Consider the following 133,553-nt stretch of genomic DNA (forward strand, 5'->3'; position numbering starts at 1 on the left):
AGGACTTCTTATCCTTGAGTCGGAGAACATGTCTCTGATCAGATGTTTGCAAGGAATGATTGCCAGTGTCTTTGGCATTGTTAAAAAGACAGCTTAGCCAAATGAGAAATAAGTATACTCACTAATTATTCTGAAGACAATGCTAGAAATAAAAGTCAACTGGATTCTGCACACTGGCTTAACAATGTAAAAATGTGGATTTTTTTTTTCAGTGAGGAAAACCCCACCAGACAATCACAATGTTATCACATTCTGCCATGGTCAAAGAGAGGAAACAACAAGCATCAGCCATTATGAAGGAAATCTACGGCAATGGTATAGAGCTAAAACCGGTTACTGTATGTCCTATGTTCCTTTAGCCCCTTCCTAACATTTCTTTTTAATCTTACAGTTTAACTCTCTTACAGCTCTGTCTCTGGGTATTCTGCCATAAATAATCCAGTGGAGGTATCATGCTGCCTATAGTAACCAATCCTTTTGTAGTTGTCTCTTTTCATTTGAAAGCTATTTTCAGATGAACAACTGTTGTGAAGGAATGAAGTAATCTAACAGCTGATGTACATTCTGCTTGGATAGCCTTTCAGAATATTATTTGGGGCTAATATCATGACTGGATTCCATTTTACAAGACTATTCATATACGAAACATGATTATCTGTCTATATCTTTTTTCCTGTTTTCCATTTCTTTTAATATCCATTATAAAAAATATTTGTATCATTATTCTCCTTCTTCCCCTCAAAGCTAGCTATTGGGATTAAGAAACCTTATTAGCTCTTGTCATTTCTCTCCAATACATAGTCACTGGCTGATCTTTTAAGCAACAATTCAACTTTTCTGTTGCCATTTTGAGGGAAATGGGGGCTATGAAAATCTTAGCTTGATTTTCATAAGTGGGTACTTAAGATTATCCTCCTAACGTGAGACTTTCAAAAGTGCTTTGTGATTTAGGAGCACATGTCCCATTGACTTTCACTGGGACTGTGCTCCTAACTCAGATGCTTTTGAAAATGCCACCCATAGAACCTTATTTAGGTGCTTAAATAAGTGGCCTAATTTTCAAAAGTGCTGAGCATCTAGCAGTCCCCCTTGAAGTCTGTGGAAGTTGTTTAATACTCAGCAATTTTGAAAATCAGGCCATTGGTTTAGATCAGGGGTCGGCAACGTTTGGCACGCGGCTCGCCAGCACATCGCTCGCCCGCGCCGCTTCTCGCTGCCCCCATTGGCCCGGGACGGCGAACCGCGGCCAGTGGGGGCCGCGATCGGCTGAACCTGCCGCATCAGCATGTAAATAAACTGGCCCAGCCCGCCAGGGTGCTTACCCTGGCGAGCCGCGTGCCGAACGTTGCCGACCCCTGGTTTAGATGCCTAACTATGAATTAACGACCTAACTTTAAATCTACTTATGAAACTCTGGGCTTTATTCTCCTGCTCACATGTATTGTGATAACTTAGACAACTTACTGACAAATAACCCACTTAGATAACTAACTGACAAATTTGATTCCAAGGAAAGTAGGATCAAGCCCTTTGTATATGTACAAAAAAGAATCTGCCCATGTAAGTGCCTGCCCATTCCTTTCACATTTTGTTGTAAATATACTGTTAGATTTTTTAAATGCAGTTTTATTAAACAGTTTAATATCTGAGTGACATTTGCAATATTTTTGTAGATGCCATTTCTGGATCCTATGTCTTTGTATTTAAAGACTATGTAAACCAAGCTGTACTGAAGCCAATTTAGGATTATTTAGATGTTCCAAATATGATATAATTGTCTCTGAAGTATCTTATTATTAGGTATCTCATTTGTTAAAGCTGACTGCAGTGATCAGTTAAATCATCCAATGGATCATTTAGGCATTTGCTGTGGGCCACATCCAGTTTTAATTCAAAATTAGTTAATGGGTCACATTTTTAAATGTAGAGGCTTAAGATCCATGCTCAAAAATGTGTGTGCCTACATTTGCATGTACAGTTCTTGCAATTATGAGTACAGATCATAACTTTATGCATGCAAAGGCATGTGTAAATACCCACTTTGCAACTGTAGTCAAGGTAACTGCAACACTCAGTTTACAACTGCTCACATTTTCACACACACAATTGGACCTCTCTTTTAAAAATTTGACTCTAGATTAGGCATAGGGAACTGGTATGAGAAACAACTCAGCCTTCACCGGAAACTGGAACTGAATTGATTCCATATCTGGATTAAGACAATGTTGTTGGATCTGGGAAGTAGGACCCATGACAGGAGAAGGCCTGAATGGGGCCGAGGCAGAGTAGCAGGCAGCAGTGCAGCTCAAAACATTGATGATTACCTGATTGCAAGTGAAAGTGGAAGATCAAGGATTTAGGAGTGGGAGAAAAACTGGAGTCTGTCAGTGGGGGGATCTTGGATTGACAGTCCATCCTTCTCACTGAAGGTGCAAAGGAAGAATGGGCTAGGAGAAAGATCCTCTCTAGAAGGCCCTGAAGATTTTGGGGGAGTGGGCACAAAATGCTGCTGCATCTGAACCTAGTCAGCATTCATATGATTGAACTGAATCCAGGCTTTTTTTGAGGTTCAAAGAAGTTTAGTTAACTTATTTTACTCACTTCTGCATTTCTTGTTTTCAGCTGGGAATGTAAACTGAAAGACCAAAACACTATGAAAAGCTGCTCTCTTGGTGTCTTTGGCTCAGCCCAAACCTGGTCGTACTAGAAATCTTGTGAAGTCTTCTGTCATGAGATTTCCAACCTGATATCCAAACCACTGATGTTCAGACAAGCCTTGGAGAAGCAGTCAAACTATCAGATGTGTTTAACCTCTTGAGACTCACTGATCCATACTTTAAATCAATTAAAACTTCCTAATCCTGGACATTTTCTAGCCATCTGGAGAAATTTGGGTAGGAATGTGGATTTTAAATCCTCAAGTTCAGATCCACAGGTTTCTTCTGACCCTTTAAAAAAGACAAAAAAGTTTGGATCTGGGATTTTGATTTGGCCTATCCTTTTTTCCCTAATTGCTGGCCTGCAAACTTAACCTGAGATCTTAAAATTGAGCTTTTTTCTTTTTGGTTTTTGCATCATTACCAGTAATAATGATTCTGCGATTGGAATTTAGCTAACAATTCAATTATATTGCTTGAGCCACACAAAAGAATCCCACTCATTCTCCCAAAGCTGCATTGGCTCTGTATTGTTAACAGGAGTAAAAAACAGTAAAAATTTATTTTACTGAGTAAAGTAAATACTTATGGCTTGAAGCAGGTCTATTGCATAAAGAGGACTCATTTTTATTCAATCACTTTTCAATATCACTTTAAGATAAGTATAGAGACTCAAACTTTCTGTAAACAGATTCAAACCAGGAAATTTATAATTGCTGATTGAATACAAAGCCTGTTAGCTCTACATCACTGCTTCAAATCTGGGCCTGGTTGGCAGAGACTGAAAGTTGTTACTATCCATCAGTTCTTTAGTGGTTTGTGTGAAATCAGTTTGGGTTGTTATTCCCGTCCCTAGTGGGCAAGGTCCACATCAGAAAAAAACAGTACAAAAGTAGGAACTAATAGGCATGTTTTTGTTTTCTCAAGAGAGAGTCCAGGTATTAAATGGGTGAATGTAACAATCTCTCACCTTTTCTGGCCTCCACAGTTAAGAGTGGAGGTGGATTGGTAGAATGGTGGAGGAAGACTTGGACTATTCCTGCTTGGGACAAACCTGTTTTGTAGAGGGCTTTACTTTCTGGGCCTGGCAAGCTTCACCTTTCACAAATGCTGATTTCACTGTAATAGGTTTAAATGAAAGTAGAAAATAAGTTCAAAATGTTTTTTAAGATAGGCTGAAGTCTAATTTACTTTTAAACTATGAGAAAATCCTTGGCTCATTCATTTTTTTAAAACTACATGTATTTTTTTGTGAAGGAAGCCCTTGATAACTGTTAACCTTTAAATCTAGTTTCCAGTTCTATATAACATCATTATTGCATGCTTTGACAGCTACATATTTAACTGCCTTTTGTGGAGGTTTATAGATTCTTATTTCTGATTATGTGACAAACATATATTATCTAATATTTATGATTAAAATGTATAATCTACAAGAAAATATTTAGAAGATTTTAAACTGGAAGATTAAAAGAGATTAGGGGGTGGATGAGGGAGGAAATATATAAATCATATTTAAAATGAAAGCTGTTACGATTTTAAGGGGCAGGGAGGACTTGGCAGGAACAGAGAAAGAACTGAGGCTAAAAGGTTAAGATCAGGATTAAAGCATGGAGCTGTAGATTTAAGTATCAATTTATGAATGTTTAACTTTTGCATTTGGAGATGATCTTTTTTATCTTCCTCTAAACACCACCTTCTCTTGCTTCCCATCACCCTCATTGCACTGACACCATAGCAATCCCTATGCACATCATTAAAACAGGCAGCAGATTAGATTTTAATTTTCAGAAGACTAGAGTAAAATCTCACATTTACATTTCTGGGAAGCTGCCTAGATACACAACAAAACACACAATTGGTTACAAAGTATTTGGATCCTAGCTGAATTAACATAAATGAGAGCTCTGCACACAGATCGAGGACAGTATGTGTCTGAGAGAACAGCGGGGCCCAAAATATTTAACATTCAGTATGGAGCAGATGATTGACAGAGGTTCAGGTGTGGCTGAACTGAATTCTCTCCACCCTATTCCCACAAACTTTCAATGTGAGCCAAGTTCTAGGCAGTGGAGCAAAACATGTGTGAAAGGAGCTTTGCTTTACATGAAAATCTTGGTGGATTAAGAGGTGAAATTGTCAACTCCAACCAGCCAGGATGCCTGCTGAGATATGCCCCAGATTCAAACACCTCTGACTTTTGGATGTGGGGGAGTTCAAAATGAAATTCTGAATCAAAATTTTGTGGCTTTAGCCCATACCTAGTGCATACTATATCATGATGCCTATAAATCACCACTATCTGGCATTGTTTAGGCAGTGGGCAAGCTGAGACATCACCTTTCATGCTGAACTCTCCTAGTTTTATTGTTCTCTCTTAAATAACAGGAGGCTATCAGGGTTCTTGCTCATGTTATTTTTAATGCAGAAGTGCATTCTCCTGTTCCTGGCATTATCCATAGCTGGCTTGATCCTGCTCCAGTTGAAGTCAACTGCAAAAATTTGGATGACATCAGTAGGAGCAGAACTGAGTCATCCCAGATGCAAGTCCAGTGCCTGCAAACTTCTCTCTGTGTGAATTAAAGGGAAATTCAAAATCACAGCAACCTGGGATAAGTATTTAATGTGCCTGTGTCATTTAGAAGAGATTTATATTTGCCAGAATATCAAGAATTCATGTTGTTTAGGTTCTCTAAGCTTCCAGTAGATATTACACAATGTATTAAAAATGAGAAACTATAGAAACTCTGAAAATAAATATTAACATCTCTATTATTTTTTTTCAGTTCTTATTTAATACCAGATGTTACTGTAGCTACCAACTGCTCCCTTATTGTAATCTGTAATGCAAAGTTAAGTTTTGCTCTTCTGTGTGGATACCCTGGAAGAAATTAAATAGTTTCCAACATGTAATTTGATTTCAGTTCATTTTACTATATTGCATACATTTACACACTAACTGAAGCCTGAAAATTCTGTAGTGCATAAAAATATTTAAAGAATTAGGGCTTATATCAAACACATACCAAAATGTCACCTTGAATAAGCAGAGCAAAGATTCATATTTGAGCCTCAGTTTTGCATAGCATGATGTTACTTCATATCTTGTCCTGAAGCTTATAAACACCCACAGAGACTAATGCCTTGTCGACAATGGGAAGTTTCTGTGCAGTAAAGCAGCTTTCTGCGGTGTAACTCCCAAGGTGTACACACTGCCAAGCCACTTAGTGCGCAGAAACTGTGCAGTGGCAGCGCTGTAAAAAAACCACCCTGGCAAGAGGCGTAGAGCTTTCTGCGCCGGGGCTACAGTGCTGCAGTGCCAGTGTAGACATCCTGGTCATTTAAAGCGCTGCAATTGGCCTCTAGGAGGTGTCCCACAATGCCTGTTCTTGCCTCTCTGGTCATCGGTTTGAACTCTACTGCCTTACCCTCAGGCAGGGCCGGTTCCAGCATTTTTGCCGCCCCAAGTGGCGAAGAAAAAAAAAAAGAAAGAAAGAAAAACCCGATTGAGCTGCCGCGGAAGTGTCGCCGAAGAGGAAGGGAGGGAGTGAAGGACCCGCCGCCAAATTGCCGCCAAAGACTGAAGCTGCCACTGAAGTGCCGCTAAAGACTGAAGCAGAGCGATAGAGGTGCCTCCAAAGAGGAAGCAAGGGACTGAAGGACCCGCCGCCGAATTGCCGCCGGAGACCCGAACGTGCCGCCCCAATAACGGCTGGAGTGCCGCCCCTTTCTATTGGCTGCCCCAGGCACCTGCTTCCTTCGCTGGTGCCTGGAGCCGGCCCTGCCCTCAGGTGACCAACCGTGAGCCCCACCCCTTAAATTCCTTGGGAATTTTGAAAGTCCCCTTCCTGTTTGCTCGGTGATGCGTGCAGTGGTCTCAGCACATCTTTCCAGGTGACCATGCCTGCTAGACTTCATCAGCATTTGGGGAGAGGAGGCTGTCCAGTCCCAGCTGCGCTCCAGTTGTAGGAATTATACCTATGGACAGATTTCACAATGAATGACAGAAAGGGGCCATGAGTGGGACACACTGCAGTGCAAGGTCAAAGTGAAGGAGCTGCGGAACGCCTACCACAAGGCACGGGAAGCAAACCGCCGCTCCAGTGCTGCGCCCACGAGCTGCCGGTTCTACAAAGAGCTGGACGCGATACTCGGTGGTGACCCCACCCCCACTGCGAAGGCCACTGTGGATATTTTGGTGGCTCGCATGCCAGTCAAGAGTGGACCGAGCCAGGAGGAGGGAATCTTGGATGAGGATGTAGAGGGGGAGAGAGACCCAGAGGCAGAGGATGACTTGGAGGTCAGAGATGCATGCAGCCAGGAGCTCTTCTCTACCCCAGAGGAGGCTAGCCAGTCACAGTGGTCGGAGCTTGGCAAAGCACAAACAGGAGAGGAGGCCCATGGTAAGTGGATTTGATTTGGGGAATTGCTGAAGTGAGTTTTTTGGGTTAGGAGGGTTGCAGAAAGCAGGCTTGTGTCTGTATGATGCGCATACCACCACATGCCTAGTCTGAGCGGCGGAACAGGCTGCTGATTGACTCCCTCACTTCACGGGAATCTGCCTCAGAGATCTCCAGGAAACTCTCATAGAGATACTGGGCAATCCGCGGCTGCAGGTTCTTTGGCAGAGCTGCTTTGTTCCTTGCCCCATCAACGGTAACTTTCCCATGCCACTCTGCCATCATGGGGAGGAGGAGGGGGACCATTGCTGCACACAGGCGAGCCACATAAGGGCCAGGGCGGAAGTCGCAGTCTTGGAGAAGACTCTCCCTTGATTCCCTGCTCATCCTCAGCAATGAGATATCTTCCATTATGATCACATCCTATGGAAAATGTGGGGACAGGAATGATTATCAGGCCCCTCCTACAGTGCTGGCTCTCCCCAAGAGCCATGTGCTCAGTGTACAGTACGGTCCTGGAACACTGATTTCCCCTGCCCCTGCAGTTACTCACCATTTTGGGGGTCCTGTGGCTCATGTGTGCTTGCCTGGGGTCAGCCAGTTATTGACAGGTATGTGAATAGTGACTGTGTTTTAAATCACTGAATCAGTGGTCTGTGTGTTGCAAACAATACTGCTTCTGTCAAATGTTGCATTTTGGTTTCACAGACCTGACCTTGGGAGCCCAGCCTCCCTCTTTGTTATCACTGGTTGAAAGGCTGCGCAGAATTAGAAAGAAGAACTAAAGAGGACTTTCTGTCATGATGCACTCCCGCGGCTGAAAAACAAGAACTGAAGGAATGGCGGGACAGCGAGAAGAGGGACCAAAGCGAGACTGCGGTGTGCCAGAATGAAGCCATGGAATGGCTCTTAAACGTTATGGAGTGCCAAGCAGACACACTCCAAATGCTACTAGGACTGCAAACCAAGCAGCTCCGCACCCTCCCTCCCCTGCAGCCGCTGTTGCAAAACTCTTTCACATGCGCCTCCCCAAACACCGCCAACACATACTTATCAACCTCCTGGCTCCAGTCTGTACCTGGTGCATTCCACTCCTGCCCCGTCACACAGTCCAGCCCTGGGGACTCCAAGTACCCACTGCACTCAACACCTGTCCCTCTGCAGTTTAGCCCTGCTGAAGAACAGTACCCGCTGCACTGTACTCCAAAGGACAAGGTTGCATATGATACCTGGACATACACAAATCCTTAACCATCCCGGGACCACAGCTCCTCCTGGGACCTTCCCTTCCCCCATCCCCCACAGTGCTGATGTGTTTATTTGTTTGTCTCTCTCCTCCGGTTGTTGTTTTTTAATAAAATAATTGTTTTGGTTTGAAAGCAATCTTTATTCCATTAATTGAAAGCAAACAGAGCCCTGCAAAGCAACAGGCAATTTTCTTAAACCTTCACAGTGCGTCGTCTGCACCAATCACAATTACCTCCTAGCATTACAAGCACTGCACTCCCGAGCATAGCAACAAATATTAGTGGCTTTCAGATGCCTCAAGGTATCCCTGATCCTTATGGCCCCGCACTGCGCCCCGCTAATAGCCCTGGTCTCTGGTTGTTCAAATTCAGCCTCCAGGCACTGAGCCTCAGCAGTCCAGCCCTGAGTGAAGCTTTCACCCTTCTCTTCACAAATATTATGGTGTGTACAGGATGTCTTTCGGAGCAGGATGCGATTAATGGCCCTGCACACTTCCATCAACACGAGTCCAGCGGTCGACTTTCCTTCTCCAAACTGGTTAGCGACCGATCGGTAGCAGTCTGGAGTAGCCAGCTTCCACAGTGTACTCGCCATGCACTTCTCCAATGACCGGGCAGCTCTCATTCTCATGTCCTTGCGCCGGAGGGCTGGGGCGAACTCATCACACAGTCCCATGAATGTGGCTTTCCTCATCCGAAAGTTCTGCAGCCACTGCTTGTCATCCCAGACATGCATGATGATGTGACCACCACTCAGTGCTTGTTTCCTGAGCCCAGAAACAGCGTTCCACTGTGGTCAGCACCTCTGTGAATGCCACAAGCAATCTCATGTCGTAGCTACTATGCGTGGTGAGATCAATGTCAAACTGCTCTTGCCTTTGTACTTTAAGGAATAACTCCACTGCCACTCATGATGTGTTAGTGAGAGCGAGCAGCATATTGGTCAACAGTGCAGGATCCATTCCTGCAGACCGAAGAGGCAGAGCGCGCAGTACACAAACCATTGAAAGATGGTGCCAAATGCGGACAGAAGCACAGGGATTGCTGGGATGCAAAGCAATGCATCACGGGGCATTGGGACAGGACCCAGGATGCCCCGCGACCCCCTCCGCCTTCCCGCAACTCTTAGCGGCAGAAGAGGAAGAGATGCTCTCTGGGATAGCAGCCCAGAGTGCACCGCTCCGAATACCGATGCAAGTGCCGCAAGTGTGAACATGCTATTGCGCAGGCAGCAGAGAGTATGAACACACAACAGCGGTTTCCCTTCAGCATTCTCTGAGCAGCGATGTAACTGCCAGCAATGTAACTCTGCCAGCGTAGACATACCCTACTTCAATTATTAAAATGATGAGCATGGGTAATTGTAAATGACAAAGTAGAAGAAGATGCTTAACAATATTATTTTTACTGGATGATATAATTACAGCCACATGTGACAAAGGCTACTTTCCAAACTCTGGCAGAAAGAAATTAATAACAAAATAGTTTGCTAAGCATTGACATTATCATGGTGTAAAGAGTAAGCAAGGGCTTTAAAACTGAGGACACCAGATGACAGAGTTCTTCAAATCAGTGTCAGCATACTCAGTGCCATTAGTATCCCAACTTCCAGAACTTCTCCATAAGACTGACAATGAAGTTTATGCCATACAGTCTTACTCTTCCCCCTCCACCACCACCCATGCATGCATATTCATTATCAAAGTGCCCTAGGGTTACAATGTAAAGCCAAGGAAATGATCTTTTTCCCAAGCAGGGACCTAAGTAACACTGACAGCAGTAATTAGATTTCCAGCATTTGTTACTCTTTTGAAAAGAGATGCTTGTAAATTTCCTATTAATGAGAATTGTTAAACAATTGCAGCATGGAAAAAATAGATAATCATTCTGCAGGAATCTTGTAAAAGTTGTAACAATTTTAATTCATTGTTACGTCTTTCATTTTCATAAACTGGACTTTTATTCTGAAATTCTCTAAATAAAACTATTAAGTAGTGGCTCCCAGCTAATACAAACCTCTGTTACAGTAGGTAGCTAGCCTTAAATTTCTAAAAAATCTGAATGTGAGTGAATCATTGAGACAAAAACTATTGCAAGCAATCAGAAATAGGAAGATATGTGTAAAATAGGCTGAGGAGTTCTTTCTCTTTCCAGTCCAGGATATATATTGATTCATGAAGGGTCCAGGACTGAGGTCAAAGGGAGTTTTGGCACTGACTTCAGTGAAAGTAGGATTTTACTGATCACTAAGAAATTATATTGTAAGATACCAAGGGCCTGATTTTCAGAAGAGCTGAGCACCTACAATTCTAACTGAAATCAACAGGAGCTGTGGGTGCTCAGCACCTTTGTAAATCAGGCTCTCAGTGCAGTGGTTTAGAAGCTCATTCCAGGCTACGGTATACTTCATAACTCCCCGAAAAAATTAGTGATTTCACTAATACAGCATGAAGCATGAGGATGTTACTGGGGAACTGGGGTGCATTTCTTGTTGGACTACAGATATAGGGAATATAATAATAAGCATTATTTAGCAAAAAGCAGCATTTAAGGAAAGCAGAGAAGAATATTCCATAAGCCGTATGCTTGTCTGTCGTGTTACAGAGTCAGATGGCCTAGACCTTGGAAAGAAAATCAGCATCCCCAGAGACATCATGGTGGAGGAACTATCAATACTCAGCAACAGAGGTGCAAGGCTATTTAAGATGCGTCAAAGGAGATCTGACAAGTACACCTATGAAAACTATCATTATTTAGCAAATAAGCAAAGGAATGTGAGTATTTTGTATTACAAGTTTCTAAATACAGACCGGTGCGGGGTTAACTATGATTTGCATGGTACTGATTGCAAGAATTATCCATAGCTTTAGGAAAAGATGTGAATTGAACCATAACCTGGAACAAGGCCAGTGTGAAACATAAAGTGAGCTGTATCATTTTGAGGTCTTCTAGACAAATCAAAAAAGGCTCAGATCTGGGTGCTGCTTTTAGGTCCCACAGAATGGGACAACAAGGTTCCAGGGCCTCAGGTTGAAAGTATTCACATCCAAATATGACTCAGGTCAGTAGTGACCAAAAGTCATTACCATATGGCAGCTGATTGGTGATTTAGGATGATGTAAGGATTACTTTGTTAATAACAGCTGAGGGCTTTGAAGATGCAAAGTTCTATATAAACAGCAAGTATTAATATTATTATTGCTATTATTACTATTAAAATAGGTTGGTGATCTTATTCCAGTTCCTAGTCAGTAACATCACCTGTGCAATTGGCACTAATAGTCTTCCTTGCTGGCACTCTTAGGAAAGGAGTAAGGAATTAAATGGGCCATGGGGACAAAACTGCCCCTTGAGCTGGCCCTTAAGGAATAGGGTTGAGGCACATTTGCGGGATAGCAGGAATTGCTGACTGGGAATCAGATGCTTCTATATTCTAATACTAGTTTTGACACTCATTCCTTCTGAGGCCTGGGGTAATACACCTAACCTCTCCGCCTCGTTTTCTACATTTATAGAAATAGCGATAATTACATTTACAGATTCATCTAGTTCTCAGGTGTGTTGTGAAGTTTAATTAGTTAGGGCTCTCTCCTGCAAGGTTCTGAGCATTTCAGTCCCAGTCTAGCAAAACAATTAAACACAGGCTTAACTGTAAGTGAGTGAGTAACCCCACTGACTTCAATGCTGGTTCAGGCCCTTAATGCACTAAAGTCTGCATTTCAATTCCATGCATACTTCCCCACTGATTTCAGTTATGAAAGCATGTGACTGAGGAGCACAATTTGTCCCAGCATCTTTAAACTGCTTCAAAGATGAAGAGAGCTGTATCGGTATATATAAGTATCATTATTATTAATTAACCTAGAAAACAATTATTGCTAGATAGCAATTCCCATCCCCCAACAGTTTTTAAAACCTTCAAAGATGTTTCAAATGGTGGTGCTAATGCTTTTGGGTCCAGTCCAACTGCTAGTGAATCAAAACTTCCATTGACTTCAATTGGAGTTGGATCAGATTCTTCATTTGGGGCAAGAAAATCATATATATATATATAAGGTATTGATGTGAGGTAGTATAACATTTTTATTGACATGAGTATGGGATGAGCAGCACATTACTCAGGACTGGCAAAGCACCAGGTGTTAAGGAAAACTATATATTGCACCACAGCACTGGGTATTTTGCTCTGAAAAAGCTATTTTAGCAACTCTTTTACAATTGTAAACATGTAGGGAGGGTTGGGTACTATACTGAAGCCAGGTTGGCTAAGTTACTATGAACTGGTCTCAGAGTAACAGAATTATTAGTACTAATAATTTATCAGAAAAAAAATGCAATAAAATAACAGTATCATCTGCTGGATTCCTGGAAGCTTTTGATCCAGTTCATGAGGAGTAGCTTTGGGTAGCAGACCAGTAGAAGAGCCTTCCCTATTCCCCGCTGCCCATACTAATCAGAATGCTGAGGGAGTCCATGGCAATCAGATAGTATAAGATTACATTCATAAACAGGGGTTGAATTCCTCAATATCACACCTGAACTCTCCAATATCTTGCCTTGTTACCTATTCAAGGAAGAAATCTTAGCTCTGTGATCTGTTATTGTTCAGAAGCCCCTGCCTTTTCAGCTCAATAAATGGACTTTGCTCATAGATGAGAATCTGTCCCAATATCCTGTCATAGATAAAAAGATAGATTTTATATTCATTTTTTGTGATGAGAAGAAGGAAAAGAGCTGGTGACTGGAGCTTCCAGATTTTCATTCACTCAGTTGAAATTAAAATGAGGACTAGGGCCAAGTTTTGATGGTGAGAAGTGCTGATTTTCAAAGATACTGAGTGCTCAGCACCCCTGAAAATCAGGCCATTTATTTAGGTCCTAAATGTAGATATAGGGTGGGATTTTCAAGGGCACTCAGCATTGGCCTAGCTGCTCCCACTAACGTCAATAGGAGCAAAGTTATCTGAACGGTTAGCTGAGCACTTTTAGAAATCCCACCCTAAAGTGTCCACCTTTAGGCACCCAAGTTTGAACATTTTGACCTTATGGTTTAATATTTATTTAAGCTGAAAAATCTGAGGGCTGGAGTAAGTTAGCATGGCTCCATTGATATGAATGATTTACACTACCTGAGGATGTGGGCCTGAGATTTTGAAAGCCTGTGGGCCAGATTCACCAATACACTCTGGCTGATTTGCACTGCCCTGGTAATGCAAAGCAGCCATAAAACCGATTGAACTGGCCAGTTCCTGAGGAAATATGCTGATGACACTCCCCCACCCCTCCGCAGCTGCATGTTAACTCCTTATGCAATAGATAATAGAAGCCATGAAGCCAAAGTTAAGTCTGATACTAGCACTATAACTCACATGGGATTTCTGCAGTCCGTTCCTTGTTCGATTCCCTCTTTGGTATTCTCCACAATGTAAGCTGAGCCATTCATATTCACACAGACCCTAGGGAAGGGAGAGAATGATGCCTTTTTAGTTTCTACTGACCTCCCTTAAGTGCCTGTTTGGTCAGCACTTGTGTGGCTTTGATCTACTCTGTGCCTTACACTGGAGTGGATGATTTTGCCTGCTATGATTAAAATGATCTTTCCAATATACTTTAGGAGCATTCTAAAATGTACTGACCTGATCAAAAATATTTCCTTTGTTTCAAGTTAAAAAAAGTATTTGTTTGTTTTTTCTATCTTAAGGAAATCCTACTCCAACACACTCTATATTTAAGTCCCTTTTAGACTGTCTCTCATTGCTAAAATAAGTTACTGACTGTTTTTTTTACAAGCCTCTGATTCTGTATTTAAAGAAACAATGATTAAGGCTTTGGATGTTTCCTTAGAACCAATGACCTGATGGGAGGTGGGGATAACTCCAGCCTATCAAAAATCTCCAAGAAGTCGCCTGCACTAAGATTGTTGTGACTACTGTAAAACAAGAAAAACAATCCCACAAAGGTGTATAGACTTTTTGTGTGGCTGATGCATTTTCAATTGGTATACAAAAAGCATTTACAGAGAATCAATGGCTTTTACATTAACCCACCAGATTGCTTGAATCCTAGAATAGGAAGGATCTAGGATCAGTCTAGGGCAGTATTTCTCATCCAGTGGGGTCATGAACTGTGGGGAAGGGGAGGTGTCATGAAAGACAATTGGGGGGTGGGGGTCCTAAGGCATTGACATTTTTATTGCAATCTAAACCAAAGAAAATCTTCCTCCCCCACTCCCCATACACACTTACCCTTCAAGGTCTAGTATTCTCTATCAGCCTCTTGAAACACAGACACACCTAAATTATATAGGCTTATCATTGTTAACATTAATACATTTTTTGCTCTTACTTTTATAGTACATAACATCTCTTGATATGCATGTGCTATCAATGGTATTTGTTTCTATTCTAATGCAGCGTAGTGAACCTATGCAGAGTGTTAAAATGGAAACTAGCAGTGCCGAAGTTGGCCATCAGCACGCACCAATGACACCTCCTAATACACCTGACCCACGGAGCCCACCAAATCCTGAAAACATTGCACCAGGTAAAGTACAAACTATTGTAATTTGTGCACGTACTGAGTACTCAGCTATTTCACAGCACAGAAAACAGCAGAGCATTTTTTTACATGATCATTAATGGGATATTTATTAGGGATCAGCAAATTGATTCAAATGAGGTTAGAAGTACTGTAAAGAATGTATATGAATCTTCATTTGAAATGCAAATCAGAGTAGTTAACTTGCTTCAGTGTGGTTTATAAAAATCTTCACATACCTCTATTGTCTAGTTTCACACACAAGTGGAAATACATAGATACATTGAGAGAGGCTATTCTCATGATATCCGTGAGCTAATTAATGCCATGAAACACTAGAAATCCCAGGAGACATTTAGGCCAAAGTACGTTTAGGCCAAAGTATATTTGATAAGTTTGAATAAACATCTGGGGCCAGATCATCAGACCCTAAATCTGCATAACCCCATTGATCTGATCCTATCAATCTTAATTGTCTGTCTGCACCAAAATTTTCAGCCATCTGAGCTTCAGCATCACTAATTTTATTACAGCTTCTAAATGTGATCTGAAGTCACTGCAGGTTCTGATTGAGCCCTTTATGTGGGAATAGCTGAGAGGAGAATTTGTCTCTCTGGATGCAGAGATATTTTTCTATTTTAAAGACCTTGCTTGCAAGGATCCTGTTTTCTTTATTTAAAGCCCTGAGCTACATGGAAGCCTAAAGACTAGAGCTGGCCAAATTATTTGTGACAAATAATTTGTTCAGTGAATATAGCTCTTTTTCCTGGTTCTGAATTATCCATAAGCAGGCAGAGGTTTTTACAAAGTCATTCTTTGTTCAGCATTGTTCAGTGCATGCATGTTTTGTGTAGACTTTTTCCAGCCAGTATCAACTGGATCAATGCCACTCTATCAGTGATTGCTAAAACTATTAAGAGCTTTAGTACACTGTGTATCCATAAGCCCAATACAATGTGAATGGGTGCAATCTCTATTTCCAAAGTTGAGGTGTGATCTTTGAGCTCATTGTCTGCAGAAAATATTTGTCTGAACTCTGATTTTTTTCTGATTTGGAAACAAAACAGTGTTTTTTATGCTGAAATGGAGCAATAGAGTTAATTTAGAGAATTAGAAACCTATCGAGGTAAAAAGTTAGGAATAATTTTCCCTCTTCTTCCAACAAATAATTTTGGCTCAGATCTTAGGACAACCCCTTGCTGTTTTTAATACTCTCAACTACGGTATATACTAAGGGCTAGATTCTGCCACCCTTACGCCTGTTGTGTAGCACCTAATTATGGAAGTAATCCCACTAAAGTCAATGGAACTACTTGTGTAGTAAGGTACTGATCAATAGGAGTAAGGATGAAGGAATCTATCCCTCATTGGTGAGGTTGAGAATGGGTCTGATTCTTCACTTGCTTGCATAGTGCAAGACAATGGAGAACCACGGATACAGGATGTTTTTTCTAAAGTGCCTAAGGGATTAGGAGCATAGGCAGGGCCGGTTCCAGGCACCAGCGAAAGAAGCAGGTGCCTGGGGCGGCCAATAGAAAGGGGCAGCAGTCCGTCCGTTGTTGGGGCGGCACATCCGGGTCTGCAGTGGCAATTCGGCGGCGGGTCCTTCAGTGCCTCGCTTCCTCTTCGGCGGCAGCTCAATTGCTCCGCTCAATAGGGCTTTTTTTTTCTTCGCAGCTTGGGGCGGCAAAAAAGCTGGAGCCGGCTGAAAGGCAATTGGACTTGTGCTCCTAACTCTTTTTAGTGCTTTTAAAAAGCCTACCCAAAGACTAGTCTACAGGCAGAATTGAATTATTTTAACTAAAGGTTTGATTTTAAACTCATTTAGGTAAGCCAGTGCAAGAGGCTATGTGGACACTGGTACTTTGGTTTAATCCAGCTTAAATCAACATGAAACAGGTTTAAGATAAACCAAAATAAACCACCCTTAAACCTAAATAAGAGCATCTACAAAGCCTTTTGCACTGGTTTAACTAAAGTGGTACAAATCCCCTATGTTTGCTTCCTACTTCTATGTAGTCTTGGACATAGTCTCTCTTTGAAAAAAAGTCTCTCTTTTATTCAGCTTACCCTTCTATAAAATGGGTATATAATAATTCTTATCTACTACATAGGACTGTAGTGAGCATTAATTAATATGTGTAATTGCCCCTTTAGATACCTGGGTGAAAAGTGCTATAAAATGCAATGCATGATTATAATTATTTATCCTTGATTTATTTCCATGAAGGATATTCTGGACCACTAAAGGAAATTCCTCCTGAGAGGTTCAACACTACTTCTGTGCCAAAATATTATCAGTCCCCCTGGATAGAAGCCATCAGCAATGACCCAGAGCTGTTGGAGGCTTTATACCCTAGACTGTTTAAGCCTGAAGCAAAGCCAGAGCTGCCTGACTACAGGAGCTTTAACAGGTAATTTAGGAAGGAAGATGAATTTTACAGGACGGTAGAAATACATATGTGAAGTGGAATTTTTTTTTACCAAACTATATGGAAAAAAACTGGTTCATACATGCACACACACATGCGCACACGCACACACAAAGACTTTAAAGGGGAAAGCCACAATTAGTCTAAATCTAAATAATGGATTCTAAAATAAGCTCTAGCATAAACAACACAAGAGGAAGGTCATAGTAAAAGACTAAGAAATAATTAAATAAAGAAGGAAAAGTAAGAGAAGAACACAATATCCAATGAAATGAGGAATTTGATGCATAGGTGCTAGAACTAGGGATGCTGGGGGTGTTACCGCACCCCCTGGCTTGAAGTGATTTCCGTCATATACAGGGTTTACAGTTTGGTTCAATGGCTTTCAACACCCCTACTATACAAATTGTTCCAGTGCGTCTGACTTGATGGAATAAATAGGACACAGCAAGGGCATGATCCAAAGCTTATTAGATCTTTCCAATGACTTCAATGGGCACTGGATCAGTCCCTAAGTGAGCACTATGCAAAGGAGAGTTCTGGTTAGAGTTTGGTTCATAAGCACTGTAATAGGAACCATCAATTTTTGTTTCTTTATGTTACAATCCACAATCAACAGATTTGTGTTTTAGGGTCTGATCCAGCAAAGAGCTGAGTGCCCTCAACACTCACCTGCTGCCCTTAAAAGTCTGGAGAAGCTGAGAGCATTCAGCCCTCACAGGAGCTGGTCAATCACCTGAAGCAACAGACCCTCCATTATGTTTAACAGGCCATTGCAATCTCTGGTAACATCTTAAACTAAGAGATTTCAGTTTTAAATCTGCAAATTGGGTCACAAAAATAAAAACTAGGCACCAAAAACAAGGTACTGAGTGTGGAGCCAACAGGGAGCTGAATGAGAAGTTATTTACACGGTAGCTGGCGTACTGTGGTTTTCATTGGAACCTCTTGTTATGTTGACATTGGTTGGAACTTGGAACTATTTTTGGGAGCTTTAAAAAACATCTAGACTGTGCCTCCCACTTTTATTCATATTGTGCACAATATCTTCTTTTATTAAAGTCACAAACTTTTTTTTTAAATGGCTCCTGTTTAGCTCCCGCTGACTAAGCCAAACCAAAAAACTGGCCAAAAAAATAAAAACAAACAAACAAACAAACCCAGCTGTGTGGCAATCTACTTCCATAGAAAATGGGAAATAGTGGGAATGTAAATCTGTAGGAAATTGTCAAGACCAACATCTACATTCAGGAGCATGGAGGTACGCAGGTGGACCTAAATTATGGGGGTGAGGGGGGAAATACAGCTATCACATCATGGCACTGCATAGTCGCCCCTAAATCTGCTTCACAACAATTATGTGCCTCACCAGATGAACAAGGAGTTGTAGCTATTGACCTGGAGGAAGAGCTGGGAAACAATGTGCCATGTTCCCCTGAGAAAATGACATGACAGATACTGACTGGAGAGCTCATGTGACCACAACTGCCACCATGGGAACAATAGCAGCACAGTTTAGCTACTATGGTTACTAGCACTACAGAAAACCTGATAGACACTTATAGATAGCAATTGAGTCAGACACATGCTGCCATTGCTGGTAAAGGAAAGAACCAGGGGCTGCACTGAAGCAGAATTGCTATAAACATAGGATCTGAGGTCTGGCTGATATTCAGATTTTCAGCCTCCTCAGGGAGATTAGGTTTTGTCCACTGCCCATTTCTCATCGCTACCAGTCTTGTTTTTCCATGAGGATGACGTGGTGTAACTGCATCTTCTGGGGGTACATATTCCTCTTTTGTGCATTTGTACATGGGAGGAAGGGTCAATATCATCCCTACTAACTGTTATAACAAATTGAAACCTGCTACTGAAATTCAGGTTTTGGTCTTATTTTGGTCCAAAAAGTTTTAAAAATGGAACTGGTAAATTCAAAATACAAGGCAGAATGATGTAATCCTTCATATTTTAAATAAAAACATACCCTGCCCCATCTGGAAAAAAGCACCAAACTATGCCAGGCCTAAATTGGCTGTTTGATGTGTACAATACCTTTATATGTATGACCTCTAGTCACGATTAATGCAGAAAGTGTCTAGCTAATTGGTTTCTTTAATTACAATCCTGGAAACATGCAATTGATAAAATATTGAACAGATGAGTTGTGATGTCATAATGACGTCACTGTGTTAGCTAGTATCAGTCAGGGTTTCCAGTCCCACTCTGTCACTCCAGGAAGAATCACTTTCAGGATTTGGTAATTCCAAGTACAGTGCAACGCACAGGTACATTCACCATTAATCAGCAGAAGGAGAGAAGAAGTGGGATTGATGGCATGCTTGGCATGGAACTCCAAACATAGTGTTCAGATTGTTCTTAGTACATTCCGCTATATTTGTTAAAATGACATTCTTTGATTTTAGAGACCAAATTTAGGATCCTTTCAGATCTGCTTGCTCAAGCACCACTACTAATGAAATCAATGGGACTTCACTAGGAGTTTTTCCTGACTAAGAAATGAGTTAGGTTTGTTGAATAAGACTCAGACAAGGATGACTTTAAATCAGGACTATTTTAGAGTCGTATGGAAGCTAGAAAAGGCTTCAGAACTTTTTTTGTGCAGAAATGTATCATTTACCCTTTCCAGCAATACAGGGCTGAATCTTGACCACATGTCAATGGGAGTTTAACAATTGACTCTAATGGGAGCAGGATCAGATCTCAGGAATTAATACAGCTAATGGTCTGACTTGGGGTTGGGTTTACACAACAGGAGCCTGGCAGCACTTGTAAGTCCACCAAGGAGGAGGCTGTGGCAGCAAAAAGCAACTGAAGTCGCATCCCTGCTAAGGGCTTATAGATAACCAATGCAGTCTAAAATATATGTGGTATGGAGTAGAGCGCATAGTCAGGGTGACCAGAATACACAGGCTCAGAGAATACCTTGCGCAGACTGTGCTGGTAAGGAATCTGTGGAGCTCCTGGTGAAAATTAGAGGTGCCCTACTCTAATGGAAACTCTATAGGAAATGGCAAAACCAATTGCTTTCCTTTAGAGATGAGTCTCCCAGGGGACACAAGGAGAATTAACTGGCACAAAGGTAAGAATGTCAGCCTGGAAGAATCTATCCAAGAATCGGTATGGAAAAGCCAGTGTGAATTATTTTTGGTAATTAGTTTATAATAGGAAATTAACTTAACCCCTTCTTTCCACTCTCTTTCCAGTGGGGAAAAATGTCAAAAATAGAATTATAGGTGACAAATAAAGCACTGCAGCATGCCTGCATCTGACAACAAGCAGGTTTGACTGGTTCTTCCTCTCCAACTAGATCAGTCCTTGCTCAGGCCTCTCCCTTCCCAATCTATTGCTTCCAAAACACTAAGGAATCCAGTCCATCTGGCTAGTGCTTTGCTTTATTGATTTACAAACGCTGGATCTGATCCTGCAAAATGCTAAGTGTCTCCTGCCAAGTGTCGAGTGCCCTCAACTTGCAGGAGGCAGGCACTGTCTTAGCACAGTCTAGCAGGCAGTCCGTCTCCTAAAGAGCTTGTCTAAATAGACAAGAAAGACATAGGACAGGGGAAAGTGTATAACACACAAGCAGACAGCAGCGAACATACTGTTAGTGCCATGATTTATTTATTTTTTATGACTGGGTTTAGTTAGGAGGGAAACGGTTAAACTAAAAGTAAAGTAAAAGGAGGGGGGACACTGAAGGGAATGAGGTGAGGGGGAGGGGCACAGGGACTGGAAGAAGAAGTTAAGAGGGAATGAAGCTGAGGTGAAGAGACTGTGAGGGAGGGGAAGGAGAGGGTTGGAACAAACAGCCAATTGGCACATGCAATAAAAAGTCCAGTGGAAATTGTAGAAAAGTCTTTAGAATGTCCAAATGTTCCTGCTTTGGCTGCTTCGTCAGATGGTCCTACCCAATGGTGTCTCTGCATGGTTCCAAGCCTCTCTGCAGTTTTTCCCCAGGGCATCCTGGTGGGTGAGGGGACATCACCTGAGTCCTATTTTCTCCAGAGTGTGTGGGTGTGTCAAGGGCAAGTCTCCACTGCACAGCTCTAAGCAGAATGTTTAGGAAATGTTATTCACATTTTTAAAGAACTCTGGGCAAATGAAGAATTTTTTTTTTTACTATTTTATTATATGACTATAGCAGCTAAACCAGCATAGTTAACAACTTTCTCTCTCAATCTGTTATCCTTCAAAAATTTCAGATAAAAATTCTCTCCTTTACAGGGACAATTTAATAATGATTTTAAAAATGAGGAAAAAAATAATGTGCACATATAGAGCGGGGGCTAAAAAATACATGTATGTGCCATGATATTTTTAAATCATGCATCAGCATTTTAGGAATATGCAAAGTGAATATTAAACCACTCCCTAGACTTCCTGCTGCCATTGCCTGAGACCAGCATTTTTTCTCCTATATTGAGCAATGACTATTCGGAATTTTTTAGGCACTGGTTTTGGATTACAGACAATGAATCAGAACTCAGATTATTTGCTTAATTTCCAAACAGTGCAGGGTATTACAGCACCTTGTCGTCATACAAGTTATTGCTCACAGGAAAATGTACTGATGCCATGAAGGACAAATTAACATTTATTAGCTGATTACTGCACTCTCTTTCATGCAGATCATCATGTATTTCTGCATAGCACACAGGTATGTGTAAATGAATAATCCAGGGAGGCCAGCTTTAGTATAGCAGTTATTCATTTTTTGTAAGTTCAAAAGATATTTAGTGAATTTTCATAAAACACACAAATTTGAATGTGTTATCTATACCTATGTGCTCTACGTAGAGACAGAATTATAAACGGAAGCAATTATTTCATAATATAAAATATTATAATAATAATATCGAAGCACAAACACAAAATTAACATTGATTATCCTTTTGTTAACTTACAAATCCATAAACATTAAAGATTACATGAACACTACCAGGAGAATATATATCTTAATTAGAGCAGCAATTAAAATGATCGTTATTTTCCAATAACATGTAGGTCACTGCACTCACTCTGTGCTGATTATAAAGTAATTATTTTTAATCAGTAAGGTACAGTATAGAATTTGTCATGTGTAACCTGGAAGAAAATTTCCAGGCTTGCTTAGATAGTCACTGTGTGTGAAGAGTGGCTGCTGCTACAAAATCTGGTCCTTTATGTATCAAAAGATGTAGTTTTGGAGCCTGATACAAAACCCATCCTCCATTCCCATGGAGTCTGGGTGATCAGAACCTTTCACAAGGCATTTACCACCTTGCCAGGATCAATTTTTGGAACCAGAGTTGGCTCTTCTTGGGATGATGTGAAAATGAGATAGAATCAGAAAAGGCTAAAATAGGGAAAGAACAAGTTAAAAATTACTTGGACAAATCAGATGTGTTCAATTCACCAGGGCCTGATGAAATGCATCCTAGAATACTCAAGGAGCTGACTGAGGAGATATCTGAGCCATTAGAGATTATCTTTGAAAAGTCATGGAAGACAGGAGAGATTCCAGAAGACTGGAAAAGGGCAAATATAGTGCCAATCTATGAAAAGGGAAATAAGGACAACCCAGGGAATTACAGACCAGTCAGCTTAACTTCTGTAGCCGGAAAGATAATGGAGCAAATAATTAAGCAATCAATTTGCAAACATCTAGAAGATAATAAGGTGATAAGTGACAGTCAGCATGGATTTGTCAGAAACAACTTATGTCAAACCAACCTGATAGCTTTCTTTGACAGGGTAACAAGCCTTGTGGATGGGGGAAAGCGGTAGACGTGGTATATCTTGACTTTAGTAAAGCTTTTGATACTGTCTCACTTGACCCTCTCATAAACAAACTAGGGAAATGCAACCTCGATGGAGCTACTATAAGGTGGGTGCAAAACTGGTTGGAAAACTCTTCCCAGAGACCAGTTATCAGTGGTGGAAGGTCATGCTGGAAGGGCATAACGAGTGGGGTCCCGCAGGGATCAGTTCTGGGTTCGGTTCTGTTCAATATCTTCATCAATGATTTAGATAATGGCACACAAAGTACACTTATAAAGTTTGCGGATGATACCAAGCTGGGAGGGGTTGTAAGTGCTTTGGAAGATAGGATTAAAATTCAAAATGAACTGGACAAACTGGAGAAATGGTCTGAAGTAAATAGGATGAAATTCAATAAGGACAAATGCAAAGTACTCCATTTAGGAAGAAACAATCAGTTGCACATGTATAAAATGGGAAATGACTGCCTAGGAAGGAGTACTGTGGAAAGGGATCTGGGGGTCATAGTGGACCACAAGCTAAATATGAGTCAACGGTGTAAAGCTGTTGCAAAAAAAGTGAACATCCTTCTGGGATGTATTAGCAGGAGTGTTGTAAGCAAGACACAAGAAGTAATTCTTCCACTCTACTCCGTGCTGATTAGGCCTCAACTGGAGTATTGTGTCCAGTTCTGGGTGCCATATTTCAGGAAGGATGTGGACAAATTGGAAGAAGTCCAGAGAAGAGCAACAAAAATGATTAAAGGTCTAGAAAACATGACCTACGAGGCAAGATTGAAAAAATTGGGTTTGTTAGTCTGGAAAAGAGAAGACTGGGGGGACATGATAACAGTTTTCAAGTATGTAAAAGGTTGTTACAAGGAGGAAGAAGAAAAATTGTTCTTCTTAACCTCTGAGGATAGGACAAGAAGCAATGGGCTTAAATTGCAGCAAGGGAGGTTTAGGTTGGACATTAGGAAAAACTTCCTAACTGTCAGGGTGGTTAAACACTGGAATAAATTGCCTAGGGAGGTTGTGGAATCTCCATCATTGGAGATTTTTAAGAGCAGGTTAGACAAACGTGCCAGGAATGGTCTAGATAATATTTAGTCCTGCCTTGAGTGCAGGAGTGTGGACTAGATGACCTCTCGAGGTCCCTTCCAGTTCTATGATTCTATAATTCTATGTACCTAACTGCAAAATTTCAGTGAGCAATCTCTATGCACCACATAGAGTAGTCTAGTTGATAGTAGATACTTCCCTTTGATTTTTTTGTTGAATCTTGTGGTTTGCTTATCTGGTAGTGGGTATTGTTTTACCATGTATAACCTGCTAACATTCCAGTAAAATCTTCAATTGTTCTCTTTTGGTTTCTGCTGGTGTTCAATTATTTGTTTTGGTCTGCACTGGAGGACCAGTAGCCCCAGAAACTCTAGACCAATGGATCCATCACTCTGTATCAAACCCAGAAAAGCTCTCAGTTTTCAGCTGGAATTCACTTGGGTGTGCCACTACTTATGTGGTTTTGTGGCAACCAAGAATCAAGGTCCAGTTAACAAATCCTAATTGCTTCTTTACTGGCCGTAATCTAGATATATTCCAGGAAAACTATTTGATTGACTAACAGGTATGGCCACATTTGGTACAATTTATTTCTGTTTGGTTAGGTTTGTTTATACATGGGGTTCTGGAACAGCTAAGGGAAAATTCTCAGCCCAGAAGTCTGCAAGTACAAAAGAATCACAAATTGTATGTGGAAATACTGTTGTTTTAAAATATTTGCAAATTCATTTAACTGTGTATGCTTGCTAAGTGTTTCTTATCTTTCGATTTGTCAAGCTAATCACCTCAGGAACATTTACCTTTAAATAATATTAAAAATACTGGCAGCAGATAATGGGCTAGATTCGGCCTGGGTTTCTGCAAACCTCTACCAAAAGAAACCCAGGCAGGGCTCTTGAGGCACAAAGTCTTCTTCAGAGAGTAGGTTTCAATTGCAACATTGTTTTTCACCAATTTAACTAAGCCCGTTTCTAAACCAATTTAGTTAAATCAATACAACACTTGTGAGTAGATAGGATCGTACATTGTTAATCCACTGACTTCAACTTCATTACCTCTGATTTATAGCGGTGTGAGATCAGAATCAGGCCCTTACTGCTTTAATTCACCTTCTTGAGGTCTGTAGTGCACATAAGACAGTAGAACCTGGTCCTTAATATGTCTAGAAGACAATATGTTCTGACCCTCAAAATAGGAGGGGAAGAGGCTGGAGCATATAGCAGACGTATCATTCGCAAAATACCTTCAGTGACTAAATCATCAATCATCAGGCACTCACTTTAAGTTCTTATTGTTCAATCATTTTTCCATCCAAATATTGGGTAACTATGACTATGAGAAAGGCTGAGAATAAACATGTATGTAAAGAAAAATTGTAAAGGAACAAAAGAGGGGCATTGAAGAGAATTTACCAGAAAAATAATCAACATATGGCTTTTCCAAAAGTTTTCCAAGAGATCTCAGAAAGCTAGGAATCATATTACTGTACTGAAAAAATGTCATAACAAATCAAACCAAATCAAAACAAAAAACAGATTATTCTTTTTCAGCTTTTGGGGCAAAAGAAAAATGGGTATTATTAAAATCACATTTCACTTTTATTTCCCCCCCACCATCTTTACAGAGTTGCCACTCCATTTGGTGGTTTTGAGAGAGCATCAAAGCTGGTTAAATTCAAGGTACCAGATTTTAATCTACTGCTGCTAAATGATCCCAGGTTCATGATCCTCGCTAATCCTCTTTCTACCAGGAGGTCCTTCAACAGGACTCCTAAGGGATGGACGTCAGAGAATATTCCCATAGTGTTCATCCAGCCTTCGGATTCCAACACTGTTCCAGAAACGGATGACCTGTGAAAAGGAAGCTGTTGTTTTATATTTGATACAAAATGCTGAAAGCTGACCATAAAAATCAGTGTGTTATTATTTTGACTTTTAATAGATGCTCCTTGCAACAACCTCCATTGGTAGCTGGAGTCTAATAACTTCTGATACAGTATCCCTTTTCATGAGTTTAATTTCATCTAGAAATCTAATATAAATAAAATAATTTGGCAACTATTCATTGACACATATTTGACTTTTGTCTGTCTATACCTTTTATTTTTTTCACTTTTATTCTTTAATGAAAACTTAATGTTGTTTCAGACCTTTGCATTGCCACATTAAGAGCAGTTGTGATAAGGAAAAAATGACTCTGACATCATGGCAGTCTATTCTGGTCCTAGCAGATCCTCTCGATACCATGTCAGATTTGTTCAATATACTGTCAGTACTGCCTGCTTATTCTGGGATTTGGAAATGAAGCTTGGGCTCCAATCTTGCTCCCTGTGAGGTTAAAGCTCTTCAGTGAGAGCAGGCTTATCACTTATGTTTTTGCTGACTCTTGTATCACCACCAATAGTAAGTTTAGCTAGACACGTGTAGAAAGTATATAGTAGATATAGTTATAAGAAAGAGAGACTACAGAATGATATGGTGAGGTACAAAGGTTATACCTACATGAGTTTGAGGTTGTTCTGTTATTCACAACTGCAAAGACATGAATGAGTGAAGTACTTATGCCAAACGAGTATTAATAAAATGAGATAGGTCTTTATATCAAATGAATATCCTGCTTGAGAAATCCTTCTCTAGCCCTTCCATAGCCATAATGTATATTTGCATAAGTAGTTTTTCTTTTCTGTCCAGGTTACAGAGTAGAATTGGGGTTTACTACAGTGTGTAAGAATTTTTTTGCATGTTGTACAGTGGTAAGCCCCGATGTATTAGGAAAATGAAGGATTGGGCTGAACAGAAGCTGATATGATTCAGATACACACACGCAGCAGATAAACTAAATAAAAAGGTGCCATTTTTAATGTCTTTTTTCAGATTAGAACTTCATTTTTAATAAGAGGCAAAACATCAATTTAATAACTGATTTTTCATTAATTTTATCTTTTGTTTGAGAAGGATACAACATTTGCATGTTATATTTTTAAATACACAATATGGTAACATTACATTTTGAATGAAGAATGTCAGTTTTGGGGAATAGGTTGTGAATTTTGTCTGTAAAAAGTCTCTTTTAATGTGTACTGAATCCATTCTTAAGGGGCTCATGATGCATGTGACTCACGTTAACTTTCTGATCACAAACATACATGTTCATATGCCTGTTTTTCTTGTGAAATGAGCGGATGTGTATAAAGTTTTACAAGATTCACAACTACATGCAACCCCAAACTTTAGATCACAATTAAACCCCACCCTATGGCGATGGCTACAATAGAGAGATTACAGCAGCACAGCTGCTCCAATGCTACCACTCTAAGCCAACAGGAGAGAGCTCTCCCATCAGCTTAATTACCCTAGTCCCTGCGAGCAGAGAAGCTCTCCCGCCAACATAGCACTATCCACACCAGCGCTTAAGTCAGTTATGTCGCTCAAGGGTGACTAATACACACCCCTGAGCAACATAACTTATGTTGACTTAAGCTGTAGTGTAGCCATAGCCTATATGATGTAGCAATGGCTAGACAAATGAAATGCATCAAGACACTACTTTTTCAAAGGCATTTCTCTAACTGATGGTGTTGATCCATAATGGGTTCATCTACAAAAGTGAGTGATTCAGAGAGGATCAGATGTGACTGAGGTAAAGAGACATAGAATAAGACGTAAAATGGGGAGACCGGAAGGCTTAAGAGAGTTAAAGAGTAACCATGGATGAATAGTTTTAAAACTGGAAAGAGGTCATGGAGGTACATTTCCAAATGAGTTGAAGCCTACCCTCCACTTTTGTGGTTGTAATTTGTACTTGCAAAAATTGCACTGCCATTTCAATTGTGGGTTCAAGTCAGGTAGTTAGGGGCACAAATTCTCTGATTTCTCGCCTGCAATTGATTTTGTGGCACAAGGTGAACACAAATTGTACAGGTGTCAATTGCACCTACCAAACAGAGGCTGCTCCTTAGCTCTTTTGAAAATTTAACCCCATCCAGCCCAGGAGTCAGTTTTAGGATATTTATTGTTGTTAACATATAAAATGATATGGGCAATGACACTAAATATGAGTTCCCCAATTCTGCAGGTGTCACAAAGAGACTAGAAGTAAAGTAAATAATGAGGAGCATTACAGCCAGATTCAAAGCGATCAGAATTGTTTAATGATTGGGCCAGCAGATGACAAACACATTTCAGTGCATGAAATGTCTGTGAGCATAGATCAAGTCAGGGGAATATGAGCTAAATAAAAGAATAATCCAGCATTTTGATCAGGAAAAGGATTTGCAGATTAGCAGATTAGCCTACACTACAAATTTATGTTGGTATAACTCCACACGCCTGAGCGATGTATACTGACCTAACTCCCAGTGGCTTCTCCTGTTGACATAGCTACCACCTCCCATGGAGTTGGAGTACCTACGCTAATGGAAGAAGCTCTCCCATTGGCATAAGTAGAGTCTTCACTAAGCACTACAGCATCGCAGCAGCCCACTCCCACCCCAAATCATACTATGCTAGGTCTCAAATGTGCAAAATGATCCACTTGATCCACCTTTACTATGCAGAGTTCCACTAAAGTAAACAAAACTCTGTACCTGTGTAAAGGGCCACTCAGGGAGCTTCAATTTGCAGGATTGGCAATTTAGGGCCTTTCCATTGACTTCAATGGGTTTTGGATTGGCCATTTACTTTGTGAGGCACTTGCAAGATGCCATTAGGATATTCCATGCAGTTACACTACCACTGGAAATATATTATTGTCTTTGGATACGGAGAAGGGCAATGCTGAAGAGTCTAATTCATGATTCAAGAGTAAGGATTTGGGCTTATCCTTACTGATAAAGCGATGGCCTTGAGGTGACAGAATAAAAGTTTCCAGGAACTGGCAAAGTCAAGAGAAACTTTTTTTTGACATTGGTTCTTCTAAAACTAAGGAAAATGACTGACAAAATGGATTAAATGGGGAACTGAGGTACAGCTGCTTTATGCATAGGTAAACAACCTTAAGGAATAATTTGCCAGCAAGTACAGAGTACAAATGAGTCCATGAGACACTTATATTTGTTTCCAGAAAAGGAGAGGATAGTAGGGTACGATAAAAATGCAGGAAGGTAGAGGAAGTAAGGGCACATTTTGAAAAGGCTAGCAGGCCTTTATATGTATATTGAGCTAGAAGGTCGTTTCTTGTCCCTAAAATTTTCTGTGCTTTGTTCTCATTTACGCAGGGCACCTTTACACTACTCTGGTAAACATTCCCATTGCCAGAGTGTGTAAAGGAACCTTAGTATAAATGAGAACCAGGTCCTCCATTTTTCAAGTTATGCAATATATTTTGTGTGATAGTCTCCTCCTCCTACTAGAGTATGCAAAATCAAGTGAAGGGGGAGTACTTTGATGAAAAACTCCAAGAGTAAAAGTCTTCAAAGATAAATGCAACGTATTTCTATTTATCCAGAACAAATGTCATGAAAAGTGAGGGTTCATGGCCTCTAATGGCTATAGAAGGCTGAGGATATGCAGATATCAGCTGTAACTGTGATGTTATTTGTACAGAGGTGGAGTCGGAGATGGCAGCAGCTATGTGTTGGAAAGAAAGCTAGCCTTAAATCCATGTGGTCTTTCTCCCCGTTTCAACAAGATTTTTAGCCAATTTGTTCTTCTCGTTGCTGCATAAAGAGTGTCTTTGATAGCTGGTTCCAGGAAATGAGAATGTGCCTCCCATATTACAGTCTTAGGTTACCAAGTATCTGCCTTTAGAAAGAAATGTTAGACTGAAGTTCTCCTGTTTATCTTGTACTTTAATGTAAAGTTCCCTAATTACATATACACTTCTCAGAGGTCCTGATTGTGTCAATCTGTCTGATTGCTCTTCTTCTTCATAATCCAAATATCTCACTCTTTTGGAAATAAATTCAGATTATATTAACTCCAATAATGTGTGTTTTAATTCATTTAATAGGATTTTGCTGTTAGCAAATCTCAGAGGCAGAAATTACCTGGTAAATCTGAAGATAGAACAAAACATGAAGGATTGAACTCCTGGCCTCACTGAAGGCAAATGGAATTTTGCCATTGATTTCAGTGGAGCCAGGATGTAGTTTATTTTTATCAGATCACAAAGTATGTCAAACAAATATTTGTAAGTGAAGTTTATGCCACTATTTCATCCAATATGTGCCCAAGAGCAGAATTAATGCTGTGAGAATAAAGGAATAGGGCTAAACATACAGGAAGTTGGACTGGAGTAGTACATCAGTAAAGATGGAAACTGTCCTGATTCTTCCTCCAAAATTCAGGTAGATTGATTGAAACTACAATAAAAAACAGAATTATTCAACAAAAAGCGGAATATGCTATGACAGGGACAAATTCACCAACAGAGGTGAGGAAGAAATTTTCTTAATAGGCAGGTTATTCCATAATTGTCCACTTTTGTGTTTTTTGCACTTTCCTCTGAAGCAGCCAGTACCAGCCACTGTCAGAGACAGAACTATGGATTAGATCGGGGTAGGCAACCTATGGCATGCGTGCCGAAGGCGGCACGTGAGCTGATTTTCAGTGGCACTCACATTGCCTGGGTCCTGGCCACCAATCCGGGGGGGCTCTGCATTTTAATTTAATTTTAAATGAAGCTTCTTAAACATTTTAAAAACCTTATTTACTTTACATACAACAATAGTTTAGTTATATATTATAGACTTATAGAAAGAGACCTTCTAAAAATGTTAAAATTTATTACTGGCACGCAAAACCTTAAATTAGAGTGAATAAATGAAGATTCGGCACACCGCTTCTGAAAGGTTGCCAACCCCTGGATTAGATGGACAATGGGTCTGAACCAGTATTGAAATTTCTTGGAACCTAAGAATTTTTTTCCAGCTCAGCTCTTGTGTAGTCTAGAACCTAATGACCAGCTGCTGCCGTTCCTGAGACATCATAGTAACCTGTACAAAGTGTTCTGAGACATACTTAGGACAAACTATCCTCTAAAAGGGATAATAAAAGTCGTATATGGAAAATGAAATACTATATAAGTTAAGGCAGAGCTATTCAAATTGCGGTCCATAGATCACAAGCAGTCCCGTGGAGCATTTATTGGTGGTTCCCAGAGAGTTGGCTGGTCACATGGTGCTGGCTCCTCCTTATTATTTCCAGAGGCTACATTTTGTTGAAAGGCAATTACAATACATTAAATTATTTCCTAATATTACTTTCCGTGTCTGTAGTTGTTGTAGTTGCCACAGAGATATTATATGATTGTGAGGGAGACGGAAGGTGCTCCAGAAGATAATTTCTGTATTACAATGTACTCAGCACTGATAAAGTTTGAGAAACATGCTGTTAAAGTGTCATGGGTCAGTCAATTAAATGCTGTTAACATCAGAGACTCTGTTATACCAAACTCACATAAGAAATACACATCAGGAGTCCAATTTTCAATTGGGGACTCCTCCATAAGACAGCCACATCCCTCATTTGGATGAGGGTACTGAGGAATGTACATTATAAACATACACAGCTAAGTGTTACTATGAGCATCCAAATGTGAAATTTGGACATCGTATTAAGGACCCTTCTACATTCTGGATGGGATTCTGACCCATATAAAGTCAACAGCAAAACTCCCAGGGTAGGATCCACAAAGGGATGTAGGGATTGCAACCCTGAGCATTGCAGCACATACCTTTTAGGCATCTAGAAAAATCACAGAAACAACACTGGAATCCACAAAGCCCGAGTAAGGTGCCTAGGCTCCTATACCATTAATGGGGAGAGATAGGCACATTAGAATGCAATCCACAAAGCCAGCATACTAGGCGGGGGCTGCCAAAACTAGCCAATGGAAGATGCTGACCAGAGGGATGTTTCCTAAGTCCCATAGCTCTCACAGAGATAAATGCCTAAGTCTGGGCTGCAAGGAAGTGCCTATTTCTGCTTCTGATCCATGAACCAGGGGAAGACAGGCATTCAGTCACGTGTGGTGCTGAAACAAAACAGCCAGGGAAAAAGGAGCCTGACCTTTAGCCTAGTGGGTAGGGTACTAACCCAGATTGTGGGAGACCCTCTGTTCAGTCATACCTTCTCCTGAGGGGAGAAGGTACTTGAACAGGGAGCAGCCACTTCTCAGATGAGTGCCCTAACCATGAGGCTATAGAGTAATTCTAACACTTTCTTTGACCAAATTGATATTTAATTATTTAATTAAAGTGGAACAACTTCAATAAGAAAGATTGAGGGAGACCCACATCAGAATATTCCATTGCTTAATGACTACAGCACTCACCTGTGAGGTGAAGATTCCTCATCAAATCACTTCTCATCAGGTGGAGGGGAGGATAACTTGAATTGGAAGGTTTCCACATTCTGAGTGAGTATTCTGTGCTCTAGGTCAAATGTGGTAAAGGAGGTTCTCCTCCAGTCCCCACTCCTGTCTGTTTTGTATGACTTTACCAGTGGGGTCAAATGTGGTAGGTAGTCTCTCTGAGTACACCAACTTGACTGGATCCTGTATACTATCAGGTGGCTGAATGCCTGTCTTCCCTGGTTTGTGAATTGCTCTGGGGCTTAGGCAGGAGATACGTGTCCAGACAACTAGAGTGAGGCACCAGTGCGCATTCTCAGAGGCATTCACATAGGTGCCTAGGGAACTTTTACTGCAAAAACTTGGGCACCAAATGAGTTAAGGCACCTACAGGATTAGGTGGCATCTGAGCAGTTTTGTGGATTGCAGTGATGCCTAAAAATGGGACTTAGGAACCTAAGTACCTTTGTATATCGCACCCCCGTTGACTAAAATGGGATAGGATTCCACTCTCAATGTCCAAATCTAATGACTATATACTACAGAGATCAAGTTAGAAATCAGCTCACTATGAGTCACAGGCATTTTTTACTGAAATGAAAGTTACATTTACTACACAAAGTTTACAGAAAATGGATCTAATAACAGGAGAAAGGCTGTTCTTGTGTCACTAAAGGACAAGATTTGGAGTCAGGAAACCAGGGCTCTGTCACAGGCTAATTTTGGGCAAGGCATTTAATCTGTTTGTGCCTCAATTCCCCCATTAGTAATATAGGGATAATAATATTTCCCTAACTCATAAAGATATTGTGAGACTAAATTCAATAATATTTGTGAAAGGCACTGAGATCCCTAAATCACGGTAAGTGTATAAGTAGCAGAGAATGAAGTGAGCCAGCTATTCTTGCAAAAACAAGTAGAGATCAAAATGTTTAATAAGGGTTGCAAAAGGAACATTCTGAACTCTGCCAAGTTGGGAGATGATTGTACCAGCAGACTTATTAATGCAGGAATTTTTTCACACTGCTGTCTCTGAAGGACAGAATTTTGTGCATTTTTTAAAATAGTTACTTGTTTTTATTTAACCTCCAATAGTCAATATTTTAAACATCCTTTTTTCTTATGAAAATAGATACAAATAAACAATAACCAAAGTAGCTACAATTTCCCCCCTCCCCCTTTTCTATGGGTGTAGAGGCCCTCTTGCAATAGAATTAGTGTATTTCCTTTGAGGTGGGAGTGGGGAAAGGAAAGAGCAGGATTTAAGGGGGCTGTGCAGTGCAGGAGAAATCCCTACATGGCACAGAGACCAGGTCCCAGAGATCTCCCTGTGTGCTACCGCACCGCATCTGTTTATATTCAGCCCTTCCAAATCCCATAGTGGAGATTCCAGTGGCTGTGGAGTAGCCGGGGAGAATCTTCTGCCTTTTCCACTGCCAATTTCCCCAATGCAGTTCATGTACCATCTCACTCAATACTACCTGGTAAACCACTATGAATGACAGTTTCAAATGAGCAGAAATAATGTGTAAGCCATAAACAATGTTTGAAGTACGTCAGGATCTTCTGAAGCTGGGCCACTGTAAGCCATGAAGGATCACGGGTGTTTCTCAGGTCAGACTAAATGAAAGTTTTACCCTTCCTTAACTCTGACAGCTAAATTCCAGCACCGGGTCATTCCTTGAGTTCTTAATCAGAGCACCTTAGATATTTTCAGGGAAACAGAAAAACAAGAATATTTAGTTCAAATAGGCAGAAGGTGAGCAAGCTGACCACTTACCACAGGTGTTTATTTCAGAACTAAACTGGAACGTGCTTATTCTGTGCTATAGCTCTGCAATGTTTGAAATATATTTCACTGACTGGAGGATGGCTGGGGAAGCGATGCTGAAGCTAGAATGTGAGGGAAAACACAGAGAGTCTGAGGAAAAAATCACAGGCTCATCGTGTTTCATGGTACTTCAGTCTATCCTTCTGCCAGGTAGTCTTTTGTGAACAATAACAATGGTGAGGGCAGAAACAGCAGGGGAAGGAAGGTGGAAAGCAGCAGGATAGAAAAGGGAGCATAGTTTTGGTTTGAGAATGAAAACATGAGCAGGAGGAAATTGCCCCAAGCCAGATACCAGTGTGTTTCTCTGATAGGAGGGAACACAAATCATCCAGGACTGGCTGTAAGTTTGGCAGCCTCTGTGTACTACAAGGCAGCGGCATTCAAAACCTCTTCTTACAGGACAGTGTATCTATCAACCCTTCCTAGATCTGACATCAGTTTGAGATTAAGTCTGTGAGTGTATATTTGGTGTCTATGAGTGGGTGCATGCATTTTACCACAGGTTATTGAAACAAAAGAGAACAGTGAAATTTTCCTGAAGAAAACCCTATGGCCAAGATTTTCAAGAATGGGTCTGTAGGGTTTGATTGTCAACTCTATATTTTGGTTTCTAAACAAGAGGCTGATGAGCACTCAGAAGTCAACGGGTACTGCTGGTTGCTCAGAACTTATGAAAATCAAGCCATTTATTTAGGGGCCTGAATATGTATGTAGGATTCCAACTTTAGGGATCCATCTTTGAAAATCTTGGCCTATTTTTCTTAAAAAAATAGGAAATAAATAAACTTTAGATGACTTCAGGGAAACTACTCCTGGCACTATGCTTAGCATTTTCAGAGAAGTTATCACTGTTGATAAATAAACTGGAGAAACATTAACAATCAGTTTAGTGTAGATGAAACAAATAAAGGAAAAGCAAAGTTTACTGTGTGTTTGCTGTTATGTCTAGAGGGAAGTGAGGAGGAAGAAAAAAGGGATGATGTTTATGCTCTGTGAAAGCTCCCCTAATGAGATAACACCTGTGATCCTTCATGGCTTACAGTGGCCCAGCTTCGGAAGACCCTGACATACTTCAAACATTGTTTATGGCTAGCACATTATTTCTACTTATTTGAAACTATCTTTCATAGTGGCTTACCAGTAATTTTGAGTGTGAGGGTACATTAACTGTACTGGGGAAATCTGTAGTGGGAAAGGAGAAGAGTCCCCCCGGCTACTCCACAGTCACTGTAATCTCCACCATGGTATTTGGAAGGACTGAATATACACAGATGTGGTGTAGCAGCACAAAGGGAGATCACTGGGACCTGATCTCTGTGTCACGTGGGGATTTCTCCTGCACTGCACAGCCCCCCTAAATCCTGCTCTTTCCTTTACCCCCTCCTACCTCAGAGGAAATGCACTAATTTTGTTGCAAGAAGGCTTCTACACAATAGAAAAGGGGGAAAGATTTGTAACTACTTTGGTTATTGTTTATTTGTATCTATTTTCATAAGAAAAAAGGATGTTTAAAATATTGACAGTTGGAGGTTAAATAAAAACAAGTAGTAATTGAGAGGCATGCTTGGCTTATTGAATTTTAGAAGATCTAGCCCAGTTCCTGGCAAATATGTCTTCATCATGGGAAAACGTTTTGTGTCCACTGTGTAAGTTGCATAAAGTTGGAGGGAATGTAAAGGCACAGAAACACTCATTTGTATAGCTGAACAAAACTTTGTTGCAATAATACATAGGTGCTGTTGAAATAGATATAGACATAGCAATGACTCCTGGTATCTACCTAACTTTCCAGGGCAGGGTCTTTTTTTGGTACATATCTTTTCCAAACTTGATTGAACAGGTCTTCTCTGAACATCCAATGTACCCAAGATATGGAAAAGACACTCAGATGTGTTAAGGGTCTCCCCACACTTGTATTGTGCCCTGTGTTTTGTTCTCTTTTTTTTTCCCCGCTGTTAATTTCTAAGCTCCTTGATTCCCACGAGCACATGGTGCTGATGATCTGCCAGACTGGGGCCATAATTAATTGCTCCCTATAGTCATCCAGTTTGGAACTATACCTCCTATTTTAACTTTCCCTTTGAACAAAACAATCACTTTACTACTGTTTTAAACATTCTACTAGGATGTGAATATCCCTATACTCTACAGAAATGAACATCAATTCCAATAACATGGTCACATTCTTCCACAGCCCTTGATTATGTATGCTACAGGTCATGTCTTGACAACAACTACAGCAGAAAATCTTTTAACCCCTATAGTACTGTTATGAGTTTGTACCACTTATTCTAGTTTTAAAAAACTCTCCTTTTAGTTCCTTTCAGGGTTCCTGTGCCACTTGTGTCATTCTCAGTCTGAATAGTGTGAAAGTTGTATTAAAATTCTCCAGACTGAAAAATGGCAGGGAATCTTAAAATATACCATAATTAAAGCCCAACAGACTAGATTTCCTCTGTGAAGAAAGACTAGAAGAAATGGGTATAAGCCAATATGGCTTCATGAGGGACATCTCAAAGATCAGAAGGTAAAAACAAATTTATACTGGAAAAAGTCATAAGCAACAAAATAAGAATACACAGAGAAAAGGGAAAAGATAAGCAAAAACTCAGAATAAGCTCCCTAATCCTGCTTTGGGATCCACAGATCTTTGTGGCATCCTAGTGAAGTAATGCAGAATTGAGCACTAAATTGATGCTAGCCAAAAGGGTAAGTGGAATAAGAAGTGTTTTTACAAATATATCAAAGGAAAAAAGAAGTGCTAAAACTTCCTCAACAAAGGCCCTTGTGACTATATCTAGAAGAGAGTTGTGATCCCGTTTGAACATAGACAGGGTTTGTCCAGGCTTGAATTTACAAGTGTGTTAGTTAACTCAAGTTAATTGACAATCAATGATTTAAGGCTGGATCACCAGCTCTGGTCTAGACAAACGGTGTGTGTCTGTTTTTGCTACCACTCTATCCTGAGTGTAGTAGTACCCTCTCCACGCCAGAGTCCTTTGCCCTGATGGTTGGGGGCAGAGTCCACCGTCTGGGACCCACCTGCCTTAACATATAGGGGGCAGGAGAGGGAACGTGGCCAAGTCTTGCGATTTTAACACTATTTAGTAAATTTTTAGTCACAAGTACTAACCACGCATGCGCTGCTCCACGCTGGTAGACACACCCACCCATCAGTCTCGCTCACGACGTCACTCCCCTGCTCTTCCAATCGCCGTCAGGGTGCTTTCAATTCCCCTCCTCTTCCCGGTTGCGAAGACCGCGTCTACCTTACCTGCGGCGCGCGCGCTGGAGGTCGCAGTGGTTTGTGAAGATCCGGGCTATTGAGACGCGCTCCCCCCTCCCCTTGCGCCGCCGGCTCTCGGGCGCGCGCCGCCAAGCCACCTAAGCGGTCACGCGCCAGCCGCCGAACATTGGAAGAAAGTTACCAGCCGAGGGCGGGGCGGAGCCGAGTCGCGACCGGGCCGGGGCCGGGGCCGGGAGAAACGGGTGCTGCGTGCGGGGCCGTCCGGGGCTGGAGGTGAGTCCGCTGGAGCCGCTGGTGGGGCGGGTCTGCAGCCGGAGCGCGGGCGAGCGGCAACTCCGCCAGTCCAGGCAGGGGGTCCCGGGGCCAGGCTGCGGCGCCCGGAGCTGCGGGGGCAGCGCTGGCCCCGGGGTGGGGTGGCGGGAAGGATCAGTCCTGGCGCGGGGGGTCAGTCCGCCTGCTCTGGCGATTCGCCCTGTCCTTGCAGGGGGGCCAGGGGGGGCCGCGATCGGCGCGGTGTGCGCGGCGTTGTGCGCGCCCGCCCGCGGAGAGAGGGGACCTGCCGAACGCAGCCGCCTGCCCCCGTTCTGCCCGGTGGTGGGGGCTGTGTGTCGGGGTGGCGTGGGGTGGGGGGGCGTTACAGTTACATGACCCTGACTGTCGTGGTGCTAACCAGCCTCGCGGACCCTGAGCGCACCTCCCCACCTGTTTCCTAACCCCTTTGGCGTCAGGCGTCCTTCCACCCATCCCCTTCTCCCAGCGCGGGTTGATCAGTTGCTAAAATGTCTTTAAGTTGCTAGTGCCACCCCGACTCTAAATAGATGCGAACGTCTTGGGGTAAATATTTTGCATATAAAGCCTCTTCAGGCGATGCTTCGGGTCATTCGTTGGTTTTCATGTGGCTGTGTTGTTAAACGGCATATATGGCGGGGGGATAGTGTTGTTGCATTGGTGGTGCAACGAGAGATTAAATGCTACGCTGCCCTCTAAATTGAGAACAGTGGTGTTTTTACATTAAAACATTTCAAAAAAGATGTTTACTTTATATTTTACTACAACTCCTATAAACAAACTTACTGGTTTATGTCCCCTCCTAATGTGATTGTCTGTAATATTCAATCAATGCAAGCCCATATTTATGTATGTAAATGTATAATGCAAAATTAAAAGGCATGTGACAGCTAGGTTAAATATTAAGTAATATTTTATGGACCTGTTGTAAACATTCTTTGAAAACAGGAAATGCAAGTACAGGTATAATGGAGTGGATTTCCACTGCTTGAAATTTGATCACTTGTAGCATAATATACAGCTCCTAGATATTTTCCTTTATACAAAGAATGTTTCAGAAGCAGTGTGAACTGCATGCTCAGTGCCTCAGATGTGGAAGTTATGTAAATTTATTCCTTAATTAGACATATTTGGTTTTCTGTGCACTTTCATTGTCTGACAAGCTTTTCAGACCCTTTAAGAACAAACATGGGAAATTTAGTTGTATTGTCCATTCTCTGTATAAACCATCTTTTTCCTGGTGTGCTTCATAAAAGAAAACATGCAGCATCTGCTAAATATATTTACTTACATCCTAAGCCCATAAAGATTTACGCACTTACTTAACTTTGAAGTCAATGGGACCATTCAGAGTGCAAAAAATTAAGCATAAATCTTTTGCATGATTAGGTCCCCAGAGGCTACTTTGGATTATGTATTGAAATTACTGTACATTTGTGAATCTAAACATGGTTGACGCATTTCTGTTTTACTATCCTATTCTTGAAATGAAATGAAGGCATAATTTGAGGTATTAAAAGGGTGAGAGTTCATACTATGTTTTGAAAAGTAAAGTTTTACTGCTTGATTAACCAAAGTGGTGCTATTTGTTACCAATAAAGTTTTTTTATAACAAAAGTAAACAATATTAGTAAAGTCAACATTTTTATCAACAACTATTTTTGTTTATAAATGTGTATTGTAGGTAATAAAAACTCTTTTAAGGATATACTTCACTGGATCAGTCATACACACAGTTTTTCAACATGTATTAAATATATTAACATTTTTAACAGAATTCTGTAGAAAGCCTCCTCATAAGGGTCGGTGTGTGTGTGTGTATAAATACATATACAAATAAAAAATCAGTATTAAATAAATACAAAGATTGCATTAGTATTCACATAAAGCATCTCAAGCTTCACAAGAATACTCTGAACAACTGATGGTACCTGGTGCAGAAGAATCTTTTGCAATGTTACTTATGGAAATGAGAAATGGTTTGTACTAATATCTGATTAGTTGAACTACATTTTCCTCCGTTTCCTGGCATTTGTGAGGATCAAAAAGAGGGGATGTTATAGTACTGAAGCTGTAAAAGGAGAATCTGAACCAGAGTTTTAGCTGTATGGACAGAGAGGAAAGGCTGTACCTTAAATATGTTGTGCAGGAAGAAGTGGCAAGATTTAGACCAGGGGTCGGCAACTTTTCAGAAGTGGTGTGCCGAGTCTTCATTTATTCACTCTAATTTAAGGTTTTGTGTGCCAGTAATACATTTTAACATTTTTAGAAGGTCTCTTTCTATAAGTCTATAATATATAACTAAACTATTGTATGTAAAGTAAATAAGGTTTTTAAAAAGTGTTTGAAAAAGGTTTAAGATGTTTAAGAAGCTTCATTTAAAATTAAATTTAAATGCAGAGCCCCCCCCGGACTGGTGGCCAGGACCCGGGCAGTGTGAGTGCCACTGAAAATCAGCTTGTGTGCCGCCTTCGGCACGCATTCCATAGGTTGCCTACCCCTGATTTAGACCCCTTCCACATGTTGAGAAAGTGGTCTGAGTCAAAGATGGATTCCCAGATTACAAACCTGAGGGACGATGATGGTGTAAGTGGGGAGAGCTTGTAGTGGGAAGATTACGCTCAACATAGCCAAAACTGGCTGGGTATCCACAAGAATATGTCAGACAGGCCAATATTTTAGATAGGCTTGTGAATCATCAGTGTAAAGATTAGTTATAAAGGCATGTCTTTGAATGAAATCTGCAAAAGAGGATGTGGTATGAAAAGAGGAGGGGGCCAAGAATGGAGCCTGTTGAACCTGCACTGAAAGCTAGAATGGGGATGAGAATGATGCTTAGACCAAAATGCTGAATGATTAGAGAGGCAGGAAGATAGAATAAGAGCCCAGGCAGGGCAAAATTTCAAATGAGAGCATGGTTAACTGGGTTGAATACAGTTGACTGTTCAAGGAAGGCAAAGAATACCAATTCTGAGACTTGAACAGAAAGAGGTTGTTAAGAGACTTTGGTGAACACTGTTGTACTAAATTGCATGCTGATATTTTGAATTAAGTGGAAATTTGTCTATGACAAAATTCAAAGATGACCTGTTGCTTTGGGAAAATTTTGCTCAGCATTCCAATGATTGGTATTTCTAAAGTGGATCCCTAATGAAATGTGTTATGCTACTTTGTAAATCATAGAACTGTATTCTTCATTTCTGTTCAAAGTAAACAAATGGAAAATTGGTGTTACATTATCAGTTTAGGGTAGAACGTTGGAACTTCTATATGAGAATAACTGTACATTAAATAGATTTAACATGCTATTGATTCCCTATTTCAGTGGTAGTTTTGTTTTGCATTGGCAGGGACTTGGGGAACAGAATTGGTATTCTAAGCCAATATTTTGCTCAAAAGCTTGAAAGTGTGTGGTTTCCTATTCAAAGCTAACATAAGAGTGACAGCTGTCGTAGGGTATGTCTGCACAGCAGCTGGGAGATGGGATTCCCAACTCAGGTACGCATACGCACACTAACTGTTCGAGCTAGTGCTTAAGAATAGTTGTGTGGCGGCTGTAGCAGCAAGGGCGGGAGCTTGGACTGTATACTTGCAGCTAATCATCCCACCTGACCCTCCAGGGTATGCACTTGGGTGGCTAGCCAAGCTACCACCCATGCTGCCTCAGTCACACCATTATTCTTAGGTGCTAGTTTAAGCCGAGTTAGTACATGTATGTCTACTTGAGCTGGAAAACCCATCTCCCTGCTGTAGACATACCCTTAGTGATTGCACTAAAGTAGAATACTTGGATATTATTACTGTTACAAATCAGACCAGTTGTTATGACAAACTTAATGTAGTTCATAGTAGACTGGATCTGCACTTGAAATGAAACTTAAATATTTTGGTTACTGTTCTCAATTGACTTTTGAGTTAAGATCCTATTGAGATGAATATGAGGTTCACACCTCCAGAGCAAATGGTTTGTCTCATTCTGTAGTTTCAAGAAGAGGCATCACTCGGTTGTTTCACATTTGGAAAGAGATTAGATTGGGGCCTTGAGCCACTACCACAGTACAAAGACCAAATAACCAGGACTAGAATTTTTGTTTTAATGGCAGCTTAAATGCTGCAGAGAACACTGAAATTCAGCTTGTCTTGATTGCAGGATTTGTCATTTGCTTCTAGCAGAAAAAGTGACAGTATCTGTAATTATATCGTTAAATCACGAGCCAAAATTCCAGTCTGATTTTCCCACTCCAAATTAAACTAATTTAATTTCTTTCCTCTTCTCTTCTTTCCCTAACAATGAATTTGGTTGTTGCCTTTTCTTATTCCTTGTCATTTTAGATCTTAGAACATGGACTTATTTAACTGAATCAGTTTAGAAACTGATATAGTGCACCCTCTTGTGTTGACACACTTATTTTTTTTTGCCTTTTCAATTTAGCTTAAGTTGATAAAAGCTAAATTGATACTAGTCACTCTTAAACTGAAGTGGGTGCACTGAATTAACTCTTTCTAAATTGATTAAGTTAGTGGCACAACTTTTCTTTCATAGACAAGAGGCTTCATTGTCACCTCATCACAAGCTTCCTCCACCTATGCCCACCTGCATTTCTGGAGTTCAGTACATTATGCATCTCAAAATTCTGGACACTGCAAAGGCAAGTGCTAGCACTATGCAGATGAGATTTACCCTTTGCTATGTATGACTGTACCACTACCACTAGGATGGTCCAGTGCTTGGAAAAGATTAGTTTGTGGATGAAGAATAATTGATTGAAGCTGAACCCAAGCAACATACAGGGTATTCACTAAAAAGGTGATTAATGTTTAACTCAATTAATGCTTAACACAATGTTAACAAGGGTGAAGGCTCTTGGGCCAGAATAGGGGAACAGGTTAAAGAATATGTAAATTAGATGAAATTCACCCTAGAGTATTTAAGGAACTAGCCAAAGCAACCATTAGTGTTTATCTTCAAGACCTCATGGAGAATGGGTGAGGTCCCAGAGGACTGGAGTGAGCAAAAAGCATAGCTCTGCCTTCAAGAAAGGGACTAAGAAGGAACTGGGCAATTACAGGCCAGTTAGACTAACTTTGATTCCCTGAGAAATACTAGAACAAAATTATAAAAGTTTGTTCAAACCTGGGTGATGATAATAAGGTCATAGGTATTAGCCAGCATTGATTTGATCAGGAACAAATCCTGCCAGACCATAGTGGATTTGGGGGAGGGGGCGGGGGGGAGGCAGTAAACATGACATCTGGACTTTATGGGACTGTGTCAAAAGCTTTACTAAGCAGACTAGGGTAATACTTCATCTAGACCATTACTTTAAAGTGGGTACACAACTGGTTGAAAGACTGTACTCAAAGAGTAGTTATTAATAATTCTCTTTCAAACTGAGGTCCCACAGGGGCCTGCCTTGGGTCTGGTACTATTCAATATTTTCATTAACTGTTTGGGTGATAGAGTGGGGAGTATGCATATACAATTTGCAGCTCACAGCAATGTGGGAGGGGTTGAAAGCTCTTTGGAGGACAGGATTAGAATTCAAAATGATCTTGATAAATTGGAGAATTGGCTTGAAATAAATAAGACGAAATTCAATAGACAAGTGCAAAGTACTACACTTAGGAAGGAAAAACCAAATGCACAATTACAAAATGAGAAATACCTGGCTGGACAGTAGTACTGCTGGAAAAAAATTGGGAGGTTGTAGTGGATCACAAATTGAATGTCAACGGTGTGGTTCTGTTGTGCCAAAAAAAAAAAAAAAAAAAAAAAAGCCCAGTGTTATTCTGTATTCACAGAAATGCTGCATGTAAGACATAGAAAGATAAATTGCTGTTGTCTACTGAGCATTGGTGAGGCTTCAGATGGAGAACTTTGTCCAGTTTTGGGCATTGTATTTTAACAGATATGTGAACAAATTGGAGAGAGGCAAGAGGAGAGCAACAAATATGATGAGGAAAGGTTGAAAAAACTAGGCATATTTTAATCTAGAGAAGGGAAGACTGAGGGGGACATTAGCCTTAAAATATGTAAAAGATTGCTTTGAGGATGGTGATCAAATTTTCTCCATGTCCCGCGGGTGGGACAAGAAGTAATTGGCTTAGTTTGCAGCAATGGGAATTTAGGTTAGATATTAGGGAAAACTTTCTAACTACAAGAGTAGTTAAGCTCTGCAACAGATTACCTAGGGAGGTTGTGGAATCTCCATCGGTTGATGGTTTTTAAGAACAGGTTAGACTAACACTTGTCACGAATGGTCTAGGTATACTTAACTCTGCCAGCTCGAGGGGAGATGGATTAGATCAATAGTTTTCAACCAGGAGTCTGGGGCCCCCAAGGGGGCCTCAAGCAGGTTTCAGAGGGGCCTCCAAGCAGGGCCAGCATTAGACTTGCTGGGGCCTAGAGCAGAAAGCCGAAGCCTCACCGCATGAGGCTGAAGCCCAGGTCCCTGAGCCCCACCACCTGGGGCTGAAGCCTGAGCAATGTATCTTTGTGGGGGCCCCTGTGGCATGGGGGCCCCAGGCAATTGCCCTGCTTGCTACCCCCCTAACGCCGGCCCTGGCTTTTATATGTAGAAAGCCAGCTATTGTGGCACAAAGTGGGCCATGGAATTTTTATAGCATGTTGGGGAGGGGATCTCAGAAAGAAAACCCCTGGATTAGATGACCTCTTGAGGTCCCTTTCAGCCCTACATTTCTATTATTCTATTCTAATGGGGTGAGGAAAGCATTTTGAAGAGTTTGCAGCCACAATGCAGTCTCCATTGGTTGAAGGTACTCACCCACAATTGGTCAAATTAGTCTGTAGTTCAGGAGTACTCCTGGATTCTTCACTGATGCAAAGCTGTCGCCTAGCAGCATCCACAAGTAATATTTTTCTACCACCTGGCTAGGAGACTCCATCCTTTCCTGGGCCTGGTCCACACTAACCCCCCACTTCGAACTAAGATACGCAACTTCAGCTACGTTATGCTGAAGTCGAAGTACCTTAGTTCGAACTTACCGCGGGTCCAGACGTGGCAGGCAGGCTCCCCCATCGACTCCGCGTACTCCTCTCGCGGAGCAGGAGTACCGGTGTCGACGGCGAGCACTTCCGGGATCGATCCGGGATCGATTTATTGCGTCTTGTCTAGACGCGATAAATCGATCCCAGAAGATCGATTGCTTACCGCCGGACCCGGAGGTAAGTATAGACGTACCCCTGGTGATCGATGACCTGTCCTCAGTTGTTCATGCCTTCATCATCTCGACTGTACTACAGCAATGTAGCATATCTTTGCATGAAGCTTTCAGTGCTTAGGAAACTCAGCTGGTATAGAATACTGCAGCATTGTCTCCTCAGTAACACTGGCTTTCTGCAAACACATCAGTCCTATTCTCCAATCCATACACTGGCTTACCATAGAATATCAGGTCAAGTACAAGGTTTCAGCCCTTATCTTTAAGGTGCTCAATTACATGGGCTCAGGGTATCTGAAAGACTGCCAAAAGCTCTGGAATGAAGACTGTGGTTGACAACTTTGCTCTTCTGGCACAATGCAACTTTCTACAATAAGGGTGAACTCATCTCTGCAGGAGACAGAGCTTTCTCAGAGGCTGGCCAGTGACTGTGGAATCAACTCCCACAGGAACTTAGAACCATCACAGACTACACCACCTTCTGAAATGCAAGGCTCTTTCCCTTGACCTTGCTTTCTCTAACAAACATAGCAACATGTCTTTCTCTCTATCTCTATATATAAATAAAATAAAAAAATCCCCCCACCCCCTACTTCACTGTGCATATGCTGTGAAAAGGATGAGAGAACAAATGTGACCGATGGTAGTCATATTGCTTAATGTAGTCCACACCATAGTAGCTGCACACAGTATAAGATTTATAGATTCTAAGGGCAGAAGAGACTGCTGTGATCATCTAGTCTGACCCCCTATATAACATAGGCCATAGAACTTCCCCAAAGTAATTCCTAAAGAGTATCTTTCAGGAAAACATACAATCTTGATTTAAAAATTCAGTGATGGAGAATTCATCATGCGCCTAGGTAAATTGTTCCGGCAACTAATTACCGGTACCTTCTCTGTCAAAAGTGTATACCATATTTCCAGTCTGAATTTGTCTAACTTTAACGTCTAGCTGTTGGAGTGTGGTATTCCTGTCTCTGCTAGATTGAAGAGCACATTATTAAATATTTGTTCCCTTATCTCTGCTAGCCATAGATTTCTCTCTGTCCCTTTGCTTTCCTTACTGGTTTTCTGCAGTTCCTAACTTCTGATTTATATTCACTAATATAAATTTCCCCTTTCTTCCATTTTTTATACTTATTTATTATTTTTTATGGCTGCCTTTACTTCCCTCTAAACCAAGTCCTGTGTAACCAGAACTTCTATAAAATAGAATACTAACAATGGGGTGTTATTGTGGACAGGAAAGAGATGACTCTAGCCACTCCACGCCACTGATGGCTGGTGTCATTGGTCAGATTGTTAAATGGGGATAGAACTAAGGCTTCCTTCTCAATGCATTCAAGTTCTTCCTATCCCTTGTGTTGAAATGGTTCTCAGTGACTCTAGCATGCTAGAGAAGGTAGGAGAGGTAGGGTAATAGATTCAAAATTCTACCAGACATCCATCTAACTGGAGATGGGCTTGTATGCTCAATTGGATGGAGGTGCGGCTCCAAGTGAACAGACTTTTTTGCCTGGGGAAGAAGTGTGGGAGCATCTTTTAAGGTGCGTGATCGTGAGGATTGCGCAGTCTGTTAAGTCTTATGGCATTTTGTTCTTGGACCTTTAAAATGTTTGACATGCAGTTAAATATCAACTTGTTTGTCTTCTTTAAGTTGAAACAAACAACTTAAAGAATGAATATAACAGATGCTAATTCGCTCATTTGTATTCATAGAAACAGTAATTTGAGCATATTGTTATATAAATGTGGTGTTTCAAGACAGTTCTCCAGATTTATCATTGCAGTGTTACAATGATGGGTGTATAGATTTTATGTGACCTAGGAATCTTTATATTCCCCCCTTGGAGTTAGTAGTAGTAGTAGTAGTAGTAATTTTAGATGTGAACATAGTATCCAAGTGTCTCAGTAGGTCAGTCCCTGACTTTGCAGAAAAAATTATTGAAACAGGATAGTAAATTTACTTTGGAATTTAATTAGAGCATTGTAAAATGTAACATGCATCTCATTGATGTGATTATTGTAATTAAATTAATTTTTTTTTTAAATTTTGTGTGGAGTCTTAGATAAGAGTGTGAATTGCCATGACATTAGCGAGCATAGAATTTGTTTTGATGAAGCTCTTGCAGTGAGTCTTTGTAGTTGTTGGATCAAATTTAGGGGAAAGGAATACATACATGGTGGAAGATTTTTGTTTCTAGGCTATCTGTAGAACGCTATACACAAATCTATAAGTTTTTTAGGAATTAAACACTCCTTTATTTTGAAAATTCTTTGGCATAACTTTGTTTTAGAAACAATGTACGTACTTATTTCTCTCCAATCCAATCACAAGCTAGGTATATTTTTTCCAGTATGCATGCATAAATCTTATGCCCAGAAACATACAAAGACTTTTGATAGCTGTGAGGGGGGGAAAAAGAAGAATGTTGAGATTTACACTAACTGATAAGACTAGTTTTATTTCAGCTTTTCCTTCAATAAAAATAGTTCTGGATTCTGATCTGAATTTAAAATCAGAGTTATTCTAAAGAATTGTTCCATTATACAGTGTATATATCTTTTAAACTACTTTTTAGATGCTATGTTCCAGTTTTCTATCTCTTTTTTTGTCTACATGTGTATAAAGGTTTTTTTATAATGGAGGCAAAAGTGGTGACTCCATATGTAAGACCCTGATCCTGCAGTGAGAGTGCACAGATGAATTTCTCTGTGAAGTCCCACTGAAATGACGGGAGTTCTGTGTATATACAGGGTGTCTTCCTTTGAGCATCTCCTTGCAGAATTGGGTTTGCATGGAGATTTGCATTTTGAATTGGGCTAAAATCCGTTTTACACACACACAGAGGATTGAATTCATTGTCCAAATTCAGCACAAAACTCTCTGAAGGGCAACTGCATTTTCTATAAATTGGGAAATATTTTACTTTAAAATGTGTAGCGCAAATACTTAAAAATGCTTTTATTGAAATTTTGCCCTGCTTTCTGCCCTTTCTTTGGGCTCCTCTAGGTGAACAACCGCAGTCCCTCCACACGCTTGAACTCAACAATGTGATTTGTTACCAAAGTTTAGCTGATGGAACTGTTCATATTTGCAAGCTACTTCTGTTTTCTGATGCTGCCATCCAACCTCCCTGACTTGCCAACTATGTTCTGCATATATTTTTGCTGAGTTAGGCTGTGCATCATGGGTATGGGTATGGGAGTGGGGACCATGGGTGGATGAGTAGGGTGTAGGCAGAGAGAGCAGAACTTGGGTGCCATGAAGATTTGAGTAGGTTTTGGGAGATGAGTATTAGTAGTTATCTGTAGGCCCTGAGGGGTAGAAGAGATGAATGGGAGCAGGGAGACCCTGGGGTAAGGTTGGGAGTCTTGATGGGAGAGCCCAGTATTTTTGTCAGAATTCCAGTGCTTGTCGGGCTTTCCTGCTGCTGCTGCTGTGTGGTATGCTGATGTAACAGCACCAGTATCAGTGCAAACACACTAGGCTTCTGCACCCTCATCTCCAGTCATCTACACAGGCCCAGTAACCCCATCCACAACCAAGCCCCTCTTCCTCCACATCCTCTCCAACATATCTAATCACTCTCCATTTGATGCCATGAATCTCACTGGGGCCTGCTCCTTCCCTCCGTCCCCCTGGCTTGTTCTCCCACTGAGAGCAGGCGGTGACAGGGATACAGGAGAGGATTATGAGAAGTGAGATGGTGAAGTGTGTACTGCAGGGTAACATCAGTGTTGGAAGGGCTTCCCTGGCACTGTTGCGTCAGCTCTCTAGCATACAGAGGCAGCAGTGCTATGGGAATAGTCTCTCTGGGGTGAGGTATTGGTGCACCACGGGTCTTCCACAGCACTGCTGCCTCAGTGTGCTATGAAAGCCCTTGAAGTTCTGATTCCTTGGAGTAGTGGCATTGGCCTCCACAGCACAGCTCTTCTTACATCCTCTCTGAACTCATCCTCAGTGCAATGTTCCATTATTATCTATTTATATTTCACAGTAAAGCTTCCAACTGTAGCAAAAATTCTTGTTAGAAATTTTATCTTCTTTAGTGATGATGTGCATATCTGTTGTCACTTCTGCCTGCCTTGGCTTCAGAAGTCCTTTTTCATGTTGATCTGTGCTATGCGGTTACCTTCACCTCTGTATTCCTTTGCTTAAATTGCATTTGCTCATTTTTGGAAGAATGGCAATTACGTAACAAAGGATACTTTTTCACTATAAGAATCTCTCCTTAGAATTTTCTCACTTTCAGGTGTTTTGTTTTAATAATGTTAAGGCTATACAAGATATTTTCTTAAACTGGTATGCATTCACAATTTTTATTCAATTGTAGCTTTTTTCTTCTGGGTATATTTCAATAATCGTAAGGAAAATGAAATCATCACTTTTTGGTAATAACCTATTACCATGGACTTTGAGGTTGTTTTTAAATAGAGATTTAAATTTGATATTTAAATCTCAAGTTCTTTGTTCAATTCAGTTGTGGATCATGCTTCTTGTTTCCTGCATTTTTAAGATCAAATTACTTATGGTTGAGATACAGTAACATCAGTAAACAAAAATCATGGGGTTATGCACTGGTCAACACAGACTTTTGGTGAAGTTCCAGTTATTGATTCTTACTAACACAGAGTTCCAATATGCTCTTTAAAGATGGGGCATCCAGGTGGGAGGAAGTCTAGGAATAAAAAGGGAGATAATTTTAGGGGTGCAAAGATTTTTCTCATTAGGGATGTTTTTGAAAGGCAAATATTTTTGGTTCTATGTGAGGTCTCATTTTCTGTACAGTTTAAAAGATGTTGAATTGTTTAGCCATAACAATGTTTGTTGGGACTACATAGTTGGATGAAACAATTATCTGTTCTTTACAGCATTCTAAACAAAAATTGTAATCCTTAATTGGCACTTACATGACTTTTAAGGTTGCCACAGTACAGGGGAAAAGATGATTATAGGGATGAAGCTGCTCTTTCAAAACTGTTAGTATATTATTTTTAGTAGCTTATTTATGTGCACTTTAAGATCTGGGGTGAAATTCTGGCTTTCTGGCCTCACTGCCATCAAGGACTTTTACCCCTGGTTCCTTTTCTCTTTTCTATACACATGACTTTTAACTCTTCTTGCCTAGCAGCTAATCCTTGGGGTTTTTTTGGGCTACTATCTGAAATATGTAAGTTATAGTATGGCATAAGTATGCCAGTGACCTTTGTGTTGCAGACCTAAATGGATAATCCAGTATTTTGAGCTTAAAATGTTGGCTCTGAATATGTAATAACCTTCTTACTGTCATATAATGTATATACAAGAGTAACAACTTTCGTGGCTGTAAATTGAGAAGCCAGAACTGATGCAAAGATTCAGTAGGTGTGACAACAGAGGTCTCAGGTGGCCAGTTCTGTTGATATTGGTACAAAATTTAGGAGAAACTCAGCTAACCCAATTGCCGTATTATTAAATGTTTTTCAAGTTGTTCATAGACAATAATATGAAATAATGAGAATACAGTATAGCCTGGTATCAAGTAAATCCATCCCTATCATCTGTTAACTTTTCTTTAAAAACATAGAAATATTTATTAGTAGATATTTCACACATATACAAACGTTAGGATTAGCAAATCAAAACCTTTACTGAGTAGTGGTGAAGTACAGTTTATCAAAGGCAACCCAATATTAATTCAGCTTTGAGATCCTAAGTGAGAAAAAACAGATTTCATGCAACTGTGCTCTATGGTTTCATATAAGATGACACTTAGTGTTGACAGAAGTCAGCACCTTTAAACTAATCTGATTATGGTCTCTGATAGAATAAACAATATCTGGACTATGATGAATACTGAACCACATCAAATTGACTTTTCTATCTTAACACTTTTTCCATTTAATAATGTCTTTAACTCCTCTCTCTATGAAACTCCATTTACCTTTAATTGTTACCTTGTTTTATTCATCCGAGTTCTCTTAATATACTGTTCTAAAGAACTTATTTTAAAATATTTTTTTCTCTGTTGCAGATTTATTGGGAAAATAATGAAATAAAATATGGAGTTTTCTATACTGGAATATATTTCATGGACCATGGGGGAGAGAGCCTATGCTGTTAAAAGGAAAAGGAAGACTCAAGGAAATGAGAGAACAGCAATATAATACCAGACAAGAATTTTCTATTTTTGTAATGTATTAAGGCCATAGCATTTAAGAATTCTTTTCCAACTCATGTTTTGCAGTAATACTTTGTTTCAAAGACATCCCTAGAAGGAAAAGTCAGATACTGGGTGACATGCTCAGCAAGAACTTTTATTCTAACAAAGGTGGACTTTCAAAATATTTTAATTTTAACAGGCCTCATCAGTTTTATGGGTTTTTCATTCTTTTTTTAGTCTCCAAAGTTACAAAACTTTTTGTGGGGTTACAAATCTAGTTGACAGACTGTTCCCGATAAATAGCCAACAGCTGCAGAAGACAAACTCTTTAAGTGGATGCCTTTGTACTATCTGAACAGAATGCCATGACTTTAAGGCACTTCTCATAAGTTCTTCTTTGCCTTGTACTTGTCATATCCTTAAAAATATTAAAAGTGCAAATAGCTTGATTTTTCTATACATTTAAAAAATAATAATGGCGTGGGCGAAGTTCTTGCGGAAGCCTGCGGGTAACCTTGGAAAAGTGTATCAGCCTGGAAGTATGTTGTCCTTGGCCCCTACCAAAGGCTTGTTAAATGAGCCAGGACAAAACAGTTGCTTTCTAAACAGTGCTGTACAGGTAAGAAAAGATTGTCACCACTTATACATTTTTTTTTTTTTGTAAACAAGTTGATGTTTACAGCAATTTATTTGTATTATGAACATATATCTGTTCTTTTTGAAAGGCTATTAAAGCTTTTGTGTAATGTATATGTTTCTTGCACTGTAGAAGTACAGTAAGTTTTTCATTTAATGGTTTTGACTGTGGTCATGTTTCCTTAATCTGTTGATAACGATGCCAGGTGCACTCCTACTAAAACCACAGTAGTGCTTTCTCATTTGTAAGAACACATTACTTTCCTGAACAAATGGTGCATATTTTACAAGTAGCAAATTTTTGAAAATCTGCTTAATTGGCATCTGTCCTTGAAGAATGGATTAGGACTGTTACAAATCCTTTTGCTTTGTTAACAAAATAGATTGGAAGATTGAGCAAATGAAAGAAACAGGAAGCTATGGTACTAGTGTTTTATGTATTTCTCTTAATTGGTCTAGATTTATCCGAGGGAGTTAGCATATACTTTTCAAATTATAATGAACAGTGACACATAAATATCTGGTCTACCATTTTATTTGCAAGTTTCAGGAACAGACACTTGTCTTTCCCTTCAAATCTGGTAGCAAGCCACTTGTAATGTCCATACTGAATATTTAAAACTTTCTTATATGTTGGGCAGGAAATGTTTGTAGTCATATTAATTCACAAAGTGTACTAGACAATTTTCTTAATTGGACCAGGAGTTTTCTTTTTTACCTAAACTACTATCACTTGAGAATTTAGTATATAAATCTATGGTGCTTAATCCAAATTGTTTTTGTTAGTATCTTGGACTGAATTCTATTTTATTATGAATTTTTTGATCAAAGACCTGATTCAATCTCAGACATGTGTATATAGCAACAAATCTATATAGTATCTATGATCAGAAACTTGTTCCATGTTCCCTTCTTATCAAGGAAATAAAACATAGGTTTGCTTTTACTGTATAAAAGCATATATTTTTAAAAAGCCAATTCTTACATGTGTATGTCTTGCTACATACTGCCATGTTTATAGATGAACTATAGTTTTAAAAAATATATTCTAAATACCATCATAGGTCTCAAAATTCACCATAAATTAAGCTTAAAGGCATTCTCCTGGGATGCTGTATGGTGATAAACTTCCTTTCAGAGGGCAGCTATTTGTGCCTAAATATAGGGTTATTTTTTATGTTCTGTAGGTTAGTACCACAAGTGCACATTATTCTCCTAACTGTGATGTCAGACCAATAAAAAGCCCTTGGTTTTCTCCCACACTAACTAGTTCCATAGTAGACGATAACCTTTCCCATGTTGCCAGTGGGCAGAATACCAACAAAAATCAGTCTCAGAATAGTGTTGGATCTCAAAAGGTTTTGATGTCAAATAACATTTTTAGTGAAATTCAATTTTTAAATTACGTATTGCTGTGTTTTCTGTTTGGGTGAAGGGGAACATCTGTCTCTTGTTGTACTACACTTTAGTGAGATCTATTGTAGAACAGTTTCATGTAAAAAGCTAAAACACACAATGTGTAGCCTTTTAGATCATACCAGCATAACTACATTGCAGTACTCGTTAGATTATGGTGCTAATTATGTCCTTTGACAAAGAGTTTGCAGCATCAATGGATCTATGCCAGCTGTCAAAATGTTACTATTTTTAAATTGTCTGGTTGTATTTGTATTTAAAACAACAGGGAATAATATGGATACAGCAGAATGAATATGCTGCTTTACATTCATTTTAATGGGAACAACCTGACCTATATTCAGTTTAGTTTTGCTTTTCCCTTAAGGTGCCCTAAAATTAAACCCAAAGTCCATTTTTAGTTAGTTTCAGACAGTCCTACCACCCACCAATCCACAGATGTTAAAAGATGATTGGGAGGAGAGATAATTGGCAACAATGTCCTTTTTATGAGGAGGAGTGTGGGTTGGTTTTTTTGCCCCTTCCCCTTCCTCCCACCTTTAAAAGTGCTTTGTACTCTGACTTTGTTTTCAAATGTACTTTATTCATTTTTGCATCTATATAGACAGAATTTTTATTGTTCCTTTTTATTATTGCTGGGTTAGGTTTCAGCCTGAAAACTGCTTGCCACTCCCACTCCATACACAGTCTCTGTAAGAGAACTCTGATCTGTTGCACAAGCACTGAAACTTAGTTTTAATAACATAAAAGATAGATATAGGAAAAGAATAAGAGAGCCTCATAACTTTAAAAATTTCAGTGAATTGTTTTTATTCTAACCTGTTAAGACAAATATTTTTCAACAGCCCTTGTAATAAAAAGATACATAGTACAATATGGGCTGTGAGTATATGAAAATTGTAGCTAACAATTGTTTTATTGTCTTCACTTAGTTCTCCATTTGAAAGAGTACATTGGGAGGGTGGAGTAAAGTAAGTCAGAGGAAGACTTCTTCGGGCATTTTCCCTGATAAGATTCATCTACATTTTGCCATCTATATTTACCATAATTCCTGTAACCCCATCTGTATTTGCCACTCACTTTATAAATGTATGTTCTCTCTTGTTCAGCAAATTATAAGTATTTCTTACACCCCTCTCCATCTTTGCAATATGAGGGACCATTATTCTTCAAATTAAAAATTCTGCACATGGGAATACATATATGTGAGAGGCACAAATGCTGGTCTTAATGGGGAAAAGACTGCAATTGTAGTAATTATCGTGCTAACATTGTACATGCTACATAAAGTTAAAAAAATAGTCTAATAAATGTGGTTAAATGAATCTTATATTTTTAGGTAAGAAATCCTTAGACTAGAATCCTTATTTTCTATTCCACTTTATTTTTCTTGTAGGTTTTATGGCAGCTTGACATATTCCGACGGAGCTTAAGAGGTCTAACTGGACATATCTGTCAGGGAGATGCCTGCATATTTTGTGCTTTAAAGGTAAATATTGAAGATTTCAAATGGAAGTTAAATCAATTTGTACTTCCAGTTTTTCTATCCATTTTATGAAATGAGGAGACTAATTTTCATCAGAATAAAGTAGTACTTTTCAGACACTAATCGTTGGTACATGTATTCAGTCAGCAGTGGAGAGAGACCTTACTAATGAGGAGCTGATCTCTAGGTGTATGGAAACTGCAACCAATGTTTCAAAACCTTGTTCACATCTATGTAGCAGGGGCACATACATTTATATTTAAACAAAATGTGATGTCCAACTTTTGTCCCTTATATAGATGACTTAAACAGTTTGTATTGTAAATTAGTTTGTATTATGCTAATTATTAACATTCAGTTTGCAGTTTGGGAATTTTATGTTTTAAGTGTGTTGATCATATCTTATCAAACGGTAACTCTGTTTTATAAGTTCTAAGGCGTTTGTAACTGAATAATCAACTTTAAGTGTATTTGGGTTTTTTCCAGCTTGAAAGCAGTGAGCAGTTACCATAGTTACTGGATAATTAAAATAAAGCTCATAAGTGCTACATGTTTGTACATCAGCATCTAATCTGCATATTTCAACTATTGTCTGACACATTTCCATCTAAAACTGAATCAAAACTTCCTTCAAGTTCATAAACGAATGTTCTGTTCTAGTCTGTATGTTTTTATACTGCCTTCTTTATTTTATAGTATTTGATTGCCTATGTTTAACATTGGAGGAAATATCTGTAGATGTGAAATAGCCAAATAAGTAAGTTTAAGGGGGGGAAGGGGAAACCTCTCACACACTTTGCTTGGATTTTTATTCCTTTGTGTGTTCTTGACTAACTGAAATTCCGCAGTAAACACATCTTTGAGATTCCAATATGATCATGTGGAATGGGTAGTGATATGTAGAACGTAAGAGTAGCTGATACTACATGGAATATGGGGAAAAATACTGTTCAGTGAAGAGATGCTTTTCTGCCTGTGCTACATTTACTTTGTATGTAAGTACACCCTGCTTTTTGGGAGAGACCTATCTGTTGTACTGGCTGAATTTGTGGTCCGAGGTGTGTGTACAGCACACGGATAAGGAGCAGAACAAATTGGTTGTCAGCTGCATTTCCTTTGGGCTGTGTGGGTTTCAAAGTGACTCTTAACAAGTAGTACTATATACTGTGTAGCACAACTGGACTAGAATGGTGAAAGTGAGGACTGAATGAAAGGGAGTTGAAAGGAAATCAGACAACAGATTTAGGTTTAGAGGTATGGAGGGTGATTTAAAATAAAACAAAATGGAAGGGGTAAAAATAAGGGAATAGGAAGAACACACTTTGTCCTATGTGTGGGGGTTTTGGGAGAAATTCCCAAAGTTTTTCTGTATTTCTTCTGTTCAGAATTTTTCCACTCAGAATTTATACAACTGTTCTTCTGTAAAGGCTTGTAGGCTTGAAAGTAGACCTAAAAAGCTTTGTTTTGATTCATGATTGTGAATATCTATACAACCCTTCCTACTGCTTGTGTTTCTTGGAGGTGGCAAGGCATTTAAATGATTAAAAACCCTGTTCTCATACAGGACCTCAAGAGTCTTACATTTAATACTCTGATGGATACCAAAAACTGAACCAGCGGTCAGAGCAGAGAGGTGGCACATGATAAATATTTACAAATCAAAGTGAACTGAACGTTGTTCGATTTTTATAAATGTTAACCTCCATTTTTGGAGGCCTTGCTTGTAATTTTTATCAAAGTAATAACATAGTAATTGGTGTTTTAGGGGCAAGGGAGAAGTTAGATATTGTACTGCCATTTTGATTGTAGCATCATCTTTTTTTCATGAACATCCAAGACTAGCTTAACTGTTGTATCTGAAGATCTGTTGGACAGAGCACACATTATCACTGTGGACGCCAAAGAAGTGGAGAATATCACTATTTAGACTTGATGTGACTTTCCTTATAAGACTAAGAATTTGAAGCCAAAAACTAATTCTTGGGAATGGACTTCACCTACCACCTTAGTTTTTGCCTCTTATTTAATGTCCCCAAAATTATATCAACTGCTTAACTTCATGTTCCCTCAATTGTGGTTTGTGTTTTTTTTTTAGCTTTGAATAACTAGATCAGGGAATACAAATATCTCTGCTGGGCTAAAGTTATTTAGTCTTTATGTAACCTTCAATAAGTCTGTCCCATAGTTATTTCAAGAACACACACACAGTATACTTAACTCTAGTGTCAGCTAACCCAGCTTCTTATAACCTTCACTGGTTCTGCAGTTAACTAACTTAATTATAGTATTTTTCAGTATCCCTATACAAATTTCTATTTAAAAAACAAAACGAATTGGGTGCTGATCATAGCCATCTTTAACGGGGGAAGTGTGTCATTTCCAAACAAGTGTTTTGCATATTTCTTTACCATTTTAGAGAAAGGTGTATCTTTATAATCTACCTGTTTACATTATTTTTACAAAATCAGTCATTCATTAAATAATGCTCAAGTTACTCTAACATTTCATCCATGTGGAATGCACACCAGCCATAAAGCTAAACTGATAGATTATGCATGGCTTGGTAACTATTTTAGTGACCAAGATATAAAGAAAACTTACAAATTTTGGACAATGTAAAAGCCGTGAATAAGTATTAATCACAGTTCTGTACATTTTCATGATTTTAATAGGCCAAGCATAAAATCTGCTTGCCTGCTCTATAATGATATGGCTCAGCTTGGTCAGAGTAAACTGTAATAGATCACGTCTCAGCAAAAACACAGAAATGGGATTGATTTGGAGGGAAACGATCTGTACATTTTGAAATTGATAATTACCCCATTGTATGTTTTTATATCCATTTAATATTGGATAGGTTAAAAAAAGCTAATGGGATTTTTTACTTGCCCCAGGTAAATAGATAAACAGAATTTTGTATTAAATGCAGTGGCATAATTTCCTTTCAGCAGTAACATCTATTTATGAATTGTTGGCCTGTTCTGATATAATATGAAAAAGAAATGTCAGTGACGTTATCAATCATTTCACTTACTTCTAGACAATATTTGCACAGTTTCAACACAGTCGAGAAAAGGCACTCCCATCAGATAATATGAGGCATGCCTTGGCTGAAAGCTTTAAAGATGAACATCGTTTTCAGCTTGGCTTAATGGATGATGCAGCAGAATGCTTTGTGAGTATTTACAGTGGTGTTAATTTGTTTCTTGTTAAGAGTTTTTCTTGTTTTGGTACGTTGCCAAATTGGCTCTTTGCATTAAACTCTGACAGCTTACTTTTGCAGAATGGTGGAATAGGTCCTGAAGGATTTACTGTGCAAGGGCCTTAATAAATAAACACAACAGTGTTTGATTATTTTTATTTACCAAGTGGATATTATGCTTTCACCAGTGATTTTTCTCCGCTCCAGTTGAAAGTACCATCTTATACAAAAATTTCCAAAGTAAGCTGCTCAATACAGAGAGAGCATTGAACCCAGTCAGCAGTTCTGAGACTTGAACTGTGTTCTTCAGATTACCCAACTGAGTTGCCATTTTAATGTAACGAAATAAAGTATCCTCTTGATCAATGAGATGTGCACAGTGGAAGAAACTAACATTTTCATTAGATCTAATAAATGTGATGTAGCCATTTCTGTTTGTATTTCATGTACTAAAACATAGTTCACACATCTAAGAAATATTTCACTGGCCATGTAAACTACTCAGTTGCCTGGTGTTTAGCTCATTTAATATGTGAGGGTTGTCCACAAAAGATAATTACTTCAAATATTACATAACATGAAATGATGCCTGCTGATAGATTTGAAGTATGATCGTATGGGGGGAGGGATAGCTCAGTGGTTTGAGCATTGGCCTGCTAAACCCAGGGTTGTGAGTTCAATCCTTGAGGGGGCCATTTAGGGATCTGGGGCAAAATAATCTGTGAGGGACGGTCCTTGGTCCTGCTAGTGAAGGCAGGGGGCTTGATGACCTTTCGGGGTCCCTTCCAGTTCTATGAGATAGGTATATCTCCATATAATTAAGACAGTATATATCTGTCTTAAGATTTGCCTACATGAGCATTTATCTGAAATCCTCCTATTGTTTGTTTAGCACCAGAGAGGTACTAGAACCAATGGTGGGAATGCTAATATAGACAAAGATAGACTTTTTTTACCATGGTGTCATCTAAAGCTCCTCATTGCGTTGGTGGGAGATCCCTGAAAAATTTTAATGTAGAGATAGTCTTCAGTTTTCATACAGATCCTGTCATCCCTGATGGGGCACGCTATTGTACCAATAGCTTCAAATTGTTTCTAATGGCTTGTGACTCAGTGAATGACTTGTATCTTCATTGTATTTCAACTCATGTTTTCCCCACACAAATTTGGGAATGGCTGACTCTCTCTCCTTTTTGTTTTTTGTAAATTGATCTAGATTGTAAGCTCCTTAGTGAAAATGAATCACCTTGTGTCCATGTAGCACTACATGACTGTTAAGTAAACATTCTATCTGTCCCAATATGGTTAATATTTTCAGAGCAGCTTTATAATAAATTACTGATTACTTCATTTAAGTTATTACTACTCTCCTTCATATTTCATAATGAAACTGATGATACAAGACATTTTGAAACATGAGCCAAGTTCTTTACTGGTGTAAATTGGCACATCTCATTGAATTCTGAGGACTTGGCCCTGTTTCTCATACTCTGAAAAGCAATGAAAAAGATTGCTTAGAAAAGCTTTCTTGTATGTAATGCGCTGATTTGATACCTGATTGCATGGAAGTGATCTAGTAACTAATTACAGTAATTGGTTGCTGAGATGCTGTTTGTATCGATTAACAAGATTGGTATCGAGCTTAATAGTATTTCATTTTGATTCATGTGATTAATTTTCTGCAAGGAGCACTCCATCTGCAACTGGGCCACTGTTGTTCTTGGTTCTAGCTTGATTAGCTCCACCCCCTAGCTGTTAGACAACTTGTGCCTACTTAACACTGACCCTTCTTGCTGCAGTTTGTGGTGTATCCTCAGTTTCTAGATACTTTGCAGCTGATTAGTGAGCTCCTTACTGGAAGAGAGCATCACTATGAAGCAACAACACTTTTCAGTATTTGTTACCTGCTGTGTGGGACCTTCACCCTGCCATGAGAAGCCAGGGAAACCCCAAGAAACATAACCCCGTTCCCCCGAATGTGTGGCCTCGTCCAACATGGGAGGTGCTAGGACTGAGGCAGAGACCTGGAGAAGTATGTAGTGGGGTCAGAGTAGCCTCACATCATATTTTTCCCCCTCTTTACTCTGTTTACAGGATGGAGGGGAAAGCTCTGTATTTTCCTCTGTTTTAAGTGTCTGCATCACAGGGTATCATTTAAGTAGATGAGACCCTAAACCTCCCTCCTCTTCCCCTTCATCCCCCCCCCCCCCCTTATCCCCCAAGCACTGTTAGGAGTGGTCATTATGCTGAAGGAAGGGCTATCAAGGGGCTTTGTACTGGGTCTGCCTGCCAGGTATTCCCATCTTTACTCTGATGGAAGGCAGTTCATTCAAGGATTCTGAGACAGTGGATGGAAGACGGTGAATGTTTTCTTGAAGAGAAGTCCTTTCCCTGATCCAAGAGCAAAGAAAGGGGTTGAGGTTGAAGATCTGGAAACTCTGTGGAAGAGTTGAAAGTCTAGTGCTCTGGCTTCCTCCTTGCTCAAAGTAATATTGCTGGCAGAAGAACTCTGGTTCTGAACATAGAAAAGTGCTCTGTGTCACCTTCATACTGAGAACTGGCCTGCCAGAACTGAAGAAATCTGCTTCTTTCTCCTTCCCTCACCAGGATCTTGATGGTCCCTGTGGACTTCCCAAGAGATCCTGTTATAAGTTTCTCTTCCAAAGATCCAAACAAAGGCTCCCAGAAACAAAAGTAAGCCAGTAGAGTGTGCCAAGCTAGATGATAATAGTGTTAAATCTCCCCTTTCCTATCTTGGGTGGCAGGCGTGGATTCTTCCAGCAGCACTGGTACACATCCAAAAGACAATGGTTTAAACGCAGACTCACCAAACTGGTGAACTACACTAGTGGGGGGGGTTGCTTTCATTTCCCTGGAGTCAACTGGAGATTCTTGGGATAGAGAAGACAAAGGCAGTTGGCCCAAGGGATTATAAAGAGGATGGTGATCAGTTGTTCTCCATATCCACTGAAGGTAGGACAAGAAGTCATGGGCTTAATCTGCAGCAAGGGAGATTTAGATTAGCTATTAGGTTAAAAACAAGTTGGACAAACACCAGTCAAGATGGTCTAGGTTTACTTGGTCCTTGTCACGGCTGACTTGATGATTTCTCAAGGTCCCTTCCAGCCCTACGTTTCTATGATTGTGGGATACTTTTGGGACCCAAGTCGAGGGGGCTTCGTCTACACTGCAGAGCAATAGAGCTTGGATCCTGGCTTGACTCTGGCTCAGACCCACCACCCGTGCAGGGCCCTAGGACTCTTGATCTGAATCGGAGCAATTTGTGTATAGATGGAATGGAGGTTTGGACTCAAGCCTGAGTCTGAGCCCGGGCTTATATTGCAGTGTAGGCATACCCTTAAGGTACTTCTTGCAGAAAGAACTTTGGTCCCAGCCTATAAATTGACTTTCTACAAAGGAGCCTGCATGTCTTGAAGGCCACTCCAGTTACACTCATTCTATTTTGCAGTTCTGTTTTCTTAATGCTAGAAACTTTGACTGGGTATAGGCTGTCATGAACCAGGATAGTGATCAATGCAAATTGCCTGCCAACAGTTAGGAGGTAAATTTGCTGGAGCTAACAGGATTAGTAGCCAGAATAACACATTACTGGTAATATTCAAAATCCATCTATTTACAATGTCATCATTTCCTTTAGGAAAATATACTTGAGAGAATTCATTTCCACATTGTGCCAAGCTGTGAAACAGACATGTGCACTTCTAAATCCTGCATCACTCATCAGAAGTTTGCTATGACACTATATGAACAGGTAAGATCTTTGTGTTACAACTTTATCTGTTTTATTTTCAAAATTATGAATTTGTGAAAATGAAAACATCTTGTTTACTTGCAGTGTGTATGCCGTAGTTGTGGGGCGTCATCAGATCCCTTGCCTTTTACAGAATTTGTGCGCTACATTTCTACAACAGCCCTGTGGTAAGTTCCTTTTCTCCTCATTTCCCCTGTCCACCTCCTCCCTCCCCCAAAAATGCAAAATCCCATGCATATTAGTCCTATAAATGTTCATATTTTGTACATTTTTTTCTTTGCTGAAATTGACATATGATAAATGGTCCAAAAAATAAAATTTAGATAGTAAAGAAGAGGGTGGAGAGGACTTGATTGAGGTATTCATAATCAAGGGTATGGTACAAAACTAGCCTTTCCTTTTGTTTAACATGTCACTGAACAAGGAAGTGCTCTAAATTGACTGCTCTTTAATTTGACGTAATAAAAAAATACTTCATAGATTCTAGGACTGGAAGGGACCTCGAGAGGTCATTGAGTCCAGTCCCCTGCCCTCATGGCAGGACCAAATACTGTCTAGACCATCCCTGATAGACATTTATCTAACCTACTCTTAAATATCTCCAGAGATGGAGATTCCACAACCTCCCTAGGCAATTTATTCCAGTGTTTAACCATCCTGACAGTTAGGAACTTTTTCCTAGTGTCCAACCTAAACCTCCCTTGCTGCAGTTTAAGCCCATTGCGTCTTGCTCTATCCTTAGAGGCTAAGATGAACAAGTTTTCTCCCTCCTCCTTATGACACCCTTTTAGATACCTGAAACCTGCTATCATGTCTCCTCTCAGTCTTCTCTTTTCCAAACGAAACAAACCCAATTCTTTCAGCCTTCCTTCATAGGTCATGTTCTCTAGACCTTTAATCATTCTTGTTGCTCTTCTCTGGACCCTCTCCAATTTCTCCACATCTTTCTTGAAATGCGGTGCCCAGAACTGGACACAATACTCCAGCTGAGGCCTAACCAGCGCAGAGTAGAGTGGAAGAATGACTTCTCGTGTCTTGCTCACAACACACCTGTTAATGCATCCCAGAATCATGTTTGCTTTTTTTGCAACAGCATCACACTGTTGACTCATATTTAGCCTGTGGTCCACTATAACCCCTAGATCCCTTTCTGCCGTACTCCTTCCTAGACATTCTCTTCCCATTCTGTATGTGAGAAACTGATTGTTCCTTCCTAAGTGGAGCACTTTGCATTTGTCTTTATTAAACTTCATCCTGTTTACCTCAGACCATTTCTCCAATTTGTCCAGATCATTTTGAATTATGACCCTATCTTCCAAAACAGTTGCAATCCCTCCCAGTTTGGTATCATCTGCAAACTTAATAAGCATACTTTCTATGCCAATATCTAAGTTATTGATGAAGATATTGAACAGAGCTGGTCCCAAAACAGACTCCTGCAGTGCTTATTTCACATGTGTCATTGATGACTGCAGGAGGATCAAACACCTACTGGAGTTAGCCTTCTGAGAAGGATGGAAAATTATGGTCACTAAAATAAGAGTAGTAATGCAAAAATTCCCTCTCACCTACTGCCAACTACTGTATCTTTTTCAAATTCCGTATTTATATTTGTATAAACACTTCTGTATATTTCTTGGAACAGCAGACCAGCTGGTCTACTACTGGCAGTTATTTGGAGGTACTCTGGGGTAAAAGGCAGGAAGGTGGCATGAGAGAGTATGTTTCTGTAGTTGAAGAGTGAGGAGCAGTGACCAGACAAGGTTTTGGTCGTGATAATGGAGAGGAAATGTTGGATTTTTGAGAAGTTATAGATGGGAAAAGTAACAGGATTTAGTGGTGTGAACGAAAAGAGTGAAAAATGACAAGGTTATGAACCCAGGTGACAAGAAAGATGGTGGAATCTTAAGTGAAATTGTGATTTTTATGGTCTGCATGCCAATTCAAATGCTTGTCTTATTTTCTCTCATTAGAAAAACTCTTGAATGTTCCTAAAATAGTTAAAGGTGACATGCAAAGGATTCTTAATTTTTGTTGTTGTTGCTTTTCCTTGAGGTATGAAAGCTTTTTTTTATCTTTACCTTTAGAAATAGCACCAATGTCGTCATCTCTGGTCTCCTTTCGTTTTCCAGGAGTATCTCCAGCATGTCTGTGTTTTTTGTGAACTTTGTGCGTTATCTGAAAGTGGAGCTGTTTGATTTTTAAATAGAGAGGGCCTTCTTGAGGTTTTTATAATAGAAGAAATCACTCCACAGACACTGAAAATAAACTCTTCAGGCCTTCTTTATACACCTATACCCCGATATAACGTGGTCCTCGGGAGCCAAAAATCCCTACCGCGTTATAGGTGAAACCCTGTTATATCGGGGTAGCGGCGGCAGGGCTCCAGCAGTGATTTAAAGGGCCCGGGGCTCCCTGCAGCAGCCGGAGCCCCAGGCCCTTGAAATCGCCGGCCGAGCCCCACTGCCGCCGCTCTGGGGTAGCAGCGGCAGGGCTCCATCGGTGATTTATAGGGCCCGGGGCTCCCCGCAGCAGCCAGAGCCCTGGACCCTTTAAAGCGTCGCCCGAGCCCCGCTGCCGGAGCCCTGGGGTTACCGCACTATAGGCAAACGCGTGTTATATTGGATCGTGTTATATCAGGGTAGAGGTGCATATCCATAAAACAGCATAGAGAAGGGCACAAAATAATTTTTTTAAATGTTCTCTTGGTGTATTGGGAACTCTTGTGTGCCAGTGAGATGAAAACTGATGGCCAAACTCCCTGCCTGATGGGCATTATCTTCCTTTCATGGTTTTTGAAGGCATCCTTCAAAAAGTGGAAGTTAAATCCTAGTGAGGAAAATAGAAAGGAGCATAAACTCTGGCAAATGAAGAGTAAAAATATAACTAGGAAGGCCAAAAAAGAATTTGAAGACAAGGTAGCCAAAGACTCCAGGTAATAGCAAAATAAATGTTTAAGTACATCAAAAGCAGGAAGCCTGCTAAACAGCCAGTGGGGTCACTGGACGATCAAGATGCTAAAAGAGCACTCAAGGACGATAAGGGCATTATGGAGAAACTAAATGAATTCTTTGCATCGGTCTTCACGGTTGAGGATGTGAGGGAGATTCCCAAACCTGAGCCATTCTTTTGAGGTGACACATCTGAGGAACTGTCCCAGATTGAGGTGTCATTAGATGAGGTTTTGGAACAAATAGATAAAATAAACAGTAATAAGTCACAAGGACCAGATGGTATTCACTCAAGAGATTTGAAGGAACTCAAATGTGAAATTGCAGGATTGTTAACTGTAGTTTGTAACCTATCATTTAAATCAGCTTCTGTACCAAATGACTGGAGGATAGCTAATGTGACACCAATTTTTATAAAGGGCTCCAGAGGTGACCCCGGCAATTACAGGCCGGTAAGCCTGACTTCAGTACCAGGCAAACTGGTTGAAACTATAGTAAAGAACAAAATTGTCAGACACATAGATTCACATAATTTGTTGGGGAAGAGTCAACATAGTTTTTGTAAAGGGAAATCATACCTCACCAATCTACTAGAATTCTTTGAGGGGGTCAACAAGCATGCGGACAAGGGGGATCCAGTGGATATAGTGTATTTAGATTTTCAGAAAGCCTTTGACAAGGTCCATCACCAAAGGCTCTTAAACAAAGTAAGCAGTCATGTGATAAGAGGGAAGGTCCTCTCATGGATTGGTAACCGGTTAAAAGATAGGAAACAAAGGGGTAGGAATAAATGGTCAGTTTTCAGAATGAAGAGAGGTAAATAGTGGTGTCCCCCAAGGGTCTGTATTGGGCCCAGTCCTATTCAACATATTCATAAATGATTTGGAAAAAGGGGTCAACAGTGAGGTGACAAAATATGCAGATGATACAAAATTACTCAAGATAGTGACGACCCAGGCAGACTCTGAAGAGCTACAAAAGGATCTCTCAAAACTGGGTGACTGGGCAACAAAATGGAAGATGAAATTCAATGTTGATCAATGCACATTGGAAAACACAATCCCAACTATATGTATAAAATTATGGGGTCTAAATTAGCTGTTACCACTCAAGAAAGAGATCTTGGAGTCATTGTGGATAGTTCTCTGAAAACATCCACTCAAAGTGCAGTGGCAATCAAAAAAGCTAACACAGAACGTTGGGAGTCATTAAGAAAGGGATAGAAAATATCATATTGCCTCTTTATAAATTCATGATATGCCTACATCTTGAATATTGCATGCAGATGTGGTCGCCCCATCTCAAAAAAGATATATTGGAATTGGAAAAGGTTCAGAAAAGGGCAACAAAAATGATTAGGGGTATGGAATGGCTGCCATATGAGGCGAGATTAATAAGTCTGGGACTTTTCAGCTTGGAAAAAAGACGACTAAGGGGGGATATGACAGAGGTCCATAAAATCATGACTGGTGTGAAGAAAGTAAATAAGGAAGTGTTATTTACTCCTTCTCCTAACACAAGAACTAGGGGTCACCAAATGAAATTAATAGGCGGCAGGTTTAAAACAAACACAAGGAAGTATTTTTTCACACAACACAGTCAACCTGTGGAACTCCTTGCCAGAGGCTGTTGTGAAGGCCAAGACTATAACAGGGTTTAAAAAAGAACTAGATAAATTTATGGAGGATAGGTCCACCAATGGCTTATTAGCCGGGATGGGCAGAGATGGTGTCCCTAGCCTCTGTTTGCCAGAAGCTGGGAATGGGCGATAGGGGATGGATCACTTGATGATTACCTGTTCTATTCATTCTCTCTGAAGCACCTGGCATTGGCCACTGTCGGAAGACAGGATACTGGGCTAGATGGACATTTGGTCTGACCCAGTAGGGCCGTTCTTATGGTTGAAAACAATTACTATTACTATACATTAGAATTAACCTCTAATGAGTCATCTTTTGCTTCCATCAATTGTAAACTTTTTCAGGCTGATAATTTTAACCTCTTACTGAAATTAACTTATTCCATACAAAAATTCTGCTGTTCAGCAGACTCTTTGCCATAAAATTAGTTAATCTTAGTATAGTTCCTAGTGGACTACCCTCTCACTTGAAACATAATCAGGTCAGGTTTGAGACACATTGCAGTGCAATTGCAGGGAAACTTGCTTGTCTGCAGTCCACATTATAATCCTCCTGATCTGGATAGAGGGCTTCAGGGCTGATAATCGACAATTTCAGGAGAACTAAATTCACTAAAGAAAAAATATTAGCCAATATCATTAAGAAAGGAGGGCAATCTTGTATTAATTCTTAGGTATACATTGCCACACTAAATTTTTGAGGCATTACTTTTGAGGCTATTTTTGAGGTAGCTTAAATCTGTTTACTATTAAAGTGGATGATTTCTAGTGAAATGTGTTTCTATTTCATGTTTACAGCAATGAAGTTGACAGAATGATGGAAAGGCATGAGCGTCTCAAGCCAGAAATGTTTGCAGAATTGCTACAGGCAGCAAATACTACTGATGACTTCAGGAAGTGCCCTGTAAGTAGACAGAATAAACAATTCTTACATTTCTGTGGTTTAGACATAGGAAATAATTTCCTAGGATTCTGATTCAGTAATATTTTGGACTGCATTTGAGTGCAGCTCAACTTTGAACATGCAAACACTTGCATCTACTCCTTGAGTGACAGTTTGTCAGCACTTACCTACACATGCAGCTATCATCTGTGTGTGAGGGTTTGCACATAAAGTTGTGGGCACACAAATGGCCATTGTGAAAATGAGGTACTTAAGTCCATGTTTTGTTAGTTGAAACTCTTCACTTACTAACAAACCACTTACTTGGTTGGATTTGATGAACCTGAATGATAAATGCTGACTAAATGCAGTTTTCTTTAGTCTGGTTTTTGGTAGTGATATGGCTTGATAAAAGACTGTTTTCCATCTAGTTCATCTCAAGTCTCTTCTTTCTTGCTTGTATCTGCCTTTCTTTCACTCTGTCTCTCTCTCATAATTGTCTGGCTTTGTGTCCTAGTACTGTTTGTTTCAGGGCCACAGAGCAATATTCCCGAAAAATACTAAACAGTGATCAAAGAGAAGAAAATAATAATAAAGTCTGTGTCCTCCATCTCGTAAGTTTGCCATAAGTGGCTGGGGGAATGAAGCTTAGCTGACTTTGAAGATGACATGATCAGGATGTGTGTCCAGTGTTTTATAACAGTATGAGATTACATACATATCTTCATGGTTTCTACTGACAATTTAGAGGTCATAAATTTAAATTTTGAGGCTAGGAAAGAAGTGTGGAACGTCTTTATTTTTACTCTGGTCATCCAATAACGTTCTCATTTTCCTAGTTGTTGGCTTGTTCAATCTTTTGTGTCTCACTTTTTTCTTCTAGAGTAACTGTGGTCAAAAAATAAAAATCCGTCGTGTTCTCATGAACTGCCCTGAGATTGTGACAATCGGTTTAGTCTGGGATTCGGAACATTCTGACCTGACCGAAGATGTCATGCGGAATCTGGCAACACAACTTTATCTTCCTGGGGTATCTGAATTAAAACTAATCTATCTTGTTTTTAAAATTTCAGTCCCAACTGCTGATGCATCATGCTCATGCCTTTCCTCATATCTTTTTTTTCTTCTTAAAATAAGTTTATATATACCGTATATATTCGATCATAAGCTGGTTCATTTATAAGCCGACCCCCCCCCCCCCCAAGATGGATGAGTAAAAATGGAAAATTTTTATAACCTGGTCATAAGCCGACCCTATAATTCAGGGGTCAGCAAACTTTGGCTCCTGGGCCATCAGGATAAGCCGCTGGTGGGCAGAGATGGTTTGTTTACCTTGAGCGTCCGCAGGCACGGAGGTAAACCTAAGTAAACAAAGTGTCCCGGCGTGCCAGCTGCTTACCCTGACGGGCCGGGACAGCAACTGGTGGGGAAATTTTTGTGTGTGTGTGTCTGTGTGTGTGTGGGGGGGGTGGGGGGGGGAGAGAGAGAGAAGCTGGGAGTCAGGGGAGTAACCCCTGTGACCACCACCCACATGACAACCCCTAGCCCGGTACTCCCACACTCTCCCCATCCCATCCCTTCCCACCTTATCTGGGGAGGGCCAGGGGAGGATGTCTCTGACCTGGTTGGAGCTGCTCCGGCAGGCCGGGCGGCAGGGCCGCAGCCTGTTCCGGCGGGCAGGGCTGCAGCCTGCCAGCCCCAGAGCTGCAGCTGCTTCGGAGGCTGGGGGGAAAGCAGTGTAGCCAGAAGTGGAGAGACTCTGGCCCCGCCTCTTCCCTTCTGTCTCTGCTGGCCGTGCTGCCTCTCCTTGCTCCCTCTGTTGCGGGGAGGGGCTGTGTCCGACCTCTCCCTCTCTATACCCGTTCATAAGCCGACCCCCTTCTCTGGTGCTCCCTTTTTTACTAAAAAAATTCAGCTTATGAACGAGTATATATGGTAACTAACTTTGGAATTACAATTAACATTTAAAAAAATAGATCAGGGAGTATATTTTGTGTGAACTATTATAATAATCTTCACGACACATCTGTGGGGTAAAGTGGTGGTAACCCCATTTTACGGTTGGGGAACTGAAGCATCGAGAGTAATGGCAAAATTGTCAAGTGTCTGCTAACTTGAGATGGCTAGGACCTGATTTTCAGACTTCATGGCATTTTATGTGTTCAAGGCACAGGTCTAATTGACATTGAGTACCCAGAACATGAACACAGAGTGAATGGCCACTTGTGAAAAGCTTGGTTTAAGTGACTCCAAAGTATCAGTTCTCCAGGGTGACATTCAACTGCCTTAACCATGAGACCATCCTTTCTTTTCCTGCAGTCCTCACCTCATTCACTGTATACTTTCAAACTTCTGCAATAAATGAAGCAAAAGTCCTACAAACATAAGTGTCCCTCATCACACAATGGATTAGTTCTCTGAGCATTAGTCATCTTGTACACAGAATGAGGCAGGGATACTTTAGAAATTACATGCTCATGTAACTCCTGTTATAATGCAGATAGACACACAAGGAGACATGCATGCAACCTGGACTTAATCTAACTTTACAACCTCAGACGTACTTTTTCTTTAATCTATACATAATCATTTTTGCAGCTGTTCTATAGGGTTACAGATGAACAGGCCAAGAACAGTGAACTTTTTCTTGTGGGGATGATTTGCTACACGAGTCGACATTACTGTGCCTTTGCCTTTCATACCAAGAGTTGCAAGTGGGTGCTGTTTGATGATGCTAATGTGAAAGAGGTAGGCTTTGCATTATTGATGCTAGATTTAATGACCTTTATTTTTTTTTAATGGTACATTGTGCCCCAAATATAATTTTTTCTGCATTAGAACATAACTTATTCTTTTGACACCAGACTTAAAACACAATCAAATTTCCTCATTTTCATGAAAAGTAGTCTGACAAGTCAGTTTTAAGTATTAAAAAAAAAAAAAAAAATGAATGCACAACTTCACTGTTCTTAAATGTGCAACAATTGGATAGATGTTAGTGTGATTTTTCTTAAAAATATAGGTTTAATAAGTAATCTGTTGATGGCTGTATTTGTAGTGTGTTGATGTTTAGTTTGCTAACTCGTATGCAAATGTTCGTTTTTCTGCTCTAACTTCCATAAATTTAAAATGAGTAGTACAGCTGCAGTTGTGCTGTGTTTTTAGGATCAGACATTCAATTCATGTAAAATGTCTTTTGGTTTATTAAGGTATGCTTATAATTGGATTTAAGTACTAGTTAGTTTTATATTTGCAAAAATATGAGCATTTTCTTATTAGGTTGGAACAAAATGGAAAGATGTGGTCTCCAAGTGCATTCGATGTCACTTTCAGCCATTGCTGCTATTTTATGCTAACCCAGATGGTACACCTGTATCGACAGAAGATGCCCCAAAGCATATAATTCACTGGTCTCATTACAAAGCAGCTGCAGGAGATGACTTGGGTAATAAAGTTTTGACTAATACCATTTTTTATAGAATATGACCACTATCTGGGGGTAATTGATTAGCTGTCCTGATCTTAAGTGCCTTTATCAATAATTATCTAAATGTCCTGATCGCATTTGGTGTGTGTATACTTAACATTAGAACTATCAAAAATAATGTTTTGTTTCAAATGTTAAAATGTGGATTGAGACAGTTAAAGGATTCCTAACTAGAAACATTCTTTAACTGTAAAAACACAAATGGCTAAAACACTAAAATTACACATTGGAAGAATATGGTAAATCTTACTTCTCTAATTTGGTACCGTCAACCTGCGGAACTCTTTGCCAGAGGATGTTGCGAAGGCCAAGATTGTATTAGGGTTCAAAAAAGAACCAGATAAGCTCATGGAGGATAGGTCTATCAATGGCTATTAGCCAGGATGGGCAGGGATGTAAAACCGTGCTCTGAAGTGTCCTTAGCCTCTGTTTGCCAGAAGCTGGGAATGGGCAACAGGGGATGGATCATTTCTGTTCATTCCCTCTGAAGCACCTGGCATTGGCCACTGTTGGAAGACAGGATACTCGGCTAGATGGACCATTGGTCTGACCCAGTATGGTTGTTTTAATGGTTTTATGTTGACCTAAGTGATCTCATTTAGCCAAGAAAGAGAGAACTTTGATTTTTCTATTGTGTGGTGTTTTGTTTGTGACTAAATAGTATAACTAATATTTAATTGTTAAATACTATTTAATATGTAGTCATGGCATGTTTTGTCTGCATGAGAGTAGATTGGTGATGGTATATATGTATTTTTTGGATACCCCCAAAATAGTATAAAACTGGAAAAATGTTTTGAGGAAAAACTGTGAGCAAGTGATGACGGTTCAGAACCTTGAAGCTTTGAGGTTGCAGGAAACATATTATTTAGGGATTCATTATGAAAGGGCAGTGTAGTCTCGGTGCCTGGTCAGAATCTAGCCCTTTGACTCTGCAATGTTTGGCTATTGTTTTCTAGTGGTCCTATCTGTGTTATAAAATTTGAAAGTGATGATGAAAGGAAAATTGGATTTGGCCTGTTCCCATTCACTTAGTGAACTGTTGCCTGATGGTGACCGTCTCAAGGAAGAAAATCAGAAGTGAATGCCATCACCGTATTTATATTGGCAAATTGCATAATATGTAACATATTACAAAAATCTTCTTGTATGCCACAAACTATTAAGTGAACTATTAAGTAAAACTTAAAGTAATCCAAAACTATACTTTCTAATTCTTGAAATTAAAAATAAATGTGAAGATGTAAATGAGCAAGAGTTTCATTTCTGAAGATTAATGATGTGTAATGTTATAGGATTTGAGAAGTCATCCGTTCCAAAGTCAGATCTCACAAAAGAGAATGGATTTGGAGAATGTGCTAGTCAGAAGAGCATTAAAAAATTTGAGACAGACAATTCAGCCTTCAGTAGAAGCCATATTCAAGCAAGTGGTGGTAGAGTGCCAGGTAAGTACCTTCTTAAATATGTAATTTCTTAACTTTTTTCACAGCAGTGTTATTTTGGATACATTTTCTTTAGCTGCAAAGCTTGTTCTGAAATAGTTCCATCATTGGTACTGAACTTTCAGTCCATCTACCATGAAGAATGATTAAATGACATGTGAAAAACTAATTTGAACTTAGTCACTATATGACTAAGTTCTCCACTGCCCTCAAGCCCCAATAAAAATCCACTATTGTAATATGTTGGGCTGTAGTTATTGACTGTAATTCTTTGCTTTTTAATTGATCTTTCCTTGTCCTATGTTTGGAAAGCATAAGTAGCAATAGTCACTTCCTTTTTATGGTAGGTTTCTACTATATTTGTTAAAACATCAGTCCATTTTTATGTATAAATCAGATTTTCAGGCACAGCTTGCCCTCCCTTCCATCCCCTCCCCCTCATTGGGTTGCCAATGTGGTTTACACCTTAGACCAGTAAGAGAGAAAGAATGAAGGACCTAGCCAAGAGAAACTGGTTCTGCTTAATTAAGAGATTTATTTATTTTCTCTGTTAATTACCCCCTCCTGTCTCCCAATGTCTAGATGTTAGCTAAAATTATTTTCTTCTTACAACTTGAAGCCAGACTTGATGGCTAAAGTACTTTTTTCTTTCACTGTAAGTTTTAAAAACGTTCAACTTGCTATTAACTCACTTGGGACCGATGGTGACCCAAAAATGAACACTGCTCACTGACTGGGAACATCAATTTAAATAAAACAGATTACAGATTCTTTACTTGAAACTCCACTATATTCTCAAAAACAAAGCCTTGCTTTTGATGAAGTAATTAGTATTAACTCTCTGCTTCGTTTTAGTAGGAGCCCTAAAGGTTAATTTTCATTCAGATCAAATAGTTTTAGATCCAGAGGGAAAAAATGTAGTATGTTCAAACCTTGCTTACATGAAGCACAGTCAGTGTACGTATTTTGTCAAATTTATAACTTTACATTTGTAAGGATCCCTTTAAGGTAAGTATTATATATTATTGTTAATTAACCTTAATGGATTTTGCTGTGTGCAGACTGTTTTGGATTTTTAAAATTTGAGGTAGATAGAAGGTGGTGGTGGTGTAGCCTTCACTAGAAAGTGAAGGTATAGTAAGTGTAATTGTACATGCTTTTTGCCATGGCTATTTAGATAAGATACAATAATGAATATTTTTGCAGTTAAGTTAGGGCACAGTGATCAGAAGGACAAATTAAAGGACATCTCCAAAGAGTGTGCCCAGAAGGCAGTTGATATGAGAAACTTTTCATCCTACCTAAGAAAAGATGCAGATAGAGGATCAAGAAGAGACTCTGGGAGACAAAGAGGTACATTTAAAAATCAAACTTTAGAAACAAATGGCTAAAATATCAATTTGTCTAGATTAAAAATGTTATGTGCTAAATTTGCTACTTTAGATAAAGAAAAAAAATCCCAAGATTAAAGTCTCCACTTTGACAGACATTTTTAAAATTTGTGCCATTTGAGTCTTTTTGTTTTTTCCTTTAAATTGTTATGGCATAGCAGGAATAACTAGCTGTCTTACGCACAACAATGTCAGGGAAGATTTTTATTAAAAGTATGTACTTGAAGGAGAACTTCAATAGAGCTTCTTTTTTGTTTTCTTTTCTTTCATTTTACAAGATCTAATAGGGGAAGACCGCTCTCATTTTAAGTCAGGATCACCTCCTGCTAGAAATGGATTTAGACACTACACTGATCAGCGCCTATATGGTAGCCAGGGAAGAGGACCTTACAAACATGAAAGAGTACCAAACCAAACCAGGCCTGCTGCACAGGTCTTAGGGTCAAATAAAAGAGAAGTTTTTCCTGCTGGGGAAAAAATGATGAGCAGGGTTAGGGCTGACAGTGCCACTGGCTATGATACAGACAGCAGCCAAGACTCTAGGGACAAAGGAAGTATCAGCAGAAGCAGAAACAGAGGTTGGAAGCCTATGCGAGAGACACTAAATGTGGACAGCATTTTCAATGAGACTGAGAAGAAGCAGCATAGCCCACAACATAAGGCAAATCCAAGCAGTAAACCTAAACATGAAAAGGAGCAGAGCTTTAACAATTGGCCAAAAGAGAACCAAACCCAGAAAGGGTTAATGACTATTTATGAAGATGAAACAAAACAGGAGACAGGAAGTCGGAGTTCCTTGGATTCAGAAGGAAAAGGAAATACTGAGAAAATTAAAGGATTTACAGAGAGAAAAGTCCATGCTGACAGTTGGCAGATGCAAAGGACTGAGTCTGGGTACGAAAGTAGTGATCATATCAGCAATGAATCTGCCAATCTGGATTCGCCTATTGTTGAAGGAACTAGCCCACTGGACATCAAGGGTATTAAAGAAACTGTTTCCTGCAGGTAATGCTAACAAATACTCTAAATAAGAGTCTTAATGAAGTGCAAATTGTTTTAGTGCCATGTGTTGTCTTCTGGATTGTGGGTAAAGTTAACTGTCTGAAACATTCCATCTTTTATTGTAGGCAACAGTTGTAGAAAACTAGGAAAGGTTGAAATTGGGTCATAGAGAGTGGGAGGGGTTGTGTAGGAAACAAATGCAAAGTCAAATAAACTATTAGACTAATTATGAATTCTGTATAATCACCGTGGCCCAACACTTTCACCATTCAAAACTCTCATTAACGCTTATGAGACTTGTACATGTAAGGGCTGCAGAATTGGTCCCTTAGTGAGTAGAATTTATGGGAAGGCTGATGGACAAATCCTGTGAGAATGGTGTGAAAGCAATGTTGCATGTAATCTAGAATGAAACATTTAATTTATATAGAATTTTAGATGTACATCTTGAAGTTCAGTGGGTAAAGTGCGCCAAATCTGTGCCTCAAAGAGCTTATAACGTAAATGCACACGTTGGTACAATTAACACACCAGTTTAACAAATCCTAAGCATTATTAAACTTTTTGCAAACTGTAATATACAGAAACAATGAACATAAGATAATATAAACCTTCAACAGCTTGTTTTCATGGCTCTCTAACACTGAAGACCTTAAGCAGTGTGTTTTACCTGCTGGGAATCTAAATTTTCTCTTCCTTTGAACCATGTTTTTTTTTTTTTTTTTTTTTTAAAAAGCTAATATATTGCACCAAGCTCTGCCACTTAAAATGGTCCTTGCCTTCCAAGCCAATGAATATTTTTGGTAGTAGAAATACTGCAGATAAATAACTGAATTTCAGTGACAAGTTGCTTATACCATATTTTTTATATGTACTTTTCTAAGGCTGTGTCTACACTGCACACCTTTCAGTGGCACAGCTGTGCTGCTACAGCAGTGCCCCTGTAAGATACACTGTATAGCCACTCTTCGTTGGCAGGAGAGAGCTCTCCTGCTGACAAAATAAAACCACCCCCAACCAGGGGCAGTAGCTTTGTCAGTGAGAAAGAGTCTCCCGCTGACAAAGCACTGCCCACAACGGCGCTTTTTATTGGTAAAACTTTTGTCAGTCAGAGATGTTTTTTCACACTCCTGACTGACAAAACTTTTACTGACGGAAATGCAGTGAAGATGGAGCCTAAATCATTAAACTGCTTTTCACTAGTCCATTATCAGTGATTTCTTGTTTAACACAACTCCTTCTGAGGTGTATTGTACGTCTGTAAGCTTGTGTTCGTTCATCCCATTTTGCCACTCCCAGTGATGCAGACTTTCCAGACCCGTCATTTTAACAAGCTATCAAAGGGAATTTCTTGAGACTGCTTTCAGGATGTAGAGGGAGAAAAAACTTGAAAGATACACAATGTATGTGTATTCCAGTAGGCTCTTAGGGTACATCTACACAGCAGTTAAACAGCTGCAGTTGGCCCCCAGGTCAACTGACTCTGGCTTGCGAGGCTCAGTCTGTGGGGCTGTAAAATTCCTGTGTAGACGTTCAGGCCTGATCTCTGGCACCCTCCTCCCTCACGGGATCCCAGAGATCAAGCTCCAGCCTGACCCCAATACCTATACAGCAATTTTTACCCCCGCAGCCCAAGCCCTGCAAGCCAGAGTCAGCTGACTGAGGCCAGACACAGCTGTGCCATGAGTCTTTTATTTCAGTGTTAGATGTACCCTTCATTTTTTTCCTCACTTCCCTCAAATACTATTCCTTGTTTTCTTCTCCTGCCAAGTTATCTCTCCTATACTTTTAGTGATGTGTACCTCTTTTTCCCTGCCTTCTCAAGACAAGAAAGGTAGAGAGTAGTCATGGTTCCTACCAAAGGTATTAGGAAGAGAGCTTAGGGACTCAATCCCCTTGCCGTACCAAATCTGTTGACTTTTCCTTTCAAGCCTAGGGTGACCAGATGTCCCGATTTTATAGGGACAGTCCCGATTTTTGGGTCTTTTTCTTATATGGGCTCCTATTACCCCTAGCCCCCGTCCTGATTTTTCACACTTGCTGTCTGGTCACCCTATTCAAGCCTGCTGTTATAACTTCCTAGCTGAATTTTGTGATAGACTTTTTTTAAAAGCTTCACAACTAGGTACAAATGAATGGGCCTATGTGACAATCACAACTCATTGAGGGAAGATCTCAGTTTTAATATTGATACAAACAAGATGTTAATGAGTAAATGCATGTCTAGACTAGGAAAATAGGTTGTGTTAAAATGTGTTATGCCTAGTGTAAACAGGTCTTATGCTTTTAAAAAATATTTTAGCTGGTCGTGGTCAGCACAAGGCTCTGCCGTGTTTTAACCCCCAAACATTTTAGGGTTTAAACTTGTAACACTTTGATGTATTTTCAGTTGTTTGCATCTAGTTGGATGTGATGGTGTAAATATCTGTCAAAATATAACTGTTTTGAATGAAAAATCCTAAAATCCATTTCTCCTGGGTTAAGAGTGACAAAAATTAAGCCATAATTATTTTAATGGTTTTTCTGGAATAGTTTTCTATAAAAGTGACATGGAACATTCACTTGGGCCCATATTTCATTCAAGGAAAATGACGTGCAATATTTTCCCAGATTATGGTCCCATTAATTCAGGGTTTCTCAAACAGGGGTCACTGCTTGTGTAGGTAAAGCCCCTGGCGGGCCAGGCCGGTTTGTTTACCTGCCCCGTCCACAGGTCCGTCCGATCGTGGCTCCCACTGGCCGCGGATCACTGCTCCAGATCAATGGGAGCTGCTGGAAGCGACGCGGGCCGAGGGACTTACTGGCCGCTGCTTTCCCTACACAAGTGGCGACCCCGTTTGAGAAACCCTGCATTAATTGTTCACTCCACACAATCAACCTCCACCTTCCCCAAAAGGTAAACAGAGGGGTCTTATAGCATGACCTGAAAATTTCCATATTCTGAAATAAGGAATGAAGCAAATTCCAAAGCCAAATACCCTGGTTGAAAATCTCTGCCAGAAGTAGTAGTTTGAGGATGAGTTTAACCAAAGTTTTTGTGTGACAACTGTTATGGTAAATCTATCCATTGTTTACCACAGCATAAGCACAGATCTAATAATGTAAATCTGAAAAGCGCATAATAAAACAGCCCATTGCCCAACATTCTTCTCTTCACTGAGATCTCTCTTCAAAACAGACTTTTTCTTTAAAGATTTCCAAAGAAGAACATTACAATAGGTGGTAATATTATTTAAACAAAAATTAAGCAAACTTTCAGTTTAATTGCTTTGAGGTTTGATGTTATTTGGTCCACAGATTCTGTCTGATCCATTATTTTCCCTTATATTGGTTAAAAGTCCTTTGGGGCAGAGCTGTTTTTTCCTTCTATAGGTGGTACAGCGCTGAAAAGAGTTTTAGATGATCAGTCTGAGCAATTGACAAACGTGGGGGAGAGGGAGGAAGAGTAACTCTTCTACTCTTTGTAGCTGGATGTTCACATACTTCTACAAGATACATCTTTGAAGCTGAATCAGTAGTATGTATTATTATTGAATCTTTCAGGATGCTCAAATCAAAATGAAGTGCTATTTTCCCATTAAGGCTTATACAGGGGCAGGGGATGGGAATGTAATTCTGGCTCTGTAACACCACATTTGATTATATTTGACCAATTTGCCTGTTTCGGACAATCTAACTTTGACATGATAATGTTTTTCTGCCTTGAAGCTATTAAACTTAAGTTTTTAGTGCATAAGGAAGGTTCTAACTGCACGGTAAAATTAAACTTTGAAGAAAATGGCAACAACATAAAATTTTGTGTGTCTGTGTGCTTGTCTATGTATGTTTGTATATAATATTTAAAAAAAAATTTCCGGAGAGGAGGAATTGAAAAGTTAAATATTTAAGAGCACATTTTTTGCATGTGCCCATTTGGAAATATTTGGAGTTGAGAGCTTATCCTTTCTTTAAAAAGTGTGCTTTTTCTCACTCTGGTAACCTGAGAGGAAGATTTTTTTAAAGGCAAAATGGGAGTTGGGCACCTAACTCCCATTTATGCTTTAGAATATTTATCATTTAAGGGGAAATTTTCAAAACTATATCCTGCTTTCTCCCTGGCCTTGATTAAGGACAAATTTTAAGCAATTTTCCCCCCCAAATAATGTAAGTTGTCAATCACCTTTCACATCTAGCACATCATTTTTCAATCACTGATAACTTTGAGAACCAACTATATATATTCTGTTCACCTGTAGAGTATATGGCTTAAACAGAAAGACTTGTAAATTTTGTAAGGAGAGAGAGGATTAGGTCCTAAATTAGTGTTTGTAAAGCCAAATGAATGTGTTATACTATAAAACATTTAATTCTTTGTGTGTACACTTACATATACGGGCAACTGTAATCATGCACTAATATTTAAATTTTAAACTACAAGGTCTGTTTTATTTTTCAGTGACCAGAATCTGTCGATCAAATATGCTGAAAGTGTGTTGCAGTCTACCTCCCAGCAGAACAGAAACTATTTTGATGGTGAGAATTTTAACTTGCATATCTACTATAAAGTTTTCTAAAGAATCTCTAGATGTGCTGTTGTCCAAAATTGCCATTTTAACAATTACTAAATTTTAATACTGTGTAAAAAGTTGAAAGGTTCCAGATAGACTTTGCATAGTTACTGGTAGTTCAAATTTTGCAGAGTTGACAACCCAGTAAAAGTGAACTTCTCCTTCTCTTACTATGCCAACCGTTGCTGCTTAGTACTAGATTACCAAGTCTTAGATTTGCATTGGCAAAATGGGCAAGTGCACATGTGAAGTTAATTTGTATTTGGGTGAATCTGAACAGAATCTATATAGTACTGGGAATAGGTCCCACTGGGCCACCATTTTCCCATGGAGAGATGCCTTGCTTCCATTCTGTACATATCCTATGTGTTTATAGCCTTCCCCTGTCTTCCTGGTGGCAAGCTGGCTCTCTTTTCTCCACAATGAATACCAATATTTTGACTCATTCTTCAAATACTGTTCACCATTACTCAGTGTTCTGACTAATCTTAATAATTTGAGTTCTTCACATCACAACTTGGTAACCCTGGCTAAACTGATGCTGTTTGGTATTTCGGTAACCATGTTACATGTTCTAGGAACACGTATAATTTTTAATAAATTTGTATGAGAGAGCTCCTTTATTAGGCAGCCTCATTTGTTAAGAAACCGCACCAAGTGATTTTAAAAACAACCAACCAACCGCTCAAGTATGTTGGAACAGTAGTTTTTGCTGCAACAGAGAAAAGCTTGGGAGACCCTATCATCCCAATCTGGTCATGAGGCTCATCACGTACCCACGTATTAGAAGATCTTCTCTGTTAATTAACTGGTATTTGTTGAACCCTTGAATTATCACTTAAATAATGTTTCATTGTAAAGCTGAGTTGACTGTTACATAATTCAGATTGCAGTGCACTAGTGCAATTTTTTGGTTACCCATGCCTTTCAGCATGCTGGATTAGACTGCATTTGTTTCTACAGTTTACTTAGCTCTCATACAGTGCTTTCCATTGGTAGATCTCCAAGCACTTTATAGATGGGGAAACTGAGGTACGGAGAGTGGAAGTGACTTGCAGAAGGTCACCCTGCAGACCAGTGGCAGAGCTGGAAATAGATCCCAGGTCTCCTGAGTCTCAGTCCAGTGCTCTAGTCACTAGGTCACACAAACAACTTATCCTTCCTTGTGTATGCTATACATAGGCATGACAGAATTCAATTTTTTTTAAATTTTGAGCTTTTCACTTTTTATACATATAAATATTCATAGTTGTGGGAAATCATGTGGTGGGAGGGAGACAGTGTGGAGGTTGAACAGTAATTATCCAATGAGATAAAGCTTCATAGCTGTTAAAACAAATTGTCAACATCACGTGTCAAAATATTCAAACTTTAATAAGTTCTCAAGCAACATCTTTCTCTATCTGTAAATTTCAGTTATTATTGATGGAAATATTTGTGTGTGGGGGAGGGGGTGGTATGCTTCCTGGGGTTACCCAGGGTTGTGAGGAACCTTGCTGCTACTGCCCGCCCTTAGCAAGAAGACGCCTTGTCTGTGCCTGCTGTGGATCAGTTTCCCAGCGCTGCCATCCTCTGGCAATACAAGAACTGCCTTCCAGGCCTTGGTCTTTCTTTACAGGTTAATGATAGGCACAGTCCAACCCCCAAGTCCTCCAAGTGTCTGCCTGGAGTGCCCAGCCCCTGATCCACTGGACACTCACAGAATTCCCAGATCGAAAGGAACAGTACATCACAGCTTACCAGTTATACCATAGACGACAGCTTCACTTAACACACAGCACTTAGGTTTGTTTGTAGAGAAAGCAAGAGCAGAGTCAAATGATAGCATGCAGAAATATTAAAAGCCAAGGGCTAGATATAAAATAAAATCATAATATGCATAGTAGAGGCTAAACTTAACTAAAAAGATATTGTCATAAGACAGAGCAAAAGCTCACCTAAAATCTTTCCACAGTATTACAGCCATTGTCGTGCTTTCTCAGTGGAAAGATGCAGAAGCTTTTTTTTTTTCTGTCCCTAAAGTTATAGTTCATTGTCTGCACTTGCAGACAGGATAACCTTCATTGCATGTACTTTTTTCTCCTCTGGAAACTTTGCAATCACTTGATTAGCATTCTGCTTGGACTGTAAATGGGTTGTCCACTGTGAACCTTACATTACTCAATTTATGTGTAGAGAGATGGATAAACGTAAACCCGTCTCTCACCTTTACTGGTGACCAGCCCCAAATCAGAGAACCTAAGAACATAATTTTCAGTATAATATATGCATAACTCCTTACATACTATCCATGTATGCATTTCATAATCATTGAGGACTCTTATGACACTAGCTTTCATTAGAAACTTTACATGATATACTTTGGTGAACTAGTAAAGTAAATACCAGAGCCAGGGGATCCCTGTAGCCCTTATGCACTCCTGTGCTCCCTGCCAGTTGGCACCATGAGGTCCCTGGGTCACAAAGGTGAAATCAACATTTACTGATAAAAATCTAGTCCTTCCAAGCCTAGCCTATATACCCTTTTTAGAAATAGTCCCAGAGTTCCATCTCCTTTGTCTTCCTTTCAAAACTTTCTCTAACACTGGTTAAATTGAAATCTCCATTTTTACTGCTTACCAACAATTGACAGCCATTATAAATGTCTTTCTATTATGAGGATGAGAATGTATAACTTTTTTTGTTAAATCTTTTTAAATTCCTTGGGTTCTATTCAGGAAATTTTTCTCTAGAACTATAGGTCTTCTGCTGGGTACAGGGCCGGCTCTAGTTTTTTTGCTGCCCCAAGCAAAAAAAAAAAAAAAAATCTCCAAGAGCGCAACTGCCGAAGCGCAAAAAAACAAAACAACAACCACTGAGAGCGCAACTGCTGAAGCAAAAAAATCCAACAACCCGGAATGCTGCCCCAACCACCCAGAATGTCGCCCCTGGAACTGTGCTTGGTTTGCTGGTGCCTAGAGCTAGCCCTGGCTGGGTATAAAATCAGTACTAAGTCCGATCTTAAATAGCTGTACACGTCACTCAGAAGCTTTTCGTTTTCATCAGATACATAGCAATATTAGGAGGAAATACTTACAATAAGGAAATCAACTTCCTTTACATATTAAAATGTCTGGATTTTCATAAAGGTGGTAAGTGCCTCAGCATATAAATATTACAGGAAATAGTATGAGGTCAGCCAAAATCACAACCTAATGTCCATGAAACAATTACATTTTCTGTACTTGTACAAAGCAGTCTGTCAGCTGGTGGCAATGAACATTAAGCCACTTGCTAAGGAGACACTTGATTTTATAATTACCTAGCTGCTTTTTTAATCTTCTGTTCGATTCGTGTGGTTTCTGTTTTTTTAACCTTAAACCAAATCTACAGTATCTTTTCTCTGCCATTATTCTAATTCTTTATTGGATATACATGACTTCTTTTTCAATCTGGTTTCCTTGTCACATGATGTGACTAATTTAAATTGCCAGGTATTGTGTGGATTATCTAGAATATATTTGCCCTTAACATTTATGCTACAACAAAAATTTGTTGTATTGTCTTTGTGTATCAGTGGGAGAATGGACACTGGTGTTCACTGGCAGTAGGAATAAGTTAGTGACAATGTATCAAAGGATACCTCAGTACCTAATGCAAATTAGATGTAACCAAACAATATTTGAAATTTTCAGTTGCTGAGGTATTGTTCAGAGGTTACTGAATAAACTGTGTTCAAATACTACATTTAAAAATATTTGTATGGCAAATATTTCCTCAAAAATGCATCAGATCAGCATCATTTGAAAGCTTTGTATATAGAATCCTAAATATTCCACTTCAGTAAAACTATTCAGAATCTATATACTCTTCCAGATCAAAATGGGTATTTGCAAGTTGCAACAAATTTGTTCCTTTTTAAAGCAAGTGTAATTAGTGTAAATTGTAAGTAATGGGTATAGTGCATTCTAACAGTTCAATTGGGGGAGTAATGTTGGGATAAAGGGCAGTTAAAGGAACAGATCAGGTTAGCATATGCTCAGATACATAGGTGTAACCACAAACCAGATTGGAGGCAGAGGGAAATAGAGATGCCTTTAAAAAGACAAAGAAACTTGTGAATTTTAAATTTGCATTGGGCCAAAGATTCTATTTTGAGTCCTTTAAAATATACAAAAAGATGTCTGTCTGGCACTTCATGTGCCTTTGAATTATGTTAAGAAAATAAGTAGTCAAACTAAACCAATCAAGGTCCCCCACTAGCTATTGTATTAACCTCTTGGAGATAGGGTGTACAAGAAATAGTACTTTAGAAAGTTACACATACCCTGAACAGAAAAACGGAACTCAATCTAGTTCAGATTCCAGCTCTCACTGGCTACTTATTTGATTTGGGGCAAATGAGGTTTTGTCTTGTTTCCCCTCCCCCTATCTTTATCATGGAATTAACTTTGTAATTGATAGCAGAATTAAACCAGATAGACAAGTGCTGAGTACTTTTGAAAATCCTACCCTGAACTCAGAAAGCGGTTTACTCTGATCAGTTTTGATACAGCACTTGCATAGCAATTCATATTCTTTATTAGTGAATTTAGTGTTCATGAAAGCTGCCAGCTTGACTGCCCAAGAGACTGAAGTCCTTTTATTTTACAAGGGAGAGATAGCATAAGCAGTGGCAATGCAAGCTTTCCAGCTGTCCCTGCCAGTGTTCCTCAGACTTCTAAGCTGAAGGGACCTTCTTCGTGGGTAAGAGGAAAGTTTACTTTCATCTCCCATCTTTTGCCTACAGACAGCTTGTTACCTAAGCCTATTTAATGGAATTTCTTGCAGTGTGGACACCTGTCCATGCTAATTAATGGAGAGAGCACTTATTAATTAACTCATGATGATTCCCTCTGACACAATATGTAGACCTACTGCATTATATTATTGGGATTTTTCTCTCCCTACTTTCACATTTTTGTTGAGTCCTATGTTCTCATGATAGTTTATTTCCAAACTGAATATGGTTATTCTCCATTGACCTTAGATCCATTCTGTATCTTCTGACAGAGGCAGTAAACTTTCAATAAATGTGTCTCAAACGCCATACTTATCTACTAAGCAAGAGGATTATAAGCAAAATTTATAAATATCAATTACAGTATTTTAATCAAATAATTTATTTTGCCAGGGTCGGGTGTGAATGACACATTAAAGCAACTCTTGTTCTATATCTTTTCACTCTGGTGAATGGGATGGAAAAGGTGAACTGGAAATGAGTCTACAGAAAGATAACTATTAATTTAAATGCAGTGATGTGGAAATATTCAGACACTTCTCTCTTTGGGCTCTGTTAGTCATCAACATGCAGGGATGTTAAGACTTTAGAGAATTGATAAAGGGTTATGGAATATTTTATGAGTATGGTGGATGTTTGTAGCTAGTGAAGCTCCATCATAAAGTTTTTAGTGACATGTAGAAGGAGTTGAGTCTTCACCTGAATCCTGGTGGATAAGTGTCCACAAAACAACTGCAAATGCTAAGGACTGAAGGAGAGTGGAATTACCCTGTCACCCTTAAGGCTGCCCTCCTTAGAATGGGGTTTTGAGGCTGTAACAGGGTTCATTACTGACTGCTGGCGTGCCTCCTCATGGCTCACCTGGGGAATAGCTCGTGAATAGTCAGGTGCCCTTTCCTGCGGTCACTCAGCTGTTGTCGCAGTCTCACCCTCCAGGACTTGGGGTAGCCATCTTCTTTGGGACTCGGGCTGCTCCCTCTTCATGACTTGGCCCTCTAGCTGGATCACAATACCTTCCCTTCTAGGGTCTGTCAAAGTCCCTTCAGACTAACTGTCCCCCTGACTTTCCTGGCAGTCCTCCACTCTGTCTAAGGCGGTGCTGCCTCCCCAGTGGCTGGTAGGAGAACCCAGGCCCACCCTGTACTCCATGTTCCAGCACAGGGACCCTATGCTCTGCAGCTATGGTCTACTTATTCCCAGACCTGCTTGCTATTTTCCTGGCCTCTGTCCTACTTCCTCCTCCTATTCTTTGGCACCACTGGGCATCTGAGCTTCCTCGGCTCTCCGTGGCTACTTCCCCATCTACATAGCACCTTCTTATTCAAGGATCTTGAAGAGAACGTTCTACAAATGAGTGAAGTGAATTAAAGGTAAAACTGATAATACAGATCTTTAGTCCTCAACTCCCAATTCTCTTCTCTTTAGGAACTAACAACTAATTTCTTGCATTACTAAAGCCTGCAATGCTTTTTAAATAAAATGTTAGCTCTGTCATACTGCTAATACAGTGTCTCATCTGTTGTAAACACAATTGTTTTAACAGCATCAGACAACCAACTGTTTGTTTGAAATCTTGTTGAATTAGTAACTGGGGGGGGAAAACAACGAATTCAAACACAAGGCTCAAATTGTTTCAGTTCATTTGAGGATAGGTGTCACATCACATCTTTATCTGAGTAAAAATGGAGGAAGAAAGAGATATAGTGTAAGGGATACCTTTTTACTCAGGAGAGATGTGATGTCTCATTCCCCTAGTGAAAATTCCAAGCATAAATTTACAAAGGAAAAGACAGGAATATGTCTCTTAAATTTTGTCCAAATGAACTTCACATATTAATCCCTGTTTCTTTAACGAAATCCGGTCACTGCCTTTAAAGGCACAGTAAATGTAAGACAGTCTGTCCTGTTTTATATTCACAGATCTGTGTACTGAAATGTACAACTATTTAATTTGCATAATGTGAAACATGAACAATAACAAGGATATTTGTTTAGAGTGGCTGTAGTTGTGACTTACTCCATATTTAATTGACTAAAGTCTTCCTTCTAGTCAAATATAGTTAGATAAAATATGTCTAGTGATGACAAATATGATTCTTTTAAAAGCCTGTTTTTATAACAATTACATCAGTGCAAGTAAGTGTGAAATGACATCCCAATCTCTAATTTTGAATAACAAGAGCACAAGATTTTAATCTATCCCTTAAATTAAATCTTTCTCCCCATGCCCCACACACAAAAAAGTCTGGTAATATTTACACGAAACACCAATTTAAATCCAGTTTTTAAAGTTATTGCAAGACACCCCTCCACACACACACTCTGATCCATTGTTCTGTCTACATGTGTGCTTTAATTTCTTATTTTGGTCCTGACCCTTTTTTCAGTCAGGCTGCTATTTGAAACCCACACACAAAGTTTGCACGAACCCTAGGGGCAAAATCTAGGGCCCGCTGCCACATACCGGGCTTTCCTTGAAAAGGAGGAGATGAAACCATTCAGGAGTATGTAAACCTGGGGATGTAAAGAGGCAATGTTTTCTTCCTGTGGATGGAATGAGGCCCAGTGTTACCTTTACTTCCTTCTCCTATGGGAGGCAGAGAAGAGTGGAACATGGTGCTTGCCCCAGGAGAGAGAAGTGATAGTCTCTACCTCTCCTCCATTCCTTCCCCTGCCCTCCCTCAAATTAAGAGGAACTATTTTAATCTAGTACAGGAAAGTTCTGGATTGTAACTATTTAGGGAGCTTTTAAAATTGCACACTCAATAGCCAGTTTCAAGATCAGGCCCTCCATTTTTTTCAAGATCTTTTTTGGTTCTTTTAACTTCAAAGGAACAATTAATTTGTGCTTAACTTTGTAGTGTGCGGGGGGAGGGGGGAGGGGAGAAGAAGCTGCCCACTATCTAGTGCCCACTGGAGAAAGTGGTGGGGGGAGGGTAGAAATCATTGCTGGCAACTCTAGTTATTAAATCAATGTGTATATGCAGTGGAGGTAAGGAAACGTTTAATTTGCAAGTTTCTGAGAAGTCATGAAATGTGTGCGCAGATGGATTACTTGTCAAATTAAGAATACTTCAACCTTTTTAATTGGGAGTTGAGTAGAGTGAAAGCATTGTGAAACCTAACGTGGATCATGCAGGGGCAAGATTAAACTAATTCTGACAACCAAATTAAGCCTCATCAGATCTTTTTTTTAAAACAATGATTTTTGAAAGTACATAAGCAAGTGCAATGTGCATGTCCTAGTGAAGGGAGGGATAGCTCAGTGGTTTGAGCATTGGCCTGCTAAACCCAGGGTTGTGAGTTCAATCCTTGAGGGGGCCACTTAGGGATCTGGGGCAAAAATCAGTACTTGGTCCTGCTAGTGAAGGCAGGGGGCTGGACTCGATGACCTTTCAAGGTCCCTTCCAGTTCTAGGAGATGGGATATCTCCATTTAAAAAAAAAAAAAAAAAAAAAAAAAAAAAAAAAAGGGCATATAACAAGAGTGGATGTCTGTAAATTACAAAGGTCCTTCATTTCATTTCTGTTATTAAAACATCCTTAACAGTAATACTGTAGTCTAGTTTTTCCAAGGTTCATTCCCAAATTTTAATCCCTCTGTAAATTCTTCAAATATAACCTAAAAAAAAACCAAAAAATCCCACTTTAACATTTCATTTGTCACACAGAAAATACTGCCAGTCATTATACTTTGGCTTCTTACTAATAGTTCTACATCTACTCTAAAAATGAAGTTCCTTTTGTTTACTACAATTGGGTTTTGTATATTTTATTAGCAATATTTTGACAATACAATAGAAAATATTTTCTAAAGCATGTGGAAATAGTCTTCACCTTTTTGGCGGGGGGGGGGGCGTAGAGTGGAGTTAGATTACTCAGTGGATAGAAGAATGGCTGTTGTAGTCTTTTTTAAAAACAAGGCTATCTATTCAGATGTTTAAGTGAGAAGGTAAATCCCAAAAATCTGACTGGCTTGTATTTGAGAAATGCCAAAATTATCTTTAATTTATTGTTTGAGTTTTTTGTGATGGTGTTGAGGCTTCTGCTGTGCAGTATGCTAACATCTGCCATATTTAGGTTTACAAAGAACCTGGAGCCAAAATTCCCCAGTAGACTGACTCTCTCTCTCTCTCTCTGGTTTTAACCATGCATGGATCTCCATGTCAGCAGAAGAGAAAAATAGCACATCTATTTTTAAATTAGCTGGAATTCCAAAGGCACAAACCTCCCCGGTGTCTGTGAGCTGCTGTGATTGAACGCCTGCCCTGGTGCCATTCTAGTGATTGCTTGCAAATCGCTGCTGCCTCCTTGTGTCCAATTTACATAACTGTTTCACCGAGGAACTTCACAGCTCCTGAAACAAAATTCAGTAAAATCATTGACTGAATTGTTTAGCTAGGAACTGCAGTTCACATTAGTCATTTTATGGGAAGTAAGGAGCAATTGTGTGGAAAACATAACTAGATAAAAATAAGAACCAAATGATTGATATGTAAGATATGAATTCAGAGTTTGAATGTTGAAAGCTTAACTATAATCACAGTAAACCTAGTAGCAACTGTTAGGCTAAAAAGTTAAACTTCTTCCATGCCCATATTCTAATTTTGGATCTAAACTTAATAGATTGACCTAAAAATATTATATTGGGGGCGGGGGGAGGAATCTTAAGGAATTCAAGACAAAATTTCTACTTTTTTCTATTGAACAACATTTTAAGATATTTTTGGCAGAATGGCTTTGAGTATGAGGTTCTTAGGAAAAAAGGTTGCTTTATCTTGACTTCTGCTCTTTGGACCCATGGTCATTCTTCCGCTCTACTCTGCTCTGGTTAGGCCTCAGCTGGAGTATTGTGTCCAGTTCTGGGCACTGCATTTCAATAAAGATGTGGAGAAATTGGAAAGGGTCCAGAGAAGAGCAACAAGAATGATTAAAGGTCTTGAGAACATGACCTATGAAGGAAGGCTGAAAGAATTGGGTTTGTTTAGTTTGGAAAAGAGAAGACTGAGAAGGGGACATGATATCAGTTTTCAGGTATCTAAAAGGGTGTCATAAGGAGGAGGGAGAAAACGTGTTCACCTTAGCCTCTAAGGATAGAACAAGAAGCAATGGGCTTAAACTGCAGCAAGGGAGGTCTAGGTTGCACATTAGGAAAAAGTTCCTAACTGTCAGGGTGGTTAAACACTGGAATAAATTGCCTAGGGAGGTTGTGGAATCTCCATCTCTGGAGATATTTAAGAGTAGGTTAGATAAATGTCTATCAGGGATGGTCTAGACAGTATTTGGTCTTGCCATGCGGGCAGGGGACTGGACTCGATGACCTCTCGAGGTCCCTTCCAGTCCTAGAATCTATGAATCCTGATGGCAACCACCTCTTATTTTCAGAAATCTTGGCAGCGGCAGAAAGCTTGCTGTGGAGTCGGTGGGAATCCTGGCCGCAACACACAGACATAAGCTCTGGCAGTGCTGCAGCCAGACTAGGGTCGGCTGCCCCCAGGCTACTTCCGAACTCCCCCTCTGGAGGTACCTGGATCCAGACGGTGTCCTCCAGGGGGTCAAGCACCATGGGGTCCTCTGGATAAATGGCGAGGGGCAGGCTGAGCAGCTCCTCCGTGGGGTCAAGCACTATGGGGTCCTCTGGGTAACTGGCATGGGGCAGGCTGGGCAGCTCCTCCGGGCTCTGGTCGGTGTTGGGCGTTGGCAGGTCAGGCCAGTCCTTGGGTCCACCATAGGTTGCCGGGGTCTCCCAACCAGGAGCTAGGCCAGAGGCATCTGGCCTCTCCAGTGGCTGCTTCCTGAGTGAGCTCTGGGGTTGGGCGTTTATACTTCCTGTCCTGCGCCTTGACCTCTGGGGGGCAGGCATGGGACTCGCTGGCTCCGCTCACTCTGGTGTCAGGAGGGTTCGTCCCTCTCTGGGGCGATGGGGAACCATACCACCTTGCTACACTACCAATAGAGAGTCCTGCCTTTTAGTCTTTCCACACCACCAAGGGTGTTCACCAAGTGCTTGGCAATTGTGGCAGCTCATATTAAAAAAAGGCAGGAATCCAGGTCTGTCCATACTTCAACTAACTAATTCAAGGAAGATCATGCCAACCAGGTGAACAACTGAATTCAGGTAACCCTACAGCTTTTTGCCTTCCTGGATCTCAGTCAACAGAGAGAAATCCACAATGGAGGGGGCTGGACTCAATGACCTTTCAGGGTCCCTTCCAGCTCTGAGATAGCTATATCTTCATTTAGGGGGGAGGGATAGCTCAGTGGTTTGAGCATTGGCCTGCTAAACCCAGGGTTGTGAGTTCAATCCTTGAGGGGGCCACTTAGGGATCTGGGGCAAAAATCAGTACTTGGTCCTGCTAGTGAAGGCAGGAGGCTGGACTCGATGACCTTTCAAGGTCCCTTCCAGTTCTAGGAGATAGGATATCTCCATTAATTTTTTTTTTTTTTTAATGGCTGAGAGCATAGCTTTCATTGGAGCAGGAGCAGTGGACTCTAGGTCAACAGTTTACCTTCCATAGGAAAGATTCCAAACAATAATAGATCTTACCAACCAACTTCAGGATCACCCAAGAAAATCAGTGAAAACATGCTTGACTTCTGGGACACGTGGCTTCAAGCACCTGTATAACATGGTTTGCCAGACTTCACCTATGCTCTATGCAAGTGTTCAAATCAGTGTATCTACAGTAGACCCCATGTGCATGTGATGGTCATGGTCCCAGAAGAAGTCATCTCGTTAAACTGGTGGGAAGACTGACCCTCTTCAGGTCTTCAAGAAAGTACTCTTCTCTACCCTCTGCTTACCAAGACTTGGGTGACCTCTTCTAGATCACCTTTGGATTCAGGGCCCTATGGTCTCCTCAAGAAGCCTGTCTCCATATAAATGTCCTAGAGCTCAGAGCCATCTGCCTGGCATGCAAATATTCCTGCCTCTTCAGGGTTCCACAGTACAAGTGCTAACAGACAACTTCACACCTATGCATGTCAACAGGTAGGAAAGAACAAGATCATCCCCCTTCTGCTGGGAGGCTATGTAGCTTTGGAATTGTGGGATCTTATTCAGAATACATTTAGTGAATCAGCACCTTCCCAGCCACAGACCAGGCCAACAAGTGTCAGATATTTTGTTTTTTGGGGGGGGGCGGCGTTTGAGCCCAGGCTCCTTGGCAGATGCCTCTCATATCTCCTAGATGCCAGGACTGATGTATGCCTTTCTGCTGATTCACTGTGATACCAAGGGTTCCAAGGAAGGCGAATCAAGACACAGGACCGAGCATTTCTGATAGCCCTAGCATAGGATAGGCAGTTCCTGTATTCACAACTGATGAAACTTTCAACACAGCTGTCCTCCCTTCTCCCCCTCCGCCCCCCATCCCATCCTAACCTTTGGTACAAGGAATAGGTTGCTACTTTTCAGTTGCTTTTTTAGTGGCTGGTACATTAACTAGAAGGGTAGGGGAAACTTGTGCTTTCATGTCAGGTCCCCCTTATACAGGGTTTCATAAATACAAGGTCTCTCTTAGGCATCACTGAAGTTCCTGCTCAAGGTGGTTTGAGTTCCATATCACCCAATCTATTTGCTTCCTAGTTTTCTGTCTCAAACCTCATTCAACCCTGGGAGAAGCTAAACTTCACACACAATTAGTGTAGTAAGGAGAACTGTCTTCCTACATCAACAAGGCAAAATCATTCAAGAACATGCTCAAGCTAGTCATGGCCTTTGCTGATAGTTAAGGGGGAACTTATACTCTCACACAGGTTATGTAAGTGGGTCTCCAGCTATATAAGGACATGTTATGAGTTAACCAGGTTAGAGTCACCTTGTTACATTAGAGATCATTCTACTGGAAATCATGCATGCTCTGTTGCCTTTTTGAAGAATGTCCCTCTCCCTGCAATCTGGGATGCAGGTATGTGGAGTTTGGCCCACCCTTTAGAAGACCCTGCGCCTTGGTGTAGAGGCTTCCAGTTGGGATGTCCATTTTGGTAGGACTATCCTGCAGTCATTGTTAAAGAAGGAACTTCTAGTATCTACCTCCAAGCAAACAGGCAACTGCTTGTTAGTTACCAAGAGTAGAATCCATGTAAACAATTGCTCAAAAGAATGGTTACTTACCTAAAGTAATTGTGATTCTTCAAAATGTGTTGTCCATGTGGATTCAACGACTCTCCTTCTTTCTCTGCTACTATGATGTCCACCTTTCTGTGATTCTATATTGGTGAAAGAACTAAGGATAATTGCGCTTGCCCTGCCCCTTTATGTCCTTGGATGATGGGGACATGAGAACATCTAGGGTACAGGCATGGTCCCAGTGGACATTGCTGGTAAAAAGAATCTGACCTTATGCACATGAGGGACATGGAAACCAATAGCATATATAGTCAATATAACTTGAACACAGATACTGTAGGATTAAGTACCTGTTCTTTATACTTTTTGGGGAGTTGAAGTTAACCTTTAACCTTGTGCCTCCATGGACATCATCTAGAAATCTTAAAAATGCACTGTGTCCATCACTTGCTAGGTGTTTAAGTATGTGATATTAACAGAGATCGGAGGTATATTTTTAGTAATTAAGCTATTCAGTATGTAGGTATTTTAGTAGGTCTTATTAAAAAGCCGTTTTTTGAAGTGTAACAAATTGAACTTATGAAAAAAGGTGTAGAAGGTTTTTACTGGAAGTGGTTTTGTTGACCATAGTCTTTTCATTGTAATTTTGAAAATAATGAACAGTGTCCTGTTTAGTGGAGGTTTGTTTTGTTAGTGTAAGTAACTTGTAATGAACCCCTAAGAAAGAGGAAGCATTTTACTTATTGTAAAGTAAAACTGGGCTATTTTTTTTCCAGACTTGAGGAAAGACCAAATGAATATGGAAGCTAATTACAGACCACACACTAACTTTCCTTCAGAATCTCAATTGCAGATGCACAGTCCTCCACTGAAGAGGTAATTAATTTTTTGTTTCTTTACTGTGAAACTTTCCTATCTGAAATGCAATGTCCATGTGGAGCTCCATTTGTTGACCGGAAGAGAATATATAATATATCCAAATGTATTTCAAACCTAGCCTTCAGACATTCTTTTAATATTGTACCTCGTGTGTCAAAATGACTTGGCTGACATATTTGCTCTTTGAAAAGACAAGGAAACCTGATTGATGTTTATAAGGATCAGCCAACAGAGAACCAAATTTTAGGCTAGATTTTTAAAGGGATTTAGGCACCTAAAGATTCAGATAGGCACCTAACTAGCAGTTAATAATCTGGCCTTTATCTGATATTTAACCAGTTTAACTAGGTCAGGAGTTTAAAGTGATGTGTAATTCGTAAGTGATGTAATTTGTACATTCATACAACAAATGATTGGTCAAACTGTCTTCTGACAACTGTAAAAATGGGATAGTCAGTTCCCTAACACCTAGATCTGCCTTTCTGAAGTGATGTGTATCCACAGCTCCAACTGAAGTCAGTGGGAGCTGCAGGTGCCTAGCATTTCTGAAAATCAGGACCTGGAGTGTAAAATTGGGTAACCAAAAGTAGTGGACATTTTTTTTTCAAATTTTTGACATACCTGACTTGTCCAAAAGTCAGTGTGGTGTAGGATTAGGTAAAGAACCCAGACCTGACTCCATTCTATGCTTTAGCAAGATTCCTCTTTCCTTATTGGAGGTGAATCTATGAAGCTTTGGTAGAGCTTTGTTAATCCTTCAAATTTCTTATGAAAGAAAATCTGCTGTGATTAGATATATCTTTGAGCTAAATGAGTATTTGTTAAATAAGTCTCTGAATCCTCCAGTTAGATCAAGGGTAAAGGATATTTAAATAGTGTCTCCAAGAACACCATTATAAAAAAATTGCATATTCATATTACTTAGGATTTATGGGTGTGGTATATGCTTTAAAAAAACTGCATATGTAAATGTTTGTGAAGAAATCTCTTGTGACTGGTTCCCAAATACCTGTGCATGTTTATATTTTAGAGCAGAGATGCCACACAAGAAAATATTCCCTTCATCGACTCTACAGCCAAATTTTAAGGACCATGTTAAGAGAGAAACAAAGATCGGCAAGTTAAATGAACAGAGCTCTTCAGAGTGGCTTAATCCAGATAAATTTGAGAAGATCAGTATGCCAGTGTACAGTGCTGAAAGTTCAGCCCACCCTTATAACACTGAACTCTCAGTTGTGTGTGGAAAGAGAGTGAACAACAATGAATTTCTCTCATCATCTCCGCTGCAGTCTCCTCATACAAGAACTCTTGGATCAAAGTCAGGGCTTGAATCTTTAGTTCAGCAGAATCTGTTAGAACAGTCCCATACGGAGCTGTCCTCATCTGGTGAACGTGCTGTTCAGTCATTCGGTAGGACTAATAATCTTCAGATTCCAGAAGTAATTTACCAAAATCTTCCACCTCCTTTACCTCCAAAGAAATATACTCTGAATGTTTCGCTAGGATCAAAAAATGAATCTACAGCTGATGTAACATTGCCAGAAGTGTTACAGAGTAATCCTTCAGGTTTTGAAAGGCAAACAGCTATCGCTTCAAAATCTGCATCAGAAGGTGCATTTACAAATGAAGAAAGATTTAAAGAAACATTTCAAGGGAATGATCACACCATTCACAAACTGGATTTCGCACCTAAGTCATCAGTTAATGACTGTCAGACTGTATCTGGCAGTATATGTAATACAGGATCTCAGCACACAGGACCAAGTGTTAGCTCTCCTGATGCAAATGATAGTGTATCTCTAACAACCTATTTTTCAGTAGATAGCTGCATGACAGATACATACAGGATGAAATACCATCAGAGACCCAAGCTGTATTTTGCAGACAGTGGCTTTCACAAAGATGAGCATCTACCACCAACTGGAATAGACCTGGGCATTGTATACCCTGGTACTCTTGATTCTAGTCATCCAACATCTGAACAGAGATACAAACCTAGCATAGAAGGAATACATTGCAACAGGTAGATTGTCAAATCCATTTTCTTATGCATTTCACATGGTCTGCTTATGGGGTAGGAAGCATGGACTCCTCAATGTGTGGTGACAGGTATCCAGAGCTCAGAAGTTGGTCCAATAAAATATATTACCTCACCCACTTTGTGTCTCTACTATCCTGGGACGGACACAGCTACAACACTGCATACTTAGGTATCCTGTCAGCTATGCTTTTAAGAGATATGACTGTTTAAATGATTCTTCAAATCTGGGTGAGCAGGGGAAAAGGTGCTAAAGTTTTGGCCATGGATGTCATTTTTCTTGCCTTAACAATGTTTACCTCCATGTGATGATGCTGAATAAGTTTGTAAGTCTGTTACAAATGGCCCCCTTAAAAGTGTGTGCTTTTAATTAATACCTAGGTAGATCAGTCAGGACATGAGATTAACTAAATAAAAAGTTGTTCATTTTACTGGAGAACTTAATACACTTGTGGCTTAGTGCTCACAGACTGAAAAAAGGTGTAAATTAACCTGTAATCCTTTAAACTAGCTAGTGATATGCTGATAAACACAGTACCATACATGGCATGGTACATATCAGAACAATATCTGCTTTATGGAACCATTGTTCCTAATGAGTAACAATGTGTTACCTATTTCTTCATCTGACTTCTGTGAAAGTCTATCTTAATTTCCTTTGTGTCTTTTTTTTAATGCAAGTTTACCCAGAGAATTGGATTTTTAGTACTCAAAATGATGCCTTAATGAGTGATTTTACAAATTAGTGTAGTCTACATGAACTGCAAACAGAACTTTACAAGGGAATTGAGATTTTTTTAAATTATCCTAAAACTCCAGTTCCATATTTGTAAACTTTTTTATCCAACTGTTTGCTCCTTAACTTAAATTCTAGTCAGTGTTCCACAAGCAAAGCCGTGATAATTTAACTTATTACTGAAATTTAATTTAGCTATGTAAGCTACAAATTAATATAGTAGTCTGCAATGTGCTGTAGAAACTAATATATTTTAGGATATGAAGTTGTCACGTAGCTACAACAGATTAATTTAAGAAGCAGTACATTTACATTCAAGACCTTATTCTTCAGGTCAGATTGCATACAGCTGCAAAATCAAATTCAACCCTACTATGTACCTGTCTGTCTTTTCACCTTCCCTCTTGAAAATACATCACTGTGGTTCACATAAACCTGAGCAAATTTATGGGATCAGTCAGTTTGACTTATTGTTACAGAACTTTGTCCCCAGCTAGCAGTCTCCCACTCCAAAACATTTCTAGACTGTATTTTCAATGAATGGGTGAATCTACAACCCCTTTGGATAGGCTTTTAATTGAATCTGCACCCTTTAGGGAGGTTCAGAATTCAGCTTCACTGTAATCCGTTAATGCTTTGTACCATTTGTTGGCCATTGAAATAACTAATGTAACTTGTAATGAACGCTACCAAAGCAGGACTGTGTAGAATGAGTAGTTGAAGCTCATGGCTTTCTTAAATGTAAAGGAAGGTGCTTAGTTTTTTAAAATTGGATGGTACTGATTACAGTTAAGTGTAAAATGCCTTTTAGTTCTGAGCTTAATGCTACATATGTATGTTATACTTGCCCTGTGGTCAGACAGGTTTAAATGTTTTTGTACATTATGTGAATTACAGTGCTTCAACCAAATGGTGACAGTCATGTGTATTTTAAGTTATCCAAAATATAAAACAGAAGCTGTGGTTACTTTGGCAATGTCCTAAGATTTGTCATTTTTAATATAATGCAAACATGATATGCCTCAGACCAAATATCTCAAACCAGTCCCTTTATACTTTTCAATCACCTAGTAGCATTTGAAAGAATTAATTCTGGAATTGATATTGTTACATCTAAAGCAAATACATTCAACATGTATGGATATGAATGCAAGTGAAATTGAACCTACTGAAATCCTTACATTCTGTATAGGGGATAAAATTGGGTGGGGAGAAAGAACTTGATTTAAAAACACTTGGATATGTGACAGCATGGAAGATTCCCACTGTTAATCTTTTTGTTTGTTAAAAATAGCTTTTAAAAATGAATTTTTAACCCATACCAGATAGGCATTACTTAATGTACACAGTTAATTAAAATTACATCTTTAAAAAACTTAAATAGTACTAGAACTTGTCAAGCTTTTCCAGAAATCTTGTACACCTCTACCCCAATATAATGTGACCTGATATAATACGAATTCAGATATAACGTGGTAAAGCAGAGCTCCAGGGGGGCGGGGCTGCGCGCTCCGGCAGATCAAAGCAAGTTCAATATAACGTGGTAAGATTTTTTGGCTCCCGAGGACAGCGTTATATCGGGGTTGAGGTGTATTTGAAATTGCAGTATTTTAATGTATAAACAGCACAGCAACAACACTGAATACTATACAAGAGCAAACTTAAAATGTTCTTAAACGTTCATAGCAAACATTCATACTTCTATACAAAGGAACAATGTGAATGCCTATTAGTAACACAAACAAGTGAATTTGGTTTCCAGAAAGCTAGTGAGCATAATTGGTGAGTTTATTCAAGACTAGCTGCTTAGGTTCTTCTGGGGTTCTGAAATGCAACAATCTTCATTGAAGTCACTTAGATGAACATTGATCTTTCTTTGCTTTGCTTGAAGCTGTCTTTCCAGGCAAAACCTTTTGTATATGACGTGTTTACCAGATAAGTTATATGTGCACTATTATATAATTGACACCTTCAGTTTTTATATTTACTCTACAGGCCCTATGTTTATTTAATATTTAACTAATGTATGATCTGACATTGATTTAGCTAGAGTGCCTATTTATTTTTTATAAATGTCCTGGTTATAGATTTGTATAAGAACATAGACATTTTGTAATGTTTTAATGCATTTAACAGGTATTGTAATTAATATATTTTTCAGTCTTTAGAATTTTATTTTCATGCAAAGTTGCATTTTTCTGCATGTTCAGACTATTAGATAAAAACTAACTACTTTTGTGGCTGCTACCTCTATTCTCTCTGTATTATTTTACACAGGTGGTTTAAAAGTGGTGAAACAAAATGCTGGAACACCAACTAACTATTTGCAAATTAAGTTGGTCATCTAAGAACAGAAGATAGATTTATGGTGCTTGAGAGTAGTTCTCAGCTATCTAATTTGAACAGTGATGCTCACACCTTCACTAAAACACATTAGCCAGGAATACCTGGTGTTTAACCCCCCACCCCCAAAAAAACCTTAGAATTACTTAACTTTGCAGAGTATAAATATTGAAGTTTCCTAGATCTATCTCATGTTTGAACCATCAGTTCTGCTGCATGTGCAAAAAAATGAAGTTTGTCTTCTGCTAGTTGCATTCAGGATCTCACCATGTACTACCCTGTTTTTTCTCAAGGCAGAATTCTGAACTTGCTCTTGACAATTTTTTTAAAATCCACATTTAAAGCTGACCATTAACATACTACTGTGTTTTATATGAGGTTCAAGTGTAAGGTTGTTTAAACTATGTCTGATCACTGTTACAGCTTACTCAAGTACACTAGCAGGAACCATATTTGTGTAAAACTTTCATTCATGAAGATGTGGTTAACATCTAGCTCTACAGCTTCTCTCTCTGCATAAGAGCTGCTGGTGACACTAATGGAATCGCCTAATACATAGTCAGATAAGCAAAGTTGAAGTATTTAAGTGGGAGTTTTTTTTTTTTTTAAAAGGTTTAGTGACCACTGACTCAATTAGCTATTACATAGCTGCACTTGTGATTTTTCTATAGTAGAGCTTGGCTTTTGCACCCTGGGCTATGCCCTCAAGCTCTTTGACAACAAAACTGCATAAATCAAAAACAGTTCAACTATGTGAGCTGCACTTCTCACTGTTTTTTCTCTCTGGGGATTCTGGCTCTCTTGCACCTCTTGTCTGTTTTCTCCACTCCTTCTGTGGCTCCCCTTCAGCCCATATGCCCTCTTTTAAAGCTCAGTTGTTAAAGGACCAGTGTGATCCTGCAACATTTCACCTACTTACTTCAGCTAGAGCAGAGATGTCACATGCATTTGGTGGAAAGTGCTGCATTCCATGTTCAGTTAGGGGGTGGGATATAATTTCAGTGAAGGTGGTAGGAGCATGCTCCCCACTGGGGACAAACAGGTGTGCTAGCACAAACTACAGGGCAGCAGCAATGGCTTGGGGTAGCACTCTAACAAACCAGTGAGGCTCTGAGTATGTAGTTGAGTGGTTAGTATAAATTAACACCCTTGAGCAATGTAGTTATACTGATCTAATTACCCTATGCCACTGTCCACCTTCTCCCATCAACATAGCTACTGCCTCAGGAAGGTGGAGTACCTATGCCAACAGGAAAAGCCATCCCAGTGATGTAGGTCACATCTTCACCAGTGCAGCCCTTTAAATGTAGGCAAGCTTTGAGCAGCCAGGCTTGCCTTTTTACATGCCTTACTTAGTTACAATGGGATTTTGATGTCAAAACCTGCTTGATATTTTAGAGGAGCTATAATAGTGGTTAGAACAGAGGAGGATGCCTTTAACAATGTGGCCCTGTGTGTACCTACTGTACTACAGGTTATTCCAGTAGGGAAGGATAGTGGTAGTAAGCAACCAGCATAGTAAGCTGGGTAATTTAAGAGGACACCAGTAAAAACGTACTATTATGGCCATTATTTGTCTCTAGACAGAGCTCCTATAAAAAGCCTCAGAGGGACAGAGCTGCATGGAAGTGTTTGAAAGTTGATCTTGCCAGGTCAGAAAAGGATGTCATAACCAATAAACTAACCTATCCAGCCAGTCTGAAGTTCAATTTTTTCAATTATCTTTATTCAAACACTGAACATTATGTAAAAGACAAATGAGCAATTTATATTACTGCTAGGGAAACAAGAGTATCCTCAAACTTTTGAAATAATTTAACTTAAGGCACAATTTACATTGTCACTGAAGTAAATAGGCTACAGATGAACCAGACCCCCTCAAATCAGTACATCCATGAATGGATCAATGTGTACCACTAGCACTCAGTGGCTTAACAGGTTTGAGAGTGTTATTTCCAGTTGTCCTGTTGCACGTATAGTCTTCCTCTTCCAAAGCATGTTTTTATAAAAAAGGTTCCTCATCTTGAATAGGAGCTGCCACTATAAGGAATGGAAAAGGCAGGTTACATTTTCAGTGGTATACGGTCAGTAAGAAAGGAAATAAGCATAGGTCTATACTTTAAAAAAATTAGATCAACCTCACTTCATGACTCAAGGATGTGAAAAATGTTGCACCCCTGAGCACCATCAGAAGGTCCTAATCTCCTATGTAGATGGGGCTAGAACTACGGCCTCTTGGAGAGGTAGATTAACTACATAGAGGGAAAAACCCCTTCCATCAATATAGGAAGCATCTATAGCAGAGGTGGGCAAACTACAGTCCACAGGACCATCCGGCCTGGCCCAGGAGGCTAGCCCCCAGCCCCTCCCCTGCTGACCTCATTCCCCCACAGCCTCAGCTCACTCGCTCTGCCACCAGCGCAATGCTCTGGGTCGCGGGGCTGCAGAGCCAGCCTGACCCGGTGCTCTGTGCTGTGTGGTGGCAGCAGCGGCATGGCCCGGCTCCAGCTGGGCGGCGCAGCTGTAGCGCGGCCAGCCACCCGTGCTCCAGGCAGCGCAGTAAGGGGGCAGGGAGCAAGGGAGATTACATAGAGGACGGGGGGGAGCAGATAGGAGCCGGGCCACAACCCCCTCCCCTAACCAGCCCTCCATACAATTTACAAAACCCCATGCAGCCCTCAGGCCAAAAAGTTTGCCCGCCCCTGATCCATAGTATGATACTGCTGTAGCACAGATATACCCATAGATTAGGTGCTGTTTTCTTCAATATACTGAAAGGAACATCAGCTTTAATTACCTTTATACCAGTCCACTGCTGTTTGAGCTATAAAACTATCAAAGTTTCTAATGTATCGATTTAAAAAAAGACTTTAATACTAATATGTTACCAACCAGATCAAGATCTGTCAATAGTACCACTATTTATTTGAAACTTAAACATATGAAATTTGCTGTGTTATCCGTGATAGCACTGTGGCTGCTTGACAGGTTTGTTTTCATAGATTTTTCCTTCTCATCTCTGCTTGAAAGTTCAAGTTTCAGAATTTTAATACTGATTTAATTTCTGCCACATATGAAGCACAACAGAAATAGACCTAGAAGAGGGAGAAAAAGTAAATGGGAAAACTGCCTGGACAGAACTTTCTTTAAATTCAAAAGCTTTCAGATCTATTTTTGGTAGAAAAGTTGTTTGTCAGAACTCTGGTTTATTCACCATACTTTTTAACTAATCAGAGCTCTAGTTGCAGATTTCCACTTTTAAGACATCTTACTGGGTTTAGTCACCTCCAGTCTTACATGTGCCAGCCCTCTGCTCAAAAACAACAGTTCTCCTTGAAACAGGGAAGCCTGCTTTTAAACCATTTGTGCTTCCTTGTGCCCTAGGGCTGTAGGAGCAGATTAGGTCCTTGGAACAAATTAGAGTAGATTCAGGGCTGCTCTAACTTGTACTACTTCTAACAGCTCCCTAAGGAGCATTACACCAAGCAGGTTGCAAAAGCACAGCCCACTTCAGCCACACCTCATTCTGTCCTGCCACATTCTAGAAAAAGGGTGGGGAAGGTAGGGTAGCACTGAGCCAGTAATATGCCCATGAGATCACAGGCACAGAGTTCGGCCCTGTGTGTGCCAGCATTCCTTTTGCAAAGGGAGTAGCGTTTTTTTATGCTTGCACATTTGGATGCCATTTGAAAAAGCCCTGCAAAATGTATAAAATATTGCAATTCTCATTAACAGAGAAGCAAGATGTGACAGGACTTTCCTTTAGTCAGCAACACTGTTAAATAAGGCTTATTAGTCACTTCCCACCCACAGTAATGAAGAGACAGAACTGACATTTCTACTCCGAGCTTGTACCTTCTTAATGCAAGATGCCAGCCATGATCAGAGGCTCTGTGCTCATTTTGGATATCTTTGGCTTGTGAATTTCTACATGCTTCCTAAATCTAAAATAGAAATGATATTCGAGCAAGACAACCACTCAGGAAAAGTATATTAGCAATGGACAGCTTTGCTGTTAGTGTGATTCATTATAGTACCACTACTGATACCTAATGGGAAGTTAACTTCTGCACTTACCCTTTGAAGGGCACTCCCTGTATTGACAAAGCCACAGCTGTAAGTAGATGCTTTGTAGTTTAGCTAAGCATCCTGTCGCAGATATATATATATAGTAGTGCAAGTTTGGGAATCTCATGAGCAATTGCCCAGATGGAAACTGCAAGGGGTTTTATTTGGAAAGAAGGGATGGATGATGGTGGGTCTAAGTGTATGTACACACAACCAAAATGTATGTTAGAAGAACATAAAGGTTGAAAAGCCAAGTAGTCTAGTTAGGAAATGCCAGAATTAAGACAACCTTAATTCAGAACCCTTGGGCCTATGAATCATATTTCTTCCCACTGAATTCCTGGCTCATTCAGTAATATTACATTCCCATTGTTCAGTGTACAGTCCCATGCCTTATTTCCTGCACCTTAATCAAACCCTCCTCATGGGCTTTTCTTTGGCACTCATTACAATTGGACAGGCATTCTGGCATTTCCTAACTTTTGAGTGCTTGATTTTGCATCCTCAGTAATACTCTTAATATAGGGCAGTGGTTCCCAAACTGGGGTTCAAGAAATGTTACAGGGGGTTCTCGGAAAAAAATTCCCTAATGGTGGACAGAGCTGTCCCTAGGGACCTGGGCAGCACGGGGCCCCTGGACTTTGCTTTGATCCTCTTAGCTCTTGAAACATGTCTGTCACACTGAGGAGATTTAAACTTCAAGACTCCTTATAAGAAATGGAAAGGGAGGTGGATATTTTTTGCTGTTTTTAAAATTAAATAGGCAGAAAGTATTGTTTTAAAATTATGATGAACAAGTTTAAGCTTTGTTGTAACGTGCATTGTTTGTCTGGACTGCTCAAGACCTGAATGCTTATGTAGGAGGAACTCTTTGAGTTGTCTTCTTAAATACCTTCATGCTGTTTCACATCTGATACTCCTTGATGAAACATAGGAGCCTTGTCTTATGACAGGCTTATTCAAAGTGATACAAGCTACGAAAGTGAGATCTTGGAAGAGTGTTGCCATTTTCATAATGTAATAAAAATACTGTAATGATAAACAACAGGCGAATGGCCCTATTGGGTCAGACCAAGGGTCCATCTAGCCCAGTATCCTGTCTTCCGACAGTGGCCAGTGCCAGGTGCCCCAGAGGGAATGAACAGAACAGGTAATCATCAAGTGATCCATCCCCTGTTGCCCATTCCCAGCTTCTGGCAAACAGAGGCCAGGGACACTTAATAATAAATAGTGTGTAATAAGCATGTCATAAAAACAAATTTTATATTTTGAAGATCACTGCTTTTATAATTTATACTCAGGTAAAGGAGAAAATCCCTGGAAATATTCATTTTTAGGAGGGGGTTCGCGAGACTTGATATTTTAGTGAAAGGGGTTCACAGGTTGTTAAAGTTTGGGACCCACTGATATAGGTTTTATTTAAAAAGGCAAACAAAAAAATTGCAGTTTCCATCATGTGGCTTCACACTGACACGCACATGGGTCATCAACAGGGTTGGGACATTTTGATTCACTGCACAGGCCTCTGCCACTTGAGCTAACAGAGTAACTGATAGGCTGTCATCCTCTACTTCCACAAGCACCAGACTTTGCCACTTGTATAGACACTGACAGCAGAGGAATGGAGAGTTTTGGACTCCATTGCAGGCTTTGGAAAGGAGTATGCTCTAGTAAAGCACAGACCTTCCCCCTCATACCCAATCTTGACCCCTTCCTGCCCTGTTCCCTTCCAACCTCTCAACTCTAGTCCCACCTGTTCCTCTTCTCTTCGCCCCAATCTCCACTGGTTACCCTGTCCAGCCTCTCCAAATACTGGCCTGTGTTTCCTAATCCCTCCCCCACTGGCTCCCACCCCTGCAAATTTGGCTCTTGTTCCCAAATCAGGTAACCTCCAGCACCCAGCTGCCTGGGCACAGCAGGAGGGCACTGAGAGCACAAAGAGGCAGTCTCCCAGCTCTGGGTTCTGGTGCCTGGACCCGGGCCCACAATAGCGCGGGGCAGCCCAGAACTACCATTGCAAGGAAACTTCTGTTCAGCACCAGGGTGACGCATGCTCAGAACCTTCCCAGTTCTTAGCTGCAAGCTGCTAACAAGCCTCTGCTGAGCGTGTGCAAACTGCAGTGGTTCAAAAGTTTATAATGCGGATGAAATTTCACAGAAACAGCAAAAGGCAGATCCCTGGCACCAGACTACCCCGTGAGTCCCTGCTCCAAAGCATGGCCACACCTGGGCTTCTCCAAGAAATAACAGCCAGAATTTTACCTGAACCACTCTGGCGGCCACTTTCCATGGAAAGTCAGCCTGAGACAGCCAAGAGGCACTGAGCACTTCAACCCCAAATACACGCTACTGCCAACAGCGCTGGGCCCTACTTCCCACACGTAAGTGAAGCCCCTTAAACAATAATCATCACGGGGCTGCCCAGACGAGGTGGGAGGTGCAGCGGAGAGCCCGGGGGTTTTACCGCAGGACACAGACTGGGGAGCCGGGGCCCGTGGGGGGAAGCAGGGTCGCGGGGGGGAGGAGAGGAGCGGGTCCGGGTCTCACTCACCCGCGGGCTCAGGGCAGCAGATAGACGAAGACGAGCAGCGCCAGGTCGAAGAGGACGAAGAGCCACACGTCGAGCCAGTAGGACTGTCCGGAGAGCGACAGGGGGCGGCTGCAGTCGCCATTCGCTGCGGCCGGCTCCGGGCCTCGCTGCTCCGGCCTCGCGGCCTCCATCGCTCCCCCTCCGCCGCAGCTCCTGCTTCCGCCTACCCGAGAAGACGGAAGCGACGGGGGGCGTGGCCCAATCGCTCATGCGCACCTGTTTGCTCCGGGGAGGGGCGGCTCTTTGCACCAATGAAAGCAGCGGGCGGCCGCCTGCTGGGCTGGTCACGTGACCGCTCTACAGCTGGGCAGGGGCGGAGGGTTGCCCCCGCGGCGCTCCGCGTGAGACTCACGGAACGTATCTGCCCAGCTGGTTGCGCTCGCGCCCCGTGCGAGGATGGGGTCGCTGCAGGCCTCGCCCCGCCCTCCGAGCCCGTCAGCAGTACCAGAGAAGTACAGTACCCACAGAAAGAATGCTGTAGCCAGGGTAAGTCCAAGTCCCCCACAAGCTTCAGAAAACATACACCGAAACACAAACCCACATGCCTCAGGGCATAAGGCATCCACTAACTGGGGGGGCTTAGCAAATTCTCTTATATGAGCATGTGGGTCTTCAACACCATAAAGAAACTATTAGATGTCTACACCTTTCCAATAAAACTACTGCTAAAACTATTTGATGGCTATAATCCAACCTGTTCTACTGTATGTGACTGAAGTCGGGTTCAGTTTAAAACTAGACATAAACCCTGGTTGTCACCTAGCAGATTACCCCACCACAGTGAAATATGCAAACCTGAGGTACACTCTCACCAAATATAGACTCAGTGACCACAGATTAGAGATTGGAAAGAGGTAGATACGAAGCACAATAAACCCAGAGAGGAGAGACTGTGCAGCCAATGCAAGAGAGGAATTCTGAGTTAAAGAAATATTTTCTACTAGTATGAAAAAGAGAATATATTTGTTCAAAATGTTAGGACTCAGAAGACTTCTAACCAAAAACTGAAAGAAAAACTGTGCCTGATCTTCAAAGAAAGGAGCAAGAAATGGCATGATACTGTTTAGCAACCTGCCATCAGATTAGGAATTAGGATTGTCCTAACTCTAAAAAGAGATCTGAGTAACTCAGATCTACCAGTGAAGAAGGCTCAAAGTGACTTTTCCCCAAATTGTGCTGAAAGACTTTGAGAAATGTGCCAATAAATTTCTGAATAGTAGTAGGGGAACCCTCACTAGAGAGAACTCTGAACAATGGACCTGGAACGCAGGTTAAATCAGTTTTGGCAGAGGCTTATAGCTGGTGTTGCTTCTTTGGGGCAAGTAGTTAGTCAATATTGGAGCCTGCCCTTAAAGGTTGTTTCCATTGGGAGGAGAAATTGGTTACATCAGTCAGGTATTTCTTTGATACAATCCCATTTATTTACAAGAAATGTACACAAAAGCCTGTTTCCCTGAACACACTAGGAAAACAAACACAAGCAGTTTCCTCACTCAATTTCCAAGTCTGCCCCTCCAGTCATTTCTGTCCCCCATGGAGCTCTGTCTCTGTTCTTTCTAAGGGCTGTGCTCACAACCGCTTCTCTCACTGTCCACTGGCTTTCTCCTTTAACACACAGACAGCTTGCCAAAACAAAACCCTAGCCCCTGCTTTTTCAAGCAGGGAACTTTGGAGCCCACAGGGCTGGCTTCTCATCAGGCCTTGCCCTGTGACTTGTCACATTAGGTGGTGGCTTGTACTGTTTCCAGCTATCTTACTACCTAAAGCCGCTTAATTCGTCCTTAAAACACCCGAGTGACAAGTTTTGCTGGCATAAATGCTCACGTGCACAGCGCTATGTCACTCATTGAGCTGGTTTTATGATGTCAACATGAGAGCTCTCTCCTGTCAGCATAACGTGGCTATGTGAGCCCTCGTACAGATGTCCCACTGTAAGCTTGTAAGTGTAGACATGGCCTTACTTAACTGGAATTTTATTATGTCTTAATTAAATGGAATGTGTTCTAGACCAGTGGTCTCCAAAGTGGGGTGCGCAAGAGGATCCTTGGGGGAGGAGCACTTTTTTTTTTCTTCATCAGGCGGGAGTCTGAGCGGCTTTTTTTTTTTTTTTTGCTTTGGCAAAAATGATAGAGCTGGCGCAGCAGGGGGTGCGTGCTCAAACATTTTTTACTGATGGGGTGCGCGATCAAAAAAGTTTGGAGACCACTGTTTTAGACAAACAGAAACTGCAGCATCAACATAAGTAACTCAAAAATTAATCTGTAGATCTACATACATAATCTAGTTGTAGATAACACCTTTTCTGAGGTAAATCATTTTCTGAATGGGTTCTGAAATTACGACTCTCTGCTTTATTCTGCATAGCATGCCAGAAGGAAATAAAGTTTCGTAGCACAACAGGTGATACTTATTCTATTGAAATTATGAAAACGTGTGTGATCAGGTTGTCCTTGGCTCACAAAGGGCATAAATGCCTTTCTGTGCTAATGGGGAGTCTCATTTAGCTCAACTGCTAGAGATTTGGGTTTTTGAAGCTGAAGGATGTGGGGTTTTTATTTGATACCACAAATATACAGCTGATAAGCATGTCTGTCTGACTGCTCTACTAGATTTGTTACATAGTCTCCAGTGAGTATTTATAACACCACCTCATATTCTGTATCACTTACCTGAGGATTTCATGTATAAATCCAATGATAAACAGTCTCCTTTCTCTGGTATTCAGCAGCAATAAAGTAGTGTCCCTAGCAATCACACCTTCATGTGACAACACTTGCAGAAACACATTTCAAACAAACAAGTCAAAACAGGTCCTGTAGCCTAGTGGTAATGTTCTGCACTGCCATGTAACAGATACTTATGTTACAGTGCTGGGTGTGGTACAAATATCTAGATCAGTAGGAGAGCTCTGTGTAGCCTAGAAGTTAGTCTCTTTCACAAACAGCAGTTGGTCCAATAAATGATATTACCTCACCCACCTTGGGTTTCTAGATCAGTAGACTACATGGGTTGGAGTTTATTGCTTTTCTCCCACTTCCTTAGCCAGAAAGGTCTAGGGTTGCAGAGGTAGCATGCTCAATTCAAGGGGAAAGGAAAAGGCATATCACGAGACTCAATAGTTCTCTCTTAGTCAATGAAGAGAGTGTTCATGGGCTCAAAAACATTTAGTTTGAATCCTTGAAAATTTGGAAGCCTGCTCATTAGTTCTGTCCTTTACAGTAGAGTAGTGATATTGACAGCATGCCATGCATCACAGGTTCAACTCTGCAACATGTTTTTTGTGATTAGGATTCCAATCTTGAAATTGGTAGGTAGGCCCTCATACCTGCATGGAGCCCCATTGAAGTTAATAGGCACAGGGGTCAATCTACTCACCTGAAGCTCATTGCAGGGTCAGGGCTTTAGTTCTCCCCCCTTTTTTTTCCTTTAAAGGCCATTATCTTTCACCAGTGTGTGTACGGAGTTCCATCACATTCAGTTTTGGTCTTGTAGTTGGATTTAAACCAGGAATAAATGTTGTTTACTTCTACATACATTCAGTATCCAGTTTTACACATCTTTATTCATGTGATTAGTCCCATTTAAGTTAACATTGCCATCTTCATAATGTATGCTAGCTCCAAAAATACATTGTCTGATGACAAAACAGTCAGCCAAGCCCAACTCTGTATTAGCCTTCTACAGAGGCTCTTTTATTCCTCTGCCACACAAATGTAAGAAATATGAAAAAGTAACAAAAATGGTAGCCCTGACCTGGACTGATACTGCAGGGTCCTTCACTTCCTAGTTGCTTAAGTTTTACAGTTCTTCTTTAGCCTCATGGCAGACTAACCCTCTGTTACTTCTCAGAAAAGTTTTCTTTCCCGCTCTCTCTTGGGGAGCTGGGGCCTTATTTATATCTTCCAGCTGGGAATCAGAGCCAATCACTAGCTACTGCGTAGCTGGATCAGCTGATTTCCGATACCTGCCTGCTGGGGTTTTCCTTAGGCCAGGGCTTGCTGCTCACTGGTTTCACAGGTCCTTAAAGGGGCAGGCTGCCCTGCTACATATATATATAATGAAATAAATTGATATACATAAGTATATTAAAAGAAATTATATACGTCAGTATATTAAAAGAAATTTAGCTAATCCTTAATGTAGGATTGTGTGTCCTATTCTTTATGGCATATTCAACTGAAATATTAGTTGGTGAATCAAACTATTTTAAAAAGTGTTTCATGATAGCATCTAACCAGTAGATGGAGCTCTTAGACGCTGTGGAAAATAATAGCTCTGGTAGGTGAATTTACAGAAACTGCCAAAAAAATTCACCTAATGAAAAAATTTTAAATGCCCAGAAGGAAGAAAGTACAGGAAGATTAAGAAAGAAATAGCCAGAATAATTACTGTGTAATAGGTGCTCCAAAGCCATTAATATCACCATAGGTTATTTAAATGTATCCTTTCTGGAAAAGATTCATGGAGGAGCCTTGGGATTTGGAGGAGCCTAGAGATTAGAAGCTGAAAGCAGTATAATATACGGCAGAATGCTGGCTAGCCATCTACTGCCAGTACAGTATCCAGGGAGTAGATGCATCTAGAGTCCAAGGTGTTCACCAGAACCCTAAGGAAATGATATGAACCAAGGGAAGTGGGCCAGGGTTGGAATGGCTATGAGGCAAGCAACTCAAGCATGAGTAGCACACCTGGGTGGCTACCATGGTAAGTGGTAAAGGTTTGTGGATCCAGGGCCAGTTTAGTCTGAATTCACCTTTTAGCTCTTTTTAAAGAGATGGATGAATCAAATTCCATATTTTTATCAGTGATCTAGGAAAAAAATCATAAAATCATTACTGCTAAAGTTTGCACAACACAAAGATTGGTGAGGCGGGAGATAATGTTGAAGACAGGTCACTGACACAGAGAAATCTTGATCTTTTGATAAACTGGGAACAAAGCAGATAAGTGTGTTTTAATACAAATGCAAGATCCTACGAATAGGAACAAAGAGTGGTGAGTTATGAGATGGGTGACTTAATCTTGCAAAGCAGTGACTCTGAAAAGGTCTTAGGGATCCTTGTAGATGACCAACTGAACATAAGACTGGCCCTACTTGGTCAGACCAAAGGTCCATCTAGCCCAGTATCCTATCTTCCGACAGTGGCTAATGCCAGGTGCTTTAGAGGGAATGAATGGAACAAGTAATCATCAAGTGATCCATCCCCTGTCGCTCATTCCCAGCTTCTGGCAAACAGAGGCTAGGGACACCATTCCTGCCCATCCTGGCTAATAGCCATTGATGGACCTATCCTCCATGAATTTATCTTGTTCTTTTTTGAACCCTGTTATGGTCTTGGCCTTCACAACATCCTCTGGCAAGGAGTTCCACAGGTTGACTGTGTGTTGTGTGAAGAAATAAATAAAAGGAAGTGTTTTAAACCTGCTGCCTATTAATTTCATTTGGTGACCCCTAGTTCTTGTGTTATGAGAAGTAGTAAACAACACTTCCTTATCTACTTTCTCTACACCAGTCATGATTTTATAGACCTCAATCATATCTCCCCTTAGCCATCTCTTTTCCAAGCTGAAGAGTCCCAGTCTTATTAATCTCTCCTCATACGGAAGCCGTTCCATACCCCTAATCATTTTGGTTGCCCTTTTCTGAACCTTTTCCAATTCCAATATATCTTTTTTGAGATGAGGCGACCACATCTGCACACAGTATTCAAGATGTAGGCATACCATGGATTTATATAGAGGCAACATGATATTTTCTGTCCTATTATCTATCCCTTTCTTAATTATTCCCAGCATTCTGTTCACTTTTTTGACTGCCGCTGCACATTGAGTGGATGTTTTCAGAGAACTATCCATAATGACTCCAAGATCTCTTCCTTGAGTGGTAACAGCTAATTTAGACACCATCATTTTATATGTATAGTTGGGATTATGCTTTCCAATGTGAATTACTTTGCATTTATCAACATTAAATTTCATCTGCCATTGTGTTGCCCCGTCACCCAGTTTTGAGAGATCCTTTTGTAGCTCTTCGCAGTCTGCCTGGGACTTAACTATCTTTAGTAATTTTGTATGTAATTTTGAACATTAACTCTTGGTGTAACGTTGTGGGACGCTGAGGCAGGACCAAGCAAACTTAGACCAGCCTGGCAGGTGTTTGTCTAGCCTGTTCTTAAAAACCTCCAATGATGGGGATTCCACAACCTCTCTTGGATGTCTATTCCAATGCTTAACAAGTCTTATAGTTAGAAAGTTTTTCCTAATATCCAACCTAAATCTCTCTTGCTGCAGATTAAGCCCCAGTATGTCTTATCCTACCTTCGGTGGACACCGGGAATAATTGATCGCCATTCTCTTTATAACTGCCTTTACCATATTTGAAAACTATCAGGTCCCCCTCAGTCTTCTTTTCTTAAAACTAAATTAACATGTCCAGTTTTTTTAACCTTTATTTGTAGGTCAGATTTTTAAAACCTTTTATCATTTTTGTTGTTCTTCTCTGGCCTCTCTTTCTTTATCTGGATGCACTACTCCAGGTGAGGCCTCAATGCATTTATAGATCTGTTTCTTATTGCCTCTTATGTCCCAAGGTGTAGCTCATTTTGTGCCTTAGCTTTTCTGATTTTGTCCCTACATTTGTATGCTACTCTTTTGTATTTATCCTTAGCAATTCATCCATGTTTCCACTTTTTGTAGCATTCCTTTTTGGTTTTTCAGGTCACTAAACAGCTCTCACGATTCTTCCTATTTTTCTTTTAAATCAAGATAGTTTGCTGTTGTGGCTTTAATATTATCTCTGAGAAACTGCCACCTCTCCTGAACTACTTTTTCCCTTACCTTTTCTTCCCATGGGAGCTTACCTACCAGTTCTCTGAGTTTGTTAATATCACTGAATGCATCTCCATTTCCTGTGCTGTGTTGGAAAGAGACTTTGGTTGTACTCTCTTATCTTATTTAGCAAAGTTTCATGACAATCCCATTGGAAAAAATCACTATGGAAAAGGCTAGTGAATATAGAAGGAAAAACACAGAAGGTCAAATTTCTTTTGAATTGGCCCAATACACAGATCACATCAAATAATAGGTAGTTAGATTAGATTACAGCTATGGTATCTACAACCTGCTCCAAAATGTTAAAGTAAAAATATTAGAAAAGAAACTAGATAAGGGCATGGGCTACATATATCTCTATTCATTTAAAATTGATTATTGGATTTTCTGCCCTAGAGATCCTTTGTTATTGCATGACTTCATTGAAAAAAACATACCAGTAAATGTACAGCAAGGGACTGATCCAACTCCCATTGATACCAGCAGGAGTTGGATTGATCTTTCTTGGAGATGAACTATATTATCAGAGTCACAATCTTTACAGCTACAGACACACAAACTTCCAGGAGTTATGTACATGGAAGGGCTGCAGGATCCCGGGGATTTGTTTTTTTGAGGGGGAGGTTATTTGTTTTTTGTTTGTTTAAAATATACAACCAATATGATTCAATATACAATACATGGAGAAACCTTACAACAACAAACACCTTTTATGGTGATAAAAGCAAAATGCCACTTGAAAAATCAGTGCAGAAACAGTATTTATTTTCATTTACAAAATGTAAATAGTTTTCACAGCCCTTAACAATGCCATATATCAAAACAGTTATTGATGTATAATACAAATATGTAATATTGGAAGGACTGGAAATGCAAAATGTTGGCCTGTGTTTTAAATCAAGACTGATCAATCAGTAACTTGGTGCTTGTTGGGAAAGGGAAACAGTTGCCATATACAACATGATTCTTCTCCCATCAGATTTCTTTCTGGGCTTGAGGTTTAAACCCTTTTAAAGATTCTCTTGGCTTCAACTCCTTCATATATGTAAGTCTGAAAGAGATTAATGAAGAGGAAAAGGCTTTCATCACTGACTATTTCCATTGAGATTTATTTTACAGTTCCCATCAAGAGAGTATTTATTATCCATCACAGGTTTACAACCTAAGGGCTCAGTCCAGCTACCACTACATCAGTAACCCTCACTCATATGAGTAGTTCCATCAAAATCAAAGAGAAAGACTATAGTTCAGGACTGTGGATTTTTAAAATCTTCAGACCTAGACCTGCACTCCCTTACTTAGGCCTGGTCTACACTAAAAAGTTAGCTTACCCCAGCTATATTGCTTAGGGGTGTGAAAGCTCCACAGCCCTGAGCAACAGAGGTAAGCTAATTTAACTCCCACCGTAGACAGTGCTAGATCGACAGAAGAATTCTTCCATCAACCTAGCTACTGCCTCTAAGGTCTACAGTAGGGGATCGATCTAAATTATGCAACTTCAGCTACGTGAAGCTACGTGAATAACGTAGCTGAAGTCAATGTACTTAGACCTACTTACGGTGTCTTCACTGCAGTAAGTCGACGGCTGATGCTCCCCCGTCAACTCTGCCTATGCCTCTCGCTCCAGTGGAGTACCGGAGTCGATGGGAGAGCACTCAGCAGTCGATTTATCGCGTCTAGACTAGACGCGATAAATCAACCCCCGCTGGATCGATCACTGCCCGTTGATCCAGCGGGTAATGTAGACAAGCCCTCAGAGAGGTAGATTACCTACACTGACAGGAGAACCCCTCCTCAGAGGCAGCAGGTTTGTATAATTTTTGGTGGTGCCCGAACTGGTCCAAGTCCTCCCCCTCCCCACCCCCCCCACACACCTGCCTTGTAAGCTGATATATATTTTTTAAAATAATGTTAAAATGGACTGGAAACAGTAAGTGTTTAACAATTTCCCTATATTGCACAATGTGGGGGGATGAGGGCTCTGGATGGGGGTGAGGGCTCTGGGGTTTGGTGTGTGGGAGGCGCTCAGGGCTAGGGCAGAGGGTTGGGCTACAGGGGTGAGGGCTGCGGAGTGGGGCTGGGGATGAGGGGTGTAGGAGGGGGCTCAGGGTGCAGGAGGGGGCTCAGGGCTGGGGAAGAGGGTTGGAGTGCGGGGGGGTGAGGGCTCTGGGATGGGGCAGGGCTGGGGATGAGGAGTTTGGGGTGCAGGCAGGCTGTCCCGGGGCTGCGGCCAGAGAGGAGGACTCCACAGTCCCCCCAGGCCTCTCCCCCATGGCAGCACACTCACCCGTCACTGTCACTGGACATGCTCCTAGGGGCCGAGCCCCTCTCACCTCCAGGAAGCCCCCTTGCCTCCCCTGTGGTGAGTGCTGGGGGGGAAGGGGAGGGCTGCCATCACATGTGTGCCTCCTCCTCTCCTCCCTCTGCAGGTGGTGGCTGTGCTGCACCTCAGCCTGCTGCCAGTGCCGCTCCCTTTTGTAGCCGGCAGCGGCCGGCGAGGGAGCGCAGCATGAAGCGGCAGGGCAGCTCCCCAGGGCGCAGGCAGGGACGCTCTGGGGGAGGCACGTGGGGGCAGTAGGCGGGTCTGGGGGAGGCGCACGGGGCGGCAGGTGGGGCCAGGGGAGAGACCCGGCCCCAAACATTGGTGGAGCTGGGCCCCCGGGCCCTGAATTTGCTGGAGCACAGGCACCAGAAGCCCATATAACTCACCGCCCCTACCCATCCTGCGGGGGTAGGTAACATCTGCACTGACACGTTACAGTGGCACAGCTTCAGCACTGCAGCTGTGCCGCTGTAGCGTTTCAAGTGTGTACAAGCCCTTAATCCAGGCCTGAAGATTAAGGCGGGCTCATTAAGGGAGGATGGAAGTTTTGTGGTTATGACACAGGAGTGGATCTCAAGGTATCAGATTTCAATGTGCAGCTCTGCCATAGGCATCTTGTGTGATTTGGGATGTCATTTAATATAACTATCTCTAAAATATGGGGATTATATGCCTTTTCTACTCACAGGGGCATGTGAAGACATATTCATTACCGGTTTTGAGGAACTCAGATCCTAATGTGAGAATGGCCTTATTAGAAACTAACAGATTCAGGACCTTTGGTCAGAATGAGCATGGACTCAGTAGTGGGCTCCTTTAGAGTTAGCTCAGGCTGCACTCAGATAATTGAAATGAATGCGAGTGGGTAGGAAAATAGAAAGATTAGAGTAAGTTAAAAAAGTTCAATATTTGAAATTCAGTGGTTTTTTGAATTTCAAAATTTCAAATTTTGAATAAAAATAGGATTTTTAAAAAATAAATTAATGATACATCCCAGTTTCAAGCAGCTTTAAGAGAGGGCTCAGTTCTTTATAGTTTGATGCTGTGCATAAAGGAAAAAAATTGACTTAACTCACCTGAATTAATTCATCTCCTACGATTTCTCTGAATGCTTTGAGCTCTTTTCCGTTATCTTTCCGGTTGAATTTTCCCACAAGCTTATTTCCTTCCAGGTTCCAAGTACCCTACAGTGTAAAAATAAAAAAATCCAAGGAATTCACGACAATGTTGGTATTGTATATGTATTCTCTGGCTGTTAAAAAAGCACCAAAGAGGTAAAGCAATTGAATATCAGGTTTTTTGCAAAATGGCAGGTACAGTAAAGGAGTTTTACCCCCTCCACAACAACCAAAGCACTTCTAGTTTTGATTATATATATATATAAACACATACATACATACATATATATATATATATATATATATAAGCATTCTTTTAGCTTGTCACTTTGACCATATCACCCCTCTCTTTGCATCCCTCCACTGACTCCCCCATCTCCTTTATATCAAATATAGCTGCTTATCTTCACTTTCAAGGCCCTTCACAGTCAATATCCACCCTATATATCATCTCTTATTCACTATTGAGCTGTCTGTGCTCACCTCTGATCAACCCATGATGCCAGCCTCCACTGCCCACTTGTTAAATTTCCAGACAAACACTTGCATGCTTTCTCCCAGACTATCCCACATGCCTGGGACTTGCGCTCCATAAACTACCACAAAGTTGCTTCGTTATCCACCTTCAAATCCCTGCTCAAAATAGTTTTGCTATGATGTATAGATAAAGCTTGACAACAGTCAGGCTGCTAGTGTGCTCAGACCACTGCCTATCATGCAGACCAATATTGTCTCATTGTTTCCTTGTATTCCCCCACCTCTCTGTAACCATCTGTTGTCTCTTGTATTATAGTTAGAATGTAAGCCTCTTGGGGCAGGGAACATCTTTTTGTTCTGCGTTTGTATAGTCTCTAGCACAATGGGGCCCTGGTCCAGGACTAAGGCTCCTAGCTCCTACAGTAATATAAATAATATAATATTTATTGTGTAAATACAGTTCTCCTTCCCACAGAGCTCATACACATAATTAAATGAATACATTAATCTGCCTCTTTCTTTGACATAGAAAGAATAATCCCTCACAAATAATCAATTCCATTTCATTCTCTATCACACCCTACTGTGGACTCTGACCCTTCCTACTTCTCAGACAAATGTCTGAGAGAGACAGTGGGTGTTTCATTGCACTCAAAGAGCCAAAAGACCCTTGCTTCACCAGACCAGCTCAGGCAATGAATTGCAGAATTAGGGGCCTTGTAAGAAGGCTCTGCCTACAACCCTATCATGTTTAAAGCTAGAGGATGAAATCCTGGTTCAATTACAGTCAATGACAAAACTCTCCTTGACTTCAGTGGTACCAGCATTTCACCTAGAGCCTCTTTGGTCAAGCCCTCTAACTGATTTCAGTTGCCATCGTGGTTCATGTGGCGGGAGATTGTCTCTCAGGTAGCCAGGACCATGCCACATTGAATTTCCTACAGTAATGTCAACACTTGGACATTGCTCAAGCAAACATGAAACCAGTGCAGTTGCTAAAGGGAAGGTGTAATACACTCCTGTTAGCTCACACCACATTGATATCCTTGTTCGTTGTGAGGGATTTGATTTTTACATAGAGCAAGTGAATAAATGTTTCATTGCTCTGGCCTTATGCCTAGAGAGACAGATTCTGCTCTCTGCTACATGGGTTCACGTTCCCTAGACAGAGTCAAATTTAAAATAAAATCAGAAAGATGAATAAAACATCCCAGCGATAACTTTATTAAATACAGGCTTATCATATAAAAGTGGATTTCTTACACTGAGCTCAGTTCCATCAGCCAGGCTGTATTCAAAATTGACTCCCAGCATGAATATTATTTCTACGTTGCGGAAAGTACTTGATTCCTTGACAGTGAATTTGTTTCCCTCCTGCTGAATAGTGATTTTCAGGTTGTCGTGGGCTCCTAGCTTTCTTTTCATTACGTTAATACCTAGAAAAACAAATGGACATCAAGCAACTTATATTGCAGCATCAGATTTGTATATTTTCCAATCAGGGCCGGCTCCAGGCACCAGCCCAGCAAGCAGGTGCTTGGGGCGGCCAAGGGGAAGGGGTGGCACGTCGGGCTGTTCCGCGGCAATTCAGCGGCGGGTCCCTCTCGGAGGGAAGCACCTGCCACCGAATTCCCGCCGAAGAAGAAAGCGGTGCGGTGGAGCTCCCGCCGATCGCAATTGCAATCACGGCTTTTTTTTTTTTTTTTTTTTTTCCGCCGCTTGCGGCAGCAAAAACCCTGGCCCAATGACCTTTTTTGGGCAAGTGAATTTAATAAATTATGGGCCTTACTGGAGCTCTCTCGTCCAGGTTCTTCACCTTCATCTTTCACTTTGTGTAGCCATTTTCACCTGTGCAAAGTTAGTGCAAGACACTGCCAAAGAGAATGATTGCATTTCCCACCCACTTTGCAGAGGTTTAAATGACTACACAGGGTGCAAGGCAGTGGTGAATCAGCCTTTCTTGGACTGGTCATGCGTGCAGAACTTAATCTCTATTTTTCTTTTTCTGTTTTAGCTCCAGGTTCCTAATCTTTCAGTATGGTGACTTGTGTTTGTGAGTGCACTTTGACTGAACCAAACTCATTTCAATGTGATTTTCCCCATTGATCATTTAATCCTGTGGCCAAAAAAACAGGAAATTCCCAGTCTCTCCCTCCCTCCCACCCCCCGCCCTGAGCAATTAAACGAATCAGAAATTAATTAAATATCACAAGACATAAATGATTGCTTAGCTATATATTGTCTTCCCTATTTCTAAAACTGCACATGAAAATTCCTCTTCACCCTTCCAGACATTGAAGCCCATCAGGTATAATAGGGGATATTCTCAAAAGCAGCTTCTAAGATGGGGTGCCCAGTTTTAGGCACCTAAATTACAGCTCTTTACCAGTCGGCATGTTGCCTGTGGAAATTTACATTTCAAGGAATATTTCTGCAGTAACCTACCTTGCTCTCTTTCTGAACTTTATGGAAAAGTGCTATAGAATTTAATAGGGATGGAACCAAATGCAGTCTATAGGAAATAAATAGGTTCTCTAGAAATTAGTCTAAAACCTGAATATTAAGAGAGAACAATCTTTCTATGTGGTTTTAAACCAACTTATAAAATGTAATAGAAAATCATATTCTTGCTATAGAATTATACAGGAAGATTATCATTCTTTTAAATTCTATAGGACTTTTCCATAATGAAAAAAAAACTTCAATGAAGTGGGGAAATTTTTCTGAGTTATGCCAGTGTAAATCAGGAGTAGTTCCACTGGCATTAAGAGAGTTACTCCAGAGATCAGAATCTGCCCCAGTGTCTTGATGCTGTCTCTTTCTACGGTGGAAAAAAATGATTATTCTGGAAGAAAATATGAGGAAGTCAGCAGGTGGGCAGGGTAGCAGAGAGGCAGTTAACAGGAGGAAGACCAAGGGCAGCACTAGCATTCAGTGATTGCTCTTAGACAAAAATGAGGCACTGGAAAAGTAAAGCTTACCCATCTGCTCCATGAACTTTTCATAGTTTTCACTTCTGTCTACCTTCCAGTTGCCATCGAATGCCATTTTTCTGACTGAAGTGGGAGTTCCTTGAGGCAGCTTCTAGTCAACCTGAGATGCAGCTCAGCTTTAAAAGGGGAATTTATGATCTGTCTTATCTTCACAGGATGATGTGGCTGGCTAAAGCTCAGCTCATCATGTGACCTCTTCAAGGTCAAGTTACTGGATATTCGAGTGACCTCTCTTTTCTCCCCATCTTGTCAAACTATGAAATGCTTGAATACTCTGTCTTAAAAGATATAATAGTTATTGTGTTCACGTTACATGTAACTTTACAATGGTGGTGAAAAATGGCAATTCACTGAAGTTACTCTACTGCTCAGGTGAATAGTGCCAGCTGACTGAGTGTTAGCTCCAGGACTTGCTAGATTGGACTTTGGCTGATACACTGTATGATTGAGTGATTGCTCCCTACACATAGAATTATAACAGTGCCAGATGTCATTGCAATAGTTCAAGCTTCTCTACCTTTGCAGATTGCAAGACAGAAGGTAAGTTTTCATTAAAAGTGTAACTTCAAAATCAACTAAGATAATTATTTGGACTGTTATACCAGATAATGTAGAATGGCTTTTCACTCCAGCCAGTTTCAGTGGTATTTATTCAGCTAACATACAAGAGAAGCAAAATAAAGTAGCTCAACTAACATGTCCCTTCTTCTACCCTAAAAAATAAAATGTGAAACACTCTGAGTAAAAGAAATACAAAGTATAGAGCAAAATTGCATAGTCCTATATATATAAGGGGTGGGGGGGGGGGAACCTTAACAACAACATTTAAGTCTCTATAGTAATGTCTAAATGCAGGTTAACATTACATAGCGCTTATGGAAAAGTTCCAAAACAAATTTGCAAAAGGCAAACTTTGCACACACAAAAAACCAGGCAATTTTATTTGGTAGAAAAATAAAATATCATTTTGATGGTTAAAATATCAGACATTAAACATCATTTCCAGCACTGAGCACTGCATCCCTTTTGCATTAAGGGCAAAATTAAGACTACGTCTCGCCCTGAGTATGGTGCAGTGTGCAACCGTGGAAAGGAAGTGTGACTTGGAGAGTGACAATTCCTTCCCTGCCTGTCCTGTTTGCTTGGGGGTGGGGTGGGAAGGGAAGTAATCTACTGGGTTTTAGCAGATGGAGATCACTTTCCCCCATGTTGGCTCTGTTGTGCTGCCTGGAGCACTGGGGTTAGAGACTTACTATGTGCTATGTCTACAAGACATAATCAAGCCTCAGTGATGAATTACTCTTCTTTTACAAGCAGATATACTAATTATCTTTTTTATTATACTGGAATTTTCCTTTGACCTCCAAAATTATCAATCTTCGTATATATCAGATGCTATAGGTTAAGTTTATAGATGCTTCGTGTCCGATTATAGTTCACAGCAGTTTATTGACAGTTAATATAATTATTAACTTTATTTTCTTCATGGTTTTTATAGGTGAGTGTATTGCCACTGGCCTCATGCAACTTCTGAATAATATATCTTTTTCTATTCAATCCAGTAAAATAGAAACCCTGTGCAATGCTTCTTCTGCAACCTTAAATTCAAGTCCAACATAATACCTAGCACTCATAACACTTTACAGCTGTAGAAAATTGGCTGTCTATGCTCCTCTATTGTCAGCAACTAGCAAAATTGAAAATGTTCCATGGGAACAGTGGAAAGAGACCTTTAGTTTGCATTATTTGGAAGCATATGAAGTCCAGCAAATAGGCATACTATTAGCATTTCTTCGAAGCATTCTGGGAGAGGCAACCTACATCTTGGTTACACCCTGCTTTGTTTGTGAAAAGCTGCTCGCTGATTTCACAGTGTCCCAATCTCTCAGGAAAGTGAACTGTGAAGCTAAAACAAAAACAAAAAGTTTGATTTGCCTTTTAGTGCTCCTTTGTGCTGGATAAAGATGGCCTCCTACACTTTTAAAAGGTTTTATTATACTTATTTTTTTCACATCAGAGGTATCTGTCAGGTTCTCCTTTCCCTTTTCTTGCTGTAAGGACTTGCTGGTATCTTTGGAGGACCTAAATATTGATATCACATGAGGCTGTAACTTGAGCTACATCTAATGGGATTTCACTTTGAGAAAAGCCTGCTCAACTCAGATCACTGAGCACTCGACAGAATTGCTTGAGGGTTACCCCACTGAATTTGCCTCAATCCCCTTTCAAAACTTCTCTTTCCCAAGTAGCCACTGGAAAAAATCTGTTTCAGGAAATACTGAGCTGAGCATGATAAAGATCATGTCATTGTTCAGTTTTTGCTTAAATACATTATTACTGCTTGACTGCCCTACCTCATTATTATTAATCACCGCTCACTCTGTAAAGTACCACCTTAAACTATTCCTACTGACAAAAGGACTCTGAGTAGTGGTGAGCCAGGAAGGGTTTCTCCATCCAGCTTATTCCCACAATTCTTCCGAACATTTAAAGAAAATTACTTCTGGGGACTTGCAGGTGCTAATTAAAAGGAGTCCTGGATTCACCAAAACTTCTGTGCTACCCAGATAGTCTCTTCCACCCAACAGCTCCCACTCCTGGGTAAATCTTCCTCCACACAGTTATCCCACAGTTGGGCTATTGTCTTTCTTCCATTCATGGGTCTTTGGTCTTTCTCCCAGGTTAGGTTGACTAGCCAGCTCAAGTCCATCTTGCCACATGGGCAGTTATCATCTGTATTCTGTACTCTCCATTACAACTTGTTGCTTTGGCTCTACCTCATTTCTCTACCTCTCATACCTCTCTTCCTGGGGATCTGAATCCCAAGGATGCTGCTTTAATCTGCCTCTGAAGATCTGGCAGATAAATGAGAAGATCTGCCAGAGGACCTGTATTTGTGATGTTCAGCAACACGTGGGAGGGACACAAAGGGGGGAGCACCAGTTAAGGGGAGGCACATGCCCTCCTCACATGACTCCTACCCGCCCTGAGCCTGGGGCCCGCATCCCCTCCCCATCCCACGTTACCTGGCGGGGTGTGGGGAGCTCTGTCCCGCTACACTGCACCGGGCAGTGTCCCCTCACAGGCAGCGTGGCTGGAGGCTGCCTGGGAGAGTGCAGCCACTGCGCTGCACCGGGCAGCATGGCCGGAAGAGGAGAGGCTCTGGCCCTGCCTCTTCCCTTCTGGCTCTGGCGATTGCTGGTCCCTTGCCCCCTGGCGTTTGGGAAGGAGCATAGGACCCTTCTGGGCCCCCCGCCCCCATGTCTCCACGTAGACATTCACTGTTGCTCTGAGGACTAGTGGTATTTTAATGATAGAACATGCTGTACTTTTCCACCCTCACAATTTACCTGTGCAGTTCAAGAATATTCATACAGTAAAATCTGATCTTGATTTTCTCACAGGTAAAAATTATACCAGCTTTATTCATCTTAAAATCTTTTCTACTATGGCTCTTATAATAAAAGCTTTTTTTCGTTTGTTTGTTTTCTCCCGAAAGAGGCCTTGACCTGGCCTTTCTAATTATGCCTGTAGTGATTTTTTCCCCATGGCTGATGTGTTGTGCATGCTTTTGTTTTGCATGCCTTTTTTCTCATCTAAGAGGTTGCCTGTGCAATTTTTGACACCACAGTTTTTGCATGTGAAAACCATGTCTTCAGTTTTTGAGGATACTATTGAAAAATCTGTCCCTTAGCATTGCTCATTACATGACATTGTGTAGCATGGAGTCCTACCTGGTTGAATTTGAGGCTTCCGGATGAGCCCTCCTCTCCAATCTGTATCAGTTTTAAAGTGCAGAAAATAGACTACACAACATTTTAACATTTGAAGTTTGATCTGTATTGCCAGGAACTGACCTCTAATTGAGGTGGGTGGAAATAAATTATTAACTAGCACAGCCATCTAATCATGCCATCACTGATAATCAAGAACATATCACATAAAGCTGTACTATAGAAATTGAATGACATTCCAAAGATCAGGGGGACATGCATGTGTTTACAAGAGCTGACATTCTGCTAGCTCGCTGATGGGCATGCGGCATCTCACTCCTTCTTGCCTTGTCAGTCCTATAATTTGCCGCCATTGCAGAACCCAAGCTACACAGAGAAAGTTAAGGGTGTCAGACCAAGGTCTGCAATGCCACTTTTCTAGCAAGTGGGTCTAAGAACCTGTGACTATTAGAGCTACTTGGATAAACTGATGGCTGTGGACTTGCTTGGGGGTTAAACACAAGGTTCCTTCTGCTGTTAAACTGGCTAGTTCTTCTTGATGCTATTCTCTTTTAGGTAGATGTTCAAGGGGAGTTGGACACCTAAGTCATTTAAGTGCTTCTGGAAAATCCCACTTTTAATTTCTGTCTAGGAATGTATACTGCATCTCTGTTTCTATGGGAGATTTGGCTATTCTTACCCAGATAGTCAAATTAGAGGATAAATTAGAGGATTGGGCCAAAAGAAATCTGATGAGGTTCAACAAGGACAAGTGCAGAGTCCTGCACTTAGGACTGATGAATCCCATGGACTGCTACAGACTAGGGACTGAATGGCTAGGCAGCAGTTCTACAGAAAAGGACCTAGGAGTTACAGTGGACGAGAAGCTGGATATGAGTCAACAGTGTGCTCTTGTTGCCAAGAAGGCTAACGGCATTTTGGGCTGTATATGTAGGGGCATTGCGAGCAGATCGAGGGACATGATCATTCCCCTCTATTCGACATTGGTGAGGCCTCATCTGAAGTACGGTGTCCAGTTTTGGGCCCCACACTACAAGAAGGATGTGGAAAAATTGGAAAGAGTCCAGCGGAGGGCAACAAAAATGATTGGGGACTGGAGCACATGACTTATGAAGAGAGGCTGAGGGAACTGGGATTGTTTAGTCTGCAGAAGAGAAGAATGAGGGGGGATTTGATAGCTGCTTTCAACTACCTGAAAGGGGGTTCCAAAGAGGATGGATCTAGGCTGTTCTCAGTGGTAGCAGATGACAGAACAAGGAGTAATGGTCTCAAGTTGCAGAGGGGGAGGTTTAGGTTGGATATTAAGAAAAACTTTTTCACTAGGAGGTTGGTGAAGCACTGGAATGGGTTACCTAGGGAGGTGGTGGAATCTCCTTTCTTAGAGGTTTTTAAGGTCAGGCTTGACAAAGCCCTGGCTGGGATGATTTAGTTGGGGATTGGTCCTGCTTTGATCAGGGGGTTGGACTAGATGACCTCCTGAGGACCCTTCCAACCTTGATATTCTATGATTCTATGATAGTCCATTACCTTGATATCCATGTTTTGTGTGGAAGGCTCTAGGTTACTTCTTGTCCACCCACCATCTCATTTCATGAATCAAAATTAAAATTCCTAAGATGTGTGCTGTAAGAACACATGCAAATTTAAGAGGTAGACACAGAAGTTCGGTCACTGTGAACACAGTGAGGATAAGTTCTAAACTTAAAACCCTTTGACCCACCAGAGCATCCAGAAACTGTCACTACCTTAGTCAGCACTTTGGAAGGAGAAAACTGACTGGTCAAAACTTAGTATTTCCCTTCTGTGGGGATTCTGAAATTTAAAAAAAAAAAAAAAGTTCCATTTTGGAACTAAAAGTAGAAATTTCCCACAAAGGGAAATTCCCCCAAAAAATTCATTTTGAAAAAAAAAAATTCAAAATGTTTCATTTCCAAGAGTTCAAAGTGAAATTCTGAAAAAAATTAAAAATGTCAAAAGCTTAGAAGCCCTGGGACCCCTGGCTGAGCCAGGAGCAAAGACTCCCAAATTCAGCAGACTTAAATAGGTTTCTCCTGTACAACTTTATATAGTAGCGTGAGCCTACAGCCCTACCATGTACATTCTCCCAATGAAGTAAATTAGGCTTGTTCTGTTGGGACATTGTATCTCTTTGCTCATTCCCAGCAGATATTTCTACACTATTCTGTACCTATATTATAACAGTCACATCTTATATTTCCTTTTAGATGCCTATAAAATTTAACCTAGCCAAATATTCCATCTGTAGGGCATTGTACTCGGAAGTTTGTTGGAGTTCAGTTTAAAAAAAAAAACAAAAAAACCCCCACCACATTCAAGATTGCACATTACTAGTTATAGATAAAGGAGGAATATCCATCCAGTACCCAGAATAACCTCTTGATATTGCACCTAAGGACTAAGATTTCATGGGAGCACTTTACTGATAGCAAGATAGTGGTTAGATTAGCCATGTGTAACATGACGTTTTTTAAAGAAAGTGCCTTGTCTTCTTTCATACCTGTTAGGAATACACTCAACTAATCTGTTCATTTGAAAAAAACCCAAAACAGACTAAACTGAACACCCTGCCACCCTTCCTTCTTTTCTCCCCATTAGCAGTACACTTTCATAAGGACTGTAGAATTGGGCCTAACTGGACTGGGCAGGAGCAAACTTGCATTGCAAGAACTAGGAGCAATTCTCTGCTGATAAGAGGGATATGTTTGATGAATGTACAGGTCTTTTGCATTGATAATGTAGGATATATTTTCCCCTTGTTATTGAGAAGAATTTCCATAGTTTTCAGGCTGTGACTCTATACAACGATTCTGTAAATTATCTTCTACATGGCTATTATTCCTGCACATGGCTTATAAAAGTACTCTTCAGAGGGAAAAAGTAATGTTTTCCCTCTAATTATAGTATCAAAATAGCAAATGTGAAAGCTTTTACTTTTCAACTTCCATTGGCAGCATCAATGCTAATAAGTTGGATATGAGTCAACAGTGTGCTCTTGTTGCCAAGAAGGCTAACGGCATTTTGGGCTGTATAAGTAGGGGCATTGCCAGCAGATCGAGGAACGTGATCGTTCCCCTTTATTCGACATTGGTGAGGCCTCATCTGGAATACTGTGTCAAATTTTGGGCCCCACACTACAAGAAGGATGTGGAAAAATTGGAAAGAGTCCAGCGGAGGGCAACAAAAATGATTAGGGGTCTGGAGCACATGACTTATGAGGAGAGGCTGAGGGAACTGGGATTGTTTAGTCTCCAGAAGAGAAGAATGAGGGGGGATTTGATAGCAGCCTTCAACTACCTGAAGGGGGGTTCCAAAGAGGATGGAGCTCGGCTGTTCTCAGTGGTGGCAGATGACAGAACAAGGAGCAATGGTCTCAAGTTGCAGTGGGGGAGGTCCAGGTTGGATATTAGGAAACACTATTTCACTAGGAGGGTGGTGAAGCACTGGAATGCGTTACCTAGGGAGGTGGTGGAGTCTCCTTCCTTGGAGGTTTTTAAGGCCCGGCTTGACAAAGCCCTGGCTGGGATGATTTAGTTGGGAATTGGTCCTGCTTTGAGCAGGGGGTTGGACTAGATGACCTCTTGAGGTCCCTTCCAACCCTGATATTCTATGAAGTTATATCTGGTTTCCTAAAAACAATATTTTTTGCTTTCATAGGGTTCTTTTTTTCCAGAGCCACTTCAAAAGTACTTGTTTCAAATTTGGTTTGTTAAGAAGTGTAACCCAGGTGACTGGGGATAATGAGAACATCCTTCTAGCGATCATCTACTGAACCTGATGTGATTTATTCCCTCCAATACTGTAGGTGAGCTAGAAAGGAATGACTAAGAGAAGCTAATCAGAGAAGCTGATAGTGGTATCACAGGGTTTGACTCCCATCTTTTCTGCTGGTTCTTCAGCACCTGCCTCAGCAGGGCTTGGATCCTTCTGCAGGGGTGGCGACTCTGGGGTCCAGCCTGGGAAGGTATAAGTACAGGGGTGAAAGTAAGATAAAAGACTTACCGGTACGGGGTCCCGGCCCCCATAAGGGGTGGGCCCTCGGGCAGAAGGGGTGGGGCTGGGGGTCAGCCTCCCCCAGCCAGCCCTTCCACGCTGCCTGGCCAGTGCCACCCGGGGCTCCAGAAGTGATTTAAAGGGCCCAGGGCTCTGGCCGCTGCAGTGACGGCGGCTGGGAGCTCTGGGCCCTTTTAAATTGCCGGGCCCCGGGGCAACTGCCTCTCCCCCCCCCCCCCCCCAATCGGCAGCCCTGGGGGTGGGGGAAGGGACAGCAACGTTAACATGGGCTGTGTATGGGCCGGTACTAGCGGCCACTTCTTACCGGTACGCCATACCGGCCCGTACCGGCCCACTTTCACCTCTGTATAAGTGCCCTCTGCAAAAAAGGCCTCCAGAGTAACTGCAGCCTATTTCCCAGTATCCAGGAAAGGCAGAAGCTCCCTAAAAGTGTGTGTGTGTGGGGGGGCACTGGCATCCAAACTGTGCCCCCACCCTCCATGCTGCCCCTTCTCCCTGAGCTCCCACCCCTGGGCTGCCCCTTCCCCTGAGGCCCACCCCCCATGCCACCTCTTACCCTCAAGATCTCCCCTTCCCCGTCACTCCCCCTTATGGCCAGTAAAAAGTAGGAGGGCATAGTCCTCCCACTTTTAAAAGTAATGGGGCCATGGTCCCCTGGCTCACCCTGTTCTGGCACCCCTGCCAGCAGCCCCCTTCTGCTCCAAGCTCCTGGGCTTTATCCAGGCCACTTCTTTTCCTGCCCAGCTGAGCCTTATCTCTAATTAATCCCTGCTCCCTGGCTCTTCATCCAGGTGTTGCCTGGGCAGTCAACTGGCCCACCAAGCCACTGTAACCCTTTTGGGCCTTGTGTGGGGTGGACACCCTATCACCATGGGCTCAAGTGAAAGGGGTCTGGTAAATGAAAAGCAATTCTATGTGTGCAATTTCTATTTTTGGGAAACTTCGGGATTCTTCTTCTCCCCTTATATGCAAAGGTAAATTTGTGTGTAATTCTCTCTGGAGCTTGTCAACATTGCTCTTGAATGGGCTGTAAGTGTATTATGATATGCTCCTTCTCTTCTGCCTCCCAGAGGTCAGCCTCCACAGCTCAACCTGCCCAACAGTAGGAGCAGCAGCATTGACAATAGCACATGCTGACACATACAAGGTATTTCACTTAGTCTCACATTCTGTAAATTGTAACCCTAGCTGGGATTAGGGAAAGGAGACTTTCTCTTCCATCCCCTATGTAATAATAACCAGAGCCATCTGGTGGCTATAACTTATAAAAGCTTCAGTTGTTCATAACATCAGTACTGACTCAGAAGCAAAAATATTGGAGTTGTTTGGAACATGGAATTTTTATCCTGCACGAAATTTTGAAATTTGAGTCCATTCCGAAACAGAAGTGAAGTCTGATATATTAAAAAATCTCAAACAATGAAAAATTCTGAAAAGTTTTGAATCAGAAATGTTGAAATGAAAAACTTTGACAGCTTTGATTGAAACAAAAAGGGTCGTTCTGAATCTACATTTTGACATAAAATGCCAGAGTTTCCTTTTGAAATGTCAGTTCAACAACAATTTTTGTTTTGACATGTCTCACCAGAACATTGAAATTTCCTCAGAATTTCTGAAATTTCCTCAGAATTGGTATTTCCCAATGAAAATGGCTTCAACAAAATCATGTTTTTTGGTGGGAAAACTTTCGACATGAAAAATTGTAATCAGCTCTAGAAAATGTATACATATTTGGGCCTGGTTTCCAGAAAATTCTTTGAGTTTTTGATTTTTTATACTGTACAGAGCCTATAGCAACTCTGGTGTTGGGAAGAAACGAATGATGATTTTACTAGTAAGATTGCTCCCACTTCCCCTTCTTACTGGTTTCCTCCTATAGAATTGCTGGACTACATGCATTTATAGTGCGACATACCAGGAAGTAAGGTAGGTGCTAAGAAAGACAATCATGCTTACATATCAGTCACTGAACATCCATAAAGCTCAGCAATGTTAGGGGTTGTAATATGTTTAGGACCAAGTTTTCCTCAGATTTGTGTGCGCACATATAGGTACAGTTGCTTAATTTGTATGTGCAAACTGAGATGTTATAGGCATAGGGTGGTATTTTCAAAAGAACTCAGTCTTGGTCTAACTCTAAACCCATTGAAATAAATGGTAAAAGTCTTATTGAAGTCAGTGGGAACAGAGTTAAGGCAACACTGAGGTCTTTTGAATATGAGATCCTAATGTTAATTGTCTTGTTAAAGGATTACTAGAGGGAGATAATGGCTTTAATGGCTGATTCAAACTATGTTAGAAAATGGTTAATATGTAGCACTAAACTGTTATAAAGGTTATTAAAGCATGTAGAGATTTTAATAAACTGAGGTGTGTAAAGCACTGAAGCACTTCAGTGACTGAACTCTACTGGATGGAACCAGAACTGCTGAGTCATACTGCTAATATTTAAAGGTGCTTCTTCTTTGGTAAGTGGCAGGCGACTCCCATTATCACTGGGAAGTTCTATATGGCCATGGTGTATCACATAGTGATGACTGGGAAGTTCCCAAAGGTACACTGCAATTCAACACCCGTGGCTGACCTGTGTCAGTTGACTCAGGCTCATAGGGCTCAGGCTACAGGGCTGTAGACCCTTGCGCCCTGGGACCCTCCCTCCTCATGGCGTCCCAGCGCCTGAGCATCTACACCTCAATTAAATAGCCTGGTAGCCTAAGCCCCATGAGTAAGGCTAAGTTTTTGTCATAGATATTTTTAGTAAAAGTCAGGGACAGGTCACGGGTAGTAAACAAAAAATCACGGCAGCCTGTGACCTGTCCCAGACTTTCACTAAAAATATCCTTGACAAAAGGGGTAGGTGGGTTCAGCACCCACTGCTGCTGGGGCTCCCGGGTCCCCCACCAATGAGGTGCGTGGGAGCGCTGGTCCCCCTGCCCCTGGGCTGCTGTGAGGTCCCCTCACCCCGGGCAGCTGGTAGCTGCAGGGTCGCCCAGCTGCTGGCCATGGTTGCAGCTGGGCAGCTATGGGGAGTCCCTATTGCCCGCCACATCTGGGCAGATGCAGGGAGTCCACAGGCTGCTGGCCACATCTTGGCAGCTGCGGGGGGTCCGCTGGCCACCCGCCGCAGCTGTGGGTCCCCCCCACCCACCTGTCACGGCTGGGCAGCTGCAGTTCTGCCAGCCAGCTGCAGGGCCGCCAGCTGCCTGGGCAGCTGCGGGGTCCCCCCACCAGGTTGGGGGCTGGGAGCTGCGAGGGCAGGGCTGGCTGGGAGCTCCAGCCCCAGAGCAGAAAATGTCACGGAGCCTCCGGAGGTCAATGGAAGTCACGGATTAATCATAGCCTTACCCATGAGCCCAAGTCAGCTGATGTGAGCCAGCTGTAGATGTGTAGACATACCCTAAGTGGCTGTGCACTTGTTAGAATATAGTTACATGGTTTTAAAATGCATATGCAAATGGCAGTTAGCAAACGGGCAATAGTGTGCCACGTTGTGTGCAGACTCAAAAAATCTGGTACTCAGTGACTCTATTTGGAAGTTACTGCTGCTTGCATGCATACTCACCCATTTTGCCTAGAGCTGCAAAACTCCTAGAGCCAGAAATGTTGCTGCTCAAAACCTAACAAGGCAAAGAATAAGAAGTGCCGAGAGGCCTGTTGGCTGAATCAGCAGTCAGGGTCAGCAGTCTGCACAAGATGTAATTTTTAAGATTATGCTGTCAGATTAAAGTGTATTTACCCCTTATTTTTTAAACTCACCAGATTAAACTCTTGTAACCTCTGTTATATGACTTGCCCTTTGGGGGCTAATTTTATTCACACAGCACCTTTTACAGCAGCTATATTTGCCAAGCCTACTTTTCTAAAAAATCAGACAGCTTATGACAGGTCCTGGTATGTGTAATTGGAGTGCTTTCTAGTGGGAAAAACAGCCAATTTCTTTTTTCTTTCTGGTTTTTTTTTTTTTTTTTTTGGAAAGGGGAAACTGTGCCACCGGTTTTCAGTTATGACAAACCTTGTGCCTAGGGAATTTCCTGATAGTAAGGCAAAAATTCTCTAATGCTCCAAAGCAGGATCTCCCATATCAACAGAGGTTTATAAACAGATACAATTAATTACAATACCTAAACAATTAGAGGCAATTTCTTGGATCAGGACAATGACATTGCTTTGAAAATTTATCCACAATAAAATTAATGACCAAACAGCAAAACATAGTTGACATCTTCCTTTTTTTATTTTACAAATCATGAAAAACAATAGAAAGAAGAGAATGAGGAAATAAGTAGTTGAGTAGCAGTTTGATCATAGAAAATTACCTAGCTGTATATTCTTTCTTTTATCAACTATACAGTAACTAGGACAAACAATTCTGTGAACTAACTTAAGAGAGTTATGCTGAATAACTATGTAGTGGGGAAAATTGAAGAAGCAAGAACAAGTCAACATTCAAAAGACTTTAATACTACTTAAAAGCTTAACATAATATACATAGTAACCTTGTTAGCCTAATACAAAAATACTGTGCCCAGAAACTATATATTTGTTAAAATGTTTGAAAAGGTAGAAGAATACAAATAGACATGCTCAGTGGCAAGTGACAGTTCATTACGTTTCCTTTTATTAAACTATAATAGAAATTTATTTTTAAACTATGTACAGTGCTTTTCACACTACATTCTTTAACAGACACGTGCATGTGTCTATCATGTTTATACACAGAAGGCTCAAATTCTAACTTCAGTTACACCTGTGTGGTACCATTGAAGTCAATGGGGGCTGGCTGAATGAACTATAGACTGTGCAGGTGTCACTGAGGGCAAGAATTTGGTCCAGGGTCTTTATCGGTATAGGCAAGAATAAAGATAAATTTGGCCCGCTCCGCAACTCTCTATGGGGCCCAGTCCAGCTTCCACTGAAGTTAATGGGAATCATTCCATTGACTTCAAGTGGGCATTTGGTCAGAGACCCTATATCATGGAATGGACGAGCTCATGGTGCGGCAGTTAGCAGAAGCCAGTTACTGTTTAGCACACTTAATTAATATACATTTACAAATGGTCCTTCGATATGAATTTCTCCATGGAAACCAACCTCTCTTTGTGGAAAACAAGCCTTTCCATGCAATTTTCATTCAGCTAGCAATGCGGAACATAGAAATAGCCTGATCTCATAATTTGCTGCATCTAGTAAAATATCACTAATATCCAGACCTGACTCAGATGATGGCTCTCATTTCTGTGAGTGTCCAAACAAAAAGGCTCAGACCCATCTTTTAAAACAATGCAGGGGTCTGGAGAGTTCTTTTGAGGGTGATTGTTACAGACCAGGGATATTCTAGAAACAGCAGAGTGCTTATGGAATGTAGACTGCACGTCATGGAGGGGACTATTCTACAACCCTCACACAGGCCAAACTCCCAATTAAAGCTAATGAAATTTCTACCCACAGGATCAGGCCTTTAAGAGATACTCCCTTAGAGCTTCATAATTTATGAATCATTTGCATTTGCATGAGTCAGCACTCTCTGCTTTGATTCTGGTTCACAATTGCGATGAGATCAAACCAAAACACTGGTTCAGCGCCCCATAAACTTTTAGGATCTAGATTTGACCTACCTGACTTCAGGCTTCTCTAATGGGCTGAACCAGAATACTGGGACCAGATGCCCCTGAAACTAAAGAAGCTTAGATCTGGATTAGATTCCACACCTGAACATGGCATCTCAGAGCCACCCCCAAATGAAATACATTGGGCTGGATTTTCAAAAACTCACTTTTGCATGCACTTGGGTTGCATGTGCACGAGACAAAAGTAGGCTTCTAAAAAATTGAACCCATTGTTGTAAAGAGAGAGAGAGCCCTGCCACTATTGAATGTTTCACAGAGAGAAAGAATTCACAATCAATAGCCTGTCAGCATCCCCACCATCTGAAAGCAGCATGTGGTGACCCACTTAACTTCAGACTGCTGGGAGACATTAGAGACTGACTGGTTGACCAGATGCTATTGATTTATAATCAACAGTACAAATAAGTAGCTATTAAGAATCTATTGTGTGATTTTCCTTAGCTGCTTTTACTGCATGCGAAATAATAGGAAACCTGTTTGTTCTACACTTAATACTGTATTACAGAGATGGTAACTTGCTGAATAGATGGTTTTATTATTTCTGCTTAAGATCCTCCCTCTTTTTTTAAGGAGAAGAGCAGAATCACTCACTCTTTAGGTGAATGTTAATATATGTGATACGATTATTTTTTTTAAGGGGAAGTAAAGAAGAAACAAAGGTCTGTATTAAGGGACTAAATTTTGCCCTGGGATGTGAGAACACATTTTCCATTGATTTCAGTGGGAGTGTGCATGCACATCTGAGGGCAAAATTTGGCCTCACATTAGCACTGGTCTTTCTTGGTATCTTGATTCAAAGCAATATGAAGAACACAGAGGGCCTGATTCTGCTCCCAAAGATGTCAATGTCAAAATTCCTGAAGATTCCAATGGGAGCAGGATTGGGCCAACAGAGGCTTAAATTCTATCCCAATTTACATATTGTACAATTCCCATTGACTCCACTGGGTGCACAGGCTGTAAATCAGGGTAGAATTTGGCTCACAGATCACTAAGGCATTTAGACACAACTCCTGATGAAAATAATGATAGCTGTGCAGCTAAATACATTAGTTGGCTTTGAAAATTTCCATCTTCATGTACAATGTATTTCAGGCAGAGAACCATTATTTTACCTATATGGTCACCTATGTTATCAAAGACAAAAAATATCTGTTATTTGCACACAAACCAACCATGCTAGAGCCTTGAAGCAAAAACTGCAATCAGGCAGACTGAAACACAATATAATGCCCTGATCATGCTCTGAATTTGCCTAAAATACATAAAACATAAGGCCCTAAACCAATAGTTTTAAAGAGTTTGTATGTGGTTTTTTAAAATAAATAAATACAGATACATGTATGTTAGGACAATATTTTGATAAAAAAACTTATGTAGAATAGAAGTCTACATTTGTTCCAACATATACTTTCTCCTATAGGGAGAGATTTTGTGGGGATGTATGTATACCTTAATTATATGCAAATACTATATAACTGTGTATATTTGTCAGTGGAAGTAAAAAATAATGGCTATGTGTTATTTACATGTTTGTTATGCCAAAGATATGGCTTCAGCATTCTTTTGCATTATTTAAAAATATAAATCAGGCCATGAAAAAACTGTGTTATACACCCACAGAGTACGGCAAATAAGATACATAATAGTTGGGTTCTTAATATTAATGTTGTATCACTAACAGTTTTATCACTATAGTTGATTTGTTGTGTCATCCCCAACCAAGTTTTGCTCTCGATCATACTAGCAAGAATAAACCTATAAATATTTTATCCACACATATATTATATATAAAATAAATGGCTTAGATAAGAAAATAACTTTACTTCAGTAACTGCAGTATGCAAATTCCTACAATAAAAAGGAGAATACAGGAATATGCACATCCTGAGGTAATCTTATTTATCTAAGGAGCAATGACAAGTTTTTAATGATGATGACTGTGTTTGTACCTATATATAAAATATTATATATATATACACACACACACCTCGTATTATGT

The 133,553-nt window shown here is 40.6% G+C and overlaps 3 protein-coding genes and 1 long non-coding RNA gene across 5 annotated transcripts; 2 read left to right on the forward strand and 2 right to left on the reverse strand.

Moving 5' to 3' along the window:
* The first annotated feature begins 239 nt into the window (after positions 1-239).
* On the forward strand, positions 240-25,946 carry MYOZ2 (myozenin 2). The gene is made up of 5 exons (XM_065405771.1): positions 240-315; positions 10,909-11,078; positions 14,717-14,846; positions 17,071-17,254; positions 25,715-25,946. Exons 1-5 carry the CDS (start codon positions 240-242, stop codon positions 25,944-25,946), a joined length of 792 nt encoding a protein of 263 aa, XP_065261843.1.
* Positions 25,947-51,554: 25,608 nt separating this feature from the next.
* USP53 (ubiquitin specific peptidase 53) lies at positions 51,555-94,668 on the forward strand. Its single transcript, XM_065405345.1, has 15 exons — positions 51,555-51,698; positions 54,528-54,620; positions 57,658-57,792; positions 61,478-61,591; positions 61,676-61,758; positions 66,980-67,085; positions 67,948-68,094; positions 69,663-69,812; positions 70,344-70,509; positions 71,847-71,996; positions 73,200-73,346; positions 73,663-74,389; positions 78,822-78,898; positions 92,539-92,638; positions 93,672-94,668. The coding sequence occupies exons 1-15, from the start codon at positions 51,555-51,557 to the stop codon at positions 94,666-94,668; spliced, it is 3,336 nt and encodes a 1,111-aa protein (XP_065261417.1).
* Positions 94,669-99,457: 4,789 nt separating this feature from the next.
* Positions 99,458-104,596, reverse strand: LOC135879376 (uncharacterized). Of its 2 annotated transcripts, XR_010561453.1 has the most exons (4): positions 104,378-104,596; positions 101,614-101,702; positions 100,651-100,853; positions 99,458-99,798 (listed from the first exon to the last, which is right to left on the reverse strand). It is a non-coding gene; the product is annotated as an uncharacterized LOC135879376 (long non-coding RNA). The 2 variants fall into 2 exon arrangements; XR_010561452.1 differs by lacking the exons at positions 100,651-100,853; positions 101,614-101,702.
* A 7,651-nt stretch (positions 104,597-112,247) lies between these two features.
* Positions 112,248-118,213, reverse strand: FABP2 (fatty acid binding protein 2). The gene is made up of 4 exons (XM_065405544.1): positions 118,147-118,213; positions 116,429-116,601; positions 114,647-114,754; positions 112,248-112,298 (listed from the first exon to the last, which is right to left on the reverse strand). The coding sequence occupies exons 1-4, from the start codon at positions 118,211-118,213 to the stop codon at positions 112,248-112,250; spliced, it is 399 nt and encodes a 132-aa protein (XP_065261616.1).
* Between the last annotated feature and the right edge of the window lie 15,340 nt (positions 118,214-133,553).

This window comes from Emys orbicularis, chromosome 5 (assembly GCF_028017835.1).
Source record: "Emys orbicularis isolate rEmyOrb1 chromosome 5, rEmyOrb1.hap1, whole genome shotgun sequence".
NCBI lineage: Eukaryota > Metazoa > Chordata > Testudines > Emydidae > Emys > Emys orbicularis.

Bases quoted from the DNA above. Each gene is read 5' to 3' on its own strand.
- MYOZ2 (XM_065405771.1), top strand. From the start codon at position 240: ATGTTATCACATTCTGCCATGGTCAAAGAGAGGAAACAACAAGCATCA. The intron at 11,079-14,716 runs GTGAGTATTTTG...ATTCTAATGCAG, and splicing joins TAGCAAATAAGCAAAGGAAT to CGTAGTGAACCTATGCAGAG. The intron at 14,847-17,070 runs GTAAAGTACAAA...ATTTCCATGAAG, and splicing joins TCCTGAAAACATTGCACCAG to GATATTCTGGACCACTAAAG.
- USP53 (XM_065405345.1), top strand. From the start codon at position 51,555: ATGGCGTGGGCGAAGTTCTTGCGGAAGCCTGCGGGTAACCTTGGAAAA. The intron at 68,095-69,662 runs GTATCTGAATTA...TCATTTTTGCAG, and splicing joins CACAACTTTATCTTCCTGGG to CTGTTCTATAGGGTTACAGA. The intron at 78,899-92,538 runs GTGAGAATTTTA...TTTTTTTTCCAG, and splicing joins GAACAGAAACTATTTTGATG to ACTTGAGGAAAGACCAAATG.
- FABP2 (XM_065405544.1), bottom strand. From the start codon at position 118,213: ATGGCATTCGATGGCAACTGGAAGGTAGACAGAAGTGAAAACTATGAA. The intron at 114,755-116,428 runs GTAAGAAATCCA...TTTACACTGTAG, and splicing joins CTGATGGAACTGAGCTCAGT to GGTACTTGGAACCTGGAAGG. The intron at 112,299-114,646 runs GTGAGTTAAGTC...AATCTCTTTCAG, and splicing joins TAGGAGATGAATTAATTCAG to ACTTACATATATGAAGGAGT.